General features: G+C 39.6%; 2 protein-coding genes and 1 long non-coding RNA gene across 3 annotated transcripts in view; all 3 read right to left on the bottom strand.

Annotated features, from left to right (window-relative positions):
* Positions 1 to 32,582: 32,582 nt before the first annotated feature.
* LOC139703038 (zinc finger protein 420-like) lies at positions 32,583 to 118,156 on the bottom strand. The gene is made up of 4 exons (XM_071605955.1): positions 118,087 to 118,156; positions 38,885 to 39,011; positions 36,573 to 36,692; positions 32,583 to 35,550 (listed from the first exon to the last, which is right to left on the bottom strand). Exons 1-4 carry the CDS (start codon positions 118,138 to 118,140, stop codon positions 33,599 to 33,601), a joined length of 2,253 nt encoding a protein of 750 aa, XP_071462056.1. The 5' UTR covers positions 118,141 to 118,156; the 3' UTR covers positions 32,583 to 33,598.
* Positions 118,157 to 127,617: 9,461 nt separating this feature from the next.
* Positions 127,618 to 138,019, bottom strand: LOC139703039 (uncharacterized). Its single transcript, XR_011705566.1, has 2 exons — positions 128,878 to 138,019; positions 127,618 to 128,098 (listed from the first exon to the last, which is right to left on the bottom strand). It is a non-coding gene; the product is annotated as an uncharacterized lncRNA (long non-coding RNA).
* A 1,838-nt stretch (positions 138,020 to 139,857) lies between these two features.
* LOC114089939 (zinc finger protein 420-like) overlaps positions 139,858 to 144,179 on the bottom strand; it is a 12,569-nt gene continuing 8,247 nt past the window's right edge. The window contains exons 3-4 of the mRNA XM_027931943.2: positions 143,895 to 144,021; positions 139,858 to 142,422 (exon numbers count right to left, since the gene is read on the bottom strand). Of these exons, the coding sequence (XP_027787744.3) occupies positions 140,918 to 142,422; positions 143,895 to 144,021 (1,632 nt within the window). The 3' untranslated portion in view covers positions 139,858 to 140,917. The remainder of the gene's footprint in view (positions 142,423 to 143,894; positions 144,022 to 144,179) is intronic.

The following is a 144,179-nucleotide window of genomic DNA, read 5'->3' as shown; positions in this document are numbered from 1 at the left end:
GAATGTCCCTGGGCTCTGTGTACTAACTCCACTACAGAGAGATCGGCTGTGAAAACTTTGTGTATTTTATATGGTAACAAATTAAAATTTATTCTACTACTTGTCTATGTCTGTGCACCCTTAGGGTTTCCCTTTTTAATTTTGTGCAGTATTTTAATTGGTAGCAAACTCTTGAATCACACCTCTTTTTACTATTTGGAGTATTGTTTTTTACTGATTCTTATTAGTTATTTATAACCTTAGGGTACAGTTTGACAGAATCACCAAAGTGTGAAATACAGTTTGTTCTAATTCTGTCCCCTGCTCTCCCCTCTCACCTCCCTTCCCTTAACTCTATGGATCCCTCTGCAATTTATTTATAGTTTTTGTAAGTATGTATTTTTTAGTTGTAGGTGGTCACATCCCTTTATTTCTATGTGGTGCTGGGGATGGAACCTGTGCCTCACCCGTGCTAGGCGAGTGCTCTGCCCCTGAGCCCCAGCCCCAGCCCTCTTGTCTTTTTTCTTTGAGGACATTTTCAAAAGGCATCAACATTGTCCAAGTTTAAAATAACAACTATGTGATAGTGAAGAAGAAATAATTAATCATTCACATGTAGTGAAATTGGGTACATTTAAAACAATTAAATTTCATCGATTTTTGGTAAGTTTCCATTCTGACTAATATTAGATAGGATTTTTAGATTGTGTGTGTCTGATCTTATGAGCCAAAATGATAGGTTTTGAAACACTTTAAGTCCTAGAGATTATTGTAGAGCTAGATCTGTTGATCTCCTGAATTATTATTCCTCGTGCACACTTATACTAATTTACTCATGAACAATAATACTGGTAATATTATAAATCTACTAAATAAAGCTGATGCCATAACATTTCAAGGAAATAGCAATTCTACGAGTGCCTGGGTCGCAGTTATAATGTGGCAAGAGTCGGACTCCAAAATGCCTTCCTGCAGCACCTCCCTGCCTCCCCTGCCTCTTGCGCATTCAGACATGAGGCTGAGCCTTCAGGAGGAGGTCATATGGGACCCAGGGCCTGAGCTCACCCCTCAGAGGACTGGTGACCTTGGTGTTCTGGTGAGGCCTGACAGGACCTGTCTTACAGTAGGTAGGGACGGTGTCCCCAAAGGCAAGGCCAATTCCTCTCCCGTCCTCAGACAATGGTGAACAAGAAGCATCTGGAGGGAAACTTCTTGAGTGGATCTGTCATTGTCCAAGGTCAGAGGAGCCTGGGTTGCTTTCTCGGTTCCAATCATAATGAGCCAACCTAGGGCCTCTCACATTGAGGCACAGAGTTAGTGTGGCTTGGGATAAAGTATTAACCTATGTGATGTGACCTGTGGATGGCACACATGGAGGAAGTGTGTCTTGGGACTGTGACTGACAGCAGCTCAGAGCAGTGACGCCCACTCCCAATGCGTATGCTTCCCAACACCTGGATCTCCACGTTGGTCCTGAGAGGAAATTGTGGAGAGTAAACTGGCCCATGCCAAAAAGAGCCCACGGACTGCTGTATGCCCCTGGGCACCAACCCATCAGTCTCTGAGCCCTTGGATCCTTCTTCCTTCCCTTTCTTGCCCTCCTCCCTCCCTCCCTCCCCTCTCTATCTATCTATCTATCTATCTGTCTATCTATCATCTATCTCACGTTTTCTTTCTTTATTCACCTGTTGAAGGCCACCTAGGTTGGTTTCATACTTAGCTATTGTGACTTGAGCTTCTATAAACATGAATGTGGCTGGGTCACTAAAGTATGGTGGTTTGAAGTCCTGTAGGTATATACCAAAGCATGGTGTAAGTGGCTCAACTGGTGCTTCCATTCTCCTTTTTCTAAAGGATCTCCACGCTGCTTTCCATACTGGCTGCACCAACTTGCACTCCCACCAGCAGTGTGTGACTGAATCTCTTTCTGCAGTCCTCCTCAACCTTTATTGTTACTTGCATTCTTGGTAATTGCCACACTGAATGGAGTCAGGTGGAATCTCAGTGTGGTTTTAGTTTTTTTTTTTTTTTTTTTGGTGGGGATGGTTATTGGGGATTGAACTCGGAGGCACTTGACCCCTGAGCCCTGTCCCCAGCCCTATTTTGTATTTTATTTAGAGACAGGGTCTCACTGAGCTGCTTAGATCCTCACTGTTGCTGAGGCTGGCTTTGAACTCACATCCTTCTGCCTTGGCCTCTGGAAGCACTTGTATTACAGGCGTGCACCACTGCACTGGGCCTCAGTGTGGTCTTAATTTGCAGTTCTCTGATTGCTAGATGTTGAACCTTTTCTCATAAATTTGTTGACTATTCCTTTTATTTTTCTGGGAAGTGCATGTTCAGTTCCTTTGCCCATTTATTGACTGGTTTTTTTTTTTTTTTTGGTGTTAATCTTTTGAGTTCTTTGTATATCCTGGTAATTCATGTTCTAAGGATCAGGTGGCAAAGATTTTCTCCCATTCTGTAGGCTCTCTCTTCATGTTCATAATTATTTCTTTTGCTTCGAAGAAGCTTTTTAGTTTTATTTCATCCCATTTATAGATTCTGGACTGTCTTCCCTGAACTTTAGGAGTCTTGTTGAGGAGGATGGTTTCTAAGCTGAGATGATGGAGAGCTGGGCCTACACTTCCTTCTAGAAGGAGCAGGGTCTCTGGTCTGTTGCCCACATTCTTGATCCACGTTGAGTTTGGTTTCTGTGCCAGGTGAGAGTTAGGGTTTCAGTTTCATTTGCTACTTATGACTTTCTATTTTTCCTAAAACCATTTCCTGAAGAGGCTATATTTTCTCCAATGTATGTTTCTGGCGTCTCTGTCTAGTACGACTGTACTTCCATGGGTTTGTTTCTGTGCCTTCTAACCTGTTCCTTGGTCTGCATGTCTGCTTTTGTGCCAATACCATGCTCTCTTGGTTACCTTAGCTCTGTCGTATGATTTAAGGACCAAATCGTGATGCCTCTGGTGTCCTTGATAATGATTGCTTTTTGATGTTCTGTGTTTCCAAAGGAGTTTCATGATAGCTTTTTATTTCTATTAAGAATGGGAATTGTAAGGAAACTGTAAGGAATTGTAAGAAATCTGTAGAGTGCTTTTGTAGGTATGACCTTATTAATTCTGTCTATGGAAGAACTTGGTGTTTCTCTCCAGCTTCTGAGGTCTTCCATTTCTTTCCTTAGTATTCTCTAGTATTTATTGTAGAGATCTTTCACCTCTTTTGTCCGATTGATTCCCAAGTATTTTAGTTTTGAGGAGATTATATATATGGGTGTGTGTATATATATGTACATAAATAAAATTTGGACACAATACCTTTATTTTTTATTTATGTATTTTTATGTGGTCTGAGGATCAAACCCAGCATCTTCTTCTTGCAAGGGAAGTGCTCTACCCTGAGCCCCAGGCCCAGCCTTTTTGCGGCTGTTGTGAATGGGATAGTTTTCTGTCTCCTTCAGCTGATTCCTCATTGGTGTAAAGGAGCACCATCGATTCATGGTGTTGATTTTATATCCTGCTACTTTTCTGAATTTATCAATGATTTCTAGAAGTGTAGTTTTTGGGGTCTTCTAAAGATAGAATATGTCGACAGCAAATAGGGATATGTTCAGTTGTTATTATTTGTATTCTTTAACTTCTTCCTTTTATCTGAATTCTCTGGCCAGGATTTTAAAAGGACTATGTTTTTTTTTTTTTTTCACAAAATAATATTCTTTATTCTATTTCATCTTTTTCGAAAATTCTTGTTGTAACCCACTAAATACTTCAAGCCATAGGGAGCTCACCATGTATAGTTTGGAAAATGATAAGTGACAAATGTGTGACTGACTACTTTACAAATACAGGCAAATAAGTGAACTGCTGTAGGCATGGTTCCAGTTATTAGTTTTGATTTGGTTGCATCACTGTTTTTAAAATTTTACAAAGTTCTTCAGCTATTCTTTTTTTTTTCTTTTTTTTTATTGGTTGTTCAAAACATTACAAAACTCATGACATATCATCTTTCATACATTTGACTCAACTGGGTTATGAACTCCCATTTTTACCCCAAATACAAATTGCAGAATCACATCAGTTACACACTCACATTTTTACATAATGGCATATTAGTGACTGTTGTATTCTGCTACTTTTCCTATCCCCTACTATCCCCCCTCGCCTCCCCTCCCCTCTTCTCTCTCTACCTCATCTGCTGTTGTTCAATTCTCTCCCTTGTTTCCCCCCCTTTCCCCTCACAACCTCTTATATGTAATTTTGTGTAACATTGAGGGTCTCCTACCATTTCCATATGCTTTCCCTTCTCTCTCCCTTTCTCTCCCCCCACTTGTCTTTGTTTAATGTTAGTCTTTTCCTCATGCTCTTCCTTCCTGTTCTGTTCTTAGTTGCTCTCTTTATATCAAAGAAGACATTTGGCATTTGTTTTTTAAGGATTGTCTAGCTTCGCTTAGCATAATCTGCTCTAATGCCATCCATTTCCCTGCAAATTCTATGATTTTGTCATTTTTTTAGTGCTGCGTAATACTCCATTGTGTATAGATGCCACTTTTTTTTTTATCCATTCATCTATTGAAGGGCATCTAGGTTGGGTCCACAGTCTAGCTATTGTGAATTGTGCCACTATGATCATTGATGTGGCAGTATCCCTATAGTACGCTCTTTTAAGATCCTCAGGGAATAGTCCGAGAAGGGCGATAGCTGGGTCAAATGGTGGATCCATTCCCAGCTTTCCCAGGAATCTCCATACTGCTTTCCAAATTGGCCTCACCAATTTGCAGTCCCACCAGCAATGTACAAGTGTACCCTTTTCCCCACATCCTCGCCAGCACTTGTTGTTGTTTGACTTCATAATGGCTGCCAATCTTACTGGAGTGAGATGGTATCTTAGGGTGGTTTTGATTTGCATTTCTCTGACTGCTAGAGATGGTGAGCATTTTTTCATGTACTTGTTGATTGATTGTATGTCCTCCTCTGTGAAGTGTCTGTTCAGGTCCTTGGTCCATTTGTTGATTGGGTTATTTGTTTAATTTTTTGAGTTCTTTGTATATTCTGGATATTAGGGCTCTATCTGAAGTGTGAGGGGTAAAAATTTGTTCCCAGGATGTAGGCTCTCTATTTACCTCTTATTGTTTCTCTTGCTGAGAGAAAACTTTTTAGTTTGAGTAAGTCCCATTTGTTTGTTCTTGTTATTAACTCTTGGGCTATGGGCGTCCTATTAAGGAATTTGGAGCCCGACCCCACAGTATGTAGATCGTAGCCAACTTTTTCTTCTATCAGACGCAGTGTCTCTGATTTGATATCTAGTTAACTTTTGTGCATGGCGAGAGAAAGGGATTCAGTTTCATTTTGTTGCATATGGATTTCCAATTTTCCCAGCACCATTTGTTGAAGATGCTATCCTTCCTCCATTGCATGTTTTTAGCCCTTTATCAAATATAAGAAAGTTGTAATTTTGTGGATTGGTTTCTGTGTCCTCTATTCTGTACCATTGGTCCACCCGCCTGTTTTGGTACCAGTACCATGCTGTTTTTGTTACTATTGCTCTGTAGTACAGTTTGAACTCTGGTATTGCTATACCTCCAGATTCACACTTCTTGTTTAGAATTGCTTTTGCTATTCTGGGTCTTTTGTTTTTCCATATGAATTTAATGATTGCTTTATCTATTTCTACAAGAAATGCCATTGGGATTTTAATTGGCATCGTATTAAACCTGTAGAGAACTTTGGGTAATATCGCCATTTTGATGTTAGTTCTGCCTATCCATGAACAGGGTACATTTTTCCATCTTCTAAGATCTTCTTCTATCTCTCTTTAGGGTTCTGTAGTTTTCATTATATAAATCTTTCACCTCTTTTGTTAGGTTGATTCCCAAGTATTTTATTTTCTTTGAGGATATTGTGAATGGAGTGGTCTTCCTCATTTCCATTTCATAAGTTTTGTTGCTGATATACAGGAATGCCTTTGATTTATGCGTGTTGATTTTATATCCTGCCACTTCGCTGAATTCATTTATTAACTCTAGCATTTTCTTTGTAGACCCTTTTGGGTTTGTTAAATATATTATCATGTCATCCGCAAATAGCGATAATTTAAGTTCTTCTTTTCCTCTTTTTATGCCTTTAATTTCTTTTGTCTGTCTAATTGCTCTGGCTAGTATTTCAAGAACTAAATTGACTAGAAGTGGTGATAGAGGGCATCCCTGTCTTGTTCCAGATTTTAGAGGGAATGCCTTCAGTTTTTCTCCATTTAGGATGATGCTAGCCTGAGGTTTAGCATACATAGCTTTTACAATGTTGAGGTAAGTTCCTGTTATCCCTAGTTTTTCTAGTGTTTTGAACATAAAGGGATGCTGTACTTTGTCGAATGCTTTTTCTGCATCTATCAAGATGATCATATGGTTCTTGTCTTTAAGTCTATTGATGTGGTGAATAGCATTTATTGATTTCCGTATATTGAACCAGCCTTGCATCCCAGGGATGAATCCTACTTGATCATGGTGCACAATTTTTTTGATATGCTTTTGTATGCGATTCGCCAGGATTTTATTGAGAATTTTTGCATCCAAGTTCATTAGAGATATTGGTCTGTAGTTTTCTTTCTTTGAAGTGTCTTTGTCTGGTTTCGGGATCAGGGTGATCTTGGCCTCACAGAATGAATTTGGAAGAGCTCCTTCTTTTTCTATTTCTTGAAATAGCTTGAAAAGTATTGGTATTAATTCTTCTTTGAAGGTTTTGTAGAACTCCACTGTATACCCATCCGGTCCAGGGCTTTTTTTGGTTGGTAGTCTTTTGATGGCTTCTTCTATTTCTTCCTTTGTTATTGGTCTGTTTAAATTGTGTGTGTCTTCCTGACTCAATCTGGGCAGATTGTATGACTTAAGAAATTTATCGATATCTTCACTGTCTTCTATTTTATTGGAATATAGGGTTTCAAAATACTTTCTAATTATCTTCTGTATTTCTGTAGTGTCTGTTGTGATATTGCCTTTTTCATCCCGTATGTTAGTAATTTGAGTTCTCTCTCTTCTTCTCTTCGTTAGCATGGCTAAGGGCCTGTCGATCTTATTTTTTCAAAGAACCAACTTTTAGTTTTATCAATTTTTTCAATGGTTTTTTTTGTTTCAATTTCTTTGATTTCTGCTCTAATTTTAATTATTTCTTGTCTTCTACTACATTTGCTGTTTTGCCCTTCCTTTTCTAGGTTTTTGAGGTGTAGTGTGAGTTCATTTATTTGTTGGTTTTCTTTTTTTGAGGAAAGAACCCCAAGAAATGAATTTCCCTCTTAAAACTGCTTTCATTGTGTCCCATAGATTCCGGTATGTTGTGTCTGTATTGTCATTTGTCTCTAAGAATTTTTTTTATCTCCTCCTTTATGTCTTCTGTAACCCATTGATCATTCAGTAGCATATTGTTCATTTTCCATGTGATGTAGGATTTTTCCTTCCTTCTTTTATCATTGATTTCCAGTTTCATTCCATTATGATCAGATATGGTGCATGGTATTATCTCCACACCTTTATATTTACTAAGAGTTGCCCTATGGCATAATATATGGTCTATCTTTGAGTAGGATCCATGTGCTGCTGAGAAGAACGTGTATCCACTTGATGATGGTTGATATATTCTACATATGTCGGTTAAGTCTAGGTTATTGATTGTGCTGTTGAGTTCTATAGTTTCTTTATTCAGTTTTTCTCTAGAGGATCTGTCTAATGGCGAGAGCGGTGTGTTGAAGTCATCCATAATTATTGTGTTGTGGTCTATTTGACTCTTGAACTTGAGGAGAGTTTGTTTTATGAACTTTGAAGCTCCATTGTTTGGTGCATACAAATTGATAATTGTTATGTCTTGTTGGTTCCTTTTAACAGTATATAGTGTCCTTCTTTATCCCTTTTGATTAACTTTGGTTTGAAGTTGATTTTATTCGATATAAGTATGGCCACTCCTGCTTGCTTCTGAGGGCCATGTGAGTGGTATGATTTTTCCCAACCTTTTACCTTCAGCCTGTGTATGTCTTTTCCTATCATATGAGTCTCCTGAAGGCAGCATATTGTTGGATTTATTTTTTTTGATCCAGGTCACTAGCCTATGTCTCTTGATTGGCGAGTTTAGGCCATTAACATTTAAGGTTACAATTGAAATATGATTTGTACTTCCAGTCATGTTTGTTTATTTATTTATTTTAGTTTGGCTAGTTTTTACTTTTTGGTTATTTTCCTCCCCCTTTACTGAGATACCTCCCGCTGTTAGTTTTGGGCACTATTTTTCACTTCCTCTTCTTGTAGTATTTTGCTCAAAATGCTTTGCAGTGCTGGTTTTCTGGCTGTGAATTCTTTTACTTTGTTTATCGTGAAAGATTTTAATTTCATTGTCAAATATGAAGCTTAATTTTGCTGGATATAGTATTCTTGGTTGGAATCCATTATTTTTCAGCGTTTGAAATACATTGTTCCAGGATCTTCTTGCTTTCAAAGTCTGTGATGAAAAATCAGTCGTTAACCTAATTGGTTTACCCCTGAATGTAATCTGCCTCCATTCTCTCGTAGCTTTTAATATTCTCTCCTTGTTCTGTATGTTGGCTATCTTCATAATTATATGCCTTGGAGTTGGTCTATTATGGTTTTGAATGTTTGGGGTCCTGTAGGCTTCCAGGATTTGGCAATCCAATCCATCTTTCATCTCTGGGAAGTTTTCTAGAATTATTTCATTTAATAGGTTGTCCATTCCTTTGGTTTGCATCTCTATGCCTTCTTCTATCCCGATGACTCTCAAATTTGGTTTTTTTTTTATGACATCCCATATCTCTTGAATAGATTGCTCGTGGGATTTAAGCATCTTTTCTGTGTTGACTATATTCTTTTCAAGTTGATAAACTTTGTCTTCATTATCTGATGTTCTGACTTCTACTTGATCTAGTCTATGTGAAATATTCTCGTTTGAGTTTTTAATTTGGTTTATGGTTTCTTGCATTTCTAGGATTACTGTTTGATTTTTTTTTTTTAAGATCTCTATCTCCTGGTAAAGCTCGTTCTTTGCCATTTGAATTTGTTTAATTCATTTTCAAAATATACTTTTATTGCTTGGACTTGCTGCCCCATGTCTTTAATATTCCTTTCCATCTGAGTTAGGTATGCCTTGAGTTCTTTCCCTATCCCTGTTTCTGATGCTTCTAGGTCCTCCTGTAGATTTAAGTTGTCCTGCATTGTTTGTACTCCTTTTTTCCCTTGTTTTTTCATGATGTTCACGTTACTTTCCAGCTCTATTTGATTGCTATTTTTCTGCTCCCTTCTGATTTATTTTGGTTTTGTATATCTCTGTTGTTTCTCCTTTGAGTTGGTAGACTATGCCTGCTAAAGTGGATTCCACTGGGAAGGAATTCTGACGGCCGAGCTCCAGTGACGTCACCTCTCTGCTATGGCTGGCCCCAGGCTCCTTGCCGGGGTGTCCGAATTGGGGGGTGGGACTGGACTGTCTCTGGTTGGTTTCGGCTCCTGGTCGCTGGTGGGCGGGCGGTCTCCAGCTGCCCAGTCATGCGGGCAGCGGGTGGGCTGTCGCCAGCGGGCGGGCGATCTCAAGCCGCCCAGTCAGCGGGCGGGTGATCAGTTGCCGGTGGGCAGGCGATCTCTAGCCGCCCAGTCGCACGGTCGGTCGCCTGCGGGCGGACTCGGCCTCCCAGTCTCGCGGGCAGCTGGCCGGCGATCAGTTGCTGGCGGGCAGGCGGTCTCCAGCCGCCCAGTCACGTGTGCAGCGGGTGGGCTGTCGCCGGCGGGCGGGTGATCTCTAGCTGCCCAGTCATGCGGTCGGTCGCCAGCAGGCGGGCGGTCTCCAGCCACCCAGTCACGTGTGCAGCGGGTGGGCTGTCGCTGGCGGGCGTGCAGTCTCCAGCCACCCAGTCGTGAGGGCCTGGCCTCTAGTCCCCTGGTTTCTCCTGCTAGACCAGATTTACCCTGAGTGATGCCTCTCGGCAGTTCAAACTGTACTCTGGGCCTGCAGTTTGTTGGGTGTGGAGGGTGTCTATTGGGAACCCCGGCACTCTATTGTTTTGATTTTTTTCCGCTTGCCCCTCCCCCAGCGCTGGCTAGACAGTTTCGTTTTCGCAGCTAATGGGAGGGGGAGTTGAAGGTCAGGTGTCTCTAGTTTTCCCCGCGTCTTTATGCAGGCTCGCTCTGATAATCCCTCCCCCGGAAAGCCTAGGAGAGATTTTATGCGAATTCCCCGCTGTATGGGAGATGAGCTGAGTAACACACACCTGTTTTACTGTTGCAATCTGTCGGAGAGTGGCGGTGGTTACTTCAGCTCTCCAAGATGGTGGCCGCTGGTTTCCTTGGTGGAGTTTCCGTTGTGGGGGATAGAACTGTACCACTTCCTTCCCCGTCTGAAATCCCGAACTCAGCCCAGGGCTCAGTGGGGGCTCAGCCGGCAGGATTCCACAGAATCCGCAGCAACGTTTCTCCCTGCTTGCTGGTCGCTTCCCGGTGGTGCCCCGCCATCTGTAGCCGCGGGGTGGGCCGTGCGGATCAGTCAGCCCGGATCTCCAGAGGGAACTAAAAAGGACTATGTTGACTAGAGGTGGTGAAAGAGGGCTTCCCTGTCTTGTTCCTACTGGGGAGGGACTGATTTCAGTTTTATCCATTGAGAATGATGTTGGCTTGGGGTGTAGCATATATACCTTTTCTCATGTTGAGTTTTATTCCTGCTATCCTGATTTTTCTAGTGATTGGAGCAGGAATGGATGCTGTGTCTTGTCCAATACTTTTTCTGCACATATTGAAATAATGATGGGTTTTGTCTTTAAGTCTGTCCATGGGATGAATCATATTCATTCATTTCCAGATGCTGAACGAACCTGCCACCCCTGGGATGAACCCCACTTGATCTTGGTTCATTATCGTTTTAATGTCTTTGTATGCGACAGGCCAGTCGTTTTAACTTTGTTTTAGTTAATTGTACAGACACTTTGATACATTGTACACAGATGGAGCACAACTTCTTCCTCTGACTGAACATGGTGCAGAGTCACACCAGTGGTGTGGTCATCCACGTATATAAGGTGATAATGTCCCTCTCATTACACCGTCCTTCCCATCCCAAGGCCCCCTCCCTCAGTCCCTTCTGTGTAATCCCCAGGATCTGACTCCCCAGCTGCCTTCAGGCAGGTGTGCATTAATCCCTGATGGCACCTGTCTCAGCTCCTGGCTGGTGGTTGGTAAGCTCAGGGCATGTTCCCTGGGCAGGTTTACTGAGTCCCACAGCCTCCCTATTGGCCAGGCTAGGCAGCCTTCAGTCTTGGGGTCTCCTGCACTAAGCCTGTTTCTAGAAGTTCTCAGCTTTTCCTGGGCTGTGTGGTATTCCTACGCCTCCTGCAAACAACTTTCTCTGTTTTTTTTTCTTTCTCATTTAATGCATCCACACTATCTATTTTTCTTGGGCTCTTTGTCCTCTATTGAGTACTAGTTCAATCCCTTTCTCATCCACCTTGGGGGAAGCAGGATTCCCACTGCTGGAGTCCCAAGCAGGTGGGCTCCGAGAAACCCTGCTTCACTGAACCCGCCACCTCGCATCTCCCTGTGTACATTGTTGGGACTGGGGCTGAACTTCGAGGTGCTTAACTACTGAGGCCGCTCCCCAGTGATCTTTATTTACTTTTTATTTTGAGCCAGGGCCTCTCTAATGTGCTTAGGGTCTCACTAAGTTGCTGAGGATGGCCTCAAACTCGGAATCCTCCTGCCTCAGCCTCTTGAGCTGCTGGCATTAAAGGTGCCACCCTGCAGCCCCTCAGCTGGGCCATTATTTTAGAGCCACCCCACATCATCTTCTCCTCAAGCCTGGAACACATTCTCCTCCATAGTTAAGGAATCACTAGTTACATTACTGGAAAATTAGTAATCACTCTTGGGTGATAGAAGGGTGTTTAAAAATTTGGGACTGGTGTCCTTCCTAGGGACTTTTCTTCATGTTTCTCTTTAATTTTTATATTTTCATTCTTTTTTAATTTGTTGGACGTACTGGGTTAAAACGACCAGCAAAACCTCAAAGGCAAAGTCGGTAAAGGTGAGGCTGGGTGCTGTGCATAATTAACTCAGGTACAAAGGCATCTGTGTGCCCTGGGTGAGGGCTCCTTCTGCAGACGGGATGCTGAGTCCACAGAAGTCCCTGAGCGTATTCTGTACGTTGCACTTAATTGACTTTATTTTTTTTAATGACATACCTGGACAGAAAAATGCAGACACACTCTAGAGTCCCCATACGGCTATCCACCACAGGGTTCTCCTTATTACTTACATCTTGCACTTCTGTGACATTTGTCACAATTACTGGGCCAATATACTAATATTGATGTGGATAGATCATCATTAATCAACCTCTTTGTTTTGTATTTCTATAAATAGTGACAAAAGCACAGCGTTGAGTAGCCACCATGAGTAGCTTAGGGAGTAGGTCCACCACACCAGGCGTCCCCCTCTACAGATGTCCACCTCCCCCTTTTCCCGGAATCCCCAGCAACCTTAATGTTTCCATGGTCTACTGTTTCCCCATTTTATTGGAGTCGTACAGTTGGAGCCAAAGCAATGTGACATTTTGGACCAGCTGTTTCCCTTGTGGTGTGTCTATGTGCCCACGTGTCTATTAGCTCATCTCTTTTGATTGCTGTGCTTAATCCAGCCCTTGTCCCCCCAGAACTGAGGCAGGAGCCCCCCAAGGGGAAATGCCATGGGGACGGGCTGCCCCATCCTCCTCAGGTGCAGCTCACTAGGAGGCTATGGCCACCCAGGTTGGTGGGCAGCTCACGGCTGAGGAGCCCACCCTGACACCTGCCTGTCTCCCATGATGTCTCTGTCCTCACTGAGGAGAGCTCCAGTATCTTCCAAGACATGTCCCCACGATCCAGATCCCCTGAGCCACCTGGCAACGTTTTTTGGCAAGACATTACCGTTTGCTGCCCATTTGACCTGAACAGACACCTGAGCTCTTGTTAACGAGCCCTGCCCACAACGGGACAGGAGGTCAGGGCTGGCCCTGTGGTGATGGCCATTCATTCTCGTGGTCTTGTTCCTTCTTTGTAGATACACATGACAGCAGGACGCAGGCTGATGCTGATTCTTGTGGTCCCACATGTTGTGGCGTTTCACTGGTTGTGTTCAAGATGGAAACAGGGAGGCTGCGTCCCCTCCATTGTCCCCTCTTTCCTGTCCCCTTCCCCTCTGTCCCCGTCCCTTCCCCCTCTCTCACCCAGGGGACCTCTGTCTCCCCACTCAGTAGCTACTTTAAAAGCTGGGGCTCTTGCTGGTGACTTGCAGCCTCAACAAGCCAGGACACGTGTCTCCTCGTAGCATAAAGTGACCCATGCCCCCCCAAGCCAAAGAGATCAGGGAGCTTAAGACCGAGGGGGTCCCCCAGGACTCATGGGGCCTTGCAGGCCAACAAGGACCCCAAGGGGAGGGGTAGCGCCTTCCTGCATTCCTCTGGGGCTTCCAAGGGTTGCTAGAAGCTTCCCTCAGTCTCTTCCTGTGGCAGCCAGAATTCTGGTGGTCCTCTTAGTCATGTCCAGGGCTCGAGGGGGAATTCTACATCATCCGCAGCAAGTGATGTCACCAAGAAAGGAAGCAGACAGGGGCCAGGGGTCAGTGTGGCGTAACTTAAGTTAATGAGATTTTTTTCTATTAAATACAAACCATGTCATGGTGGGAGAGGGCAGGGAGCAAAACCCAGAGAGTGACAGAGAGCAAGGGGCAGGGTCCCCGAATCCCACCAGGGTTTGCTCCCAGTGACCTGCTGGGCCCATCATTCCTTCCCTCTGTGACACTCGGGATGGAGTAGCAGGCCCTTGCACGAGCTCGGCAAGTGCTCGGCCCTGAGCCCCGTCCTCAGCTCCCAGGTCCCCCCCACTGGTCCCCCACCTCCCAGCAGCTCCATCCTCGACCACACAGACATTTTGGGCTGATGGAGTTTAAAATCATTAAGAGCTTTGCTATGGCTTTAGCCAAGGACACCAAAGAGGGAACCGAACACCCCAAACCCAGGCCATCCCCACAGGATGCCCAAGGGGCTCTGCCGCCTGTTGGGGGGTTACAGGAAATGAGCAGAGTGGTCCTTGCGGGCCTGGGGGTGCATTGGGTAGCTCCCAGGGGCACCTCTGTGGACGGGACTGTGGGACAAGGGAGGCGCAGGCTGTTTCCAGATGTGCCATACCATGAAATGTCATTGACAGAGCCACAGGGAAAACTGAAAGAAACTCCACAGGAACTTTCTCCAACAGGAAGACGAGTTGTCACCAACGCTCTCTTCAGCTTCCTGTGAGTTCATGGACCTACTTGGCTGTAGCACAGAGTTGGCTTCCCGGCAGCAGAGCCCCCAGCCCCTGTGGCCACAGGTGGTGTCACCCCGTGGGACCAGGTGTCTGGGGGTTGACGTGTGGCTCATCTTTGCTGCTCCTGTCGGTAATAAAGTGCTGGAATCCACCTGGGCTAGTTGTCTCCTCCATGCCAGTGGGGCAGCTGCAGGTGTGATCACTTCTCAGCTTGGGGACTGCTTGACAGTGGCTCATCCACAATGGCAGATAATTGTGAATATAATGAGGAGGTGATGCAATCGGTAGCAATGGTTTCGTGCCCCTGCAGGCCACTTACTTACGTCTCCAGTACTTTTTCATTCCCACTGGGAACCAGACTAGAAAAGAGTTTGCATTATATGATGGGTGGTGACGACGTTGACCGTCTGGCCTTAGTGCTGTACCCATTCTCCTCCTTTTTAAAAAGTTTATTTCATACATGACAATATGGAATGCATTACATTGATAATCATCCATTCACAGCACGATCTTTCATAATTCTGTATATAAAGTATGTTCACGCCAAATTATGCTGATACATGAGCTCTTTTTTGCATTACAATTCTTAATATACCATTATACCCCAATTAATCATATCTTTGTATATAAGGTATGTTGACACCAAATTCACATCTTCATACGTGTATTTTGTATGATGATGAACATCACCTTCCACCATCCTTGCTATTCATCTTCTCCTTCCCTTTCCCTCCTACCCCTCTTCCCTATCTAGAGGTAATCTTCCTCCCATGCTCTCCCTCCCTACCCCACTTTGAGTCCCCCCCCCCTTATATCAGAGAAAATATTCAGCATTTGATTTTTTGGGGATTGCCTAACTTCACTTAGCATAATCTTTAATGCCATCCATTTCCCTGCAAATGCCCTGATCTTATTCTTTTTTAGTGCTGAGAAATATTCCATTTTGTATAAATGCCAGTTTTTTAATCCATTCGTTCACTGAAGTGCATCTAGGTTGTCTCGACAGTTTAGCTATTGTGAATTGTGCTTCTATAAACATTGATGTGGCTGTGTCCCTGTAGTGTGCTGTTTTGGGGTTCTTTGGGTATAGTCTGAGAAGAGGAATAGCTGGGTCCAATGTTGGTTCCATTCCCAGCTTTCCAAGGAATCTCCATACTGCTTTCCAAATTGGCTGTGCACTAATTTACAGTCCCACCAGCAGTGTATGAGTGTTCCTTTTTCCCCACATCCTCGCCAGCACCTGTTGTTTGTCTTCATAATGGCTGCCACTGGAGTGAGGTGGTGTCTTAGAGTAGTTTTGACTTGCATTTCTGATTGCTAGAGATGATGAGCATTATTCATATATTTGTTGGTTGTATATCCTTTTCTGAGAAGTGTCTGTTCAGATCTTAGACCATTTGTTGATTGGGTTATTTATTTATTTATTTATTTTTTGGTGCTTGGCTTTTTGAGTCTTTATATACCCTAGAGATTAGAGCTCTATCTGAAGTGTGAGGGGTAAAAATTTGCTCTCAGAATGTGGGCTCTGTGTTCACCTCACACATTGATTTCTTTGCTGAGAAAAAACTTTTTAGTTTGAATCCATCCCTTTTGTTGATTCTTGGTTTTAATTCTTGTGCTATAGGCATCTTATTAAGGAAGTTGGGGGCTAGCCTCACGTGATGAACATTAGGGCCTACTTTTCCTTCTATTTGCTGCAAAGTCTCTGGTTTAATCCCTAGGTCCTTGATCATTTTGAGTTGACTTTTTTGCAGGATGAGAGATAGGGATTCAATTTCATTTTGTTGCATATCGATTTACAGTTCTCCCAGCACCATTTGTTGAAGATGCTTTCCTTTCTCCAGTGTATGCTTTTGGCATCTTTGTTTAATATAAGGTAGTTGTAATTTTGTGGGTTAGTCTCTGTGTCCTCTATTCTCTACCTTTGGTCTGCCAGCCTGTTTTGGTGCCAGTACCATGCTATTGCTCTGTGGTATAGATTAAGGTCTGGTATAGCGATGCCATCTGTTTCACTCTTCCTGCTTAGAATTGCTTTAGCTCTTCTGGGTCTCTTATTTTTCCAGATGAATTTTGTGATTAACTTTTCTATTTCTATGAGGAATGCCATTGGGATTTTGATCAGAATTGCATTAAATATGTGTAGTGCTGCTGGTAGTGTGGTCATTTTTAATAATATTAGTTCTGCCTATCCATGAGCAAGGTAGACCTTTCCATCTTCTATGATTTCTCTTTAGGGTTCTGTAGTTTTCATTGTGTAGATCTTTTACCTCTTTTGTTCAGTTGATTCCCAAGTATCTTTTTTTTGAGGATATTGTGAATGGGGTAGTTTACCTCATATCCTTCTCAGAGGCTTTGTCACTGATATACAGAAATTCCTTTGATTTATTGGTGTTGATTTTATATCCTGCTACTTTGCTGAATTCACTTACTAGTTCTAGAAATTTTCTGGTATAGTTTCTTGGGTCTCCTAGGTATAGAAGCATATCATCAGCAAAGAGTGCTAGTTTAAGTTCTTCTTTTCCTATAGTTATTCCTTTAATTTCTTTCATCTGTCTAATTTCTCTGGCCAGTGTTTCAAGAACTATGTTGAATAGAAGTGTGAGAGAGGGCATGCCTGTCTTGTTCAGATTTTAGAGGGAATACCTTCAGTTTTTCTCCATTTAGAATGATGTTGGCCTGGGGCTTAGCATAGATAGCCTTTATGATGTTGATATGTTCCTGTTATCCCTAGTTTTCTAGTCTTTTGAACATGAAGGGGTGCTGTATTTTGTCAAATGCTTTTTCTGCATCTGTTGAGATGATCATGTGATTCTTATCTTTAAGTCTATTGATGTGATGAATTACACTTATTGATTTCTGTATGTTGAACCAACCTTGCATCCCTGGGATGAATCCCACTTGATCGTGGTGCACAATGGTTTTGATACGTTTTTGTATTTGATTTGCCAGAATTTTATTGAGGATTTTTGCATCTATGTTCATTACAGATATTGGTCTGAAGTTTCCTTCTTTGAGGTGTCTTTGTCTGGTTTTGGATTCAGGGTGATATGGACTCATAGAATGAGTTTGGAAGTACTCCCTCTTTTTCTATTTCCTGAATTAAATTGAAGAGTATTGGTATTAGTTCCTCTTTATAGGTCTTGTAAAATTCGGTTGTATATCCCTCTGGTCCTGGGCTTTTCTTGGTTAGTAATCTTCTGATGGCTTCTTCTATTTCCTCACTTGATATTGGTCTGTTGAAGTTGTGTATGTCTTCCTGACTCAATCTGGGCAGGCCATATGACTTTAGGAATTTATCAATGCCGTCACTGTCCTCTATTTTATTAGAGTACAAGGTTTCAAGATGATTTCTAATTATCCTCTGTATTTCTCTAGTGTCTGTGTGATATTGCCTTTTTCATTATGATGCTGGTAATTTGAGTTCTCTCCTTCTCTTCGTTTGCATGGCTAAGGGTCTGTCAATTTTATTTATTTTTTCAAACAACCAACTTCTAGTTTTGTCAATTTTTCAATTGCTTCTTTTGTTTTCATTTTCATTGATTTTTGGCTCTGATTTTAATAATTTCTTGCCTTCTACTGCTTTTTCTGCTGATTTGCTCTTTGTTTTCTAGGGTTTTGAGATGTAGTGGGAGGTAATTTATTTGTTGGGTTTTTCTTAAGGAATGAACTCCATGCAATAAATTTTCCTCTTAGTACTGCTCTCATAGTGTCCCCGGGATTTTGATATGTTGTGTCTGTGTTCTCACTTACGTCTAAGAATTTTTAAATCTTCTCCTTGATGTCTTCTACAATCCATTGTTCATTCAGTAGAATATTATTTAGTCTCCATCTTTTGGAGTAACTTCTGTTCTTATCATTGATTTCTATTTTCATTCCATTATGATCTGATAGAATGCAGGGTAGTATCTCTACTCCTTTTTATTTGCTAAGAGTTGCCCTATGGCAAAGTATATGGTCTATTTTAGAGAAGGATCCATGTGCTGCTGAGAAGAATGTGCATTCGCTTGTTGAAGGATGAAATATTCTATATATGTTAAATCTAAGATATTAATTGTCTTATTGAGTTCTATAGTTTCTCTGTAAGCGTTTGTTTGGAAGATCTATCCAGGGGTAAAAGAGATGTTTAAAGTCACCTAGAATTATTGTATTGTGATGTATTTGACTCTTGAAATTGTGAAGAGTTTGTATGATGAACATAGATGCTCCATTGTTTAGGGGATGATATTTATAATTGTTATCTCTTGTTGGTGTATGGTTCCCTTGAGGAGTATGAAATATGATTGTTTGTCCCTTCTGATTAATTTTCACTTGAAGTCCACATTACTTGATAAGGATGGAAACCTCTGCTTGCTTCCACAGTCTGAGTGGTATGTTGTTTAATATTTATTTTTTAGTGGTAGATGGACACAATACCTTTATTTATTTTTATGTGGTGCTGAGGATCAAACCCAGGGCCTGACACGTGCTAGGTGAGCGCTCTACCCCTGAGCCCCAGCCCGATTAATGTTTTTTTTACTGTTTATTTTTTAGTTGGACACAATACCTTTATTTTATTATTTTTATGTGGTGCTGAGAATCGAACCCAGAGCCTTGCACATGCTCGGCTAGTGTACTCCCACTGAGCCACAACCCCAGCTCCCAAGTGATATGTTTTTTCCCAACCTGTCACCTTCACTCTGTGGATGTCTTTTCCTATGACATGAATCTCTGGAAGGCAGCATATTGTTGGGTCTTTCTTTTTTATCCAGTCTGCCAGTCTGTCTTTTGATTGCTGAGTTTTGGAAATTAACATTCAGGGTTACTATTGAGACATGATTGGTATTCCCAGTTATTTTTGTCTATTTTTTGCATTTATCTTGACTTGGTTTCTCTTTGGTAGGTTTTTTCTTTAGTGTAATACCTACCTCTTCTGACTTTCATTGTTGTTTTTCATTTTCTCCTCATGGAATATTTTGCCAAGGATGTTCTGTAGTGCGGGCTTTCTAGTTGTAATTTTTTTATATATATATTATGGAAGGTTTTTATTTTGTCTTAAAGATAACATATCAAAATCAAAATATAATTATTAATCAAAATTTAGTTTTGCTGGATGATTCTTGGATGCCATCCATTTCTTTCAGAGCTTGGTATATCTTGTTGCAGGATCTTGTAGGTTTCAAGGTCTCCATTGAGAAACCAGAGATCCTAATTGGTTTCCCCCTATATGTAATCTGGTTCCTTTCTCTTGTAGCTTTTAAAATTCTCTTATTCTCTATGTTGGGCATTTTCATTATGATGTGCCTTGGTGTGGATCTGTTGCGATTTTGTACATTCGGCATCCTGTAGGCTTCTCTTATTTGATTTTACAATTCATTCTTCATGTTGGGAAATTTTTCTGATATTATTTCAGTGAATAGATTGTTCATTCCTTTGGTTTGGACCTCTATGCCTTCCTCTATCCCAATAATTTTTAAATTTGGACTTTTCATATTATCCCATAATTCATGCATCCTCTGCTCATGGTTTCTTACCATCTTCACTATGGTCAACTTTTTTTTTTTTTTCAAAGTTATATATTTTGCCTTCAATGTCTGAGGTCCTGTCTTCCAAAGTGATCTAATCAGTTGGAGATGCTTCCTATTGAGTTTTTAAATTGTTTTTATTTTTCATTTTTCGGTTGACACAACATCTTTATTTTTATGTTGTGCTGAGGATCGAACCCAGTGCTTTGCGCATGCCAGGCAAGCGCGTTACTGCTTGAGCCACATCCCCAGCCCTCCTATTGAGTTTTTAAATTGGTTTACTGTTTCCTTCATTTCAAGGATTTGTGTTTGTTCTTTTCAGAATCTCTATCTCCTTATTAAAGGAATCTTTTGCTTTCTGTATTTGCTTATCTCTTTATCAAAATGATCTTTGCTGCCTATATTTGCTCTCTTATATCATCCTTTAATTCACAGAAAATTATGTACCTCCTCCACTCCTTCTGTCATTTCTCCTGCTGTTCTGACCATGGGTTCTAATAATGTAGCATCTTTGGGGCACATTCTTGCTTGGTTTTTCATGTTGTTCATGCATCTTCCCTTCCAGCTCTGTGTTTTCAAGGTGTTACAATTTTTACCCTGTAGGCTTATAGTGTCCCCAAGGAGTTCCAATACCTTTCTTTTTTGTAAATTTATTTATTTTTTAAATACATGGCAACAGTGGAATGCATTACAATCCTTATTATACATATAGAGCACAATTTCTCATATCTCTGTATATAAATTATGTTCACGCTAATTTATGCCATTAAACAAGTACTTTTTTGCATTACAATTCTTAATACACATATATACCACAATTTTTCATATCTCTATGAAAGGTATGTTGTCACCAAATTCAAATCTTCATACATGTATTTTGTATAATGATGTCTAGCATATTCCACCATGCTTGCTAATTGCCTTCCCCCTCCCTTTCCCTCCCCACCCCTCTTCCCTATCTAGAATTAATCTAATCCTCCCATGCTCTCCCTTTCTACCCCAATGTGAGTCACCCCCTTATATCAGAGAAAATATTCGGCATTTGTTTTTTTTGGATTGGCTAATGTCACTTAGCATTATCTTTTCCAATGCCATCCATTTACCTGCAAATGCCATGATTTTATTCTTTTTTAGTGCTGAGTAATATTCTATTATATATAAATGCCAGTTTTTTTATCTATCCACTGAAGGATAGCAAGGTTGGCCCAGTTTAACTATTGTGAATTGTGCTGCTATAAACATTGATGTGGCTGTGTCCCTGTAATACGCTGTTTTTAAGTCCTTTGGGTATAGTCCAAGAAAAGAAATAGGTGGGTCAAGTGGTGGTTCCATTCCCAGCTTTCCAGGGAATCTCCATACTGCTTTCCAAATTAGCTGCACCAATTTGCAGTCCCACCAGCAGTGTATGAGTGTTCTGTTTTCCCCACATTCTTGCCAACACTTGTTGTTGTGTGTCTACATAAGAGCTGCCATTCTGACTGGAGTGAGATGAATCTTAGAGAAATGCAAATCAAAACTACTCTAATTGCTAGAATGATAGGAATTTTTTCATATTTGTTGATTGATTTCATGTTCTCTTCTGAGAAGTGTCTGTTCATGTCCTTGGCCCATTTGTTGACTGGGTTATTTGTTTGGTTTTTTTTTTTTTTTGTGCTTAGCTTGGTGAGTTCTTTATATACCCTCAAGATTAGTGTTTGATCTGATGTGTGAGGGGTAAAGATTCACTCCTAGGATGTAGGCTTTCTGTTCACCTCACAAATTATTATTATTTTGCTGAGAAAAAACTTTTTAGTTTGAATCCATCCCATTTGTTGATTCTTGTGCTATAGGTTTCTTATTAAGGAAGTTGGGGCCTAACCCCACATGAAGATTAGAGCCTACTTTTTATTCTGTTAGCTGCATAGTCTCTGCTTTAATTCCTAGGTCCTTGATCCACTTTGAGTTTTGTGCATCTGAGTTTTATCTTATATTGTCTGATATAAGATAATTGTAGTTTTGTGGGTCAGTCTGTTTCCTCTATTCTGTACCATTGGTCTATCCTCCTGTTTTGGTTCCAGTACCATGCTGTGTTTTTTTTTTTTTTTTACTATTGCTCTGTGGTATAGTTTAGGGTCTGGTATAGTGATGCCACCTGTTCTGCTCTTCCTGCTTAGAATTACTTTAGCTATTCTGGGTCTCTTATTTTTCCAGATGAATTTCATGATTGCTTTTTCTATTTCTATGAGCAATGTCATTGGGGTTTTTATTGGAATTACACTGAACCTGTATAGTTATTTTGTTAGTATGGTAATTTTGATAATTTTAATTCTGCTTCTCCAGGAGCAAGGTACATCTTTTCATCTTCTAAGGTCTTCTTTGATTTCTTGCTTTAGGGTTCTGTAGTTCTCATTGTATAGATCTTTCACCTCTTTTGTTAAGTTGATTCCCAAGTACTTTATCTATTTATTTTTTTGAGGATCTTGTGAATGGGTAGTTTTCCTCATTTCCTTCTCAGAGGACTTGTCAGTGATATACAGAAATGCCTTTGATTTATGTGTTTATTTTATATCCTGCTACTTTGCTGAATTCAGTTACTAGTTCTAGAAGTTTTCTGGTGTAGTTTTTTTGGGTCTTCTAGGGATAGAATCCAATTGTCAACAAACAGTGCTAGTTTAAGTTCTTCTTTTCCTTTAATTTCTTTCATCTAATTGCTTTGGCCAGTGTCTCAAGAACTATATTGAATAGAAGTGGTGAGAGAGGGCATCCCTGTCTTGTTCAATTTTTAGAGGGAATGCCTTCAGTTTTTCTCGATTGAGAATGATGTTGGCCTGAGGCTTAGTGTAGTGTAGACAGCCTTTAGAATGTTGAGATATGTCCTGTTATCCCTATTTTTTCTAGTGTTTGGAACATGAAGGGGTGCTGTATTTTGTCAAATGCTTTTCTGCATCTATTGGGATGATCATATGGTTCTTTAAGTCTATTGGTGTGATGAATTACATTTATTGATTTCTGTATTTTGAACCAACCTTGCATCCTGGGGATGAATCCCACTTGATCATGGTGCACGATATTTTTGATATGTTTTTGTATTCGATTTGCCAGAATTTTATTGAGGATTTTTGCATTTATATTCATTAGAGAGATTGGTCTGAAGTTTTCTTTCTTTGAAGTGTCTTTGCCTGGTTTCGGGATCAGGGTGATATTGGCCTCGTAGAATGAATTTGGAAGTACTCCCTCTTTTTCTATTGCCAGAAATTGGCTGAAGAGTATTGGTATTACTTCTTTAAAGGTCTAGTAAAACTTGGCTGCATATCCATCCGGTACTTGGCTTTTCTTGGTTGGGAATCTTCTGATGGCTTCTTCTATTTCCTCACTTGATATTGGTCTGTTTAAGTTGTGTTATATCTTCCTGACTCAATCTGGGCAGATCACATGACTTAAGGAATTTATTGATGCCTTCACTATCTTCTATTCTATTAGAGTATAAGCTATTAGAGTATACGGTTTCAAAATAATTTCTAATTATCCTTTGTATTTCTGTAGTGTCTGCTGTGATATTGCCTTTTTTATGACTTCTGGTAATTTGACTTCTCTCTGTCTGTTAGCATGGCTAAGCGTCTGTCAATTTTATTTTTTTTCAAAGAACCAACTTTTAGTTTTGTAGATTTTTTCAATTGTTTCTCTTGTTTCAGTTTCATTGGTTTCAGCTGATTTTTTTTCTTGTTTTCTACTGTTTTACTGCTGATTTTTGTTCTTTTTCTAGGGCTTTGAGATATAATGTGAGGTTATTTATTTGTTGGCTCTTTCTATTAAGTTCTTTCTATTAAGGAATGAACTCCATGCTATGGATTTTCCTCTTAGTGCTGCTGTCATAGTGTCCCAGAGATTTCGATATGTTGTGTCTGTATTTTCATTTATAAGATTTTTTTTAATCTCCTCCTTGATGTCTTCTGTAACCCATTGTTCATTCCGTAGCATTTTTCATCCTTATTGATTTCCAATTTCATTCCATTATGATATGATAAAATGCATGGTAGTATCTCTACTTCTTTGTATTTGCTGAGAGTTGCCCTATGGCATAATATATGGTCTATTTTTGAGAAGAATCCATGTGCTGCTGAGAAGAAAGTGTATCCACTTGATGTTGGTTGATAGTCTATAGATGTCAATTAAGTCTAAGTTATTGATTGTGTTATTGAGTTCTATAGTTTCTTTATTCAACTTTTGTTTGGAAGATCTGTCCAGTGGTGAGAGGTGTGTGAAAGTCACCCAAGATCATGTTGTGGTCAATTTGACTCTTGAACTTGAGAAGAGTTTGTTTGAACATAGGTGCACCATTGTTTGGGGCATATATTTTGATTGTTATGTCTTGTTGGTGATGGTTCCCTTGAGCAGTAGGTAATGTTCTTCTTTATCTCTTTTGATTAACTTTGACTTGAGTCTACTTTATTTGATATTAGTATGGAGACCTGCTTGCTTTCAAGATTCATGTAAGTGGAATGTTTTTCCCAACCTTTCACCTTTAGTCTGTCTTTTCCTATCAAATGAGTCTCCTGGAGGCAGCATATTGTTGGATTTTTTTTTTTAATCCAGGCTACTAGCCTATGTCTTTTGATTGGTGTGTTTAAGCCACTAACATTTAGGGTTGCTATTGAGACAGTTTGTATTTACAGCCATCTTTGTTTATTTTTGCTAGTTGAAGTGTTAATTAATGTTTAATTTTTAATTTGTACCTACATATAGGATCCAGCATTTTAATTGAACATGTGTAGTGATCAAATCAGTGCAATTTCTACCTTCTAAAATATCATTTGGATGTTTGAAACCTGTAAAATCTTGTTAGAATGTCCACAGTCTAATAATTACTTATACAATTCAAACTATGGGCTATAAAACCCTCTTAACTGCTTTTCGGCACTCCTTGCCAACTGTCTCTTCTAACAGATACAAAAAGCTTTTCTCTTTTGTGGTTCTTTGTGATCAACTTTTTCAGCCTCAACATATGAGTGCAAACACAGGATTTGTAAAATATGAAAAATCACTAGAAAAAGACAATCTCCCATGGTAAGTCCAGAAAAAAAAGAATATAAATTTAAAAATTGTAAAATATAATCCCAGTGCCTTGGGAGGCTAAGACAGGAGGATGGCGAGTTCAAATCCAGCAACAGCAAGGCCCTGAGCAACTTGGTGAGATGCTGTCTCTAAATAAAATATAAAATAGGAGTGGGGATGTGGCTCACTGGTTGAGTGCCCCTGAGTTTAATCCTTGGTACCCCCCAAATATTTTAGGGTTCACATTTAATCACTAGGCCTTAGGTCTTTTTTGGTGAGATCTATATATAAATGGCATATGCCGATTCTTATTTATTTTACATAAGTCAAATATTATATAAATATTTTTTATAGTATAAGCTTAAATGGATCTATATTAGCATGTAAGAATAACTTAAAATTGTTTTAGGTGAGGCTGAATGCCTGCAATCCCATTGGCTCAGGAGTCAGAGAATTGCAATGCCAAAGCTCAGTAACTTAGCAAGATTTTCCTCCAATATAAAAAGTGGCTGGTGAGATAGTTTAATGACTAAGTGCCCTGGGTTCAATCTGCGGTATACAAAGGAAAGAAACAGGGTTTTAAAATTGCCTTGTCTCAACACCAACAAAATGAAAAACTGTATTTAAAATGAAAAACTGCATTGTATTACTTTTCTGTGACACACAGAATCTGCTTTAATTTGTTTTAAACATTTGAATCTTACACAATCCAAGTTTTCTAACACTCATTAAATGACATGTTTTAATCACATGCATCTCAAGGCCACTGCATGAATTTAAGGTATGACTGAGGAATCTGCAGTCATACCTACAGGTGTGCAGGTGCCATGAATTTGCAGTAATAGTCAAGAACTCATGGATGGATTGTTCATTGCCTTGAAACTGTTGGAAAATTGTTTTCTGATGGTAAATTTCAATAACTGTATCAGGAAAAATTTAGACCCTTTCCTGATAGTATGCTTCAAAGAAAGGGACACAATTTCATGCAATCATAAGGAGAACTAATCTTCATACAGGTAGTGCCAGGAGAAAGCCCAGTCTGGTGATTCTGCTAGCTCCAGTTTTGAACCACAATCATCACTAAATGATGTGCATCAAGTATGATTAAAATTGTGTAAATGTACCATGGTACTGTTGTGAAGAGAGATCTATAGTAATGTGCCTGCTGAGGTTCCATTGTTAAGAAGCATCCTGGAGAATGGGAATGATTCATAGATGACTGAAATCCTGAGCTATGTACCGTCCCAGCTGTGCACATTATGCCTGGCACAACATAGTCCAGGAGATCATGAGACGTAACACAAGCTCTCTGACATCAGGGAGGTAATCTGAGAAACGCCCCTCAAACAAGGGTCTACGGAGTGATGCTTCCAGCTTGGTCCAGGAATGCCCTATCGTACTGGGCACTCATGTCCTTTATGCACTGGAGAAATCAAGCTGCCTCCCAGCTTGATTGGGCATTCTGTGTGGAAGGATGTGTAAATCACAGGGAATCAGATTTCCGACATTGATTACATTTGACGAATTCACATATGGTAAGAGGAAGAAAAGGCCAAGTGAGGAGATGAGAAAAAACAGATCACACATGAAAAAGAAATTTTCAAAAAAAAATCAGAAGTTTTGTTAGAGCTGATAGTAAAGACTCCCTCTAGTATCTGGATCCAGGAAGGAGTCATGTTAGATATGGTGCTGTCACTAAAGTCAGGGGAGGCTGTGTGATACATGCACCATCATCTGTGTTGCAACCATCTAGTGAGGACTGCTCAGGCAGTGGACACGAGCTGGTGGTCAGGACAGATGTAGAGAGAATTACAGGAGAAGGACACCCTGCTGCATGTTAGGGTTATTTGGATCCTCTGGGTGGGCACATTCCAGGGTGAAAGTGAGAGGAAGAAACATCTCTTCTCCCGTATGCAGTGTGAGCACCATCCTGCTCATAGGGGTGACAGATCCTATTTCCTCAAACCTTATCAACTCAAGTGCACACTTACAGCTTGCGGTTGTCCCCATCACAGAGCTCAGCTTCACCGCTACTGCAAACCCTCCCCATGTCCCCTTGGTATTCGGTAACATAAAAACAGACAAAAGGGAGATGGAGAATTGAGACTGGACTTGCTTCAAGCAAGTAGGATTGGGACTGATGTCAGCCTCAGCAGAAACCTCTGACCTGTGGCTCTTTGTGTGCTGGGAATCTATGAAGAGCACTAGGAAGAAATGACTGCCACCTCAGAGAGGGCAACACCATCACCCAGCACCTCTGCTTCAACACACACCCTCCAGTAACATGATGAGCAAACCCTAGGCAAGACATGACTGAATGAATGGCAGCTCTTTGTGAGAAGTAGAGGTGAGACTCATGGGTTGCTTTTGTAAATTGTCAGGGTTTGAAAATACAGCTCGGGGTTCACACTTACATCTAAGGTATTTATATTACTATTATTTTAAATATCTCCTGAGAAAGGCCACTAGAAGAGAAATTGTTCTTTAAAGTCAAGAAAGAAGAAGCCTCAGAGGTGCTTCTCTGTGGGGACGAGTGCATGGAGTACTGCATACAGGGCATAGGTTAAGGGTGTCTGCATGGCAGGCCACTCCCCATGCTAGGCGTGTGAGTGGCAAACTGCTTACCCCATTGGCACAGATCTGGGCACGAGGCCATGTGTTGCAGTCCCACTCCTTGATTGTTCACTGCAAGGACTGTTAGCAGACATTGCATTGGTGGTTGCCTATATTTTGCTTAGGCACTGCCTGAGTACATATACATGGTAACTGCACAATAAAATCAGACCTGCTTCCTGCTTGGTGTCTGGAGGTCTTGATTAGAGACTCCACAGCCACACTCTCCTCTACCCTGTTCTGTGGACCTCCTCAGGGTACGAGGAGCCCATGTACTTCTCTACAGACCCCAAGCTCTCATTACGGGGAAACCCAAATGTTTCTACAGGAGGGTCTGTTTTCCTGACTGATATTGCGATGGAAGATGTTCCAGTTGTAGAAATCAGAAGATAGTTCTTAATCACCACCATTATCAACATGTGAAGGGTTAGTACAGGCATGATAATGAATCAAACATTTGTTCTTTCTAGAGGTAACTGGAAATTTGGACTAAATGGAAATATATAAAATGAAAACTAATATCCACAGACAGAAATTCCACATGGATGGGCTGAAGGAGGTTGTAAAACTGAAGACAAAAGTCACAATAATTGCCAAAGCATGAGAACTCCAAAACCACATGAAAGGGAAACATAAAATAGGAAGAGTGCAAGTCGTTGAACAAGTATTTCAGTATACACACAGTTAGGCAAGACGCATCAAGGGTGGAGGAAAAGTATCCCCTCAGGCAGCCCCTATCCTGGACCAGCCACATGAAAGTTTTGAGCCTCTGACATGGGCTCTGCCTTAATCCATGGCATGGCCCAATGATCATCAAGGTGCCACCTGAAATACTGTCCCTCATATACACTCGCCTCCTGGGAGGCTTCTGGAATGAGCATGGCAGAGGGTTGGCGAATACTCCTAACTTTGTGGAGCCAAGAAGAGCTCTTTGGAGAGGAGGAGAATTGCAGACCACACCTTTATTGTAATGTGGACCCCTAACTAGGCGCTGTTGAATCCAATCTCTTTGTGTAAGTTGCCCTGATTTTTAATAAAGAGGAAAATAATTTCATCTCTAATTGTGAGGATTAGGCCACAATACACTGAACAAGTGGGTTCCAATCAGTTAAGGAAGGCTCTCTTAGGAGCTAGGCATGGTGGCACATGCCTGTAATCTCAGCAGCTTGGAAGGCTGAGGAAGGAGGATCATGAGTTCAGAGCCAGCCTCAGTGAAAGAGATTTACTAAGCAGCTCAGTGAGATCCTATCTCTACATAAAATAGGGCGAGGGATGTGGCTCAGTGGTTGAGTGTCCCTGAGTTCAAACTTCATTGTCCCCCCTTAAAAAAAAAAAATGTCTGGGGAGTGTGTCTCGGGCTTTGGATTTATAACAGCTTTCACGGAGGTTCTAAAATGTAGAACTAATATAGAATAAGTGTTATGGGCCAAGCTCTGGAGTGGATGTGCATGCATTTGAAATCAGGCTTTTATATATTTTTATATATATAATAGATTTGATGTTGATCTACTGATGGAATATTTCCTACACAAGGCATGTATGTGCTTTAATTAAAGAGTCTGAAGTAGTAGATATATATTTCAAATAATCTGAAGCTACATATTGAAAAATAACAGTCATCAGAAAATCATGCATGTGAAGCTAGATCATTTCATGACCCTTTAGAACATGTAGATCTATAAGGCAAGATAGTAAGAGAAACAATAAAAGTGAAACATTCATGAAATTGGGATGCCATTTAAAAATCTGAGGTAAATATTAATCCATAATCTGACATCCATAACAAGACCCCTACAGCACAAGAATTAAAAATCAAGAATCAATAAATGGGATACATTCAACCTAAAAAGCTGCTTCTCGGCAAAAGAAACAATAATGTGAAGAGAGAACCTACAGATTTGTATAAAATCTATACCACATATACCTCAGATAAAGCATTAATCTCTAGGGTATATAAAGAACTCAATTGGTTTTTTGTTGTTTGAATTAACAAATGGGCTAAGTAACTGAACAGACACTTCACAGGAAGAAATATAATCCATTAATAAGTACATGAAAAAACGTTCAACACATCTAGCAATTAGGAAATTGTAAATCAAAATTAATTTTTTATCTCACTTTAGTCAGAATGGCAAAGAATAATAATACAGGCAACAATAAATGTTTGAGGATGTGGGGGAAAAGGAACATTCACACATTGCTCATGGGACTGACTGCAAATTTGTGCAACCACCATGGAAAGCAGTATGGAGACTCCTTGCAAAACCAGAATGGAACCACCATTTGTCCCAGCTAGCCCTGTCCTCAGACTATACCCAAAGGACTTAAAAACAGCATACTACAGGGACACAGCCACACCAAGGTTTACAGCAGCACAATTCACAACAGCTAAACCCTAGAACCAACCTAGGTTTCCTTCAACAGATGAATGGATAACAAAATGTGATTATATATTCCCCCCACCAAGGGAATATTATTTAACCTTAAAGATGAATGAAACTATGGCATTTGGTGGTAAATGGATGGAGTTGGAGAATATCATGCTAAGTGAAATAAGCCAACACACACGCCAAATGTTATCTCTGATAAGTGGATGCTAACTCACAATGAGGGGTGGGGAAGAATAGTTACTATAGAATAAGTAGAGAGGAGTGCAGGGAGGGGAGGGGATATGGGGATAGGAAGGATAGTAGAATGAAACAGACATTACATGTAATATAATATATACATATATATGGATGTTAACCCACTCAACAACGGTGGGGGAGAGAATAGAAATTCACTAGATTAGACAAAGTTGGAATGAAGGGAAGAAAAGGGAAATAGGAATAGAAATGACAGTAGAATGAATCAGACACAACTTTTCTATGTTTACATACAAATACACCAGCAGTGAAGGTTCACACCATGTACACCTCAAGAATGGAATGCTAACTAAAATAAGTCTTACTCCATGTATGTGTAATATGTCAAAATTTGCTCTACTGTCATGTATACCTAAAAATAAGAAATTTTAAAAATGATGAGGGAAAATTTGTATACAGAGAAGTTTTGTGAGTTAAAAACTCTTCAATAAATGCTAATGTCATTAAGGTTAAATAAAAGTACCTTGAGCCCATACAAAATAACAAACATTGGTAAATAGAGTTGCCCAAGTCAGTCTGTGCAACTATCTATTATCACAAAATTTTTGGTTTACAACTCTTTTCTATTTGTTTTACAAAGCAGCACAAGAACAATACTTACAAGTTGATTAGAGAGAAAACATTACATAGCAGTGTTATGAATACTATTAATAGTGCTGTGTGCACTCAAGAAAGCATTCTCAATTTCCTCCCGCATGCAAAAAAAATCCATGCAGTTGAAAGATACACTAGTTACTGATTAGATAACACATACATGTGTCTGTGACATTATGTATGTGGGCAGCTGCTCAACTTGGCAGGTCAGGTCCAATAGATACGGACGACACTCTCTTCACACCAGACAGTGTTTCTTTGAGTAATACTATGAAAGCAAGAGAAAGCAAAAGTAACAGACACAGGCAACTGTATTGCCAGACTAGGAAAACCCCAACACTGAACCTATGTACTGGAAAGTCCCAAACAGCTTTTCAGGGTCCTGACTGGGAAGTCCTGGGCAGAGCATCCTCTCCACAGGTGAGAGTCTGAATTCTCGTTCTAACTTGTATTTAAAGTGGGGCTGAATAAATACAAGTTAGAAACAGCTTGCATGTCCTAGTGATCCCCTGAAGAACACTGTCAAGAACAGGTAAGATCCCAAGGAGGGAGTGATAGCCTTGAGATGACTAAATAAATTGAAATTCCAATGAGTGAGCCACTGAGCCTAATGCATTGAGAAATCAGCAATCTTTAGCTGTTTCATAAAGGATATGCAGACTCATACAGGCACATGCAAAGGGAAGATCTTTAGTATTTTCCTTAGACCTCTAGTACTGAATCTTCCCTCTGGGCCTAATAATAGTTAACTCTCACATGTAAAATGAAGCCAGTTCTGTGTAAAATAACATGGCGTGGAGATAAGCATGAAACCTAGAGATTTACCTCTTGGAATAAAGAATGGTGTGAATATTATTCTCCTAGATTTTATTTGGAAAAATAAATATTGAAATGATAAAGTTAAATGAAATGTTTTTGGATGGTGTTTTCTTGACCCAAAGACATATGCAGAGAATATTGTGTTTTTACTTTTTGAACAGGACTTGTAGATGAGAGTCTGGAGGTTTATTTCAATCAAAATTGTGTTTCTCTCTCTGTGGTGTCATGGGCTCCTGGAGCTGTAAGATCTGAAGAGGGACAGGGTTAGTTTATAGTATCTTATAATTACTGGGTTGTAGAGGGGTCTGGGAGACCATGACACATGCTATCTATCGTATAATCCAATAAGTATAACAAACATTACATTGTAAGTAAGTAGAACGAAAATGGTCTACAAAATCAAAATATATAATGAAATGAAAAATGGGGGGGCATAAATGCTCCTATAGTATGTCTTTTTATTTTTACAGTCATCATTTTACATGTATCTGGTTACACTTTTCTACTGGGTATCGAAGACTAAAGAGGTGGTCCTATATTGTGATGTTTTTCCAACATTTGAGGTCAGTACAGTCTCCTCAGTGATGACTCTCATAGAATTCATGAGCAACTGCAAGGTTTCTTCCATCCAAAAATCAGGATGGGCCTTTGGACCAGGGTTTTCCCCAGGAAACAATGAGACTATTTCCCCCTTCTGTAACCCTCCTTTTTCTACCTGAATATGCACGTTGGCTTCTACTCTCTGGGTCTTTCTCATCTCCCTGATTGGGAGCTTGTATAACTCTCCAGATTTGTAGATCCCTTAGGGAGTACTGCAACTCTACAAGGTGAAATGTTAAAGTTGTAATTCAAACTAGGGATCTCTGGGCATTGTTTTAGTATTCCTAGGTCCTTCCTGTACCTTAATTTTTGCATAATTACAAACAACAGAGTATATAATTTACATAAATATTCCCCAAATAAAACTTGATTAAACATATGAAATAATCCATGGAGATGATATAGCATTATTTACCCAATAGAATGTTTTGCTATATTTGATCCATTAGCAAAGTGAATATTGGGAGGTATGTGACCTAATAATGTCATTAAATGCATGACAAGGTTAACATTAAGAAATTCACTTTATTTAGTAAAAATTGCATCCGTAAGGCAAATATAAGTAAAAATGCTTTGTAAAATGGGCATGGTGGTCCATGCCTGTGACCCTAGGGACGTGAGAAGCTTTGAAAGTTAAAAGCCAGGCTCCATACCTTGGTGAGGCCCAAAACAACTTAGCAAACCCTATCTCTAAATAAAAATGAAAAAAAATTTGTGGATGCAGTTTACTGATTAAGTGTCCCTAAGTTTAAGTACAAAAATAAAAACTAAAAATTTAAAATTTCATATAAACATTAAGAGACTTCTGTAATAATCAACAATGAGAATCATGTTTTCTCCAGCTGTGAAAAATGAGAATATTTAGTAATTGTTGATTTATAGTAAAATTATATCCTTTTAGGGATGCACTATTCTGTATTTGTATTGTAGAAATAAGGAAATATCAGTTAAAGATGTTAAGAAAATTTTCAGCAAATGTCAAAAGGAATTACCCATTTTCTACATTTAAATGATTTTTTTCCCTCCTAGGTCCCAAATACTTCAAGGGATGGGCTATAGATGAGAAATTTACTACAAATTTTTATACTTGTCAAGGTGTTTTTGTAAATACTTTGCTGTTATCTAAGGTACATACTTTGGACAAATGGTATTCCACATTTTCTACAGGTATGAGGTAAGAAACTGAAAAATGTCTGAAATTTGAATAGTCTTGGACACATTCTTTGGGTTTCTATATGGTATAAATCCTCCAGTGTTTCAAAAATGTTTGATCAATGGCCAAAAGCTTTGCAAAAATTTTTCCACATGTCCTCTTACTTGTATGAATTCTGAGGTGTTGAGTAGGGTGTGAACAACTGTTGGAGACTCTGACACCTATTTTACACTTGTATAATTTCTGTGCTATCCTCTCTGGTGTGAAATAGTGTTGAACTACTGTGAAAGACACTGATGCAATGTTTTCCTTGTAAAACTTCTCTCCAGTATAAATTCTATAATGTTACTAAGATGTGATCTTCAATTTTAAAAGCTTTGCCATTCTTCACATTTATAGGACTTCTCTCTAGGATGGGTTTTCTGGTGTTGAGTAAGTGATGATTTTTGATAAAAATCCCTGCCACATTCTTCACATTTGTACGGCTTCTCACCAGTATGAATCCTCTTGTGGCAACTAAGACGTGAGATGTTATCAAAAGCTTTGCCACACTCTTCACACTTGTAGGGCTTCTCTCCAGTGTGGATTCGCTGGTGCCGAGTAAGTGATGATGATTGATTAAAAGTTTTGCCACACTCTTCACATTTGTAGGGCTTCTCTCCAGTATGAATCCTCTTGTGGCAACTAAGATATGAAAATGTATTAAAAGCTTTGCCACATTCTCTACATTTGTAAGGCTTCTCTCCAGTGTGGATTCGCTGGTGCTGAGTAAGTGATGTTTTTTGACTAAAAGTTTTGCCACACTCTTCACAGTTGTAGGGCTTCTCTCCAGTATGAATCCTCTTGTGATAATTATGGTGTGAGACGCTATTAAAAGCTTTGCCACATTCTGTACATTTGTAGGGCTTCTCTCCAGTATGAATCCTTTTGTGATAATTATGGTGTGAGATGCTATTAAAAGCTTTGCCACATTCTTTACAGCTGTAGGGCTTCTCTCCAGTGTGGATTCGCTGGTGCTGAGTAAGTGATGATGATTGATTAAAACGCTTGTCACACACTTTACATTTGTAGGGCTTCTCTCCAGTATGAATCCTCTTGTGGCAACTAAGATGTGAGATGGTATTAAAAGCTTTGCCACACTCTTCACATTTGTAGGGCTTCTCTCCAGTGTGAATCCTTTTGTGATAATTATGCTGTGAGACGCTATTAAAAGCTTTGCCACACTCTTCACATTTGTAGGGCTTCTCTCCAGTGTGGATTTGCTGGTGCTGAGTAAGTGATGTTTTTTGACTAAAAGTTTTGCCACACTCTTCACATTTGTAGGGCTTCTCTCCAGTATGAATCCTCTTGTGGCAACTAAGTTGTGAAAATTTATTAAAAGCTTTGCCACATTCTCTACATTTGTAAGGCTTCTCTCCAGTATGAATCCTTTTGTGATAATTATGCTGTGAGACGCTATTAAAAGCTTTGCCACACTCTTCACATTTGTAGGGCTTCTCTCCAGTGTGGATTCGCTGATGCTGAGTAAGTGATGATATGTGATTAAAACTCTTGTCACACACTTTACATTTGTAGGGCTTCTCTCCAGTATGAATCCTCTTGTGGTTATTAAGATGTGAGTTTGTTTTAAAACTTTTGCCACACTCTTCACATTTGTAGGGCTTCTCTCCAGTATGACTCCTCTTGTGATAATTATGGTGTGAGATGCTACTAAAAGCTTTGCCACATTCTTTACAGCTGTAGGGCTTCTCTCCAGTGTGAATTCGCCAGTGCTGAGTAAGTGATGATATGCAATTAAAACTCTTGCCACACATTTTACATTTGTAGGGCTTCTCTCCAGTATGAATCCTGTTGTGGCAATAGAGATATACGATGCTATTAAAAGCTTTGCCACACTCTTTACACTTGTAGGGCTTCTCTCCAGTGTGGATTCGCTGGTGAGGAGTAAGTGATGATTTTTGACTGAAACTTTTGCCACACACTTTACATTTGTAGGGCTTCTCTCCAGTATGAATCCTGTTGTGGTGATCAAGATGTGAATTTGCGTTAAAACTTTTGCCACACACTTTACATTTGTAGGGCTTCTCTCCAAGATGAATTCTCTGGTGATTTTTAAGGCTTGGTTTTTGACTGAAAGCTTTGCAAAATTGTTTACATATGTGGGGCATCTCTCCAGTGTATGTCCACTGATAACAAATAAGATTGGAGCTTTTATTTGAAGTTTTTTCACATTCTTTACATGGCATATCTCCTGTATGAACACTGTGATGTTGAATGAAGTTCTTCAGTATGTTGCATTCTTCACATTGGTAGGTCTTCGCTGCAGAATAAATTTTTTGGTGTTGAGTAAGAGTTGAACAATCTTTTAAGGCTTTGCTATACTTTTTACATTTACATGTCTTCAGTATAAATCCCCTGAAGTTTAACCAGTTGTAACCTTTCACTAAAGGTTTTTCTGCTTTCTTTTAAATTTGTAGGGTTTATCACTGTCAAAGTATCTGCTGTGTTTAAAGAATATATGAAAGTATCGGCTTGCTCAACATCTTCTAAACTTATAGGGCTCTCCTTCTCTATAAATTCTCTTGTATTGAGCAAGCTCTGCACTGTCATTAAGAGCCCTTTCACATACCTTACACTTGCACGTTTTGTCTTGACTATGAATATTTGGATGAGTAATAGCTTCTGAGCACTGAAGCAAGACTTTCCCACATTTTTCATTTTGGTAAATTTCCTTTAGAAAATGACTAGGAGTTTCTCTATATTTGTAATTTTTATCAGCAATGTAAATATCCTGGTAATTACTCAGGGTGGAGACATGGCTAATGGTGTTACTTCATAGCATTATCTATATAGTGCACTTTCCAGAAATCTGTATCAGAATTGTCATTGAGCAATAGTGGGGAAGTAGGAACCTTTCTACAATTCTTAATATTGTCTACTTGGGCACAAGGAGAAATAACTGTTTTGTTGCAGAAAAATGGACATTTTGTAAAGAAACTCTCCAAAGTATCACTTTAAGAAATTTGTCTTAAATATCTTCTCTGTGCGAATGTTTGACTGGAAGTTTAATTTAGTGCTACATTAATAATTGGCCAAGTTAAAAACTGATGCATAGACCATATTTCTTTTCAAATTTTCCACATTTACTTTCAGAGGAAATAGTCTTTAAAATGGCTGTGGTATATTCTTAAAGACATAAAGCTCCTCAAAAGTAAGTGGAATAAATTGTTTTTCAGATATTAATTGTTCCTGGTGTGTTTTGACAATATAATTTTTATCATAAATAGGGACTACTAATTGGTTGGTGTCTATTATAATATAATTTTTGAACTTTACTCTCACCTATATTTTCCCATTGTTTTCTTAGTTGTAAATAGTCAAGGTCACTCTTTCCATATCTTCCCCCTCTCTCTTTTATTCCCTGCGCTGGTAAAATTTCTTGAGGATGATGAGAAGTCATGGCTGAAATAAATAAAAATAACCATCTTGTTTACTTACTGTATGGAGCTGAGCATATTTTGCAAACATAGGAAAGTACAGCAATAAAGGAACATTAGCAGGGGAGTGGATTATTAAATCCAAGTCCATCGTTACTGCAGAAATATATAAATCAAAGATGTACACAGGAAATTACTTTGAGAACTTTGCAAACCATCTTAATGTTCACAGTATCCAAGATGAGTACATTCCTATGTAGAGTAATATAATATAGTAGTGGAAGATAAATTGTGTTTCACAGCCTTTCCTCCTTCACAATATATTTTAAAAATCTACCAACTTTCTTCTGTTTCATTAAAAAAAAATATGAAACATGCAAATATTTGGACTGTTCAAAAAGGGATTCCTGCTTACCAACGGAAAAAAAGACAGGGCTAAATCAACTTTAAGAAAAGTTATGAATTACTCAAAGGGAATAGTAAATTATCATTTAAAAGAAGTTTACTGAACTAAACCAACACACAAAAATAAAATAAAGTTTAGTCAAGAATTGTTAATGGTAATAAGCAGAAAATGTGTGTTTAAAGTCTTTCTTTAGAAAATGTCTAAAAGAGTCAGGGGTGGTTGTACACAGCAACATAGGAGGTTTTGAAACTATTGTAGACTAATAGAATCCCTGTTCTTAATCACAAATGGGATATTATGCTGGATAGACAAATTTTATGTATTAAAACAAAGGTTAATATTTAAGTGATAGTTATTTTGTAACCAACATGGAATAAAAATTTGAAGTCAATAGGAATGTTCAAAAATCCCTAAATATGTGTCAGTTGATTAACAACAGCATGCCCAAGAGTGTTCAAAGAATTGAAAGATGTTTATACTACTTAAAGTTATCTAGAGGCTCCAGGTAATATTCATCAAACTCCTGTTGTTTAATTTTTCTCTCTGTAAAAGAAAATTTAATTATATGAATATCCCCCAAAATGCAAATAAAATTAGAAGAATATTTTCCTCCAAAAAAAAAAAACTAAAAGTTACAGCATTCAATTGTAAATGCAGACATGGAGTCAGGTAGACAGACTTCTGAGTGAGTGTGGTAATAAGCCCTGACATCAATAGCAAATTAAAAACATTGAACACCAGTGTTGCACAATGTTATTCAACAGAGCCATCATGGGGGATGCAAACCAATTATCCCTTGAAAAGAACAGATGAGCCAATTTACCATATTAAACTATAGAACTTTGAAGTGAAAGAATTTATTCTAACTTTATATCTTACAAAATGTATGTACACTTGGTTAACTGAAATATGTCACAGAAAGAATACTGCAGAATCATATGAATATAACATCTCTAAACTAAAAAAGAAGCTTTCTGAAAAAAAGAATGGTTTTGTGATGGGGAGACAGAAATGAGTCCTTGCTTCCTAGGAATTGATTTTTTTTGAGATGTAAACTTTTTAGAGATACATTGCATATTTAAAATTTTGGAGACAGTAAGTTTTATTGTGTGGTTTTGGTTGTTAAGATAAAGAGAACTGCAACATTTCTCAAAGCTACATTTAAAATAATGTGGTCTTTATGCTATAAATAAGAACAAACTCATCCACATACAAATGATGGGCATGCATGTAATCTCAGCTACTAGGAAGTCTGAGGCTGGAGAATTGCAAATTCAAGACATCCTCAATAACTTAGTGAGAACCTCTCTCCAACAATGAGTGAAAAGGAGCTTGGGGTGTAGTTCAGCATTCGAGTATCACTGCCATTAATCCCCATTACATTTACATATAGAAAACTTCAATTTGCATGTACATGGGCAGAATGAAAAGCCAATCAAGATTAAATATTAAGCCTCTTTTGTATTTTTACAAGCAAAAGCACATATAACATGATTGGCAATACAAACAAGAATCATGCATAACTTAATTTGAAGCAATTAACTGATATGAGGAATCCCAGTCTATAACATGGATCCTACTGTACACAATGAAAAAATAAAGAAAAAACAACCAACCAAACTGTAAATATCCATTGATGTAGTATTTTACACATCCTCTTATTCAAATACAACTTACACCAACTCTCAAAAGAGCAGTCTTTTTCCATCTTGACTTTCATTCCATGGCAGATAATTTCACAGAAAATCCATTACAGATATTCAGAAAGAACTCTGATGAGGAAGTTTTAGTGAAAAAAAACTTATGCTCACCCACAAAGACCAGGTTACTGTAGGTCTCCAACATCACTTCTCTATATAAATTCTGCTGAGCAGGATCCAGGCATTCCCATTCCTCCTCAGAGAAATCAATAGCCACATCCCCGAATGTCAAAGGCTCCTGAAATACAAATTGGTAGATCAATAGCACACGGACTAAACTGTTATTCAGTTTTTAGTTTGAATTAAGAGTTAGTAGAACTGACTGTCATGTAGGAGAGTGACCTTAATTATGTAATAAGATACTTTCCATTATCTAATTCAGAGGAAAATACATAAGTCCAAAAACATTGTATGTATTTCATATCAGAATGAAGTGAAGGATATATACCATAATCCAAGAAATGATTAAAAGCCCAACTCCTAACTCTTCTGCCATCAGTGAATGAAATTTGGGGGACATTCCAGATGCAAATCAGACTTGTCAGATATTCTCATAAGGTGACTGTGCCCAAGGGAGACAAAAAGAGTGGTAAAAAAGCATTTGAAAACAGTCTGGTAGTTATTCTCTCTGCTTTGTATCCATGAGATAGATTGAGCTCCTGAATATAATTAGTATCAAGTATGATCCATGACACATTCCCAATGTGTAAAATATTCATAAAATATTAACATTTGGAGACATGTAAAGTGATTCTTCCACTTCGTGAATAGACAACCTTGAAATATTTCAAGTTCTACAAGCAGTTCAACGAGTGAATAAATTTGGTTCAATAGAGGCCCAGACAGCAGCATGCATGTGTTCAAAAGACTGAGGCAAAGTAATGGTTAATAAAAGAAAAAAGACCTTTTAATATAATTGTAATGGAAAAGTAATGATAACAATAAGTTACTTAAAATTCATACAACTAAGGAAATACATAATAAAATTATTACTCATAAAACAGGCCCAGGACTGTCATCATTTCTGTGTGCAAAAGGAAGATGAGATCAGTAAGACACCAGAAGTGTCCACACAGGTTCTCCATGTGGGAACTCCATGTGTGGATGGATCCTAGTTATTTAAACATAGCTACTTTATTGGAAGAATTACCTTGACATCAGAGCATAATCACCCCATCTACACAAATAACCAATTAAAAATCTTCAATAGCAAATTATTTAAATACTTGAGCCAATTGGAATTGTATGGTATCAAGATCTCATGAAAGGAATGAGACAAATCAGGTTAGTAGATGATTATAGTCACTGTTCACAAAATGCAAAAAAATAAAAATAAAAATCCTGACATGTTAGAATAAATATATTTTCCAAACTGTGGAGCACCCTCCCTGTAACACTGTGGCCTTCTGTGACTCATTCCTAAGCAGTGAGTGAGGCAATTCTGGGCAGCTAAAAGTAAGGTCCACATATCTCAGATTCCCTTTGCAAAGAAAGGAAATACTTAGTCTTCCAGAGTCACAATTCTCACCAGTTAAAAGACACATAGCTGCAGTCAGTTTAAGGTCCTCACCTACAATGTCCTTTAAAATTTATGTTTCTCGAAGAAAATGTGTGAATTTGCAGAAAATCAAATTGGAGTTGTGGCTCAGTGGCAGAGCACTTGCCTAGCATGTGTGAGGCAGCAGGTCTGATCCTCAGCACCACATATAAATAAAGAATAAAAGTACATCAACAACTAAAAAATATTTTTTAAAAAGAACATTGTTTGCACTGGTTGGCACAAATGTCACTAGTTCATGTCTCACACTTGCAGTCTTTCACCTCATTCTGATGCCACTTATAAGTCCCAGAATGTCATTTATACTGCTGATCAACTTCCTGTAAATTGGGGGACCCTACAACTACCAAACATAGAAAGGAGCATTCAATATTAATATTAGTTATCTATAATTCTAATAAATGAATTAAACACAACCATGATAAAATCCTAACAACCTGTTGCACAAATATTAAAAAATTGCTTCTAAAGGCTATATGGAGAAGGCAGGCATACAGAGTGATCAACAACTCTGTAGAATAAGGTTACAGGACTGAAATATCTGATGCTGAGACTTACTATGAACTTATAGTAACTCAAAAGGTGAGATGTGGCAAGGTGAGATTAGTGGAATGAAAACCTAGAAATAAACTCAAACACACAAGAGAAGTCAGGACTTCACTGGAGATGATGATTTTTTTAATGAACTATGAACACCTTGGCATCTGTATGCAAAGAAATGAATTAGACACAGAACTTACAACTAAGATATCATCTCACTCCAGTCAGAATGGCAGCTATTATGAAGACAAACAACAATACTGTTGGCGAGGATGTGGGGGAAAAGGTACACTCATACATTGCTGGTGGGACTGCAGATTGGTGCAGCCAATATGGAAAGCCGTAAGATTCCTTGGAAAGTTAGGAATGGAACAAGCCTTTGACCCAGCTGCCCCTCTTCTAGGATTATACCCAAAAGACCTAAAAATAGCATACTACAGAGACACAGCCACATCAATGTTTATAGCAGTACAATTCACAATAAACTGCAAAGCCAACCTAGATGCCCTTCAGTGGATGCATCTATAAAGAAAATGTGTTACATATACACAATGGAATATTACACAGCAATAAAAGAATAAAATCATGACACTTGCAGGTAAATGGATGGAGTTAGAGAAGATAATGCTAAGTGAAGTTAGCCAATCCCAATAAGACAAATACTGAAACTTTTCTCTGATATAAAAAGGCTAATTCCTAGTGGGGATGGAAGGGAGCATGGGAGAAATAGATGAACTTTAGATAGGGCAGAGGGTGGGAAGGGAACAGAGGAGATAAGGAAGTAGGAAAGACTGTGGAATGAGACGGATATCATTATCCTTAGTACACTTATTAAAACAAATGATATGACTACTTTGTGTACAACCAGAGACATGAAAAAATGTGCTCTATTAGTATAATATTAGCTGAATCGCATTCTGCGTGATATCAAATAGAATAAATAAAGTTTAAAAAACGTATTTCTTCTAATCCCTATTAAAAAATTGAAGAGGATTAAAACCGGGTACTTGCACAAGCAAGGCAACTTCTGTACCACTGAGCCACATCCCTAGCACAAATGTACCTCACTAATATTGGTTGTTTCTTTTAAAAAGACTCTTATTTCCCTCCTTCATGTCCATTGTTTTATACCATTTATTATTATTAAAATGATCTTTTCTCCTATCTTAAGTAACACTATACTATTATTATGAGTTTCTTGACACAAGCTAAGAACACCAAGTGGTCGACCACAACCTTATCCTGTTTTACACCTACTTTTTGTAGATTTGCCTGTGTGTCAAACCCAAACCTCAGTTCCCTGCTGATCAGGGTCCTCAATCTCAGAAGGCATTCAGTCCCAGGGGCTTTCCAGTCTCCTTGCTCTTGCATTAGCCCAAAGTGAATCTCCCTCATCCCCACTAGGACATCAGCCCTGCATTTGTACCTACCACACCTAGATACAAGATCGGGCCGGGAAGACAAAACAAAGAAACAACCCAAGGACGGTAAGCTGTGTGAGACAAGAGTAAGGTTGCCCATCTATAGGAGCAAACCAAACCCTGTCACATAAGTGGCACATAGAGAAACCTGACGTGCTATTTTCAGATTGCCCTTAATATCACACATATGTGCTCATGAAAAAATCCAACTTACACAATCATTGTAATTTTTTGTACCAGGAATTGAACCCAGCACTTCTCCACTTAGGCACAACCCCAGCTCTTTAAAACATATTTTACTTGGACACAGGATCTTGTCAAGTTGTTTAGGACACCACTTGACTGCTGAGGCTGGCTTTGAACTCACAATCCTCCTGCCTCCCTGGAATCACAGGTGTGAGTCATCAAACCCAGTTATCATCTTTCAGTTTGATCATTGTATTACCAACTCCACTCTCTCCAAATCCAGTGCCAATAGATTTGCCACCATTTGTTAATCCAAGTTCCTGAAATCATGTGAAACTGATTATACGTGCCCCCATTTACCTTTCTGTTACAAAATCAGCCCTCATTTTAGAGGAAAAAAACTGACCTGTAGTTAAAGCACAGTATACAAAAAATGGACATAACAAATATCTGTGAGATACTTTAACAATAGCTAATTACACTTTATTGTCACCTGTTGATGAAACTGTCTCCAAAATAGATCATATCTAAGGTCACAAATGACTTCCTAACAAATATGAACATGGAGACTTCATGCTTTGTATGTTATCAGGTGATTGTAGCCTGAAAGAAGAAATCAACAGCAAGAAAAATGCAAAATACTACAAAAAAGTCAGTCTTATTAAAAACACAAAGGCAAACTATTCCCCAAAACAGCACAAGGGAAGAATAAAGATCAGAAATAAAATTAAGAAAATGGAGAATGAGGGCTGGGGATGTGGCTCAAGTGGTAGCGCGCTCGTCTGGCATGCGTGCGGCCCGGGTTCGATCCTCAGCACCACATAACAACAAAGATGTTGTGTCTGCCGATAACTAAAAAAATAAATAAATATTAAAAAAAAAAGAAAATGGAGAATGAAAGAATAATACAAATGATGGAAGAAACAGTTTGTTCTTTGAAATGAATAAAATGAAAAAAAAAAAAAAAAAAAAAGCCCTTAGACCAGCAAATCAAAAAGAAGGTTGAATTCTTAAAATCAGAGGGAAAAGAGGAGCTCTTACCAAAGAAACCAATGTAGTTCAGAGGATTATCAGGGACTACTGTAAAATATTCCAGGGACTACTGGAATATTGAAGTACATTGGAAAATCTAGAAGAAACAATTAAATGCATAAGTGTATATAATCTACCAAAATTGAAGCAGGTAGATTGACAAGCCCAAAATAAAAATAAAAAGCAGGACTGGGGTTATGGCTCAGTGGTTGAGCACTTGCCTAGCATATATGAGGCCTTGGGTTTAATCCTCAGCACCACATTAAAAAATGAATTTAAAAAATAATAAAGGTCTTTCACCTATAGCACAAGAATTAAAAACCAAGAATCAACAAATGGGATAGATTCATACTAAAGTTTTTTTCTCAGCAAAAGAAATAATCTGAGGTGAACAGGGAACCTACATCCTGGGAACAGTTTTTTTTTTTTTTTTTTACCTCTCACACATCAGATAGAGCTCTAATCTCTAGTATATATAAAGAGCTCAACAAGATAAGTACCAAAAAACCAAATAATCCAATCAATAAATGGGCCAAGGGCCTGAACAGACATTTCTAAGAGGATATACAATCAATCAATATATGAAAAATGCTCAGCATCTCTAGCAATCAGAGAAATGCAAATCAACACTACTCTAAGGTATCAACTCACTCCTGTCAGAATGGCAGCTATTATGAAGACAAACAGTAAGTGTTGGTGAGGAAAAGGTACACTCATACATTACTGGTGGGACTGCAAACTAGTGTGGCCAATTTGGAAAGCAGTATGGATATTTTTTTTGGAAAATTGGGAATGGAACCACCATTTGACCCAGCTATCCCTCTTCTTGGACTATACCTAAAGGACCTAAAAATAGCATACTACAGGACCACAGCCACATCAATGTCTATAACAGCACAATTCACAATAGCTAAACTGTAGAACCCACCTACATGTCCTTCAGGGGATGAATGCATAAAAAAGTGGCATTTATAGATAATGAAATGTTACTCAGCACTAAAAAATAACAAAATCATGGCATTTGCAGGTAAATGGATGGCATTGAAGATAATGGTAAGTGAAGTTAGCCAACCCCCCCCCAAAAAAAAAATGCCAAATGTTTTCTCTGATATAAGGGGGTGACTCAAACTTGGGTGGGGAGGAAGATTATCTCTAGGTAGGGAATAGTGATGGGAGGGAAAGGGAGGGAGAAGGGGAATAGCAAGGATGGTGGAAGGTGATGTTCATCATCATACAAAATACATGTATGAAGATGTGAATTTGATGTCAGCATACCTTATATGCAAACAGAGATGATAAACTGTTATAAATGTGTATTAAGAATTGTAATGCAAAAAAAAATCAAGAGCTCATGTATAATGGCATAATTTGCTATGAACATACTTTACTTACAGAATTATGAAAAATTGTGGTGTGAATGGATAATTATGTAATGCATTCCACTATTGTCAAGAAGAAAAGAAATAAAGGCCCTCAAAAAATTTTTTTAAAATAAAACAGTTCTATACAACAGGAATTTTATACTAAATACTGAATCATTAAGAAGGAATTAACATAATGCTTCTCAATTTATTCTATAAATAGAGAAGAAGAAAAATCTCTCAAATTTATTCTATGAAGCCAGCATCACAATGTTGTCAAAACTAGAGAAGAGCCCAGCTATTTTGTACACCTCTACTCACAATTTGGGAGGCCAAGGCAGGAGGATCACAAGTTTAAGGCCAGCCTCAGTAACTTAGCAAGACCTTACCTCAAAATAAAATTAAGGTGGAATTGTAGTTCAGAGTTATTATATTTCTGGGTTCAATCCATAGTACCATAAAAATAATTCCAAGATCAAAACCACATAATAGGAAAGAAAACTACAAATATAATTAATGAACTTAGATGAAAGCCTGCTCAATAAAATACCAAATCAAATCAAATTCAAAGCACCTTAAAAATCATTAAACATGATCCAGTTGTTTGCTTTTCAGGCATGCAACAAACACAAGTCAATAATTATAATACACATACAAATAGAACAAAATATAAAACCCATGTGATCATCTTAATAGGTGCTGGAGAAAGCTTTTGTCGAAATTCAACATCACTTCTTGATAAAAATCGTAAAGAAACTAGGAGTAGAAGCAACTTGCCTCCCATCATAAGCACTATATATAACAAACTTAAGCCAACATCCTACTGAATAGGAAAGAGCTGTGTGCATTTCTTCTAAAAATAATGGGCAGTCAAAGAATGTGCACCATCACCACTCCTGTACACTAAAGTAATTAATTGTTAGTTGGAGTGTTTGGCAAGAGGCAGATATAAAATGTTACAAACAGGAAAGAAAGGGGTTGGGGCTGTAGCTCAGTGGTAAAGGGCTTGCCTCGCATGAGTGAGGCACTGGGTTCAACCCTCAGCACCACATAAAAATAACGCGACTGTGTGTTCATCTACAACTAAATATTTTAAAAAGACAAATCATCTGTTTGCAATTTATATGATCTAAACTTTAGAAAATTGTACAGTTTTCACCAGAAGATTTTTAGAGCTGATGAACAAGTTCAGAAAAGTTGCAGAATAAATAAATAATCAAAACCTTTGGCCAAAATAATAAATCTATTGAGAAATACATCAGAAAATTCATTCTATTTCAAATAACTTAAAATGCTTCATTACAAGTCTTAGCAAAGATAAGAAATACCACTACAAGCAAATCTTGCAAAATGCCAAGAAAATTAACATCACTGACAGATTAATTAAAGCCATCAGATTAACTGAACCCACCTATAGATTCAATACAATCTCCTTCAAATGACCCATGATATTATTCTCAGAACTAGAAAATCCTAAAAATCATATGGAATAATAAAACCCCAGAAAAGGGAGCAGTTCTGCAACCCTGTAAATTCTGTAGACCATCAACCCAGAGCCCTCACTATTCCTGACTTCAAATTCTATGACCGCACCATAGGGACAGAAGCAGAGTCCTTCTGGGAAGAGAGACAGAGACCAGGGAGACGATACCAGCTACAGAGACCTACAGAATTTCCTTCAGTTGATTATTGACAAAGGTTCCAAAGTATGGAGAGAAGAAATCCTCTTTAACAACTTATGCTGGGAAAATGGAATATTCACAGGTCAATGTCAACTGGACTGAAGACCAGAGAATACACCCCAGAACTTTAAAATTGATGAAATAAAACCTAAGGGAAGCACTGGAGTAGGCAGGTGTGGGGAGCCACCCTGAGCTTCTGTAGCCTCTTCACTTGGCCCTGAGCCCAGGGGATTCTGGTTTGGGTTTGCAAGCAATTTCGTGGCTCCTCCCACTTAATGGATTATGCAGAGCAGGGACCTCAGTCTTTGCTGGGCCAGGGAGGCTGCTCTGGTGGCCCTGGAGTTGAGCATCACCCATTGGGCCTGGACAGCCCACCTCCTACCTTAAGTGGCCAAAGAACATTCTATGGCAAAACCTTTGCTGTTCCCCCATGTAAATAAACCAAACCTGGGCTCTCATGCTCCCCTTCCAGTGTGGAAACTCGACCCCTAAGAGCCATCCCATCCCCACTTTCTACCATTACTTCCTGTGTACTTTATTTTACAGCCACCTCACTCCACGCAGGGGAACCCAGCTGCCATTGCCTGAGAGGGCCTTGGTGAGAGGCAGTGACACTCTAAAAAATATTCAGAGCACAGCAAATAATATCAAGGACCAATAGTGGTTATGGCTATGCACAGCAAAGGGGAAAATAACAGCATAAAGAGACAACATACTGAAAGAGAAGATTTTGCCGTTTACTACTCTGACAAATGACTAATATCTGAAATATCTATCTATGTATATCTGAAATCTTGCTCACATCTCTCTGAAGTCTCTCTATATCTCTGTCTCTGAAATATAACTCTCTCGCTCTCTGAAATCTCCCTTTGAAATCACTGTGTCTGTCTCTGTCACTGTGTTTGACTGTCTCTGTGTCTATCTGTCTCTGAAGTCTGTGTCTGTCTCTCTCTCAAATCTCGGTCTCTCTCTCTTGGTCTCTCACTCTGTCTCTTACATGAGATCAACATGAATGAGTTAATTTATATTTTATTTTCAAAACTTGGGCAAACACCATGATGAGCCAAAGTAAAACATTCCTTCCTCCAAGTGTTCTTCTCAGGTTCTTTGGTCACAGTGATTCAAAGCCACCTGAAAGCAGGGGTTCTGAGTAAGTAACTGTTTATTTAATTAGTGAAATAAATTTAAAGGGTGAATGTGGCTTCCTGTGAGATGTAGTAAATTACATTAATAAAGAAACGAATCATGTTTCAAAATGGAGAGAAAATAGGATACAAACATGGAAAATATTTATAGAAACTAGTTTAGGAAGAATGGCACTAATGAGGACCTAAAATAACTTCAAAAGTATAGTGGTCAGTGTTGAGAGCCACAGCCGAAGGGGCCCCAGCAAACTTCCAGCTGCCGGCTGATGATTGGCTCACAGCGGCCCCAGCAATATCTAGCTGATTGGCTCCTCTGCGGTGATGCTCATTGGGCTGTTTCCCTGCCCTTTCAGACCACGGAGCTGCTCATTGGGGGACTTTTTTGGCTCCGCCCACGTGACCCAGCCAATCGGCTTCAAGAGCAGGAGGATTGTGGGAGGTGGAGAGAAGCTTGTGGGGGAGAGAGAGGCTTGTGGAAAGCTGGTGGTGGCAGTTGAGGCTCTGAGGGTTTTTCCTGAGAGGCTGTTTTGTTTGGCGTGTGTGGTTCTAAAAATAAAGTTAGTTTGACAAGTGGCTCCTGATTGTGCCCAGCCAGACTGCGGCATTTGGTGGGCCGCACGGGGAGCGACTGAGGGTAAGTGAAACTGCTCGCCCCTGAGGGCAGGGCAAGAGGATGGGTAGCCATTTTAAGATTCCTCTTTTGTTATTTTGTTTCACTTTTGTTTTAAGTTGCCTGTCCCTGGAGATGTGTAAGATGGAAGAAAAACCGCTCACATCTGAGGAACAGATAGGGAGAAAGGACGGATGGACATTTCAGGAGGCTATTATAATGATTTTGTGTTGTTCCAATTTTGTTTCACTCTGTTTCAGTTTTGTTAGGCGTCATCTTCTTGGGTTGTATTATAGTAGAAATACGGGATCAGAAATTAGTAAAAAAAACAAACTGAAAGAGTGTTAATTGTTAGAGGAAGGAGGCATCTCAGTAAAATCAAGAACAATCAGGGCATACGTTGATACAATACAAAAATGTAGCCCATGGCTTTTTAAGGAGGAGTTGTTAAATATATCACAATGGAACCATCATGGTGAAGATTTAAAAAGAATAGAAAAGAAAAGCCCAGGGACTCTGCCAGTTGGCACATTGCCATTGTGGACGTTCATATCTTGTTTGCTTAGTCCAAAGCCTTCAGTTCAGACAATGGTAGAGGAAGGAGAAGACATAATGATTCAAGTAAAAGAGAAGGCCTCTCAAGCTAGTCAGACAGAGGAAAAGATTCAAGTAAAAGAGAAGGCCTCTCAAGCTAGTCAGACAGAGGAAAAGATTCAAGTAAAAGAGAAGGCCTCTCAAGTTAGTCAGACAGAGAAAGAAAGTGTAAAACAGAAAAAGCCATCAGGGGGAAAGTTACAACAGGAGACTGCTACTAACACCTTTCTATCACCAGAGGGTGTAAGTGTCCAACCAACAGCACCACCTCTACAGGAGACTGCTACTAACACCTTTCTATCACCAGAGGACGTAAGTGTCCAACTAACAAGGCCACCTCCATATGCTGGGAGGTCCCCAACCCCCGCAGTTGATAGTTGGGATCCTGAGACAAGATCTCAAATATTAACATGCCCTGTATTTGAGGCAGGATGGCAGCGATTTTACCAAGTTTTAAATTTCAAAACAGTGAAGCAGCTAAAAGAGGCTGTAACAACCTATGGTCCTCAAGCACCCTTCACTGTAAGCATGGTCGAATCCATTAACAACTTGAACATGACGCCAGCAGATTGGGCTAATATGTGTAAAGCTGTGCTAAATGGAGGACAATACCTGTTATGGAAGGTTGCCAATGAGGAATTTTGCAAGGAGACGGCTAGGCGAAATGCAGCAGCTGGTTATCCTCAGAGAAATCTAGATATGTTGTTAGGAAAGGGACCTTATGAGGATCAGCAGCAACAAATTGCATATGATCCTGGCGTATACGCACAAATTGCTGCAGATGCAATTAAGGCATGGAAGACTTTACAAGGACATGGAGGTTTACAAGGTCAATTATCTAAGGTAATACAAGGAGCTAATGAACCTTATGCTGAATTTGTAGATAGGCTTATTCAAACAGCTACCAGAGTTTTTGGGAATACAGAACAAGCAATGCCATTACTAAAACACCTGGCTTATGAGCAAGCGAATCGTTGGTGCAGAGATATCATTAGACCATGGAAACATGAAGATTTAAACACATATATTAAATTATGTAGAGACATTAATGAACAAGGGCAAGTCGTGGCAGCTGCAGTAAAACAGGCTTTAGATGCCAGAGACATTAATGAACAAGGGCAGATTGTGGCAGCTGCAGTAAAACAGGCTTTAGATGCCAGGCCAAGAACATGCTACAATTGTGAACAAACAGGACATTTTAAAAGGAATTGCCCCATTGGAGGAGGGTTTAACAAAACTAGGTATCAAAGGAGTAGAATACCAGGTATTTGCCCACGATGCCGTAGAGGGAGACATTGGGCTAATGAATGCCGTTCTCAAACCACCATAGAGGGTACTCCATTATCAAAAAACGAACAAGGACCAGGTGTTTATCCACGATATCGTGGAGAAAGGCATTGGGCTCCATTGCCAAAAAATGGACAGGGGGGCCCAATGCTCCGGGGCCCAAAACCACAAGTATACGGAGCACTGGAGGAACCCAGCAACCCCATCAGGGTAGTGCCCAGGACACATTGTCCATCAGATCCCTCATCAGACAAACCAGAGGGAGCGCAGGGTTGGACATCTGCGCCTCCGCCAGAGCAGTACTAACTCCAGAGATGGGAGTTCAAATCATTCCCACAGGGGTGAAAGGACCTCTTCCCAAAGGAACAGTAGGCTTATTATTGGGACGCAGCTCTTCTACTCTAAAAGGACTTATGATAAGTCCTGGGGTAATTGATCCCGATTATGAAGGTGAAATAAAAATTATAGCCAGTTCTCCAAAGGGTATATCAGTAATTTCACCAGGAGATAGAAGAGCACAGTTACTAATAATACCCAGCCTACATGATAAATTTTCCAGTCGTACTGTAGAAAGAGGTTCCAAGGGATTAGGCTCCACAGGTGTAGATTGGGCTATGCTTTCTTTAAATTTAGATTCTCGCCCCATGCTAAAACTAAATATTCAAGGACATGAATTTAATGGGCTACTGGATACAGGTGCAGACCTTAGCATCATCTCTCGTCAAGAATGGCCAAAACATTGGCCATTACAACAAGCCACTCAAACGCTTCGAGGCCTAGGAGTGGCAACTAATCCCCATAGAAGTGCAATGGTATTAGATTGGAAGGATCCTGAAGGATGTGAAGGAACTATACAGCCATATGTATTGGATCATCTTCCCGTAAATTTATGGGGACGAGATGTCCTAGATCAATTAGGTTTGACATTAACAAATAACATCAACCAAAATGCACCCAGTATTATGACTAGACAAGGTTTTAGGAAAGGAAAAAGATTAGAAAAACAAGAACAAGGTATAGCAGCACCAATACAAATAGATCAAGGAACAGAAAGACATGGGTTGGATTTTCAGAAAGGGCCACTGAGACAATAAAAATTACTTGGAAATCAGAAAGACCAGTATGGGTTCCTCAGTGGCCCCTGACTAAAGAAAAGATACAAGCAGCCCATGACCTGGTCAAACAACAATTAGCGGAAGGACATATACAACCTTCTGTATCTCCCCATAATACCCCCATTTTTGTCATCAAAAAGAAATCTGGTAAATGGAGATTATTGCAAGATTTAAGAGCCATTAATAATGAGATGGTTATTATGGGACCTGCTCAATCAGGGATTCCTCAGTTGTCTGCTTTGCCAAAAACCTGGTATGTTTTAGTTATAGATATTAAAGATTGTTTTTTTTTTCAATTCCAATTCATCCTGAGGATAGTCCACGTTTTGCATTTACTATCCCTGCACTGAATCATGAAGGTCCTGATCAGAGATATGAATGGAAAGTACTCCCTCAAGGGATGGCTAACAGCCCAACTATGTGTCAAATTTATGTTAACAAAGCAATCCAGCCACTTAGAAATCAAAATCCTGAACTACAAATATTTCACTATATGGATGATGTATTATTAGCACACAAAGATAAAAACACATTGCTAGAATGTTATGCCACACTTACAAACTTATTAAAAAATTATAATCTAGAGATAGCAATAGATAAAGTACAATTAAAATTTCCAATTAATTATTTAGGAGTTCTATTATCCTCAACCATGGTCCGTCCACCAAAAATTCAAATACGAGTAGATCAACTCAAATCACTTAATGACTTTCAAAAGTTATTAGGAGACATAAATTGGATAAGGCCTTATTTAGGTATACCAACAGGAGAGTTGGGACCTTTATTTGATATCCTAAAAGGTCCATCAGATCCAAATTCACCCCGAATGTTAACGCCTGAAGCAAGAAAGGCATTAAAAATCATTGAAACATATATGGAAAATATGCATTTGGATAGAATTGATATAAGTTTGCCTTTATTATTTATTGTACTACCAACAAAAAATATTCCTACAGGAGTATTTTGGCAAGAAGGTCCATTATTATGGATACATTTATCTTATGCTCCTAACACTATTCTTACTAGGTATCCTGAGGCTGTAGGACAATTAATACTCAAAGGAATAAAAGCAGCAAAGGGAGTGTTTGGAATTTCTCCCAATAAAATTATTACTCCATATACTATGAATCAAATTGATGAGTTAGCTAATGAGTTAAATACTTGGGCAATAATCATGTGCAAATCTAATGTTTCATTTGATAACCACTTACCATCTAATCCTTTATTGTCTTTTTGGTCATTGCATCCTGTAATTTTTCCAAAAATGACAAGAAAAACACCTATCATGAATGCTCCAAATATATTCACTGATGGGTCAAATAATGGTACAGCAGCAGTAGTTACCCCTGATCAAACTTTTACATTTTTAGTACCCAAACAATCAGCTCAAAAGGTAGAGCTTAATGCAGTTTTACAAGCTTTTGTGATGTTTAAAGATTCTGTATTTAATTTATTTTCTGATAGTCAGTATGTAGTTAATGCTATAGTATCTCTTGAAGATGCTGGTAGGATTTCCCCTTCTTCTACTGTTTTCTCTTTGCTTTCCACTATACAAAGTCTAATCTGGGACAGAAAAGATCCATTCTTTATAGGACATATCAGGGCACATACAGGATTGCCTGGAGCCCTTAGTTTGGGCAATGATTTAGCAGATAAAACTACACATGACATACATATTTTCTCTACACTAGAAGAAGCTATAAATTTTCATAAAAAGTTCCATGTCAATGCTAATACTTTACAAAAGCGTTTTAAAATAACTAAGGAACAAGCTAGACAAATAATAAAACAATGTCAAAATTGTGTGACCTTTTTACCACAAGTTAATCTTGGAGTCAATCCTAGAGGATTGATACCTAACCATATTTGGCAGATGGACGTCACACACTTGCCAGAATTTGGAAAATTAAAATATTTGCATGTTACAGTTGATACTTCTTCTGGATTTTTGATGGGCTCCCTTCATGCCGGAGAAAAAACTAAAGATGTTATAGCTCATTGCTTACAAAATTTTGCCACTGTGGGTGTTCCAAAACAGTTAAAAACAGATAATGCCCCTGGTTATACTTCTACCTCTTTTAAACAATTTTGCTCAACATTTGGCATTACTCATAACAGGAATCCCATACAATCCACAGGGACAAGGCATAGTTGAAAGAGCTCATCAAACTATTAAAATGTACTTATTAAAGCAAAAAGAAGGAATTGGGAAGGGGTATATATTCCCCAAAGATAAACTTAAAATAACCCTTTTTACTCTAAACTTTTTAAATTTGGATTCATCAGGACTTAGTGCTGCGGAAAGGCATATGTGTCCAAAAAATGTACATAAGCCCAAGGTACTTTGGAAGGATATTCTAACAGGACAATGGAAAGGTCCTGACCCAGTAATTGTCTGGAGTCGGGGGTCTGTTTGTGTGTTTCCACAGGGAGAACAGCAGCCGATTTGGATTCCAGAGAGATTAACAAAGGTCCTGACCCAGTGATTGTCTGGAGTCGGGGGTCTGTTTATGTGTTTCCACAGGGAGAACAGCAGCCGATTTGGATTCCAGAAAGATTAACTAAAGCGATTTCTACAGACCAAAAAGAAGATGATTTGGCTCAAATCCATAACAACTGATATCCAAAACTCCAGTTTGGCTATTCTTACATCTGCAACAGAACCAGGATGCTTTTTTCAATATCTATTTTATTATTGCCCTTTGCCATATCATGAAGTTCTATTTTGTTTTTTGAGCTCATACAGACCTAGGTTAATGTTTTGCTGATCAGTTCTATGTTTTGACTATAGAGTTTTTAAACATTGCAATGGAGATTTCACCTGTAAAAAGTTATAAGGCCTTTACTATAATGTTATGTGTTGTATGTATTATATTATGTGTGCACACTTGTGTTTTGTGTTATATGTTTGAATGTATGTATGTCCATATATCATATATGATGAGTGCTCATGATAAAATGGATCCAAATATTTTTTTCACGTGATTTATATGGTTTAATTTAAATTGGGTAAACAACTGTTGAGGATTGTTTTAATATGTAAACAAAAAAGAAGGTTAACAGATCTGTTTGTTTACTTTCACCTTTCCTTTTCATTATATTTAATAATTCTCTTAAAGATAATGTAAATTGTTAAGAAAATTGTTTTCTTTTAGTGCCTTCTGTAATGTTACATAATTTTTTCTTTAGCCATTATTGCCAGAATTCCTATCTTCATCCCAGTGCTGGTGAAGTCAAAGATAAAACCAATCTACAGCTTCTGCAATAGCCATCACTGAACTGCTTGCAGAACTTGCCTGGACACATTGTGAACTCACCTGTATGCATTGTGAACTATCTGTTGGTGCAGCGACTTGTGGTAGTGTTGGGGTATTTTTGCTGATGATGTCATCGGTGGTACAATTTTTCCAAAAGGAGCCGTCAATTGGCTTGGTGTATCTTCCTCCCTTCTGCTTGTCATGATTGTCCAGCTAAAATTTGGGGGCCAACAGAGGTGAGGCAAAGAACCTCACCCCCCCGCTGGTACAAAGACCTCTCCACAGGTGTGGCTGTATATTGGACTGGTAGTCAATGACGGGTAAGATCCAATTGCAATGGTACCAACCTAATGGGTAAGGACCATATATACTATTGGACAACCTAAGGCAGGCACGGTCCCTAAGCCACATGCTTTTTGTTTAAACAGAGAGGGGGAGATGTTGAGAGCCACAGCAGAAGGGGCCCCAGCAAACTTCCAGCTGCCGGCTGATGATTGGCTCACAGCGGCCCCAGCAACATCTAGCTGATTGGCTCCTCTGCGGTGATGCTCATTGGGCTGTTTCCCTGCCCTTTCAGACCACGGAGCTGCTCATTGGGGGACTTTTTTGGCTCCGCCCACGAGACCCAGCCAATCGGCTTCAAGAGCAGGAGGATTGTGGGAGGTGGAGAGAAGCTTGTGGGGGAGAGAGAGGCTTGTGGAAAGCCGGTGGTGGCAGTTGAGGCTCTGAGGGTTTTTCCTGAGAGGCTGTTTTGTTTGGCGTGTGTGGTTCTAAAAATAAAGTTAGTTTCTTTTGACAAGTGGCTCCTGATTGTGCCCAGCCAGACTGCGGCAGGTCAGTTTCTGAGTTAATTTTGTAGGGGTAGAGAATTTTAAAAAAATTCACCTACACATGAACCTTAAAAATGATAAAAAGAAGTGTAAATAAATGAAAAATGTTTTTTCTTAGCCCATCAGAGGAATGATATCACAAGACAATCTCGCATTTTGAAGATAATGGATTTATGAAAACAGGCTACATATCTTTGATTTCTCCCTGAAAACTAAATAAACTAGTAAAGTTACATCAATATTTTTGAGCCAGTCCAGAAATATATACATGTCTGTGTGAGAAAAACTGAAGTCCTTGAGCCCAGCATGTGTATGTTCCCCACGACCATCCATGCTATTCCTCAGGAATCACAGAACATGTGTCAAGAAAAATGGGGTGACACTTTCAGAACTTTTCCCACCTGGTGCTGATGTGAAGACCACTACTGACTGCTAGATCTCTGGAGTAATCTCTCACATATTTCCGACAGCATTAAAAAAAACCCTTACCTGCAAAGAAGTAGCACCAAACCTAGGCCAAATGACACATGGAGAAAACTCACTATAGGCGAGGATGTGAAAATAAGGCCATTGCCTGGATCCCTGCAAACTTCCAATTCCCAACAAGAACCCTAAAACTTTAATGTACAAAACACTGTTGAAAATACACTTCCGCTCGTGGGGCTGGGGGCGTGTTACTCTATAGGTTTGTAGTGCTCTTGTAGGGTTCCAAGATCCCCCCTTGGTGGGGAAGGACAATATTAACTGATCCCAATATCAACAATATAGCATCTATGAAAAAATCATTGTTATTAAGACATTTACAGTTCAGTCTCAATGTACAAAAATGTTGGATTCAATTATTATCTAATTATAATAGTAGTTAAAATACAGGATGTTAAATGGTCAAATTTGAGGGGGGAAGAAAAATGAAAGAAGAAAAAAACAAAAGGGCTATACAATACCTCTATATTATACAGATGACTCAGTCCTCCTATTTCATGCAAAGTTCCTGGTTTCACACATGTTGGGGATGTGAGGTGGGTGGATAGAGGGGCAGAACAGAAAACAAAAAGAAGAAACCAGGGTTGTTGCTAGCTTTAGAGATCCATTTCTTTTCTGTTTGTCTTCTCATCCAATAGATGAGGCTCTCTGTTTTAAGCTGCTGTCTTCTGGATGGTGTAGGTAACCAGGGTGGGAAGTCTGTTCCTGGTGTAGGGTGTCTGGAAGTGAGTAGTGCTACCTGCCAGTCCCTGCAGAGAGATTGCACCTCATGGGTCTCTTTTTGGGACCACTCGTCTGACTTGAGCATCCAGTATTGTCTCCCTCTTTTGCCTGGAGAATTCCCAGCTCCTGGTCTCTCTGAAGGGCTCCAAAGTTTATTCCCATGCCCTCTCACTTAGCAGTTCCCCACTGTGGGACCTCTCACAACCAGGCTCACACCAGGTGGGTGTGCCCTGGTCACACTGAACAGCTGCCCAACTGGTAGGAAAGGAAGACACACGTGCAACATGAAAAGAGAGTACCCCAAACAAATCAAGACAACATATCATTAAAATCATTGGCAGCCAGAGCAGAAAAAATGACAGAGGAAAGACTTCAGGATATACATGATTAAAATGTTCTGTGACCTCAGGGAAGATGTAAGAGAGCAGATACAAGCAGTGAAAGGTCACTTTGACAAGGAGCTACATAAACAACTCCAAGAAGCAAAAGATCACCTCAACAGGGAGATAGAGGTTCTAGAATCAAACCAAACAGAGATCCTGGAAATTAAAGAAACAATAAACCAAATTAAAAGCTCAAATTAAAGCATTACCAACAGAGTAGATCACTTGGAAGACACAACATCAGACAATGAAGATAAAATAAATAACCTTGAAAAGAACATGGACCACACAGTGATAATGGTAAGAAACCACAAGCAGAACACTCAACAAATATGAGAACTCTTAAATTTGTTCTTTTCATGCTATCAGGATAGAGGAAGGCACAGAGTCCAAACCAAAGGAATGAACAATCTATTCAATGAAAAGATACCAGAAATCTTTCCAAGCAAGAAGAATTGGAAATCCAAATTCAAGGAGCTTACAGGACACCAAAGGAACAAAATCACAACAGACCTACACCAAGGCACATTAAAATAAAAATGCCCAACATGCAGAATAAGGAGAGAATTTTAAAAGCTCCAAGACAAAGGAATCATATTACCTATAGGGGAAAACCAATTAGGATAACAGATTTTTCAACACAGACCCTGAAAGATAAAAAATCCTGAAACAACATATATCAAGCTCTGAAAGATAATGGGTGCCAACCAAGAATCTTGTATCCAGCAAAATTAACCTTCAGATTTGAAGATGAAATAAAAACCTTCCACAATAAACAAAAGTTTAAAGAACTTATAGCTAGAAAATTGGCACTAAAAAAAATCCTTCACAAAATATTCCATGAAGAGGAAATGAAAAACAACAATGAAAATCAGCTGAGGGAAGTAGTACCCTAAAGAAAAAACTAATCAAAGTAGAAAAATCAAGTCAAGTTAAACAAAAATACAGAAATATGTCTGGAAATACAAACCATGTCTCAATAATAACCCTGAATGCTAATGGCTTAAATCCACCAAACAAAAGACATAGGCTAGCAGACTGGATTAAAAAAAAGAGACCCAACAATATGCTGCCAACAGGAAAAGATATACACTGACTGAAGGTGAAAGGTTGGGAAAAATCATGCCACTCACATGGACTGTGGAAGCAAGCAGGGGTGTCCATACTCAGACTTCAAGCCAAAAATCAATCAAAAGGGATAAAGGACACTACATACTGCTCAAGGGAACCATACACTAACAATACATATCATAAATATAACTGCCCCAAACAATGGTGCAGCTATGTTCAAACAAACTCTTCAAGTTCAAGAGTCAAAGTCACCCAAGATTATTGTGTTGTGGTCAATTTAACACACCTCTCTCACCACTGGACAGGTCTTTCAAAAGTTGAATAAAGAAACTATAGAGCTCAATAACATAATCAATAACTTAGACTTAACTGATATATATAGAGTATTTCAACTTGTATCAAGCAGATACACATTCTTCTCAGCAGCCCATGGATCCTTCTCAAAAATAGACCATATACTATGCCACAGGGCAGCTCTTAGCAAATACAAAAAAAAAAAAAAAAAAAGAGAGAGAGAGAGAGATTCTGCCATGCATTTTATCAGACCATAATGGGATGAAATTGGAAATGACAAAATTAAAAAAAAAATTTTGCCAACACCTAGAGACTAAAAAGAACAATATGCTACTGAATGAACAATGGGTTACAGAAGACACAAGTAGGAGATTACAAAATTCTTAGACGTAAACAAGAACACAGAGACAACATAGCAAAATCTTTCGGACACTATGAAAGCTGTACTAAGAGGAAAATTCATTGCATGGAGTTCATTCCTTAAAAGAAGAAAAAGTCAACAAATAAATGATCTCATACCTCATCTCAAAGTGCTAGAAAAAGAACAAACCAACAGCAAAAGCAGTAAAAGGCAAGAAATAATTAAAATCAGTGCTGAAATCAATGAAATCAAAACAAAACAATTGAAAAATTGACAATAATAAGTTGATTCTTTGAAAAAATAAATAAAATTGACAGACTCTTAGCCTTGCTAATAAGGAGAAGGAGAGAGAGAGCCCAAATTACTAGCATGCATGATGAAAAAGGCAATATCACAACAGACACTACAGAAACACAGAGGATAATTACAAATTATTTTGAAAACGTATACTCCAATAAAATAGAAGATATTGAAGGCATTGACAAATTTCTTAATTCATATGATTTCCCAGACTGAATCAGGAAGATATACACAATTTAAACAGACCAATATCAAGTGAGGAAATAGAAGCAGCCATCAGAAACTTACCAACCAAGAAAAGCCCAGGGCCAGATGGATACACAGCCGAGTTCTACAAGTTCTTTAAAGAAGAACTAATACCAATACGCTTCAATTTATTTCAGAAAATAGAAAATGAGGGAGCCTTCTAAACTCATTCTATGAAGCCAATATCATCCTGATCCCAAAACCACGCAAGGACACAAAGAAAACTTTAGACCAATATCTCTAATGAATGTATATGCAAAAATTCTCAACAAAATTCTGGCAAATAGAATAAAAAAAACTTATCAAAAAGATTGTGCATGATGATCAAGTGGGATTCATCCCAGGGATGCAAGGTTGGTTCAAAATACAGAAATCAATAAATGTAATTCATCACATCAATAGACATAAAAAATAAGAATCATATGATTATCTCAATAAATGCAGGAAAAGCATTTGACAAAATACAGCACCCTTTTATGTTCAAAACACTAGAAAACCTAGGGATAACAGGAACCTATCTCAACATCATAAAGGCTATCTATGCTAAGCTCAGGCCAACATAATTCTAAATGGAGAAAATTTAAAGGCATTCCCTCTAAAAACTGGACAAGACAGGGCTGCCCTCTTTCACCACTTCTTTCAAAAATAGTTATTGAAACACTGGCCAGAGCAATTAGACAGATGAAAGAAATTAAAGGGATACAATATAGAAAAGAAGAACTTAAACTAGCATTATTTTCCAAACATATGATTCTATACCTAGAAGACCCAAAAAGCTCCATCAGAAAACTTCTAGAACTAATAAATGAATTCAGCAAAGTAGCAGGTTACAAAATCAACACCCATAAATCAAAGTCATTTCTGTGTATCAGTGACAAATCCTCTGACAAGGAAGTGAGGAAAACTACCCCATTTACAATAATCTCAAAAAAAAAATAGTTGGGAATCAACTTAAGAGGTGAAAGATCTATTCAATGGAAACTACAGAAACCTAAAGAGAGAAATCAAAGAAGAACTTAGAAGATGGAAAGATCTACCTTGTTCTTGGATAGGCAGAATTACTATTAGTAAAATGACCATACTACCAAAAGCACTATACAGGTTCAATGCAATTCTGATCAAAATACCAATGGCATTCCTCATAGAAATAGAAAAAGCAATCATGAAGTTCATCTGAAAAAAAAAAAAAAATAAGAGGCCTAGAATAGCTAAAGCAATTCGAAGCAGGTAGCATCAGTATACCAGAATTTAAACGATACTACAGAGCAATAGTAACAAAAACAGCATGGTATTAGTACCAAAACAGACTGGTAGACCAATGGTATAGAACAGAGTACACAGAGACAAACCCACAAAATTACAATTATCTTATATTAGACAAAGGTGCCAAAAACATGCACTGGAGAAAGAATAGCATCTTCAACAATTGGTGCTGGGAAAACTGGAAATCCATATGCAAAAAAAAAAAAAAAATTAAACTCCTATCTCTCACCACGCACAAAACTCAAAGTGGATCAAGGTCCTAGGAATTAAACCACAGACTCTGCATCTAATACAAGAAAAAGTAGGCCCAAATCTCCATCATGTGAGATTAGGCCCCAGCTTTCTTAATAAGACTCCTATAGCACAAGAATTAAAGCCAAGAATTGACAAATGGGATGGAATCCTACTAAAAAGTTTCTCCTCAGCAAAAGAAACAATCTGAGAGGTGAACAAAGAGCCTACATCCTGGGAGCCAATTTTTATCCCTCACACATCAGAGCACTAACCTATAAAGAACTAAAAAAGCCAAGCACCAAAAAACAAAACCAAAAAACAAACAAACAAAATAACCCAATTAAAAAAATGAGCCAAGGATCTGAACAGACACGTCTCAGAAGGGGATATACAATCAATCAACAAATATATGGAAAAATGTTTATCATCTCTAGCAACTAGAGAAATGCAAATCAAAACTACTCTTAAGATATCATCTCACTCCAGTAAGAATGGCAGCTATTATTAAGACAAACAACAGTAAGTGTTGGCGAGGATGTGGGGAAAAGGTACACTCATACATTGCTGATGGGACGGCAAATTAGTGCAGTCAATATGGAAAGCAGTATGGAGATTCCTTGGAAAACCAGGAATGGAACCACCACTTGACCCAGCTATCCCACTCCTCAGTTTATACCCCAAAGTCTTAAAAACAGCATACTACAGGGACACAGCCACATCAATGTTTACAGCAGCACAATTCACAATAGCTAAACTGTGGAGCCAACCTACATGCCATTCAGTGGATGAATGGATTAAAATTAATATATTTTATATATATCTCAGAATTTTACTCACTAATAAAAGAGAATAAAATCATGGCATTTGCAGTTAAATGGATGGCATTGGAGAAGATAATGCTAAGTGAAGTTAGCCACCCCCCCCCCAAAAAAAAATGCCAAATATTTTCTGACATGAGGAGGCTGATTCAAAGTGGGGTAGGGAGGGGGAACACGGGAGGAATAGATGAATTCTAGATAGGGAACAGGGGTGGGAGGGAAAAAGAGGGGGCAGGGGTTTAGCAAGGATGGTGGAATATGATGGACATCATCATCATCCAAACTACATGTATGAAGACATGAATTGGTGACAACATACTTTTTATACAACCATAGATAAGAAAAATTGTGCTGTATACAGTAATAAGAATTGTAATGCATTCTGCTGTGATTTCTTTTTAAAAAATCAATAAAAATAAAATACATACACTTCAGCCTGCATGAGGATCAAGGAAGAATCTTTTCAACCACTCACCAAGACATTAAATTGCATTTTTATTCTAGAGGTCAGCTGCAGGAAGAGCAGGAATATATGTGGATTTCAATAATGATACCTACTGGGATATACTTGGGTGAAATACGAGACAGAACACCGATGGTAGGAAAGGTGCAGAAAATCTGGGAGGAAGAAAGTTATCATGAAAGCAATCGAAATTCCCTCAAGCTCAGCAGGTAGTAGCTGTGATGAAATGTCAATCCCAGCCCAATTCTTCCTAGGTTAACACAGACCCTCACTTCATGCATGGGGGATACTGCTCATCAGCAGTTTAAGAAATGAAAGAACGATCAAAATCATCATTGGAGAAAATGCCCATTTATTGAGGAACAGCTCTGCATATTTATAGAGCCAGGGTGGTTTCACAGTCATGACAGTTTAATGGTTGAACGGTTTGACAGTTGGCATGGGGTGCTTTCTGATTGGTGGGTAAGGATCATGTGAGCCAGCAAGGCTAGTCTGATTGGTGGGTAAGGATCATGTGAGCCAGCAGGGCTCACCATTGGACGGCTCTTCTTGGGGGATGGGGAAGTTAGTCTTTGGAGCCAGGGAGACTCCCAACAAGAAATATTTACCCAAATTTAATATCCTACACAATGTATTTTGCTTACAATGTACATTTTTTTTTAAAAGACCACATTTTTTTACTTTAATATTGAGTTATTTTTTTGCATTTTTATGATTTTTTTTTTTAGAGTCAGCTGGGTAATTTTTACAAAATGAATTTTGGATTTTGGCTTAATTATATTGAATCTGCAGACCCACTGTGAAATATTGTGGTTTTAACAAAATCAAACTTTTGATCATTGGATATTAGCTGTTTTCCAATTTTGTTTCCGTATTTTTTTTTTTTTTTTTGTATTTTACTTTCACCTTTACATTGCAGTGAACAGTTCTTAATACTTTCGTTTTAAATTATTTTTCCTACATTTGTGAATGGACTTATGCCTCGATTTTCACACTGCCCATTGCTAGTGTATATAATTTACATGACAATGTTGACTATTTAACCCATGAAATTATTGATCCATTTAAGTCTTCTGTTTCATTAGTGCATGGAAATTGCTTAGAAACATAGAAATAATAGAATCATCTGCATAAGCTGACTGTTGATGTATAAAATCCTATTCAATGTTCTCAGAACAATATTTAGAAGTCAGGAAACAATACTTTTTTTCTAAAACTAAATTGCGAAACACTTAGGTTCTCACTATTAAATATGAAAACAGTTCATAGCTGCCCTTTAGTGGATGGAAAAAGAATTTTTCTCTGGTCTGAATTGGCCATAGGTTTTACAGTAATTTGGTAAGTGATCTAGCAAAAACTTTTCTCCATGAAAATGATTTTTTGGAAACTGACCATATTGTCCCTCTTGGTCATGAAGTCCAATCTTTCTTTTTGTTGTTATTCTCAGTTTGCTAGGGGTTTGAATATCTGGGTCAACATCTATAGGAAGATGGTCTGCCATTTCTATTCTTATGCTGTGTTATCTGGTAATTCTGGCCTCACAGAAAGAATTAGTCAACTTTCTTTTATTTTTAGATGTAATCATGAATTACTGTTACTGATTCCTTATTATATGTTTGGTAGAAATGAACTGTGAAGGCGTCTTTTTAAAATATGATTGCTGTTTGGTTTTTTGGTGGGTGGATTTTTGGAGCTGGGTTTTTGCCAGGTTGGCCTCACATTCCTTAGCCCAAATCCTCCTCCTGCTGTAGCCTCACAGGTAGCTGGGACTAGTGGAATGACTACCATATCAGCTTTTCAACTTCTCAAAAATATTCGCAATTAAGTTAAATGTTGATTTGTAGGTTTATTTTATATTTCTTCACATCTGGGTCTACTAATGTATTCTCTTGATTCCTGAGGTAATTTTCAAAGTTCGTGATTATCTAGCAATTTATCTATATTTGGTTGTTGTCCAGGCTTGAGACTTTCTTGGCAATTAAGATGGAGTGATGAGCAAGCATAATGTGGGGAAATGAGAACCTGGCATTTTGTGAATTGAGCAATGTCTCAGGATGCCCTGTGCATGTTGGAGAGTGTGCACCCATAATACTGTGAGACAAATGAAGCAGAAAAGCTAAATTGTCATTTTATTTAGCCTAGTAAGTGACCTTGAGTTGCTTTCATATGTCTTTACACACTTGTTTAATTTTTAGGGCAGAATCTAAGTATTTTACCATATTTAAATTAGGTTATTAAAGGTTTTTTATTTTTTGGTGAGGTGTGTAAGTTAACAACAAACAAAAACAACCCATCAAAAACAATCCTTGTATCTTCCTTTGATATTCTTTTTCTCTTCTCTCTCCCCCTATTCTTCCAACCTCACATCCCCAACATTTTTAAAACCAAGAAATTCTCATGGATTAGGCTACTGAGGTCTGGGAGGTGTCAATAGATTACCACAGTTGTGTTGTATTCTTTTATCTCCTATTTCTACATTTTTAAAATTTTTATGCTTGCTTTTTGTTCTCTCTACTGTCTTTCCACCTACATGTCTCCTCAAATCACTTTCTCTCTTTTCTTCTACTACTATCCAACTTCTTTTGATTTCTGTTTCACCCTTCCTCAGATCTAATAACTCTATATCCTTAACTCTTACTCCCTCAACATCTCATCCTACACCCTACTCGTGGTTCTCCCTTTGTCCACACTAGAAACTGCAGACCCTTTTGCAAACCTACTATTTATATTGTGGATAATGATTGAACTCGCCTTTTCTGTATATTGTGAAAAAGCCATAAACACCTTAATAGGAGCAATTTGTTTTAAGTCTTCATATTGTTTGTATTGGATTCTGTGTATATTGATCTCCCCCTTAAAGGAGAGGTATTGGAATCCTGCAGGGAAACTATAAGCCTACAGGGTAAAAACTGCAACCCCTTCTAGCTCTGTTTTCAAGGTAAGATGCATGAACAACATGAAAAACCAAGGGAAGAATGTGCCTCAAACAAAGATACTACATTATTAGAATCCACGGTCAGAACAGAAGAAGTTACAGAGAAGGAGTGGAGGAGGTACATCACAACAGATCTACACCAAGGCACATTATACTGAAAATGCCTAGCGTACAGAATAATAGAGAATTTTTAAAGCCACAAGAGAAAGGAATCCGATTCCTTATGGGGAAAACCAATTAGGATGTGTGCTGACTTCTCAACTGAGACCCTGAAAGCTACAAGATTCTGCAACAAGATATACGAAGCTCTATAAGAAAATGGATGCCGACCAAGAATCATATCCAGCTAAATTAAACTTAAGAATAACATCTAAATTGAAATCTAATGACAAAATTAAAAAAAAAACTTCCATGATACACAAAAGCTAAAAGAATTTACAGCTAGAAAACCTGCACTACAGAACATCCTTGGCAAACTATTCCATGAAGAGGAAAAGAAAAACAATGAAAGTCAGAAAAGGGAGGTATCACTCTAAAGGAAAAACCTATCAAGGAGAAACCAAAAATGACTGGGAATGTTAATTTCTAAAACTCAGCAATCAAAAGACAGACTGGCAGATTGAATGAAAAAAAGAAGATCCAACAATATGCTGCCTTCCAGAGACTCATCTCACAGGAAAAGACATCCACAGACTGAAGGTGAAAGGTTGGGAAAAATCATACCACTCACATGGACTGTGGAAGCAGGAAGGGGTTTCCATCCTTATATCAAATAATGTGGACTTCAAGTGAAAGTTAATCAGAAGGGATAAACAACAACATTTCATACTGCTTAAGGGAACCACACACCAACAAGGCATAACAATTAGAAATATATTCCCCAAACAATGGAGCATCTATGTTCAAACAAACTCTTCACAAGTTCAAGACTCAAATTGACCACAACGCAATAATTCTGGGTGACTTTAACAAATCTCTTTCACCCTTAAATAGATCTTCCAAACAAAAGCCAAACTATAGAACTCAATAATACCATCAATAACTTATATTTCACTAACATATATAGAATATTTCATCCTTCAACAAGCAAAGACTCTTTTTTCTCAGCAGCAAATGGATTCTCTAATAGACCATATATTATGCCACAAAAGAACTCTTACCAGATACAAAAAGTAAAGATACTACCCTGCATTCTCTCAGATCATAATGGAAAGAAATTAGAAATCAATGATAAAAATAGAAGCTACTCCAACACCTGGAGACTAAATAATATGCTAGTGAATGAACAATGGGTTGCAGAAGACAAAGAGGAGATTAAAAATTCTTAGAGGTGAATGAGAACACAGATACAACATATCAAAATCTCGGGGACACTATGAAAACAGTACTAAGAGGAAAGTTCATTGCATGGAGTTCATTCCTTAAAAAAAGAAAAAGTCAACAAATAAATGACTTAGAATTACATCTCAAAGTCCTACATGGAAAAAAAATCACCACCCAAATCAGTAAAGGACAGAAAACAATTAACATCAGAGCTGAAATCAATGAAATTGAAACAAAAGAAGCAATTTAAAAATTGACAAAATGACTGGGAATGGAACCACCATTTGACCCAGCTATCCCACTCCCCAGTCTATACCCAAAGGATCTAAAAACAGCATACTACAGGGACACAGCCACGTCAATGTTTATAGCAGAACAATTCACAATAGCTAGACTGTGGAGCCAATCCAGATGCCTTTCAGTGGGTGAATGGATAAAAAAATGTGGCATATATACACAATGTAATATTACTCAGCAATAAAAGAGAATAAAATCATGATATTTGCAGGTAAATGGATGGCATTGGAGAAGATAATGCTAAGTGTAGTTAGCCAATCCCCAAAACAAATGCAAAATGTTTTCTCTGATATAAGGAGGCTGACTATAGTGGAGTATGGAGGGGGAGCATGGGTGGAATAGATGAATTCTAGATAGGGCAGAGGGGTGGGAGGGAAAGGGAAGGGGGGTTTAGCAAGGATGGTGGAATGTGATGGACATCATTATCCAAAGTACATGTATGAAGACACAAATTGGTGTCAACATACTGTATATACAAACAGATACAAAAATTATGATGTATATATATGTATTAAGATTTATAATGCAAAAAAATAGCATTATGTTAGATTAGGTAGAGGGAAGTGAAAGGAGGGGAAGGCAGGGGATGTGGGGATAAGAAAGATAGTAGAGTGAAACTGACACTGTTACTTCATGTATGTATGTGGCTGTATGACCAATGTGATTCTACAATATGCGTACTCATATAAATGAGAAATTATATCCCATCTATGTATGATATATCAAAGTCTATAAGTGCATTCTACTGTCATGGATAACTAACTAAAAGAAATTGCTTTGAAAAAAAGACCCCGGTAGAGCCAATGGTGCAAGTCCACAAAAGCTGGAGAATCAACCATTCAAGAAGCTTGGAGCATAAGCCCATGACGGCTTCTCTTGCTTTTTTTCCCCAAACCAAACCAAATCAAAATATATATGTTCATTACAGGTATTCCCCATGCTTTCTGACTCAGCCTTCTGGAAGCACACTCACAGACATCTGCAGAGATCTTCCACACCAATTCTCTGGGTATCTCAATCCACTCAAATGGACAGCTGCCATTAACCACTTCAACAACTGAAGGAAATGGAATCCATCTTTAGGAATGTCTACCCTCCTAAGTTAACCGCAACACTACCCACAACCTAAATTTCCATCAAAGAGTAACTCAGAAAAACCTATAGTATATTATAGATAATAAAGAGAGAGTCATCATTGTGTTTCCACACAGACATATCACTATACATATATAACCCTTTCAGTTTTTTACAATTATCTTGAGAGAAGATCTTTTAAGGTGCAGAGGGTCTCACCAACATGCAGAGCTGGCTCCAAGATAGTGATTCTCCTTCCTCAGCCTCCCAAGTCCCTAGCATGACAAAAGAAATGTGCCTCCACACCTCACTTATTGCTCAGCTTTCAAAAGAAGGATGAAGTATGTGGCAGTGGTGGCAAAATGTGAAGGTCAGCCTCAGGAGTTCGGTAACATTCTGTCTTAAAACTGAAAAACAAAATGACTGGGGATATCTCTCACTGGTAAGGCAACCCTGGGTCCAAACCCCAGAAATGAAGGAATATTCTCCAGTAACACAGATGAAGCTGGAGGAGGTGATCAAGCTAATCGAGGTGATCCAGGAACAGAAATACACTGCACACTCTATGTGCAGAGTCTGGAAGAAAAAAAAAAATGGATGTGTAGGGAGAGCCTGGTGGTTATCAGGGAGCATCATATCACATCATATACTGGAAATTCCAAAAGACAGGATTCTGTTCTTAGTGCAGAATTAGGTAAATATGAGATATGATAGGTTTCATCATCACATAGCAATTGCACATATTAATGGGATTCAGTGTGATGTTTATATATGCACATACATCTATTCGTAATATCCAAATACCCTCTTCCAACCGTGATGGCCCCACACACTCCTCAGCCATACTAATCACTATTCCACTTTCACATGATTTTATTTCGGTTAACATATGAGATGTGACACTTTTTGTGTGTATATTTCTTCACTTAGCATGACCTCATCCAATTCCATCTGTTTTGCTGACCATTAGAGGAGTGAGTTTGTATTGATGGCTGAGTAATATGCCATGGTGAATATATAACATACTTTCTAGTGGATATGTTAAATTGCTTACCTACATCACTGACTTTTCTCTGAATGTATATTGTTAAACATACTGTTATTGAACTTGAATTTATATAACAAGAGAAATAACTACAAAAAAATGAAGAAACTGGGAGTGGGGGCACATACCTACAGTCCCAATGGCTTGGGAGGCTAAGGCAGGAAATTCACAAGTTCAAAGCCAGCCTCAGCAAATTAGTAGGGACCTATATAATTCAGTGAGACCCTGCTTCTAAATAAAACTTTTTTTTAAAAAGGACCAAGGAAGTAGCTTTGTGGTTGAGTGACACTGGGACCAATCACTAGTACAAAAAAAAGAAAAGAAACTAGGAAACTGTCCTGACCTGATTTTATCAATTCAAAAGAAGTCAAGGCATTAAAAAATTATGTCTCTACTTTAATACAAAGAAAAAATTCAAAGAGAATAGAATATTAAACAAAGTGCAACAATTTGAGAGCACACAGTAGATTATATTACATGGAAAAACTGCACTTGTGCAAACAATGAAATAAAACCTTAGCCAGGTATGCCAGTACATGACTGTAATTCCAGTGTCTCTGGTGGTGAGTTCAAAGCCAGCCTCAACAACTTAGCAAAGCACTAAGCAACTCAGTGAGACCCTGTCTCAAAAATACAGAAAACATCTGGGATGTTGCTGAGAGGTTGAGTGCCCCTGGGCTCAGTCCCCAGCACCAAAAACAAAAACAAAGCAGAAGAAATAACATAAATGTTCAGCAGCCTTATGTTTTTTCACTGTTCCAGATATTTGGGCAAATACTCCCAAGTTCACTTCATTCATCAATTTATAATTGAAATCTCGAGTTATTTGTTTGTGAGAGAAAAGAGACAGAGATGTTCCTGAACCCTGCCATTCCTTTGCTAGTTTCTGCCATAAGCTAGGCAAAGATCTGCCCTTTGTGATCCTCAGAGTACTGTGGCTCAGTCCTTTCTTTTCATGCAAGGATGCACCTTGAGGAGTGGATGTTGGCTTGACTGCTAAAGTGGGGAAGAGGTAAAAGGGATGTAATGGCGTGGGTGTGCGGGTGGAGTGTGATAATGATGGCTTCTGACCAAGACCTATCCATGATCATTATTAAAAATATACCCACTAAAAGCTTTATTTTCTTGTGTCTTCTGTGATCCTATAATTAAATGTGAGGGACACTGTTCTCCATACCCTGGTAGCTTAGCATTGATTTTCTCAGTCTGCTGCCTCACAATTTGAAATACCTAGTCCCCCTTCCTCAGAGCCTTGACCTCATGTCTCTTGCTTATTTTTTTAATATCTGGGCAATCCTCAAATACTAAGTTGCAGGTGAATCCACATTTGATGTTCCACTTCCAAGGATAAGGATAGACATTTTCTCTCATTGTGGCCTCTACCTTCTATCCACAAGATAATGGGGACATTATACACATTTGGAAACCTAGATATTATCCTGAGCCAACCTGTAATGTGAAAGTCAAGAATGTAATCCCTGGGGCTGGGGCTCACTTGGAGAACACCTGCCTAGCTCATGTGAGGCACTGGGTTCAATCCTCAGCACCATCTAAAAATAAATATATAAAATAAAGGTACTCTGTCCACTACAACTAAAGAAAACAAAAAAGTCTGCAATACCCAGCAGGGCTTGTGGTGGCACATGCATGTAACCCCAGCTGCTCTGGAACCAAGCCTCGAGGGTCACAACTTTGAGTCTAGCCTCACTAACTTGGGAAGACCACATCTCAAAGAAAAATAAGAATGGGATGATGATAGAGCTCACTGGTAAAACACACCTGGGTCCTATCCTCAGGCCACAGGGGGGGGGGGGAATTTTTAATTCCTGTCGTCTTTCTATGAAGTTAAGGTCCTCACAAACAAGGAAGTTGCCAAGGGATGATCTTATATTTTCTAAAAACAAGCCATGTGAAATGTTCAAGTGTTCACATCTTTTGAAAAATTCCCAAGCATTTTGTTTTTGATATTATGGTCATTAGAACTGTGTCTTTAATTTTATGTTTGCTATTTGTTTTCTTATGCACATAAACAACTGATTGATCTTGAATTTTGTTACTGTTCTGAGCTCATCTGTCGCTTCTAACAGTACTTAGTGAACTCCCACCTTAAAAATATCCACGTTAAAACCACTTCTATCTCATACCTCATTTTCAAAGACTTGTGTTTCTTGCTGTCTCAAAGACTACAAGTAACTTGCAATACCCCTTTGACAAAGGCAAAGATACTGGTGAGAATCTCAGCAAAACTCTATTCCCTACAAGTCAGAAACCAAGAGAGCAAGACCATAGTCTGCCACAAACACATTAACAGGCACAGGAGATGAGACACACCCCAGCCAGCAAACTTCTTGTTTTCAATTTAGATGAAGACAGAATCAGGAAAAAATCCACCCATGTTTAAAACTAAAAACAGGTGTTATCAGGAAACCTATATGAGTATCAGACTTCCCCTTGTTTAGATCAGGGTTTTTCACTGCAAATTTTTTAAAAATGTCACATTTAGCTTCATAAGTTATGAGACATAGTCTTAAGGTGGGAGGGGAGTTATGTCCACAGGGTAGAATATCATTCACATTTCAAATGAGTTGCAATTAAGGAAAGAAGCATGGAATATTAATACTTCAGCTTGGAGTTGTCTGCCCAAGGATTTGCTCTTAAAAAAAAAAAAAAAACACACTCAACAATATTATAGTAACCTTCAACCATATTTTGGAAAAGATTTGCACAACTTTGACAACCACGACCCAGCTTTAGCAACTGCCACATTAGCATGAGCATTTGGTCACATGGTTAATTTAAATTGCAGAAAACAGGGAGAAATCCAAGTTGTGGGCTAGAGGGACACTGCATGCTGTGTTGCTCTGTGACCTAAGATTGAAGCAGTGGAAATACTGTTTCTCTGAGAGTTCTTAGAGGACCCCTGACCACTGCTCCCATGCAGGAATGCCAGCCACAAAGCCCACACAGGTCCTCCAGCCACTGTGCCCAAGCAGGACCACCAGCATCAGCACCCACATAGGACTCCTAGCCGCTCACCCATGCAGGAATCCTAGTGGCCATTGGCCCACAGGATCCCCACCCATCACTCCTGTGTGGACTGTCATCACCAGCGTCGGGATCCCCCAGTTGCCTCCATCTTGAAACACTGCAGCCACTGCCATAGTCCCCTACATGTGGTACCCTGCACCTGGGGACACTGGACAGGGTCTGGATACAGCCACCAGCCACAACACTGCATGCCACAGAGCTGGATCTTTACATGTTACCCACATGCCACCACCTAGCCCAACACAACTGACACCCCCATCTTTGAAAGCACACACCTCCAACTTGGGACACCTTTGTCACCATCATTAGTTAGGGCAAATCCCAGCTTGGGACACAGACTGGTGCCTACAAGCAATATCAAGGTACCTATAGTCCCCAAATACCTCCTCTCCCCAGGAGCCCCTAACCTGGCACAGTGCCTGTGGCCACATGGCTGGTCCATAGCTTGCAAAGCCTGGTCCTGATCTGCTCCACAGCTCTCCAGGACAGGTGCACAGCCCACAAGACCTCTGGGGAGAGAGGTTTCTAACTGGGAAGCTGAAAGGGAGGGGCACGTGAGACAGAGTTCAGAGACTAAATTAGACACCAGGAATTCTGAGGTCTCCAGGTGGGCCCCAGACCAGAACCTTGGGGTGCAGTCTCCCATGGGGACTGGCAAGTGCTACACTCCACTTCCAAGAACGCCACCCCCAAGACCAACCCTCCCACCCTAATAAACTTCACCATTCTGAGGGTGGAGACACCAGCAAACACCAGACAACCCCAACTCTGTGTCTGGCATTGGCTTTTTTTTTAATATACCTGAGACTGGACACTTTATTTTTATTTATTTTTTTTTTTAGAATTTTAATATTTATTTTTTAGTTCTCGGCAGACACAACATCTTTGTATGTGGTGCTGAGGATCGAACCCGGGCTGCACACATGCCAGGCGAGTGCACTTCCGCTAGAGCCACATCCCCAGCCCTCTGGCATTGGCTTTTAAACAGCATGTTCCTGACATCATGCAGCTAGTAGACTGCTTTATATCATGGTACATAAGAAGCAGGAAAGATACTGAATTCCAACAAAAACAATCCTTTTATCTTTAAGATTCTTTTTCTCTTTTCTATCTCCCTCTTCTTTCCCCTTCACATTCCCAACATTTGTAAAAACCAAGAACTTCTCATGGATTAGGCCCTTGAAGTCTGAACCATATATTACAGTTGTGTTGTATATTCTTTTATCTCCCGTTTGCACATTTTGTATTTCTTTATTTTTATGGGTTTTTTTGTCTGCTCTACTGTCTTCCCACTAACATGTCTCCCCCAAATCACTTTCTCTCTGCTCTTGCTAGTATGCAACTTCATTCCTCTTTCACTCTTCCTAAGACCTAATAACTCTATATCCTCACCTCCTATACCCTAAACATCTCATCCTACACCCCACCCCTGGCTCTCTTTGTCCACACCAGAAACTGCAGACCCTTTTGCAAATCTACTGTTTATATTGTAGGTAATGATTTCTGTATATTGTGACAAAACCATAAACACCTTAATAACAGCTATTTGGTTTAAGGCTGCCTATTGTTTGTATTGGGATCAGTGAATATTGATCTCCCACTTAAAGGAGATGTATTGGAACCCATTGGGGACACTATACGCCTACAGGATAAAAACTGTAACACCTTGAAAACCCAGAGGTAGAAGGTAAGATGCATGAACAACATGAGAAACCAAGGAAAGAATGTGCCCCAAACAAAGATGCTCCATTATTAGGATCCATGGTCAAAACAGCAAAAGAAATGATAGAGAAGTAGTGGAGGGGTATATTTTTCTTTGAATTAAAGGATGATGTAAGAGCAAATACAGACAGCAAAGCATTATTTTGATAAAGATATACATAAGCAAATACAGGAAGCAAAAGATTCCCTCAATAAGGAGATAGAGATTCTGGACACACACACACACACACACACACACACACACACACACACACACACACACAAAAGAGAACAGAAATACTTGAAATGAAGGAAACAAAAAATCAAATTAAAAACTCAGTAGAAAGCATCTCCAACATAATAGATCACTTGGAAAACAGAACCTCAGACAATGAAGACAAAATATATAATCTTGAAAAACAAAGTTGACCACAGTGAGGATGGTAAGAAACCACAAGCAGAGGTTTCAAGAATTATGGGTAACAAGACCAAATTTAACAATTATTGGCTAGAGGAAGGCATAGAGGTACAAACCAAAGGAATAAACAATCTACTCAATGAAATGATATCAGAAAAATTTCCAAACATGAAGAGTGATTTGGAAAATCAAATACAAGAGGCTTACAGGATGCCGAATGTACAAAATCGCAACAGATCCACACCAAGAACATTATAATGAAAACGCCCAACATACAGAATAGAGAATTTTAAAAGCCACAAGAGAAAGGAATCAGATTACATATAGGGGAAACCAATTAGGATCTCTGCCGATTTCTCAACCCAGACCCTGAAAGCTACAAGATCCGGCAACAACATAAACCAAGCTCTATAAGAAAATGGATGCCAATTAAGAATCATATCCGGGCTGGGTATGTGGCTCAAGTGGTAGCGTGCCATGCCTGGCATGCGTGCGGCCCGGGTTCAATCCTCAGCACCACATACAAAGATGTTGTGTCCGCCAAAAACTAAAAAGGAAATATTAAAATTCTCTCTCTCTCTCTCTTAAAAAAAAAAAAAGAGTCATATCCAGCTAAATTAAATTTTAGATTTCGATTTAGATGTTATTTTTAAGACAAAATAAAAACCTTCAATGATACACAAAAGTTAAAAGAATTTACAGCTAGAAAGCCTGCACTACAGAACATCCTTGGCAAAATACTCCATGAAGAGGAAATGAAAAACAATGAAAATCAGAAAAGGGAGGTATCATTCTAAAGGAAAAACCTATCAAACAGAAAACAAGTTAAATACTAAAAATAAACAAAAACAACTGGGAATACAAATGATGTCTCAATAATAACCCTGAATGTTAATTTCTAAAACTCAGCAATCAAAAGACTGGAAGATTGGATGAAAAAAAAGACCCAACAATATGCTGCCTCCAAGAGACTCATCTCATAGGAAAAGACATCCACAGACTGAAGGTGAAATGTTGGGAAAAATCATACCATACACATCGACTGCAGAAACAAGCAGGGGTTTCCATCCTTATATCAAATGCTGCGAATTTCAAGGGAAAGTTAATCAAAAGGGATAAAGAAGGATATTACATACTGCTCAAGGGAACCATACACCAATAAAACATAACAATTATAAATATATATGCCCCAAACAATGGAGCATCTATGTTGAGCAAACAAACTCTTCACAATTTCAAGAGTCAAATAGACCACAACACAATAATTCTGGTGACTTTAACACACCGCCTTTACCACTCATACGTCTTCTAAACAAAAGCTAAATAGAGAAACTATAGAGCTCAGTAATACAATCAATAACTTAGACTTAAATGACACATACAGAATATTTTATCCTTCAACAAGTGAATACACTTTCTTCTCAGCAACACATGGATCCTTCTCTAAAACAGGCTATATACTATACCGGAGGGCAAGTCTTAGCAAATATAAAACAGAGATACTACCACACATTTTATCAGATCATAAAGGAAAGAAATCGGAAATCAATGATAAAAATCGAAGCTACTCCAACACCTGGAGACTAAACAATATGCTATTGAATGAACAATGAGTTGCAGACATCAAGACATCAAAGAGGAGATTGAAAAATTCTTGGAGGTGAATGAGAATAGTGATACAACATGTCAAAATCTCAAGGACACTATGAAAGCAGTACTAAGAGGAAAGTTCACTGCATGGAGTGCATTCCTTAAAAGAAGACAAGGTCAACAAATAAATGACCTAACATTACATCTCAAAGCCCTAGAAAAAGAACAAATCAACACAAAAGCAGAAGACAGGAAAAAATTAAAAATCAGAGCTGAAATCAATGAAATTGAAACAAAAGAATCAATTAAAAATTTGACAAAATGAAAAGTCAGCTCTTTGAAAAAATAAATACATTTGATAAGTCCTTATCCATGCTATTGTAGAGAAGGAGAGAAAAAACTCCAATTACTAAAATCCCTGATGAAAAAGTAAATATCACCATGAACACTACAGAAATACAGAAGATAATTAGAAATTATTTTGGAAATTTGTACTCCTATAAAACAGAAAATGCTGAAGACATCAACAAATGTCTAGAAACATATGATTTAGCCAAACTTGAGTCAGGATGATATATATAAGTTAAACAGATCATTTTCAAGCAATGAAATAGAAGACACCATCAAAACCCTACCAACCAAAAAAAAAAGCCCAGGACTAAATAAACACAAGACCTCCAAAGAGAACTAACACCAATACTTGTGAAATTAATCCATGAAATATAAAGAGAGAGAACACTTACAAACTCATTCTATGAGGTCAAAGTCACCCTGATTCTAAAACCACGCAAAGACAGAAAGAAAGGAAACTTCAGACCAATCTCTCTAATGAACATAGATGCAAAAATTCTGAATAAAATTCTGGCAAATCAAATACAGAAACATATCAAAAAGATAGTGCACCACAATCAAGTGGGGCTCATCCCAGGGATGCAAGGTTGGTTCAACATACAGAAATCAATAAAGTTAATTCATCACATCAATAGACTTAATGATAAGAATCTTAATCACCTCAATGGATGCAGAAAAAGCATTTGACAAAATACAGCACCTTTACATGTTCAAAACACTAGAAAAACTTGGGATAACAGAAACATCTCTCAACATCATAAAGGCTATCTACACTAAGCCCCAGGCCAACATCATTCTAGATGGAGAAAAATTGAAGGCATTCCCTCTAAATTCTGGAACAAAACAGGGATGCCATCTTTCACCACTTCTAGTCAACATAGTTCTTGAAACACTGGCCAGAGCAATTAGATAGATGAAAGAAATTAAAAGAATAACTATAGAAAAAGAAGAACTCAAACTATCGCTATTTGCTGATAACATGAATCTATACCTAGAAAATCCAAAAAATTCCACCAGAAAACTACTAAAACTAATAAATGAATTCATCAAAGTAGCAGGTTACAAAATCAACACCCATAAATCAAAGGCAATCTGTACATCAGTGGCAAATCCTCTGAAAGGGAAACTAGGAAAAACTACCTCATTCACAATAAACTAAAACAAAACAAAACAAACTTGGGAATCAACTTAATGAAAGAGGTGAAAGCCCTCTACAATTAAAACTATAGAACACTAAAGAAATTAAAGACGACTTTAGAAGATGGAAAGATCGATTTTGCACTTGGATTGGCAGAACTAATATTATCAAAATGACCATACTTCTAAAATCACTATTCAGATTTAATGCAATTCCGATCAAAATCTCAATAGCATTCCTCATAGAAATATAAAAGGCAATGATGTAATTATTCCCAGAAAAATAAAGAGATCCAGAATAGCTAAAACAGTCCTTAGCAGAAGAGTAAAGTAGGGGGCATCATTATACCAGATCTTAAACCATACTACAGAGCCATAGTAACAAAAACAGCATGGTATTGGCACCGAAACAGAGACTAACCACATAAATACAGTTATCTCATAGTAGACAAAGGTACCAAAAACATGCATTGGAAAAAAAATAGCCTCTTCAACAAATGGTGCTGGGAAAACTGGAAAGTCATATGCAGCAAAATAAAATTAAGTCCCCGTCTCTCACCAAGCACAAAACTCAACATCAAGTGGATCAAGGACCTAGGAATTAAGCCAGAGACCCTGAACCTAAGAGAAGAAAAATAAGTCCAAATCTTCATCATGTTGGATTAGGCCCCTTATTAAGACTCCTATAGCATAAGAATTAAAACCAAGAATCAATACGTGGATGGATTCAAACTGAACAGTTTCTCTGCAAAAGAAACAATCAGTGGGGTGAAGAGACAGCCTACATCCTGGGAGTAAATTATTACCACACACACGTCAGATACAGCACTCATCTCTAGGGTATATGAAGAACTCAATCTTAACACCAAAAACAAAACAAAACAAAACAAAACAAAAAAAAAACAACCACCAAATAACCCAATTGATAAATGGACCAAGGAGCTGAACAAGCACTTCTCAGAATATAATATACAATTGAGCAACAAATATTTTTTTAAAGTTCAACATAGCAGTTAGAGAAATGCAAATCAAAACTAAGATTTCATCTCAGTTCAGTCATAATGGCAGCTATGAAGATAAAAAAACAAGTGTTGGCGAGGATGTGGGGGAAAAGGCACACTCATACATTGCTGGTGGGACTGCAAATTGGTGCAGCCAATATGGAAAGCAGTATAGAGATTCCTTGGAAAACTGGGAATGGAACCACCATTTGACCCAGCTATCCCTCTCCTCGGACTATACCCAAAGGATCTAAACATAGTACAGGGACACAGCCACATAAGTGTTTAGGGCAGCACAATTCACAATAGCTAAACTATGGAGCCAACCTAGATGCCCTTCATCAGATGAATTGATTAAAGAACTGTGGTGTATATACACAATGAAATATTAGCATTGAAAGAGAATAAAATCATGGCATTTGCTAGTAAATGGATGGAGTTGGAGAATATTATGCTAAGTGAAGTTAGCCAATCCCCCCAAATCAAAGGCTGAATATTTTCTGATATGTGGAGACTGATCCATAATTGGGAAGGGGGATCATGGGAGGAACACAGGGACTTTAGATAGGGCAAAGGGGAGGGAGGAAAAACAGAGGGGGCATGGGGGGAAAAGAAGCTGGTGGAATGAGATGGACAGCATTACCCCAATACATGTATGAAGACACAAATTTTGTGACTATTTTATGTTTAACCAGAGACATGAAAACTTGTGCTCTATATGTGTACTATAAATTGAAAGGCATTGTTCTGTCATGTATCACAAATAAGAAATCTATCAAAAAAATAAATTCCAGAAAACACACTTTTGTATTACTTTTGAAAGAAAACATCACAAATGTTATCACTTAAAATAATAGTAATGCATTATTTTGTAACTTGAATGTTTTAGGTGTCCTAACAATGAAATAATTTCACAGTGTTAACATTCACCCTCCTTCAAGAATTTGTTAAAAAAAAAAAAAAAAAAAAAAAAAAAATCCCAGTTTCTAGTAACTTCTGGAATCTCCTCTCCTTATTTTGATGTAGTTTTCAAAAGTGAGATGATGGACAAGTCCATCTCATATAAAACACAAAGGGCACTGATGGCCACCCTCAACCTTCACACAGCTTAGTCCCTCAGGAACAGGAGCTGGAAGGTCTCCAGTGAGCTTGTCCTTGCTCACAATATTTACCAGAAAGTCAGAAAATGCAGCTGTAAGCCCAGGGAAAAGAAAGCCCTGGTCTGCAAACTCAGAATGGCAGAGACAGATCCCCAACACAGTGAGATGGGAGTCACCTGCCTCGGACAGTGACACCAAATACTTAGTAGAGAATTTAGAGCTCTCAAAACCTGAAAATTCTCCTAGGAGGGAGGAACACCCAGAAGTTGAGCTGAGAAGGGAGTCATGGTTAGATAACTGGTGGGACCGTGACCTCAACAAGACCTGATCACTTTCCCAGTTGCTGTAACCTTGGGTCAAACCACTTACTTAGTGTTGTCCTCACCCACAGGGAAGGTCCCTGGTCAACTCATCACAGAGGACATGGGCCACAGTATTCACCTAAACATTCTGGGGTTTAGATTCACTTCATTCTTCTCTGATTTTTTTACTTTCTCTTTTCCAAGATTCCCTTCTGAATATTTCTAGGACTTCACCTCTGTGAATTCTACTTTGGTCATTTTAAGTCACTGGATCTCAATGTTTAAAGGAAGATCTAGAAAGGGAGATGTTGTCCATGAACACTTTTAGTAAAGTGCTTAGAGTGCAGAATATTCAAAGTACTTCACATTTTTTTTGAGGGGGGGGGGTGGAAGACATCCTAACAGAGCCCAGCACAGATGAGAAATTTCAAAAGAGTTTTCACAAAGGAGAAAATATTTACAAGGCAAATAAATATATGAACATGAGTATCGAGCAGGACTCTTCAAGGAAGCTACTAGTCAAGGTAGCAGAGACTACTGTAGATTCACCAGGAAGGGGAATAGTCACCCCCCCACACACAACTATAAGACTGATGGCCACAGGGACGTTGAGTGATTGGAACAGCCAAGTCTGCAGTGGCAAAGGTAAATGGTAAAGCACTTTGGAAGATAGTGTGGTGCTCTGTACTCAGGCATGTGCTATGAAAGTGCAACTCTACTCTAACAGGAGAGAGGTAGGAAAAGAGTTCTATGAGGGTGCTCCAACCGGCCCCCACCACTGCCACTTTTACCACTGTGGAAGGTCCCCCAGCTGCCACCACACTCTGCACTACAGGACCCTTTCATCCAGACACAGGGACCCAGTTTGCACACCAGCCCAAGCATGGCCCCAGCCCCAGCTCAGACCAAGACCATGAGGCCACGGTCCATTTAGTGTCAAGGACCTGAAGAATAAGAGGTGAAGGGTAAGGCTGGGAAGAGCAAAATAGAGATGTGGAACAGAAGGGCCAAGGCTCAGGGGCAGGGAACTTGCCTGGCACGTGTGAGGCACTGGGTTCAATTCTCAGCACACATATAAGTAAATAAAGGTCCATCAACAACTAATAAAAATACAGACTTATGTTAGCCCTTAAATGACTAAGAATTTATTAGCAAATTATCTAAATACTTTGGAAAAAGTAAATTTTATAAAAATACATGTAGAGAAAAAAAAATCCTAAGGAAAGGAGCAAACTTAGAAGATATTGAAAATGAACATACCATAGAAAGATTTTATGATGTCAACATTGGCACTTTTAAAGAACAAGTGAAATTGACAGATTCTGATAGATCTGACAACTAAGCCTTATGTCAGTTATGTACTAGACAGCTGTATGGCAATATGTTACCATATGTTAATAAATTGTGTCCCCATTTTACAACTTTTAAGTTTGCTCTTTTCCTTAGGATTTTCTCTACATGTATTTTTTATAAAATTTACTTTCTACAAACTATTGAGAAAGGTAATTTGCTAATGATGGAAATAAACTCTGGAAAATTTATCCTAAGATGATTCTGCATTTTCCAAACCTCTGAGTGTGATGACAGGTACCCAAATGATACAGACAACTACAGGCTGGGGCTGTTTGCTGTAGCCATTGTGGTACATAAAGTCTATCACCAACTAGACACCATGATGCTACTGGTGATTGGTGTCACGGAGATGCAGCAATCAATTTAGACCACCTAACGAAATTAACTAATGAAATGAATGATTTGCAGACCTCAAGGGAAAGCTTTATCCCTGTCTACATAGGAAGGACTTATTAATCAGAGATTTCAGAGAAGGAAAAAGAAAAATGGCATCTCTCCAAAGAAAGACGCTGGGATAATAGGAAACCTGTGTGATGAGTATTGTTCCCTTTACTCACACCACACGCCAACTCATGCTCACCTACTAAATACTGCAAATAAAAATCATGAGTAAATAATATTGAAATAAAAAGAAAAATAGAAAGCATTCAAAAATTAACATAAGAAATGGAGAGAGAGGAGGATCCCAGATGGTGGACTAGAGGAGATCCTGTTTCTGCTGCTCTGTGCATGACTCTGAGAAAGCTATCAGGCACCTTCTCCTCTGGTCTCACCTTGATGAAACACAACATCTCAGAGCATTTGACAGGGCCCTATACAGCAGATTTTCACAGAATCCACCAGAGCTGTGAACACCGAGCAGATCTCAGAGCCTCTGTGTTCCAGTGAGACTCCAGACCCGGGTCCCAAAGCCTGCAGTCGGAGCACAGGCGCGACTCTCAAGTTGTGGAGCAGAGACACAGACCAGCACCTCTGCAGAGCAACAGAACTGCAGACCATGCTCCACTCCCATGCAGGTCACCAGACCAGGTTCTAACCACAGCATGAGGACATCGCAGCTCCCCCCGCGTCCATTTCCCTGCACGGGAAGCATACCGACTGTATCTTGGAAAACGTGTCTCACCATCTTTTGGTGGGCATGGTGACCAGTGCACATCTGCGACCGAACAGGTACCTGGTTCTAACTCCCCTCCCCCAGCTGTGATAACTCAGTGCAGTGACTATCCACACAAAATCAGCTCTAGTTGAACAGGAATGCAGGGCCACTAGGGTGCTGCCCACCTGGTGCTAACTGAGGGTGGAGGGCAAGAGGTCTTCCAGCTGAGACCTGATAAGCAAGAGAAGGGAGTGGGCTAAAAACTGGGAGCAACTCAGAGAGACCAAGATTAGGGAAGCTCCAGGCAGGAGATGGAGAGCTCTAGTCTTCTCACACTGGTTACCTCCACCATCTGAGGGCAGAGACTCAAGCTTGGAACAGACAACTCCACCTACTGCAAGGGAAGAGAAGAAAATGGGACTCTACGAGTATTTTTTTGTGTATGGTTGGGGTTGTTTTTTTCTTCTTCTTCTTTTTCTTCTCTTCCACTTTATCCTCTTTCTCCTCTACCCTTCCTCTTCTGGTCCTCACAATCCCAACATATGTGAAACCAAGAACTTTGTATGAAATAGAACATTAAAAAATGAATAATATAGAGGAATTGCATAAGCCCCCTTTTTTTCATTCTCTCTATTTTTTCGTTCTTTCCTTTTTAATTTTCTTCCTCCCTTTCTTCCTCTTTCAACCTAATTTTTACTATTTTTCCTTCTTGTAATTCTCTAAATACATGTATGTGTTTGTTTTTATGCATTCTACTGTCCTCCCACATACTTATCTACCTAAATTACCTCCTGTCTATTCCCCCCGCTACTAACCCTCTTCATTAGAGTTCTCCTCCAAATTTCCTAAGTTATATTAACTCCATACCCTCACATCTTTCCCCCTTAAGAAAACATATGACCTACACCCAGTTATCTGTCCACCACCAGAAATTTTTTATGAAACTACTGATTATATTTTAAATGATAATTGAATCCAACATTTCTAGACATTGAGACTAACTATAAATGTCGTGATAACAATGATTTACTCATAGGTGATGTATTGTTGATATTGGCAACTGTCAACATTGTTCTTCCCCACAAAGGAGGGATATTGGTACTATATAAGAGCACTACAGATCTATAGGGTAAAAACAAGAAAACACCAGTCCCACAGAGTGGGAAAGAAGTGGTAGCATCATGAAAAGACAAAGGAAAAAAGTACCACAAACAATTCAAGACAACACATTAGAAGAATTAACAGAAACAGAAAAAAAATGAAAGATTTCAGGATTTACATGATTCAGATATTTTGGAATCTCAAACAAGACATCAGACAACAAATACAGAGAGTGAAAGAGCACTTTGACAATTTGCTACATAAACAAATCCAAAGAACAAAAGATCACCTCTACAGGGAGATAGAGGTTATTAAAAAAACCAGAAATACTTGAAATGAAAGAAATAATAAACCAAAATAAAAACACAAATGAGAGCATCACCAGAAGAGTAAACAACTTAGAAGTTATGACATCAGACAACGAAGACAAAGTATATCATCTTGAAAAGAACATAGATGGCACAGCAAAAATGATGAGAAACCATAAGCAGAACACCCAAGAAATATGGGATATCATAAAAAGACAAAATTTAAGAGTTATTGGGATACAGAAAGGCATAGAGGTCTAAACCAAAGGAATGAGCTATCTGTTCAATAAAACAATATCAAAAAGCTTTCCAGACATGAAGAATGAATTTGAAATCCAAATCCAAGAAGCATACAGGAGGCTGAATGAGCAAAGTCACAACAGACCCACACCAAGACATATTATCATGAAAATGAGCAACATACAGAATAAGGAAAGAATCTTAAAAGTCATGAAGAAAGGAATCAGATTCCATATAGGGGAAAACCAGTAAGGATAACGGCAGATTTTTCAACACAGACCCTGAAAGCTAGAAGATCCTGGAAGAACATATTTCAAGCTCTGAAAGAAAATGGGTTCCAATCAAGAATCTTGTATCCAGCAAAACTAAGCTTCAGGTCTGAAGATGAAATAAAAACATTCCACTATAGTCAAGAGTTAAAGAATTTACAAATAGAAAACCGGCACTGCAAAACATCCTTGGCAAAATATTTCATGAAAAGGAAATGAAGAACAATGAAAACCAACAGTGGGAGGTAGCACACTAAAAGAAAAACAAATCAAAGAGGAAAACCAAGTCAAGTTAAATAACAAAAATAAACAGATATGGCTGGAAATACAAACCATATCTCAATAGTAACACTAAATGTTAACGGCTTAAACTCACCAAAAGATATAGGCTAGCAGATTAGATTTTCAAAAAAGATCAAACAATGTGCTGCCTACAGGAGACTCATCTGATAGGAAAAGACATACACAGACTGAAGTTGAAAGGTTGAAAAAAATCATACCACTCACATGGACCTCGGAAGCAAGCAGGGTGTCCATACTCAAATCAAATAAAATAGACTTCAAGCAAAGTTAATCAAAAGGGATAAAGAAGGACACCACATACTTCTCAAGGGAGCCATTCATTAACAAGACATAACAATATTTACTATATATGCCCCAAACCATAATGCAGCTATGTTCAAACAAACTTTTCTGAAGTTTAAGAGTCAAATTGACCACAACACAATGATCTTGGGTGACTTTAACACACCTCTCTCACCACTGGACATATTTTCCAAACAAAAGTTGAATAAAGAAACTATAGAACTCAATAACATAATTAATAACCTAGACTTAACTAACATATAGAATATATCAGCCAGCATACCCTTTATTCTCAGCAGCACAGGGATCGTTCTCAAAAATAGACCACATACTATGCCACAGGGCAGCTCTTAGCAAGTACAAAGGAGTAGAGATACTACTATATATTTTATCAGATCATAATGGAATGAAATTGGAAATCAACGACAAAATGAAGAATAAAAAATTCTGCATCCCATGGAGACTGAACAATATGCTACTGAATGAACAATGGGTTACAGAAGACATCAAGGAGGAGATTAAAAATTCTTAGAGGTAAATGAGAACACAGACACAACATATCAAAATGTTTGGGAAACTATGAAAGCAGTACTAAGAGGAAAATTCATTGCAAGGAGTTCATTCCTTAAAAGAAGAAAAAGTCAACAAATAAATGACCTCACACTACATCTCAAAGCTGTAAAAAAGAACAATTTAGAAGCAAAAGTATTAGAAGGCAAGAAATAGTTAAAATCAGAGCTGAAATCAATGAAATCTAAACAAAAAAAAACAATTGAAAAAATGACAAAACTAAAAGTTGGTTCTTTGAGAAAATGAATTGACAGAATCTTAGCCATGCTAATAAAGAGAAGGAGAGAACTCAAATTACCAGAATACATGATGAAAAAGGCAATATCACGACAATATAGAAATACAGAAGATAATTAGAAATTATTTTGAAACCTTATACTCTAATAAAATAGAAGACAGTGAAGGCATCGATAAATTCCTTAAGTCATATTATCTGCCCAGATTGAGTCAGGAAGATATACACAACTTCAACAGACCAATATCAAGTGAGGAAATAGAAGAAGCTATCAAAATATTACCAACCATCAAAAGCCCAAGACCAGCGAGTTCTACAAGACCTTTAAAGAAGAACTAATGATTCAAGAAGATGGCGGCGAGGGGAGTGCATTGCCCCCGTGTGCCGTGTCACTGTGTGGGAGTATGACAAGTCAGGACTGCTGTAGGCTATCTTGTTAGGAATTTACAGCAATAGTGGGGTGCTCCGGAACCTGGAGGAAGGATTTCCATCGCACGAGGATCAGCTACGGGGACTCAAACGCGAGAGATTTGTTGCACTGAGGGTAACACTTCTTATTCAGCAAATCGCCCCGCGGCTAGAGTCTGCAGCGCGCGCTGGGAAACGAGGAGACAGCGGCGCAGGGATACAGCGCTGCAGTTTCTGCCAGCCGTGCAAGCGCCGTACTCAGTGCTGAATTCTGGGTTCGAGACGGGGGAAGGAAGCGGTCCATCTCGGTTCTCCACACCGGTCAGACCACAGAGGAGGCCAGCGGCCACCATATTGGAGAGCTGACATCACCATCCCTGTTTTCGACTGACCGCAGCTCATTCAGCCATAGAACAGGTAATATCAGGCGGCCATTCGCCTGCGGCTTGCAGACAGATTACTCAGGCTCAGTGCCTGAGTGTTTCTTGGAGCCTGCTCTTATAAGAGCATACACCGAGCACGGAGCAGCCGAGTTCCGGCTCCCGGAGCTGCCCTGGCCCAGGGCTAAGGAGCCTGCAGAAACTGCTTCTTGGAGCCTGCTCTTATCAGAGCATACACCGAGCACGGAGCGGCCGAGTTCTGGCTCCTGGAGCTGCCTGGCCCAGGGCTAAGGAGCCTGCGGAAACTGCTTCTTGGAGCCTGCTCTTATCAGAGCATACACCGAGCACGGAGCGGCCGAGTTCTGGCTCCTGGAGCGGCCCTGGCCCAGGGCTAAGGAGCCCGCGGAAACTGCTTCTCGGTCCGGGTCCTGCTGAGGACCAGTCAGGAATCACCCGTTGCTTTGGTTACCCAAAGGGAACGAAATGCTGCCATTCGCATAGGATACCAACATGGCAGAGATCTGATGTCATCAGAAAGCGGCAGAGGAGAGAACTTCATCAATACCAGCGGCGATAGAAACAGTTGGTCTCCTGGTAGGGAGGGTGAGGCACAGACACCCGAGTCTCTCTCGATTTGTCGTGGAGCCAGAGGGGAGGAGCCGGGCCGCCGCCCGCGCCCGGAGCAGGCCCAGCGGCTCGCCGGCGTGGTGGTCGCGGGACCCCAATTGGAGAGGGGGCAGAGCGGAGCCGCCACCCACGCCCGCAAGGTGGGCAGACCCACGACCCAGTGGTACACGGGCGTGGTAGGAGGGGCAGGGCAGAGCCGCCACCCGTGCCTGCAAGGTAAGCAGACCTGCGACAGATTGGCGGGTCAGGCCCAGCGGCCTGCCAGCGTGGTGCACACGTCACCCCAACTGGAGTAGGGGCAGAGCAGAGCCTTCGCCCGTGCCCGGATCAGGCCCCGCCGGTGTGGTGGTCACGTGACCCCAATTGGAGTGGGGGCAAAGCGGAACCGCCACCCGTGCCCGCAGGGTGAGCAGACCTGCGACCAACCTGCAGATCAGGCCCAGCGGTCCACAGGCGTGGTAGGAGGGGCAGGGCAGAGCCGCCGCCCACGCCTGCAAGGTAGGCAGACCTGTGACAGACTGGCGGATCAGGCCCAGAAGCCTGCCGGCGTGGTACACATGTCACCCCAATTGGAGTAGGGGCAGAGCAGAGTCGCCGCCTGTGCCAGGATCAGGCCCAGCGACCTGCTGGCGTGGTAGTCACGACACCCCAATTGGAGTAGGGGCAGAGCAGAGCCGCCACCCGTGCCCGAAAGGTGGGCAGACCTGCGACTGACCAGCGGGACAGGCCCAGTGGCCTGCCGGTGCGACAGACACGTCACCCCATTTGGAGTAGGGGCAGAGCAGAGCCACCGCCCGTGCTCGCAAGGTAGGCAGACCTGCGACCGACCGGTGGAACAGACCCAGCGGCTGGCAGGGGTGGTAGGCACGTCACCCCAATTGGAGTAGGAACAGAACAGAGCCTTCGCCCGCGCCCGGAACAGGCTCAGCGGACTGCGGGTGTGGTAGACAAGTCACACCAATTGGAGGCGGGGCAGAGCAGAGCCGCCGTCCGCGCCTGCAGGGTAGGCAGACCTGCAACTGACCGGCGGATCAGGCCCGGTGGCCTGCCGGCGTGGTACACTCGTCACCCCAATTGGAGTAGGGGCAGAACAGAGCCGCCGCCCGCGCCCGGAACAGGCCCAGTGACCTGCCGGCTTGGTAGTCACGACACTCCAATTGGAGTAAGGAGAGAGCAGAGCCGCCGCCCGACCCTGCAAGGGAGACTTTTCAACTATACAAGAGCAATATAAATATATAGGGGAAAAAAACATTTCAAAAACACAACAGTTTCACCAAGAGGTAACAGCTGCAGCAGATGGAATGTCAGATAAAGAATTCAGGATATACATGCTTCAGATGATCTGGAGTATCAAGGAAGACATTAGACAGCAAAATCAGACAATGAAAGATCACTTCGACAATGAATTACACAAACAAATCCAGGAAGCAAAGGATCAACTATACAGGGAGATCGAGGTTATAAAAAACAAAGAGAAATCCTACAAATGCAGGAAGCAATAAACCAACTTAAAAACTCAATGGAGAATACTACCAGCAGAGTAGAACTCTTAGAAGATAGAACATCAGACAATGCAGACAAAGTATTTCAACTTGAAAAGAACATAGACAGCTCAGCAAGACTGTTAAGAAACCATGAGCAGAACATCCAAGAAATATGGGATAACATTAAGAGACCAAACTTATAGTAGAGGGAACTGGGACCAAAGACAGAGCAGGCCCAGCGGCCTGCTGAGGGGCAGAGCCGCCCCCCACCCCCCTCGCCTGCCAGGTAGGGGAAGGGTGACCACCGACAGAAAAGGCCCAGTGGCCCAGGGCGGGACAGAGCTTCCAATCACTCCTGCAAGGTAGGCGGGCCTGCGACCCACCGGCAGAAGAGGAGCAGCCGCCTGCTGAGAGGCTGAGCCGCCCCCTCCCCCTGTGGCGGCATAGTAGAGGGAACTGGGACCAAAGACAGAGCAGGCCCAGCGGCCTGCGGAGGGGCAGAGCCGCCCCCCACCCCCCTCGCCTGCCAGGTAGGGGAAGGGTGACCACCGACAGAAAAGGCCCAGTGGCCCGCAGCGGGACAGAGCTTCCAATCACTCCTGCAAGGTAGGCGGGCCTGCGACCCACCGGCAGAAGAGGAGCAGCCGCCTGCTGAGAGGCTGAGCCACCCCCTCCCCCTGCGCCAGCATAGTAGAGGGAACTGGGACCAAAGACAGAGCAGGCCCAGCGGCCTGCTGAGGGGCAGAGCCGCCCCCCACCCCCCTCGCCTGCCAGGTAGGGGAAGGGTGACCACCGACAGAAAAGGCCCAGTGGCCCAGGGCGGGACAGAGCTTCCAATCACTCCTGCAAGGTAGGCGGGCCTGCGACCCACCGGCAGAAGAGGAGCAGTCGCCTGCTGAGAGGCTGAGCCGCCCCCTCCCCCTGCGCCGGCATAGTAGAGGGAACTGGGACCAAACACAGAGCAGGCCCAGCGGCCTGCTGAGGGGCAGAGCCGCCCCCCACCCCCCTCGCCTGCCAGGTAGGGGAAGGGTGACCACCGACAGAAAAGGCCCAGTGGCCCAGGGCGGGACAGAGCTTCCAATCACTCCTGCAAGGTAGGCGGGCCTGCGACCCACCGGCAGAAGAGGAGCAGCCGCCTGCTGAGAGGCTGAGCCGCCCCCTCCCCCTGCGCCGGCATAGTAGAGGGAACTGGGACCAAAGACAGAGCAGGCCCAGCGGCCTGCGGAGGGGCAGAGCCGCCCCCCACCCCCCTCGCCTGCCAGGTAGGGGAAGGGTGACCACCGACAGAAAAGGCCCAGTGGCCCAGGGCGGGACAGAGCTTCCAATCACTCCTGCAAGGTAGGCGGGCCTGCGACCCACCGGCAGAAGAGGAGCAGTCGCCTGCTGAGAGGCTGAGCCGCCCCCTCCCCCTGCGCCGGCATAGTAGAGAGAACTGGGACCAAACACAGAGCAGGCCCAGCGGCCTGCTGAGGGGCAGAGCCGCCCCCCACCCCCCTCGCCTGCCAGGTAGGGGAAGGGTGACCACCGACAGAAAAGGCCCAGTGGCCCGCAGCGGGACAGAGCTTCCAATCACTCCTGCAAGGTAGGCGGGCCTGCGACCCACTGGCAGAAGAGGAGCAGCCGCCTGCTGAGAGGCTGAGCCGCCCCCTCCCCCTGCGCCGGCATAGTAGAGGGAACTGGGACCAAACACAGAGCGGGCCCAGCGGCCTGCTGAGGGGCAGAGCCGCCCCCCACCCCCCTCGCCTGCCAGGTAGGGGAAGGGTGACCACAGACAGAAAAGGCCCAGTGGCCCGCGGCGGGACAGAGCTTCCAATCACTCCTGCAAGGTAGGCGGGCCTGCGACCCACCGGCAGAAGAGGAGCAGCCGCCTGCTGAGAGGCTGAGCTGCCCCCTCCCCCTGCGCTGGCATAGTAGAGGGAACTGGGACCAACAGAGCAGAGCAAGCCCAGCGGCCTGCTGAGGGGCAGAGCCGCCCCCCACCCCCCTCGCCTGCCAGGTAGGGGAAGGGTGACCACCGACAGAAAAGGCCCAGTGGCCCGCGGCGGGACAGAGCTTCCAATCACTCCTGCAAGGTAGGCGGGCCTGCGACCCACCGGCAGAAGAGGAGCAGCGGCCTGCTGAGAGGCAGAGCCGCCCCCTCCCCCCCGCGCCTGCAAGGTAGTCGGAACTGAGACCACCATCAGAACAGGTCAGACCTGCAACTGAGAGACAGAACAGGCCCAGTGGCCTGAGGAAGGGTAGAGCCGCCCCCCCCCCACGCCTGCAAAGTAGGCGGACCTGCGACCCACTGGCAGTACAGCCCCAGAGGCCTGCAGAGGGGCAGTGCCGCTGCCTGCGCCTGCAAAGTAGGCAGAACGGCGACCACCGACAGAACAAGCCTAGCGGCCCGCAGAGGGACAGAGCCGCCACCCGCGCCGGCAAGGACGGCGGACCTGCTACCGACTGGCACAGCAGGCCCAGCGGCCTGCCGGCGTGGTAGGCACATTGCCCCAATTGGCGGAGGGGCAGAGCCGCCGCCCGTGCCTGCGAGGGAGACTTTGCAACTATACAAGACCAATATAAATATATAGGGGGAAAATTCAATAGCACAACAGTTTCACCAAGAAGAAAGGAACGCGAACAGTATGAAGAGACAAGGAAAGAAAGGACCACAAGCATTGCAGGTCAACTCAACTTTAGAAGAGGTAATAGCTGCAGCTGATGGAATGTCAGATAAAGAATTCAGGATATACATGCTTCAGATGATCTGGAGTGTCAAGGAAGACATCAGACAGCAAAATCAGACAATGAAAGATCACTTCAACAATGAATTACATAAACAAATCCAAGAAGCAAAAGATCAACTATACAGGGAAATAGAGGTTATAAAAAACAAACAGAAATCCTAGAAATGCAGGAAGCAATAAGCCAACTTAAAAACTCAATTGAGAATACTACCAGCAGAGTAGAACACTTAGAAGACAGAACATCAGACAATGAAGATAAAGTATTTCAACTTGAAAAGAACATAGACAGCTCAGCAAGACTGTTAAGAAACCATGAGCAGAACATCCAAGAAATATGGGATAACATCAAGAGACCAAATTTAAGAGTCATTGGGATACAGGAAGGAACAGAGTTTCAAACCAAAGGAATGAGCAATCTATTCAATGAAATAATTCGAGAAAACTTCCCAGACTTGAAGAATGAGACAGAACCCCAAATCCTAGAAGCCTACAGGACGCCGAATGTGCAAAATCATAAGAGACCCACACCTAGACACATTATAATGAAGATGCCCAACATACAGAACAAGGAGAGAATTTTAAAAGCTACAAGAGAAAGGAAGCAGATCACATTTAGGGGTAAGCCAATCAGGATAACAGCTGATCTTTCAACACAGACTCTGAAAGCTAGAAGATCCTGGAATAACATATTTCAAACACTGAAAGAAAATGGGTTCCAACCAAGAATTGTGTTTCCAGCGAAATTAAGCTTCAGGATGGAAGATGAAATTAAAACCTTCCACGATAAACAAAAGTTAAAAGAATTTGCAGCTAGAAAACCATCTCTTCAAAACATCCTTGGCAAAACATTACAGGAAGAGGAAATGGAAAATAACAATGAAAACCAACAGTGGGAGGTAGGACACTAAAGGGGGGAAAATAATCAAAGTGGAAAACAAACCATGTTTAGTAACATAAATAAACAAATATGGCTGGAAGAACAACCCATATCTCAATAATAACCCTAAATGTTAATGGCTTAAACTCACCAATCAAGAGACACAGGCTAGTAGAATGGATCACAAAACAAGACCCAACAATATGCTGCCTACAGGAGACGCATTTGATAGGAAAAGACATACATAGGCTGAAGGTGAAAGGTTGGGAAAAATCATATCACTCATATGGACTTCGGAAACAAGCAGGAGTATCCATACTCATATCAAATAAAATAGATTTTAAGCCAAAGTTAATCAAAAGGGATAAAGAGGGACACTACATACTGCTCAAGGGAACCATACACCAACAAGACATAACAATCATAAATATATATGCCCCAAACAATGGTGCAGCTATGTTCATCAAACAAACTCTTCTCAAGTTCAAGAGTCTAATAGACCACCATACAATAATCATGGGAGACTTCAACACACCTCTCTCACCACTGGACAGATCTTCCAAACAAAAGTTGAATAAGGAAACCATAGAACTCAATAACACAATTAATAACCTAGACTTAATTGACATATATAGAATATACCACCCAACATCAAACAGTTACACTTTTTTCTCAGCAGCACATGGATCCTTCTCAAAAATAGATCATATATTATGTCACAGGGAAACTCTTAGACAATACAAAGGAGTAGAGATAATACCATGCATCCTATCTGATCATAATGGAATGGAACTGAAAATCAACGATAAAAGAAGGAAGGAAAAAGAATATATCACTTGGAGAATGAACAATAGGTTACTGAATGATCAATGGGTTATAGAAGACATCAAGGAGGAAATTAAAAAATTCTTAGAGATTAATGAAAACACAGACACAACATATCGGAATCTATGGGACACATTGAAAGCAGTTCTAAGAGGAAAATTCATTGCTTGGAGTTCATTCCTTAAAAAAAGAAAAAACCAACAAATAAATGATCTCATACTTCATCTCAAAATCCTAGAAAAAGAAGAGCAAAACAACAGCAAAAGAAGTAGAAGGCAAGAAATAATTAAAATCAGAGCTGAAATCAATGAAATCGAAACAAAAGAAACAATTGAAAAAATTGACAAAACTAAAAGTTGGTTCTTTGAAAAAATAAACAAAATCGACAGACCCTTAGCCATGCTAGCGAAGAGAAGAAGAGAGAGAACTCAAATCACTAACATACGGGATGAAAGAGGCAATATCACAACAGACAATTCAGAAATACAGAAGATAATCAAAAATTATTTTGAATCCTTATACTCCAATAAATTAGAAGATAGTGAAGGCATAGATAAATTTCTTAAGTCATATGATCTGCCCAGATTGAGTCAGGAGGATATAGACAACCTAAACAGACCAATATCAATTGAGGAAATAGAAGTAACCATCAAAGGACTACCAACTAAGAAAAGCCCAGGACCGGATGGGTATACAGCAGAGTTTTACAAAACCTTTAAAGAGGAACTAATACCAATACTTTTCAAGCTACTTCGGGAAATAGAAAAAGAGGGAGAACTTCCAAATTCATTCTACGAGGCCAACATCACCCTGATACCTAAACCAGACAAAGACACTTCAAAGAAAGAAAACTACAGACCAATATCTCTAATGAACCTAGATGCAAAAATCCTCAATAAAATTCTGGCCACTCGGATACAAAGGCACATCAAAAAAATTGTGCACCATGATCAAGTAGGATTCATCCCTGGGATGCAAGGCTGGTTCAATATAAGGAAATCAATAAATGTTATTCACCACATCAATAGACTTAAAAATAAGAACCATATGATCATCTCGATAGATGCGGAAAAAGCATTCGACAAAGTACAGCATCCCTTTATGTTCAAAACTCTAGAAAAACTAGGGATAACAGGAACATACCTCAATATTGTAAAAGCAATCTATGCTAAGCCTCAGGCTAGCATCATTCTGAATGGAGAAAAATTGAAGGCATTCCCTCTAAAATCTGGAACAAGACAGGGATGCCCTCTCTCACCACTTCTGTTCAACATAGTTCTCGAAACACTGGCCAGAGCAAATAGACAGACGAAAGAAATTAAAGGCATCAAAATAGGAAAAGAAGAACTTAAATTATCACTATTTGCAGATGACATGATTCTATACCTAGCAGACCCAAAAGGGTCTACAAAGAAACTATTAGAGCTAATAAATGAATTCAGCAAAGTGGCAGGATATAAAATCAACACGCATAAATCAAAGGCATTCCTGTATATCAGCGACAAATCCTCTGAAATGGAAATGAGGACAACCACTCCATTCACAATATCTTCAAAAAAAATAAAATACTTGGGAATCAACCTAACAAAAGAGGTGAAAGACTTATACAATGAAAACTACAGAACCCTAAAGAGAGAAATAGAAGAAGATCTTAGAAGATGGAAAAATATACCCTGTTCATGGATAGGCAGAACTAACATCATCAAAATGGCGATATTACCAAAAGTTCTCTATAGGTTTAATGCAATGCCAATCAAAATCCCAACGGCATTTCTTGTAGAAATAGAGAAAGCAATCATGAAATTCATATGGAAAAATAAAAGACCCAGAATAGCAAAAACAATGCTAAGCAGGAAGTGTGAATCAGGCGGTATAGCGATACCAGACTTCAAACTATATTACAGAGCAATAGTAACAAAAACAGCATGGTACTGGTACCAAAACAGGCGGGTGGACCAATGGTACAGAATAGAGGACACAGAAACCAATCCACAAAACTACAACTATCTTATATTTGATAAAGGGTCTAAAAGCATGCAATGGAGGAAGGATAGCATCTTCAACAAATGGTGCTGGGAAAACTGGAAATCCATATGCAACAAAATGAAACTGAATCCCTTTCTCTCGCCATGCACAAAAGTTAATTCAAAATGGATCAAGGAGCTTGATATCAAATCAGAGACGCGCCGTCTGATAGAAGAAAAAGTTGGCTACGATCTACAGTCGGTGGGGTCGGGCTCCAAATTCCTCAATAGGACACCCATAGCACAAAAGTTAATAACTAGAATCAACAAATGGGACTTACTCAAACTAAAAAGTTTTTTCTCAGCAAAAGATACAATAAGAGAGGTAAATAGAGAGCCTACATCCTGGGAACAAATCTTTACTCCTCACACTTCAGATAGAGCCCTAATATCCAGAGTATACAAAGAGCTCAAAAAATTAGACAATAAGAGAACAAACAACCCAATCAACAAATGGGCCAAGGACCTGAACAGACACTTCTCAGAGGAGGACATACAGTCAATCAACAAGTACATGAAAAAATGCTCACCATCTCTAGCAGTCAGAGAAATGCAAATCAAAACCACCCTAAGATACCATCTCACTCCAGTTAGATTGGCAGCCATTATGAAGTCAAACAACAACAAGTGCTGGCGAGGATGTGGGGAAAAGGGTACACTTGTACATTGCTGGTGGGACTGCAAATTGGTGCAGCCAATTTGGAAAGCAGTATGGAGATTTCTTGGAAAGCTGGGAATGGAGCCACCATTTGACCCAGCTATTCCCCTTCTCGGTCTATTCCCTAAAGACCTAAAAAGAGCATGCTACAGGGACACTGCTACATCGATGTTCATAGCAGCACAATTCACAATTGCTAGACTGTGGAACCAACCTAGATGCCCTTCAATGGATGAATGGATAAAAAAAATGTGGCATTTATACACAATGGAGTATTACTCTGCATTAAAAAATGACAAAATCATAGAATTTACAGGGAAATGGATGGCATTAGAGCAGATTATGCTAAGTGAAGCTAGCCAATCCCTAAAAAACAAATGTCAAATGTCTTCTTTGATATAAGGATAGTAGCTAAGAACAGAGTAGGGTCGAAGAGCATGAGAAGAAGATTAACATTAAACAGGGATGAGAGGTGGGAGGGAAAGGGAGAGAGAAGGGAAAATGCATGGAAATGGAAGGAGACCCTCAGAGGTATACAAAAGTACATACAAGAGGAAGTGAGGGGAAGGGGAAAAATAATACAAGGGGGACAAACGAATGTCAGTAAAGGGGGCAGAGAGAGAAGAGGGGAGGGGAGGGGAGGGGAGGGGAGGGGAGGGGGGATAGTAGAGGATAGGAAAGACAGCAGAATACAACAGACACTAGTATGGCAATATGTAAATCAATGGATGTGTAACTGATGTGATTCTGCAATCTGTATATGGGGTAAAAATGGGAGCTCATAACCCACTTGAATCAAATTGTGAAATATGATATATCAAGAACTATGTAATGTTTTGAACAGCCAACAATAAAAAAAAAAAAAAGATTTATTTGGATAGAGAAGGGTTCAGAGATTCAAACCAACAGAATGCACAATCCCTTCAATGAAATAATAGCAGAAAAATTCCCAAGCCTGAAGAATGAACTGAAAAATCAAATCCAAGAGGCCAAAGGACACCAAATTTACAAAATTACAACAAGACACGTTATAATGAAAATGCCTAGCATACAGAATAAGGATAGAATTTTAAAGGTCACAAGAGAGAAAAATCAGAGTACCTATAAGGGAAGACCAATTCAGATCTCAGCAGATTTTTCAACCCAGACTCTCGAAGCCAGGAGATCCTGGAACAACATATATCAAGCTCTAAAATATAATGGATGCCAACCAAGAATCTTATGTCCAGCAAAATTAAGCTTAAAATTTGATGATGAAATAAAAACCTTCCATGACAAACAAAAGCTAAAAGAATTTACAGCAAGAAAGTCTGCACTATGGAACATTCTTTTTTTTTATTTTATTTTTTTGGCGGACACAACATCTTTGTTTGTATGTGGTGCTGAGGATCGAACCCGGGCCGCACGCGTGCCAGGCGAGCATGCTACCGCTTCAGCCACATCCCCAGCCCTATGGAACATTCTTGGCAACATATTTCATGAAGAGGAAATGAAAAACAACAATGAAAATCTCCAAAAAGAAGAAATACAATAAAGGAAAAGACAATCAAAGGAGAAACCAAATCAAGATAAATACCAAAAATAAACAAAAATGACCTGTAATACAATTCATGTCTCTTTCAACCCTTTTGGATAAACTTTTACACATAAAAATTTTAACGAAAATAAAAAAAAAAAAAAAAAAAAAAAAAAAAAGAGACCAAACTTAAGAGTCATTGGGATACAGGAAGGTACAGAACTCCAAACCAAAGGAATGAGCAATCTATTCAATGAAATAATACGAGAAAACTTCCCAGACTTGAAGAATGAGACAGAATCCCAAATCCTAGAAGCCTACAGGACGCCGAATGTGCAAAATCATAAGAGATCCACACCTAGACACATTATAATGAAGATGCCCAACATACAGAATAAGGAGAGAATTTTAAAAGCTACAAGAGAAAGGAAGCAGATTACATTTAGGGGTAAGCCAATCAGGATAACAGCTGATCTTTCAACACAGATTCTGAAAGCTAGAAGATCCTGGAATAACATATTTCAAACACTGAAAGAAAATGGGTTCCAACCAAGAATTGTGTATCCAGCGAAATTAAGCTTCAGGATGGAAGATGAAATTAAAACCTTCCACGATAAACAAAAGCTAAAAGAATTTGCAGCTAGAAAACCATCTCTTCAAAACATCCTCGGCAAAACATTACAGGAAGAGGAAATGGAAAATAACAATGAAAACCAACAGTGGGAGGTAGGACAGTAAAGGGGGTGAAAATAATCAAAGAGGAAGACAAACCATGTTTAGTAACAGAAATAAACAAATATGGCTGGAAGAACAACCCATATCTCAATAATACCCTAAATGTTAATGGCTTAAACTCACCAATTAAGAGACACAGGCTATCCAAGACCCAACAATATGCTGCCTACAGGAGACGCATTTGATAGGAAAAGACATACATAGGCTGAAGGTGAAAGGTTGGGAAAAATCATATCACTCATATGGACTTCGGAAACAAGCAGGAGTGTCCATACTCATATCAAATAAAATAGATTTCAAGCCAAAGTTAATCAAAAGGGATAAAGAGGGACACTACATACTGCTTAAGGGAACCATACACCAACAAGACATAACAATCATAAATATATATGCCCCAAACAATGGTGCAGCTATGTTCATCAAACAAACTCTTCTCAAGTTCAAGAGTCTAATAGACCACCATACAATAATCATGGGAGACTTCAACACACCTCTCTCGCCACTGGACAGATCTTCCAAACAAAAGTTGAATAAGGAAACTATAGACTTAATTGACATATATAGAATATACCACCCAACATCAAGCAGTTACACTTTTTTCTCAGCAGCACATGGATCCTTCTCAAAAATAGATCATATATTATGTCACAGGGAAACTCTTAGACAATATAAAGGAGTAGAGATAATACCATGCATCTTATCTGATCATAATGGAATGAAACTGAAAATCAACGATAAAAGAAGGAAGGAAAAAGCATACATCACTTGGAGAATGAACAATAGGTTACTGAATGATCAATGGGTTATAGAAGACATCAAGGAGGAAATTAAAAAATTCTTAGAGATAAATGAAAACACAGACACAACATATCGGAATCTATGGGACACATTGAAAGCAGTTCTAAGAGGAAAATTCATTGCTTGGAGTTCATTCCTTAAAAAAAGAAAAAACCAACAAATAAATGATCTCATACTTCATCTCAAAATCCTTGAAAAAGAAGAGCAAAACAACAGCAAAAGAAGTAGAAGGCAAGAAATAATTAAAATCAGAGCTGAAATTAATGAAATCGAAACAAAAGAAACAATTGAAAAAATTGACAAAACTAAAAGTTGGTTCTTTGAAAAAATAAACAAAATCGACAGACCCTTAGCCATGCTAGTGAAGAGAAGAAGAGAGAGAACTCAAATTACTAGCATACAGGATGAAAAAGGCAATATCACAACAGACACTTCAGAAATACAGAAGATAATCAAAAATTATTTTGAATCCTTATACTCCAATAAATTAGAAGATAGTGAAGGCATAGATAAATTTCGTAAGTCATATGATCTGCCCAGATTGAGTCAGGAGGATATAGACAACCTAAACAGACTAATATCAATTGAGGAAATAAAAGAAACCATCAAAAGACTACTAACTAAGAAAAGCCCAGGACCGGATGGGTATACAGCAGAGTTTTACAAAATCTTTAAAGAGGAACTAATACCAATACTTTTCAAGCTACTTCAGGAAATAGAAAAAGAGGGAGAACTTCCAAATTCATTCTACGAGGCCAACATCACCCTGATACCTAAACCAGACAAAGACACTTCAAAGAAAGAAAACTACAGACCAATATCTCTAATGAACCTAGATGCAAAAATCCTCAATAAAATTCTGGCAAATTGCATACAAAAACATATCAAAAAAATTGTGCACCATGATCAAGTAGGATTCATCCCTGGGATGCAAGGCTGGTTCAATATACGGAAATCAATAAATGTTATTCACCACATCAATAGACTTAAAAATAAGAACCATATGATCATCTCGATAGATGCGGAAAAAGCATTTGACAAAGTACAGCATCCCTTTATGTTCAAAACTCTAGAAAAACTAGGGATAACAGGAACATACCTCAATATTGTAAAAGCAATTTATGCTAAGCCTCAGGCTAGCATCATTCTGAATGGAGAAAAATTGAAGGCATTCCCTCTAAAATCTGGAACAAGAGAGGGATGCCCTCTCTCTCCACTTCTGTTCAACATAGTTCTCGAAACACTGGCCAGAGCAATTAGATAGACGAAAGAAATTAAAGGCATAAAAATAGGGAAAGAAGAACTTAAATTATCACTATTTGCAGTTGACATGATTCTATACCTAGCAGACCCAAAAGGGTCTACAAAGAAACTATTAGAGCTAATAAATGAATTCAGCAAAGTGGCAGGATATAAAATCAACACGCATAAATCAAAGGCATTCCTGTATATCAGCGACAAATCCTCTGAAATGGAAATGAGGACAACCACTCCATTCACAATATCTTCAAAAAAAAAATAAAATACTTGGGAATCAACCTAACAAAAGAGGTGAAAGACTTATACAATGAAAACTACAGAACCCTAAAGAGAGAAATAGAAGAAGATCTTAGAAGATGGAAAAATATACCCTGTTCATGGATAGGCAGAACTAACATCATCAAAATGGTGATATTACCAAAAGTTCTCTATAGGTTTAACGCAATGCCAATCAAAATCCCAACGGCATTTCTTGTAGAAATAGAGAAAGCAATCATGAAATTCATATGGAAAAATAAAAGACCCAGAATAGCAAAAACAATGCTAAGCAGGAAGTGTTAATCAGGCAGTATAGCGATACCAGACTTCAAACTATACTACAGAGCAATAGTAACAAAAACAGCATGGTACTGGTACCAAAACAGGCGGGTGGACCAATGGTACAGAATAGAGGACACAGAAACCAATCCACAAAACTACAACTATCTTATATTTGATAAAGGGGCTAAAAGCATGCAATGGAGGAGGGATAGCATCTTCAACAAATGGTGCTGGGAAAACTGGAAATCCATATGCAACAAAATGAAACTGAATCCCTTTCTCTCACCATGCACAAAAGTTAATTCAAAATGGATCAAGGAGCTTGATATCAAATCAGAGACACACCATCTGATAGAAGAAAAAGTTGGCTATGATCTACATACGGTGGGGTTGGGCTCCAAATTCCTCAATAGGACACCCATAGCACAAAAGTTAATAACTAGAATCAACAAATGGGACTTACTCAAACTAAAAAGTTTTTTCTCAGCAAAAGAAACAATAAGAGAGGTAAATAGGGAGCCTACACCCTGGGAACAAATCTTTACTCCTCACACTTCAGATAGAGCCCTAATATCCAGAGTATACAAAGAACTCAAAAAATTAGACAATAAGAAAACAAACAACCCAATCAACAAATGGGCCAAGGACCTGAACAGACACTTCTCAGAGGAGGACATACAGTCAATCAACAAGTACATGAAAAAATGCTCACCATCTCTAGCAGTCAGAGAAATGCAAATCAAAACCACCCTAAGATACCATCTCACTCCAGTAAGATTGGCAGCCATTATGAAGTCAAACAACAACAAGTGCTGGCGAGGATGTGGGGAAAAGGGTACACTTGTACATTGCTGGTGGGACTGCAAATTGGTGCAGCCAATTTGGAAAGCATTATGGAGATTTCTTGGAAAGCTGGGAATGGAGCCACCATTTGACCCAGCTATTCCCCTTCTTGGTCTATTCCCTAAAGACCTAAAAAGAGCATGCTACAGGGACACTGCTACATCGATGTTCATAGCAGCTCAATTCACAATAGCAAGACTGTGGAACCAACCCAGATGCCCTTCAATAGACGAATGGATTAAAAAAAATGTGGCATTTATACACAATGGAGTATTACTCTGCATTAAAAAATGACAAAATCATAGAATTTACAGGGAAATGGATGGCACTAGAGCAGATTATGCTAAGTGAAGCTAGCCAATCCCTAAAAAACAAATGCCTAATGTCTTCTTTGATATAAGGAGAGTAACTAAGAACAGAGTAGGGACGAAGAGCAGGAGGAAAAGATTAACATTAAACAGAGACATGAGGTGGGAGGGAAAGGTAGAGAGAAGGGAAATTGCATGGAAATGGAAGGAGACCCTCAGTTATACAAAAGTACATACAAGAGGAAGTGAGGGGAAAGGGAAAAATAATACAAGGGGGAGAAATGAATGACAGTAGAGGGGGTAGAGAGAGAAGAGGGGAGGGGAGGGGAGGGGAGGGGGGATAGTAGAGGATAGGAAAGGCAGCAGAACACAACAGACACTAGTATGGCAATATGTAAATCGATGGATGTGTAACTGATGTGATTCTGCAATCTGTATATGGGGTAAAAATGGGAGTTCATAACCCACTTGAATCAAAGTGTGAAATATGATATATCAAGAAACATGTAATGTTTTGAACAACCAACAATAAAAAATTAAAAAAAAATAAAGAAGAACTAATACGAATACTTTTCAATCTATTTCAGGAAATAGAAAAAGAGGGAAAATTTCCAAACTCATTCTATGAGGCCAATATCACCCTGATCCCCAAACCAGGCAAAGACCTTCAAAGAAAGAAAACTTCAGACCAATCTCTCTAATGAACATAAATGCAAAAATCCTCAAAAAATTCTGGCAAATCAAATACAAAAACATATCAAAAAGATTGTGCACCATGATCAAGTGGGATTCATCCTTGGGATGCAAGCTTGGATCAACATACAGAAGTCAATAAATGTAATTCATCACATCAATAGACTTAATGATAAGAATCAATATGATCATCTCGATAGATGCAGAAAAAGCATTTGACAAAATACAGCACTACTTTATGTTCAAAACACTAGAAAAACTAGGGATAACAGGAACTTATCTCAATATCATAAAGGCTATCTACGCTAAGCCTCAGGCCATCATCATTCTAAACGGAGAAAAACTAAAGGCATTCCCTCTAAAATCTGGAACAAGACAGGGATGCCCTCTTTCACTCTTCTATTCAACATAGTTCTTGAAACACTGGCCAGAGAAATTAGACAAAATAAATTAAAGGAACAACTATAGAAAAAGAACTAGCACTCTTTGCTGACAATATGATTCTATGCCTAGAAGACCCCCCCCCCAAAAAAAAAAACTCCACCAGAAAACTTCTAGAACTAGTAAATGAATTCAGCAAAGCATCAGGATATAAAAGCAACACCCACAAGTCAAAGGCATTCCTATATATGAGTGACAAATCCTCTGAGAAGGAGATGAGGAAAACTACCCCATTCACAATATACTCAAAAATAAAATAAAATACTTGGGAATCAACTTAACAAAAGAGGTGAAAGATCTATACAATGAAAGCTACAGAACCCTAAAGAGAGAAATCAAAGAAAACCTTAGAAGATGGAAAGATCTACCTTGCTCATGGATAGGCAGAATTAATATTATCAAAATGACCATACTACCAAAAGCACTACCCAGGTTTAATGCAATTCCAATAAAAATCCCAATGGCATTCCTCATAGAAATAGAAAAAGCAATCCTGAAATTCATCTGGAAAAATGAGAGACCCAGAATAGCCAAAGCAATCCTTAGCAGGAAGAGTGAAACAGATGGCATCGCTACACTAAAACTTACACTATACTACAGAGCAATAGTAACAAAAAAGCATAGGCTGGTAGACCAATGGTACAGAATAGAGGACACAGAGACCAACCCACAAAATTACAACTACCATATATTAAACAAAGGTGCCAAGAACATGTACTGGAGAAAGGATAGCATTTTCAACAAATGGGGCCGGGAGAACTGGAAATCCATATGCAACAAAATGAAATTAAACCCCTCTCACCATGCACAAAAGTTAACTTAAAATGGATCAAGGACCTGAGAATAAAACCAGAGACTCTAAGTAGGTCCTAATTTCCATCATGTGGGATTAGGCCCCAACTTCCTTAATAAGACTCCCTATAGCACAAGAATTAAAACCAAGAATCAATAAATGGGATGGAATCCAACTAAAAAGTTCCTTCTCAACAAAAGAAAATCTGTGAGGTGAAGAGAAGGCCTACATCCTAGTAGCAAATTTTTACCCCTCACTCATCAGAGCACTAATTGAAGGTATATAAAGAACTCAAAAAGCTACATCATCATCATCATCATCATCATCATCATAATAATAATAACCCAATCAAAAGATGGGCCAAGGACCTGAACAGACACTTCTCAGGAGAGGATATACAATCAATCAACAAATATATGAAAAAAGTTTCATCATCTCTATCAATTAGAGAAATGCAAATTAAAACTACATAAGATATCATCTCACTCCAATCAGAATGGCAGCTGTTTTTAAAGACAAATCTATAAGTGTTGGCCAGAATGTGGGGAAAGGCACACTCATACATTGCTGGTGTAACTGCAAATTGGTGCAGCCAATATGGAAAGCAGTGTGGAGATTCCTTGGAAAACTGGGAATGGAACTGCCATTTGACCCAGCTATCCCACTCCTTGGATTATACCCAAAGGACTTAAAAACAGCACACTACAGGGACACAGCTACATCAATGTATATAGCAGCACAATTCACAACAGCTAAACTGTGGAGCCAACTAGATGTCCTTCAGTGGATGAGTGGATAAAAAAATGTGGCATATATACACAATGGAATGTTACTCAGCAATAAAAGAGAATGAAATCATGGCATTTGCAGGGAAATGGATGGCACTGGAGAAGATGATGCTAAGTGAAGTTAGCCAATCCCCCCCCCAAAAAAAAAAACAAATGCTGAAAGTCTTCTCTGATATAAGGAGGCTGACTGTAGTCGGGTACAGAGGGGGAGCACGGGAGGAATAGATGGATTATAGATAGAGCAGCAGGGTGGGCAGGGAAAGGGTCAGGGGATTAGGAAGGATGGAGGAATGTGATAGACATCGTTATCCAAAGATGAAGACATGAATTGATGTCAACCTACTTTATATACAGAGATATGAAATATTGTGCTGAACATGTGTAGTAAGAATTCTAATGCATTCTGCTGCCATTCATTTATTTTTATTTTTTTAAAGTTTTTTTAATTTTACAAAATGAAAAGTTGGCTCTTTGAAAAAATAAATACATTTAATAAACCCTTATCCATGGTAATGTAGAGAAAGAAAAAAAAAAACTCAAATTACTAGAATCCATGAAGAAAAAGGAAATATTACCATGAACACTACAAAAATACAGAAGATAATTATTTTGAAAATTTGTACTCCAATAAAACAGAAAATATTGAAGACATCAACAAATGTCTAGAATTGTATAAAATCACCCAAACTGAGTCAGGATTATATACACAAGTTACACAGATCATTTTCAAGCAATGAAATAGAAGACACCATCAAAAGCCTACCAACCAAAGAAAGCCCAGGACTGGATGGATACCAGACCTTCAAAGAAGGACTAACAACAATACTTCTCAAAATTATTCCATGAAACAGAAAAAGAGGGAACACGTCCAAATTCATTCTATGAGGCCAAAACCACCCTGATTCTAAAATCAGACAAAGACACAAAGAAAGAAAACTCCAGAGCAATACCTCTAATGCAAAAATTCTGAAGAAAATTCTGGAAAATTGAATACTAAAACATATTAAAAAGATTGTGCATCATACTCAAGTGGGATTCATCCCAGGGATGCAAGGTTAGTTCAACATACAGAAATCAATAAAGTTAATTCATCACATCAATAGACTTAAAGATAAAAATAATATGATCATCTCAAAAGATACACAGAAAGCATTCAAGAAAATACAGCACCCCTTCATGTTCAAAACACTAGAAAACCTAGGGATAACAGGAACACATCTCAACATTATAAAGACTATCTATGCTAAGCCCCAGGCCAACATCATTCTAAATGGATAAAAATTAAAGGCATTCCCTCTAGAAACTGGAACAAGACAGGGATGCCCTCTCTCACCACTTCTATTCAACACAGATCTTGAAACACTGGCCAGAGCAATTACACAGATGAAAGAAATTAAAATGATATGGATAGGAAAAGAAGAACTCAAGCTACCACTATTCGCTGATGACATGATTCTATACCTAGAAGATCCAAAAAATTCCACCAGAAAATTACTAGAACTAGTAAATTAATTCAGCTAAGTAGCAGGATATAAAAATCAACACCCATAAATCAAAGGGAATCTGGACATCAGTGACAAATCCTCTGAATGGGAAACTAGGAAACCTACCCCATTTACAATAGCCTCAAAAAACCCCGCACAATTTAGGAATCAACGTAATGAAAGAGGTGAAAGACCTCTACAATGAAAATTACAGAACGCTAAAGGAAAAAATTAAAAGAGACTTAGAAGATGAAAAGAGCTCCCTTGTTCTTGGATAGGCAGAATTAATATTGTCAAAATGACCATACTAACAAAAGCACTATGCAATTTCAATGCAATTCCAATCAAAATCCCAATGACATTCCTCATGGAAACAGAAAAAGGGATCATGAAATTAATCCTGGAAAAATAAAGAGACCCAGAATAGCCAAAGCAATCCTTAGGAAGAAGAGGGAGGCAGGTGGAATCGCTATACCAGACCTTAAACTATACTTCAGAGCAATAGTAACAAAACAGCATGGTACTGGCACCAAAATAGACATGTAGACCAATGGTACAGAATAGAGAACACAGAGAATAACCCACATAAATACAGTTATCTCATACTAGACAAAGGTACTAAAAACATATTGAAGAAAAAATAGCCTCTTCAACAAATGGTGCTAGGAAAACTGGAAATCCATATGCAGCAAAATGAGATTAAGTCCCTATATCACCATGCACAAAACTCAACACAAAGTGGATCAAGGACCTAGGAATTAAACCAGAGACCCTGCATCTAAGAGGAGAAAAAGTCGGTCCAAATCTTCATGTAGGATTAGTCCCTAACATCTTTAATAAGACTCCTATAGCATAAGAATTAAAACCAAGAATCAATAAGTGGATGGATTCAAACTGAACAGCCTCTCAGCAAAAGAAATAATCAGTGAGGTGAAGAGACAGCCTACATCCTGGTAGCAAATTCTTATCACACACACATAAGACACAGCACCAATCTCTAGGATATATGAAGAACTCAATCTACACACACACACACACACACACACACACACACACACAAATAACAAATAACCCCTATCAATATATGGGTCAAGGAACTGAACAAGCACTTCTCAGAATATGATATACAATTGAGCAACAAATATGTATAAAAAAGTTCAACATAGCAGTTTTAATTTGCATTTCTCTAATTATTAAAGATTTCATCTCACTCCAGCCAGAATGGCAGTTATTATGCATATAAACAATAAGTGTTGGTGAGGATGTGGGGGAAAAGGCACACTCATACACTGCTGGTGGGGATGCAAATTGGTGCAGCCAATATGGAAAGCAGTATGGAGATTCCTTGGAAATCTGGGAATGGAAGCACCATCTAACCCACCTATTATCTTGTTGGACTATACCCAAAGGACTTTAAAACAGCATACATAGGGACACAGCCAGATCAATGTTTATAGCAGCACAATTCACAATAGCTAAACTGTGGAGCCAACCCAGATGCCCTTCAGTGGATGAATGGATAAAAAAATATGTGGTATATATACACAATGGAATATTACTCAGCACTAAAAGAGAATAAAATCATGGCATTTGCCAGTAAGTGGATGGAGTTGGAGAATATAATGTTAACTGAAGTTAGCCAATCCCTAAAAATCAAATACCAAATATTTTATCTGATACATGGGGGGTGACTCGCAGTGGGATAGGGAGGGAGAGCATGGAAGGATTACATTAATTCTAGATAGGGAAGAGGGGTGGGAGGAAAATGGAGGGGGAAGGGGATTAGGAAGAATGGTGGAATATGCTGGACATCATTATACAAAAATACATGTAAGAAGATTTGAATTTGGTGCCATTATACCTTATATACAAATAGATATGAAAAAAATGTGTTATATATGTGTATTAGGAGTTGTAATGAAGAAAGAAATGAGTACATGTGTAATGGCATAAATTAGCATGAATATACTTTCTATATAGAGATAAGAAAAATTGTGCTCTGTGTGTGTAATAAGGATTGTAATGCATTCCACTGTTGTTGTGATTTTTTTAAAAAATAAGTAAATTTTAGAAAAAAAAAGGTATAGGAACCTGTTGGGGACACTATAACCCTACAGGGTAAAAATTGTAACACCTTGAAAACACAGAGCTGGAGAGGAAGATGCATGAACATGAAAAAACAAGCAAGAATGTGGCCAAACAATGATGCTACATTATTAGAACCCATGGTCAGAATAGCAGGAGAAATGACAGAGAAGGCGTGGAGGAGGTACATAATTTTCAGTGAATTAAAGGATGATATAAGAGAGCAAATACAGGCAGCAAAGATCATTTTGATAAAGAGCTAATAAGGAAATACAGAAAACAAAAGATTCCATCAATAAGGAGATAGAGATTCTGAAAAAAAAAAAAAAGAAAGAAATCATTGAAATGAAGTAAACAGTAAACCAAATTAAGAACTCAATAGGAAGCATCTCCAACAGAATACATCACTTGAAAGACAGGACCTCTGACAGTGAAGGCAAAGAATATAATCTTGAAAAGAAAAGTTGACCACAGACAAGATGGTAAGAAACCAAGAACAGAAGATTCAAGAATTATGAGATAACATTAAGAGACCAAATTTAACAACTATTGGGATAGAGGAAAGCATAGAGGTCCAAACTACAGAAATGGACACTCTATTCAATGAAATAATACCAGAAAAATTTCCAAACATGAAGACTGAATTGAAATATTAAATACAAGAAGCTTACAGGACACCAAATGATCAAAATCACAACAGATCTACACCAAGGCACATCATAATGAAAACACCTAGCGTACAGGAGAAGCAGAGCACTTTAAAAGACACAAGAGAAAGCAATCAGATTATATATGGGGGAAACCAATCAGGATCCCCAATTTCTCAACTGAGACCCTGAAAGCTACAAGATCCTGCAACAACACATACCAAGCTCTGAAAGAAACAGATGCCAACCAAGAATCATACCCAGCAAAATTAAACTTTGATTAGCAATTAGATTTTGATTTAGATGTTATTTTCATGAGAAAATAAAAACCTTCGTGATACACAAAATTTAAAAGAATTTACAACTAGGAACCTGCACTACAGCACATCCTTGGCAAAATATTCCATGAGGAGGAAATGAAAATTAGAAAAGGGAAGTATCACTCTAAAGGAAAAACCTATCAAAGAGAAACCAAATCAAGTTAAATACCAAAAATAAACAAAAATAACTGGGAATAAAAATCATGTCTCAATAATAACCCTGAATGTTAATTTCCAAAACTCAGCAATCAAAAGACTGGCAGATTGGATTTAAAAAGAAGACCCAAGGATATGCTGCCTCCAAGAGACTCATCGCATAGGAAAAGACACCCTCAGACTGAAGGTGACATGTTTGAAAAAATATATCACTTGGGCTGGGGCTGGGGCTCAGGGGTAGAGCGCTCACCTAGCACGTGTGAGACCCTGGGTTCGATCCTCAGCACCACATAAAAATAAATAAATAAATAAATGTATTGTGTTCATCTATAAAAAATAAATATTAAAAAACATACCACTCACATGGACTGTGGAAGCATGCAGGGGTTTCCATCCTTATATCAAATAATGAGGACTTCAAGTGAAAGTTAATGAGAAGGGATAAAAGAGGACCTTTCATACTGCTTAAGGGAACCATACACCATCAAAACAATTATAAATATTTATGCCCTAAACAATGGACCATCTATGTTCAAACAGACTCTTCTCAAGTTCAAGGGCTAAATAGACCACAAGACAATAATTCTGGGTGACTTTAACACACCTCTTTTACCACTGGAAAAATCTTCCAAACAAAAGCCAAATAGAAATTATAGAACACAATAATACAATCAATAACTTAGATTTAACTGACATACATAGACTATTTCATCCTTCAACAGGCGAAGACACTTTCTTCTCAGCAGCAAATGGATCCTTTTCAAAAATAGACCATATATTATGCCAAAAAGCAACTCTAAGCAAATACAGAAAACTAAAGATACTACCCTGCATTCTACCAGATCCTAATGGAATGAAATTAGAAATCAATGATAAAAATAGAAGCTACTCCAACACCTGGAGACTAAATAATATGCTAGTGAATGAACAATGGGTTGCAGAAAACATCAAAGAGGAGATTTAAAAATTCTTAGAGGTGAATGAGGACACAGAAACAACATATGAAAATCTCTGGGACACTATGAAGACAGTACTAAGAGGAAAGTTCATTGCATGGAGTTCATTCCTTAAAAAAAGAAAAAGTCAAATAAATGACCTAAAATTACATCTCAAAGCCCTAGGAAAAAAATGAATCAACACCAAAAGCAGTAAAGGCAGAAAATGATTAAAATCAGAGCGGAAATCAATGAAATTGAAACAAAAGAAGCAATTTAAAAATTGACAAAATGACTGGGAATAGTACCACCATTTGAACCAGCTATCCCACTCCTCAGTCGATACCCAAAGGACTTAAAAACAGCATACTACAGGGACACAGCCACAATGTTTTTAGCAGCACAATGCACAATAGTAAACTGTGGAGCCAACCTAGATGCCCTTCAATAGATGAATGGATAAAGAAAATGTGGCATTTGTACACAATAGAATATTACTCAGCAATAAAAGAAAAGAAAATCAAGGCTTTTGCAGGTAAATGGATGGTGATGGAGGAGATAATGCTAAGTGAAGTTAGCCAATCCGAAAAAAACAAATGCTGAAAGTTTTCTCTGATATAAGGAGGCTGACTATACTGGGGTAGGGAGGGGGAGCATGGGAGGAATAGATGAACCCTATTCAGGGCAGAGGGGTGGGAATGGAAAGGAGGGGATGGGGGTTAGCAAGGATGGTGGAATATGATGGACATCATTATCCAAAGTACATGTATGAAGACATGAATTGGAGTCAACACACTTTATATATGGAGATATGAAAAATTGTGCTGTATATGTGTAGTTAAGAATTGTGAGGCATTCCGCTGCCATTTATTTTTTTAAAAATTTTAATTTTCAAAATGAAAAGTTGGCTCTTTGAAAAAATAAATACATTTGTAAACCCTTATCCATGCTAATGTAGAGAAGTAGAGAAAAACTCCAATTACTAAAATCTGTGATTAAAAAAAAAGAAATATCACCATGAACACTAGAGAAATATAGAAGATAATTAGAAATTATTTTGTAAATTTGTACTCCAATAAAACAAAATATTGAAGACATCAACAAATGTCTAGAGTCATATAATTTACCCAAACTGAGGATGATACATAAGTTAAAAAAAGAATATTATCTGTTTAAGAGAATTTTTTAATTTTTTTTTTAGTTTTTGGTGGACACAACATCTTTATTTTACTTTTATGTGTTGCTGAGGATCGAACCCAGCACCCCGCACATGCTAGGTGAGCATGCTACCACTTGAGCCACAACCTCAGCCAAAACACAGATCACTTTCAAGCAATGAAATAGCAGACACCATCAAAAGCCTACCAACCAAAAAAAAGCCCAGGACTCAATGAATACAACCTTCAAAGAACAACTAACACCAATATTCCTCAAATTATTCCGTGAAATAAAAAAAGAGGAAACACTTTCAAACTCATTCTATGAGGTCAATATCACCTTGAATCTAAAATTGGACAAAGACACATCAAAGAAAGAAAACTTCAGACAAATATCTCTAAAAGACAGATGCAAAAATTCTGAATAAAATTCTGGCAAATCAAATACAAAAACATATCAAAAAGATCAAGCACCATGATCAAGTGGGATTCATCCCAGGGATATAAGGTTGGTTCAACATACGAAAATCAATAAATGTAATTCATCACATCAGTAGATTTAAAGATAAAAATCATATGATCATCTAAATAGATGCAGAAAAGCATTTGACAAAATTAAGCATCCCTTGATGTTCAAAACACTAAAAAAACTAGGGATAACAGAAACATATCTCAACATTGTAAAGGCTATCTATCCTAAACCCCAGGTCAACATTATTCTAAATGGAGAAAAACTGAAGGCATTCCCTCAAAAATCTGGAACAAGACAGGGATGCCCTCTCTCACCACTTACATTCAACATACTTTTTGAAACACTGGCCAGAGAAATCAGATAAAAGAAATTAAAGGAATAAGTATAGGAAAAGAAGAACTTAAACTAGCACTATTTGCTGATGATATGATTCTGTACCTAGAAGACTCAAAAAACTCCACTAGAAAACTTCTAGAACTAAAATTCAGCAAAGTAGCAGGATATAAAATCAACACCCATAGATCAAAGGCATTTCTTTATATCAGTGACAAATCCTCTGAGAGGGATATGAGGAAAACTACCCCACTCACAATATCCCCCAAAAAAAAAAAAAAAAGATACTTGGGTATCAACAAGAGATGTGAAGGATCTATACAATGAAAACTATGGAACACTAAAGAGAAATCAAAGACCTTAGAAGATGGAAAGATATAACTTGATCTTGGATAGGCAAAACTAATATTATCAAAATGACCATACTACCAAAAGCACTCTACAGATTTAATGCAATTCTGATCAAAATCCCTATGGCATTCTTCATAGATAGAAAAAGCAATCATGAAATTCATCTGGAAAAATAAGAGACCCAGAATAGCTAAAGCAATCCTTAGCCAGAAGAGGGAGGCAGGTGGCATCGCTATACCAGACATTAAACTATACTACAGAGCCATAGTAACAAAAACAGCATGTACTGACATCAAAACAGGCTGGTAGACTAACAGTACAAAATAGAGGACACAGAGACAAACCCAAAAACTACAATTATCTTATATTAGACAAAAGTGCTAAAAATATGAACTGGAGAAAAGAGAGCATCTTCAACAGATGTTGCTGGGAAAACTGGAAATCCATATGCAGCAAAATAAAACTGAATCCCTCTCTCTCACCATGCACAAAAGTTAACTCAAAATGGATCAAGGGTCTAGGAATTAAACCAGAGACTCTCCAAATAGAAGAAAAAGTAGGCCCTAATCTCCATCATGTGGGATTATGCCACAACTTCCTTAATAAGACTCCTATAGCACAAGAATTAAAACCAAGAATCAACACATGGGATGGAATCAAACTAAAAAGCTTTTTATCAAAAATAAAAAAATAATAGAGAGCCTACATCCTGGAAGCAAATTTTTACCCCTCACACATCAGATAGAGCACTAATCTCTAGGGTATATAAAGAACTAAAAAATGTTAACACCAAAAAAACAATTAACCCAATCAATAAATTGGCCAAGGACCTGAAAAGATACTTCTCAGAAGAAGATACAGAATCAATCAAAAAATATATGAAAAAATGCTCATCATCTCTAGCAATTAGAGAAATGCAAATCAAAACTAAGATACCATCTCACTCCAGTAGGAATGGCAGCTATGATGCATACAAACAAATATAAGTTTTGGCGGGGATATGGGGGAAAAGGTACACTCATGCATTGCTGATGGGACTACAAATTAGTGCAGCCAATAAGGAAAGCAGTATGGAGATTCCTTGGAAATCTGGGAAAGGAACCACCATTTGACCCAGCAATTTCTTTCCTCAGACTATAGTCAAAGGACTTAAAAACAGCACACTACAGGGACACAGCCACATCAATGTTTATAGCAGCAGAATTCACAATAGTTAAACTGTGGAGCCAACCTAGATGCCTGGCAGTGGATGAATGGATAAAAAATATGTGGTATATACACACAATGGAATATTACTCAGCACTAAAAGAGAATAAAATCATGGCATTTGCCAGTAAATGGATGGAGTTGGAGAGTATTATGTTAAGTGAAGTTAGCCAATCTCCCCCGCAAAATGTCAAATATTTTCTCTGATATATGGGAATGACTCACAGTGGAGTAGAGAGGGAGAGCATGGGAGGATTAGATTAACTCTAGATAGGTAAGAGGGGTGGGACGGAGAGGAAGGGGACAGGGGATTAGCAAGGATGGTGGAATGTGATGGTTATCATTATATAATGACATGATCGACATCATTATTCAAAAGACATATATGAAGACTTGCATTGGGTGTCAACATACCTTATATACAAAGAGAGGTGAAAAATTGTGATAAAAATGTGTATTAAGAATTGTAATGCAGAAAGAAATGAGTACATGTATAATGGCATAAACTGATGTGAACATACTTTATATACAGAGATATGAAAAATTGTGCTCTATATGTGTGAAAAGGATTGAAATGCATTCCACTGTCATTCTGTGTTTAAAAAAAAATAAAAACTATATATATATTTAAATCATGACCTAAAAAAATCCTATTAAAAAAAAAAGAAAAAGAAATAGTGAGATAGGGTGCATGTGGTGCTACAAACTGATATATCCAGTGGTCTGGAGGCTGAGGCAGGGGGATCACAATTGTGAAGCTGACCCCAGCAACTGAGTGAAACCCTGCCTAAATTAAAAAAAAAAATAGGCAGTAGTAATTTTAAAAAATTAAATTAAGAAATAAATTAAAAATTTAAATTTTAAGTAAAAGTTTAAAAAGGGCTGAGGATATATTTCAGTAGTAGGACACCCTGGAAATTCCATCCAGAAGTAACCATTTCTGGCAATCAGCCACATTTTGTTTGCCATATTGCATACAGGTTGACAAATACTATGAAACACCTTGTCAGTTTTATATCGATGTCACATAAATGTCACAATTCACATATAATCATACTTAAAAAGGACACCTGCAGAGTTTGAAAAAATGCAAATACAGATCAGCATATAGGAGACTGAATTACACACCCTGGGAATAGATGATAGGACTCCTCCTTATAAAGAGGACAGCTCCCCTCAGGTTCATCTATGACAACACCCCATCAAAATTTCACCATGATTTCCTTTTCATTGTAGACGGGACCAAAGCAAACAGTTTGAAAATTCTCCTATTTATATTGATATGAAATTAGCCAAGAATTCTGAACTCTAAGAACAAAAGCAGGAGCTATCATTACCAGACACTAATGCATGTTATAAAATTATCATATTGCAGAAATTTGAGGACCAAAAAATTTGCACAATGCAGAAATTTCATAGATGACTCCGCATGTATGTAAATGGCATTTTTATTATGAAGTGCACTGAAAAGGCCTAGATAAATGCAACCATCTCCAGCAGAGGATTTGATGTGAATGAACAAGACAACCCAACGTGAAGGGAGGTGTGGGAACTGGAGGCGCAGAGCACTGGTAGGGCTTGGGTGCAGGACGTGCGTGGTACTGGATTACACTCCAGCACCCCAAAGAAGCACATGTTGAGGAGGATTATGTTTCAAAATTATACCAGAATAGGAGGCTCCTGGATTCTCTCCACACATGAATAAACCAAATAAATACCTACTTCTGTTTTGAGTCCCCCGTAAATAAAGTTATACATGGACTGAGAGACATATGCATTGGACCACTCAGAAAATCTCTACCATCCAAAGGGCAGGCAAAGGTGGGGAACACTTGGGCATTAGTACTGCCTTGAGCAATGTGCCACATAATTGGGACAGAATACCCCCATCCAGTGTCACCCAGAGTAAAGGAAGACTGATTGGGGCCACAAATGGAGCACATTGGACACTAAATGACTTGTAGCTGGAAACGCAATTTGTGTTCTGCTCATAGAATAGCGAACTGGATATACACAAGTATCAGGACGAGAGGAAAAGGGGTGGTTTTCTATAGCTGTGGAGGGTCATGAGCTTTATCCATGGGACCAGGGCAGAAGAGGAGCGAGATCAAGGGTCCCAGTTTATCCCTAGAAGGGATTTGCAGCATGATCTGCAAACTATGGCTGCTAACAGTTGAGCTCCTCTCTAGCCAGTCCCTGAGGGTAGACAGGACAAATGCAGTCCACCCAGCAGCCCTGCCTGAGCCCTCTCCCCCCTACCTCAGTAATAACTCCAGGTCTCACCAGTTCTTTCTGGAAGGAATATGTCCAGGCACTCAGGGTCCCAACATTTATTCCCATTCCATGGACTCCATCCTAACCCACCAAGCTTTGGGAGCAATGGCAACTGTGCATGTGCAAATCTCCCTGGATCACAAAGGAGGGGCTTCACATTGGTGTGTAAGTATTTCCCTGGGCTACAATCCCCCTCCCAGGTGTGAAGCAAAAGGGGTCAAAATCCCAGTTCCCTGTTTCTTTCTAGAATAGGCTCACACCACCTTCCTGCAGTGAGCACAGGCAGCCTGGGTTCTAACCAACTGCATCAGGAATTCAGCCCCCAGCCAAGTAGGAGACCTTCTGCAGCCTGAGCCCAGCTGTGGGGAAGGCTCCTACCAAACAGGTGAAGGAACCAGTCCTCCAATGACATGAATATGGAGCAAGACCCACTCACACGGGACTAGAATATAAGCTTAGTGCATCCATTTTTAAAAATAGCATGGAGTTCTTTAAAAGCTAACAGAGTAACGACCACTCTGGACGCATTTCCAGAGGAACTTGAACCAGTGTGTTCATAAATGGCCGAATGCCCATTGCTGTTCAAGTATCCACAGGAGCCAGGACGAGGGAACATCTGAAGTGGCTTCTGGATAAGGAGACTCCTCCCAGCCGCAGGGCCATCACCTGCTCCCCCTGAGAAACTACTTCCCCTAAATGCACCTGCTCAGAGGTCCACAGGTGGCTGAGATTTACCAGACGCTCAGGAGACCTCAGATGTGCCAGGAGTGGGATCCTCCTGTCAGGCAGAGCCAAAGCAGGACCAGGAAAATATCACAGACCCCTAGGACATGCAGTCCACAAGGGGGACACTCAGCCCAAAGACATTCTGACAAGGTGTCTGGCCTGGGAGAGAAAGGGAGAATACACATGCACGTGCGCGCGCGCACACACACACACACATATTTTTACTGGAAATGGGGACAGGGGACTTGAATTTGAGGAATTCATTGATACAGGTGTAAGGTTTCATCGGGGAGATGGGGTTCTGGATCTGACACTTTGCTTTTCTTACATTTAGAACATTCAGGGGGACCCAGGCAGGAGGGCCTCATCTGTAATCCCAGCCACTCGGGAGGCTGGGGCCCAAGTTCAAGGCCAGACTCAGCCTCTCAGCTCTGTCCCAGATAAATGATAAGAAGTACGAGGGATGTAGCTCAGTGGGAAAGGATCTCTGCATTCAATCCTCTATGCCCCCCATGCGCCCCCAAAATAAAGTAAAGCTCAGGGGGAAGAAAAACCTGAGACCCCTGCAGATCCCAGCCCCCTCGGGTCGGAAAAGGGCCCACGGAGTGGTGATACTCACGGTCACGACACTCTGAAATCCACCACCAAAGAAATTCAGGGAGGAGACTTGAGCTGCCAATTTGTCCAGGAGATACCCATGTGTTCAATAATAATGAGAATAAAAAGAATCCAACAACTTTAGAAACCTGAGAAATGTAAACTAAAACCCTATCAGAGAGAAAAGGAAATACATCAATGAAGATAGGAAACAAGAGAATTCTAAGAAACTCAAGGAGTTTAAGTGCTTCTTAACTATTTGTGGAAACTGTTTTGCCATGAAAGACACATGATAGTCCCCCACTGCAGGGACTTGCTGCAATCAGTTCATATGACAGGGATAATACATTAATAGTCATGGTACATTCAGCTTAAAAATAGTATAAAATACCATGGGTACGTTTTACACGGGTGCCATATGCAGGTGGTATTATGTGTAACTATGATGCACTAATAAACAATCCAGCATGCTTTACTCCTAATGGAAGCACCGGGTCCTAAAATTCATCCACAGTTAAATATATGTAAACTGAACCAAGAAACTTTTGAATTATAACAGCAAAAAATTATAAGAGAAAAAAAAAAAAGAAGTTATTACCTAACACGTGCATTGGGAAGCTGTTCTGTTACAATTGTTATTAAGGAATCACGAGTCAACAAAGTCCACCCACGAACCCACGTGGTTGTGAAAATCATACACTTAATTGCAATGGAAAAGTCATTATCAATCCAACCCTAACCAGGCCAATCTCAGCAATTTAGCTAGACCAGTGGGCAGAATAAAAAGTAAAATCTACCAGGGACATGGCTGAGTGGAAAAGCACCTTCTGTTAACTACTAAACAAAACAAAACCCCACAAAACAAAACAAAAAACAATAAACTCCACAAAACTAGCTCAGGAATAAGCGAGGTCCCCGTTTTCCTCAGCTCCCCTCCTGCAGGAAAACGGGGTTTGGAGATTGGATTTTTTTTTTTTTGGGGGGGGGGGGGGTACCGGGCATTGAACTCAGGGGCACTGGACCCCTGAGCCCCATCCCCAGCCCTATTTTGCATTTCATTTAGAGGCAGGTCTCCCTGAGTCTCTAAGTGGCTGGCCAACTTGCCGAGGCCATCAGCGCCCCCGCCCCAGCCTCTGGGCGGACAGGTGTGCGCCATCGCGCGGCTTGGAGATTGGCTATTTCCAGTGGTTCCACCTGTCAATCACCTCAGCCCGGAAGACGCCGGGCACCGCGCTCACCTGCCACGTAGGACCTGAGCAGGGGCTGAGGCTGCCCCAGGGGAAGGGGAGGCTGCAGGAGTCTCCGCTACTGTCACGCTCCCCACCCGGGTGGCCAGGGGGACTGAGGGGCTGTCCCCGAGGGGCTCAGGCCTGCAGACGCAGAGAGCACCCGGAGTCCGGGTCGGCCAGCTCGGGTGGTTCCCGCCACAGCAGGTCCCGCCGGATGGCCTCCCTGCACCGTCTCCCTAGGAGCCTCCCTGTCCAGGCTCCAGGGGCCACCGCACACTCACCATTTCCTGGTGCCCAGCAGCCAAGTCTGCCCTGGGGAGCTTCGGCCCCTGCATGGCAGAGCCACCCGGGATCCCAGGAATGGAAGGAAGCCTGGAGTCCAACTGCAGGAATCTGAGTGGAACCGCGGAGAAATAAATTCCAACTTGTGCGCGGAAGCCCGCCCCCTGCTCGCTGGATGCACTCAGGATTGGTCAGCGCTCAGCACGGGGGCTTCTGATTGGACAGCGCGTCCGTCAGTCTCCGCTCTCCCCTACCTGAGCCCAGTGAGCCTTCTTTCTGAGTGACAGGGGGGTGATATCCGCTCCAGGCCAGGAGGAAACCAGAATGGCAGGGTTGGGCTGCAGGTTTCTTCTTTTCCTTTTGAGGTCTGGGCATTGGGTTAGGGTCAGGGTGACCAGAATTCTGAATTCTGTTGGGTTTTGATGTTAGGAAATTGAAGTCATTTCTTGAAAGTGTCACCACCTGGGCCTCCTCCTATAATAAGACCACCCAGAGCGTCTTCGGGTGCTGACTTGTCCTCTGTTCATCTGTGCAAAATTCTCCGAGCAGAACTGGCCTTTCGCCCCTTGGGAACTGCCCAGTGCATCAAGGCCAGCGCTGGTGAAGGCTCACGGGGACCTGGCAGGCGCTTTGGAGGAGGCTCCCATCCGGTTGGCAGCCTGAGAGCTGATGTTCCTCCAGCTGAGTTGATTCTGTGTCTGGAGCCCACGTTGAGCCTGAGGCAGAGTAAGGAGATCAGCACAGAAGAGACCCCCCGAGAGCACAGACCTGGGTAAACCCCAGCTGCACCCGGGCTCCCCCGCTCTCTGGCCACTGGGGGTTGAATTCAGAAGACCTCCGAGCCCCTTCCCCAGCCCTAGCTTGAAGTTTAGAGACAAGGTCTCACTGAGTTGCTTAGCACCTTGCTTTTGCTGAAGCTGCCTTTGAATTTGCCATCCTCCTGCCTCAGCCTCCCCAGCCACTGGAATGACAGGCGTGTGCCACTTCTTTCTTCCTTCCTTCCCTTCTTTCTTTCTTTCTTTTTGAGAGAAATACCTGCGGTGGCCACCGGATGACAGCCTTGCACAGATCAAGGCTACCCTGGGTGCTCTCCCTGGTTCCCGCCAGTCCCCCTGGATCTCAGGCAATGGGATCCTGCCTCCTCCAAAAACCAGAGACCCCCTGCCCAGGTGTGCATCCTTAGTATCAGCTGAATACTCGGCACTTGACAAGAAAAAAGAAAAAAGACCCTACCTGCTTGTCTTGACGCAAACAAAGCCAATGTGTCTCCAAAGAGAGCTCTGGTCTTGTTCCCCCAATTCAGTGGTGCAAAAAGTCACATAATACAGAGAAGACTTCCCATTAAGAGGGGCTCAAGGGTCTCTCTCTTTAAGGAAAAACAATTTGGGTTTGACTGGGAGTCCAGGAAAGCCAATTCCAGGTTTTCCTAATTTGGTAAATAACTCCATAGACTCCAATGCACCCTGCTCCTCTCTGCCTTGGTTAACCGTGGAGGCCTCGAGATTACCTGTCCCCTGGGACCCCTGCTCCTGCAGATTAATGCGGGAGGGGGGGGTCCTTTCTTCTCCATGCAGCGCCCTGAACCTCCACCTTCCCTTCAGGCTCCAACACCTTTGGCAGCACCCAATGGGGGAGCGGTTTAGAACATTCTGGAATGTACCTAAAGACATTTCCTCATCCAGCTATGATGCTATCAATTTGGTCCCATGGTCCTTTCAGTACTTTTTATTTTTTTCTGTTTTATTGGTTCGTCTTAGTTATACATGACCATAGAGTCCATTGTGGTAAACTTATCCAAACATAAAATATACCTTATTCTCCTTAGGACCCCATTCGTGTGGGTGGCATGATGAGTGGATTCACTTAGGTATTTTCATATATTTAAATAGAAACATTATGGTGGATTCATGCTACTGTGTTTCCTGTTCTTATCTCCTCCCCATTCCTGTTGCTCCCCTTTGTCTCATCTACTGAACTTCTCTTTGTGCCACCCCCCTTCCTTGTGATGTAGATAACACGTCAGAGAAAACATGTGACCTTTGTTTTGGGGGGATTGCCTTATTTTACTTTAGCATGATAATCTCCAGATCCATTCATTTACTGGCCAATGTTATGAAGTCATCCTTTTTTAAAGCTGAGTAATATTCCACCAGGTATATATACCACAATTCCTTTATCTATTCATCTGTTGATGGGCATTTAAGCTGGTTCTGTAGCTTAGCTATTGTGAGTTGTGCTATCACGAACATTGATGTGGCTGCGTCCCTGTAGTATGCTGATTTAAAATCCTCTGGATATATTCTGAGAAGTGGGATAACTGAGTCAGAGGGTGGTTCCAGTCCTAGTTTCTTGAGGAATCTCCATCCTGCTTTCCAGAGGGGTTGCACCCATGTGCAGTGCCTCCAACAAGGTGTGAGCATTCCCTGTCCCCCACATCCTCACCAATTTATTGTTACTGTATTCTTGATAATTGCCAATCTGACTGGAGTGAAAGAGAAGCTCAGTGCAGTTTTAATATGCATTTCCCTAATTGCTAGATACGTTGCCTTTTCGTATTTATTTTTTAAAATATTTTTTTCTATCGGAGTCAGACCCAATACCTTTATTCTATCCATTGATTTTTCTGTGGTGCTGAGGATGGAACCCAAAGCCTTGCACGTGCTAGGCGAGAGCTCTATGGCTCAGCCCCAGCCCCATCCCCCATCTTCAGTATTTTTTTCTTTTGCTTCTCAGTGACAGCAGCCCAGGTATTTGGGGGACCTGCATTTGTGAAATGGGAACATTTCTCTTGAAGGAAAACTGAGAAGGTCAAGCCACATGCCCAGGATTCCAGGGATGAGCAGTACACAGTTGTCTTGCCCAGGATGAGGAGAAGATTATGTGGCTGAGAAGAGGGAAAGAGCCAGGGACACTCTGAGGCCAGAACCCCCTTCCCCCATGAGGGAAATGATTAATTATTCTTGCTGTTAGTTTTCTTCACCACAATGAGAGATTTTCCTAAGCTACCAGTGCCACTAGACATAGGTCCCTGGATGGAGCTCAGATTTGTCTTGAGAGGCAAGGAAAAGTGAATAACCCACCCAGTGGTTCAATAACCAACAAGCTAGACCTTGGGCTCCTTGGACAAAACACTGGGTTTTACCCAATAATTAACAATCCAACAGCACCTGACACCCAATTAACAGGGGATGGAGAATTGGATGGGTGGGTGTGGGGGTCTGTGGGTGGCCAGCTGCAGGAGCTGTCCTCTGGGGTGAATTACTTGCATCTGAGAGGTTTTTCCACACCAATGAGATAAACAAAGTGGCGAGAAAACTGGCAAAACCCTCTGCAATATTCTAGCCAGGAAAATTCACAAGCACTTTAAAAGCATCTTACTGTTTACCCTTGGTCGAATGTGCCTCAATCAGAATGCAACCATTTGACAATAGCTGTCAACATGAAAAGTTTCTGAAATCTGCTGGTTTGTGGACCACGTTTGTGGATCCCTGCAAAAACCATATGAGTCCATGGCCAAATACATAAGTAAAAATAGAAATCTAATAATGAGTATTCTCTGAAGACTTCCGTCCTGAAAACACTGCCCTATAAGCAAAGGAAAAGGTTTGGTAGCACATGTCTGCAAGGCCAGGCATTTGGGAGGCTGCTGCAGGAGGATCTCAAGTCGGAGGCCACAGTTGGCCTCTTAGCAAGACCCTGCCCCTCAAAATCAAATATTCAAAGCTCTGATATTGGGTGAGTCTTCATGAACAACCGAGGGTCAGAGTTCCTGTCTCCACAGTCTCCCTGATCATGTCACCTTGACACATATCAGTAGGTTTTCGTGGTTAGTTCAGAACACGGTTCACAAAGCACCTGGGCAAGGAGCAGAGAAGCGTGATCTCGGCCATTTTCTCGGGCCTGGCTCTTGCTTTGGTCAACAGCATCATCTCCACCTGCGTCTTTATTGCAGCGAGCTCCAGGAGCCACGTGCCCCCCTGGGAAGCATTAGCTTATTGAAACACCTTAGCACCATCTTCAGACTCACTCTCTCAGTCCCGTGGACACAAATTCATCATTCCTTTCTGATGTTCTGTGTTGGTGGCTTGCCTTCTTCTTACCTTAGGATGCTGTGTGTGGGTGTGTGACTGCTGCCTTCCAACAGGACCCAGAGCGGTGGCTGGTGCCCACCTGTATTAATAAATAGATCAAATGAAGTGAGTAAATAACTAAAGCAGTAAAAGATCTGACACTGTGGCTGGTCGTGATCCCAGGGATATGGAGGTTAGGTGGTGTTTCTTGGCTCTTGTGTTCTTGCAAGAGAGGATTTTAGATAATACATAAAATGTGATCAAAGTAGAGCAAAGTTTAGAATCACTATCAAGAGGGAGGGAGGAAAACAGTGAGGCTTCTCTGACATCTCTAGGCTTCACTCCCTCTTTGCTCCTCAAGTTTATGGGAGATGCTGTGGGTGATTGCAGAGGCCTGCCATGGACCAAGTCCTAGTTCTTAACTGGCAGTAGGATGACATCGCATTTGTAGGTTCCTAAGCCACATGGTCCTGTCCAGAGACACCAAAGAAAAACCCAAGTGTGTGTGTGTGTGTGTGTGTGTGTGTGTGTGTGTGTGACAGAGAGAGAGAGAGAGAGAGAGAGAGAGAGAGAGAGAGAGAGAGAGAGAATTTCACTGTAGTAAAACTTTTATTATGGCAGCTATTATGAAGACAAACAATAAGTGTTGGCGAGGATGTGGGGAAAATGGTACACTCATACACTGCTGGTGGGACTGCAAATTGGTGCAGCCAATATGGAAAGCAGTAAGATTCCTTGGAAATCTGGGAATGGAACCACCATTTGACCCAGGTATCCCTCTCCTCAGTCTATACCCAAAGGAGTTAAAAACAGCAACCTACAGGGACACAGCCACATCAATTTTTATAGCAGCACAATTCACAAGAGCTAAACTGTGGAACCAACCTAGATGCCCTTCAGTGGATGCATGGATAAAAAAATGCGTTATATATATATACAATGGAATGTTACTCAGCAACAAGAGAATAAAATCATGGCATTAGCAGGTAAATGGATGGTGTTGGAGAAGATAATGCTGAGTGAAGTTAGCCAATCCCCCAAAAAACAAATGCTGAATGTTTTCTCTGATATAAGGAGGCTGATTCATAGTGGGGTAGGGAGGGGGAGCATTGGAGGAATAGATGAATTCTAGATAGGGCAGAGGGGTGGGAGGGGAAGGGAGGGGGCAGGGGGTTAGCAAGGGTGGTAGAATGAGGTAGTTATTATCCAAAGTACAAGTATGAAGACACAAATTGGTGTCAACCTACTTTATTTTTTTTAAAGAGAGAGAGGAGAGAGAATTTTAATATTTATTTTTCAGTTTTCGGCGGACACAACATCTTTGTTTGTATGTGGTGCTGAGGATCGAACCCGGGCTGCACACATGCCAGGCGAGTGCGCTACCGCTTGAGCCACATCCCCAGCCCTCAACCTACTTTATAAACAAACAGAGGTATGAAAAATTGTGCTGTCTATGTGTAATAAGAATTGTAATGCATTCTGCTGTCATTTAGTTTTTTTAAAAATCAATAGAAAAAACTTATTATAAAAGTTTAAGATGACATTCTAAATATACAAATGCAACTCTCAAGTCACCTTGCTCTGCACTGACCAGTCCTAATTGGAGATTTTCTGGGACCAGTAGGAAAATAGGGGCACATCATACTACCTGAGAGGACACTCCCTCTTGAGAGTGTCCCTCTGTCCCTTCCCTATGTCTTTAAATAAACTAATACCAGATAGAAATACTAGTCAGCAGATGCACACTAGTGACAGGAACAGGAGTTGACATGCCAAGATCCAGGACAATTCTAGGTCACTTTGCCCACGCTAGTCTGGAACGGTTCTTACATAATTGATGGTCAGGAGCAATCATCCTATCTCCTTGAGTTCTGGAATCTGGTCTGTGAAAGTGTCCCAGAACTTGTCCCCTCCAGGTTAACTTGTGTTCTCACTGGTAGAGAAGAAATCACTTCTCACAGAAACCACAGGTTGTTGGCTGAGGAGTGGAATATAGCACATTGACTTAGCCAAGGCAGGGCTCTAGGTAAATTACTTTTCTAAAAGAAAAGTGGGGGTCTGCACAGTAGGCCAAGTTCACAGAATGACTCCTTGACCTGCATGATCCCATCAATCACGTCTGCATGCTACCCATCCATCACTATCAGTGTGTAGCTGAGTGGTAGAGCCACCACCAGCACTGAAAATAGATAGATAGATGATAGATAGACAGATAGATGATAGATAGATAGATAGATAGATAGATAAACTAAGGCAGGGATGAGCTGCACCTGTGAGAACCAATTATGTATCACCCCATAGAGTTCCCTAATAATTTTGCATTTTAAAAATACAATCACTGGCTTATAAAATGTAGTATCCACTGGTAGGCCAGGTGTTAGACATTCATTGAGAATGGAAAAAAGTAGAGACCAATACTGTGTGACCAGAAACTCGAGAAAACCTTATTCAAGGGCCATAAATCATTTTCAAAACCAGTGAACATTTTATCAGTTTTCTAAAAAACACAAAAAACAAAAACAAAAAAAAAACCCACTGTGGGTTCTGCTCAGAAAGGGGAATGCAATCTTCTGGAATGGAGGAGGAGTTTGAAGGTCAAGACTTCCTGAGCTTCTAAATCTATTCTGTCCCCATTTTTTATTTTATTAACGGTGAGGTCTTTTTTCTCCATCTGCTTCCCCAAGCATTAAGTGTTTCCCCGTCTCAACATCTGCCCACGCCCCTGTGTCCCCAAAGGTTCTGCCTGTCCTCTTTGCCACCCCAACACTCAAGGCTCCACCTGTCACCCCCTGCTTTCCCAGGTGCCATCTCTGACCCTCTACTTGCCTCTCTCTCTGGGCCAGATGTTATTGGAATTTCTACAACATATTTCAAAACCTTTTCCAGACAACCTGCCCTGGGTGTTCTCCAGGGATTGGAAAAACCTGTGGCCATATGCATGGATTCTGCACCCAAGGTCTCAAACCCTGGTGGCTGGGAAGGATTTGAAAATGAATTGCTCGTGTACCAAGTAAATGTTCAGACTTTCTCCCAAGTAATGACAATGGCCTAACGGCTACTTACATAGCGGTTACTTTGTACCAGTTTTTAAAAAAATATTTTTAGTTGTAGATGGACCCAATACCTTTTTCTATTTATTTATTTCCAGGTGTTGCTGAGGATCAAACCCAGTGCCTCACAAGTGCTAGGAGAGTGCTCTGCCACTGAGCCCCAGCCCCAGGCCTTTAGCAAATTGTACTAGTGACCCAGAGATCATTTAACTTACAGGAGGAGGTGAGCAGGCTGTCTGCAAACTGTATACATAAATTGATGCACTTGGCAATGCTTTGGGGATTGCTGGCCTGGAACAAGTCTCCCACCTATGCTCAATGGAAACTGCAAGACATCTCCACTGCTGGACTCAGTCTTCACTTTTATCCTCCCACAAACTTGTGTTTTTCTTTTTAAATCTGGATTCTCACATTTTTTCACCAAGAACATTGAAGTGGCCTTTGACTCCTTGTCCTTGACCAGCTGTCTATTCTATTACTTGCAATCATTCACATGGAAGTTTTTCTGCAACTCTCTTCTCATCCAGCACTGGTACGGACCCTTACTGGCTCTTGCTTAAACTGGTGGGGACCAAAAAACAAATCAAAAACAACTTCTGACTTTTTGACTTCAACCATTATCATCAAAACAATCATTATTTTTATCATTAAGGAAAATTAACTGAGCCAGGCAGAGCGGTGCGTGCCCATGATCCCAGCAACTTGGGAGGCTGAGGCAGGAGGATCGTGAGTTCAAAGTCAGCCTCAGAAACTTAGTCAGGACTAAGCAACCCAGTGAGACCCTGTCTCTAAATAAAGTATATATTCTTTAAAGGGGGGGGGGCTGTGGATGGGGCTCAGTGGTTAAGGAGCCCTGGGTTCAATCACTGGTGCCACAAATAGTTAAATAAATAATGAGCAGAATTGACCACTAAAATTCCTTTTAAGAAGCTTTCAAACTCTCACAGCCAAGTAATCAGTGGAGGTTGAGAAATGTCAGCCCAGGATCATGAGAAATATGTGCTTCTGCCTGCATTACATGGTATGAGAATGAGGCTTAAATTCTCCCATGGATGACGACTATAGCATTTTCCTTTTGGAGAGAACAAGGGCCTCCACTGGCTTCTCGTTATGCCCAGGGACTGATACCTCATCCCTCAGATCATGGTGGCATTGAGGGAGTGGTTACCTTGTGTTGTCAGATGAAATCAGGTTCAATCCTGGGAGTTAGGCATGCACTGGACTGCCTTGGTTACACAGGAGCCATTCTTAAGGACACTTTGGCATACAACCATACACTATGGAAACGAGGTTCAACTTCCTTCCTGGTGGACATTTTGGCATTACAATGAAGTAGGATAGACTTCCCAGTCACTTGTACTTTCTCTTGAGGTTATTTATGAAAGAGGTTCATCCTAAACGTATTAAACATATCTCACCTTCTTGGGTCAGAGTCTCATGGGAAATCATGTTTTCCCTTAGGAGAGGGTCAAGGTGTGTCTTCTATTCTTAGGCTCCAAGTGCTAACACTGCAACATGGGCACAAACAGAATGTGGTGCATGAGTAATTGGAGAGATGTTCTCTTCTACACAGTGGAGCACTATCACGACAGTCAATCTCTCAACAAAGATGGCAATTTGCCACTAACAGGAAGGTATTACTAAAACAATATATCAACTGGGAAACTGCTGGAGAAGGCAGAGGCCCGTGCCCTGGAGGGCTGGGTTGGGGTGGGGTGAGATTGCATCATGCTCCTCAGAACACTTTGCAATTTAAAACTCATGAGTTGCTCATTCTGGAATTTTCTAAAGCTTACAGAAAGGGAAACCATGGATAAGAGGAACTATGAAGAAGAATTTCTGTAAAACAAATACCAAGAGGCAATCTTGTGAGTGGTCAGAGAGAAACAGTTGTTCAGGTACAAGACAGCATTAGTGGGTTTCCCTAGAGAATCCAAGAAGCTGGAAGGTAGTGGGAGGACATGATGTAACTTGTTGTTTAACCATCAATAATTTTATACCTTGCTAAACTGTGCTTCAAAAGATAAGGGGAGATTTGTGCAAGGAAATGTTTGTGGTGAGTAGACGATTCTTCCAGAAATGCCAATAGAGTCATCAAGGTTAAAGGAAATGATAAAAGACAGAAAATTAAGTCCACATAAAATAATGAGAAATAATGGTAGATGTAGCTCAGTAGCTCTATATGGTAGCTAAGTATAGCCAGTGCCATGGAGTATTTAGTTTCTAACTCTTTTCTATTGGTTTTAAAAATATAAGTGTAAAAAATTGTACTCTATATGTGTAATAAGAATTGCAATGTATTCCACTGTTGTGTATTTAAAAAAATAAAATTTAAAAAAATAAATGAGTGCTAAAATAACACTTACAACACAAAAATAACATTTAGAACCAAACAAACATTGATGCTGAATGACTATAAGACTCCATTCTTTTATTGCTATCAGGAAATACCTAAGGCGGAGTAGTTTGTGATTAAAAAGTCCTTTAGGTCAGAATTTTAGGGTCTGAGATTCCAAGATAAAGGGATGCCATCCATTTGGCTTCTGGGGAGTACGCACTTTGCGCTATTCCAGCATGGTGGCTGTCATCAGAGTGGGGACAAGTGGAAGAGGAAAAATCATATGGACCAATATGAGCCACAGAGCAGAGAGGGGCAGTCTTGATTTTTCATAACAACTCGTTTTCTCATAAACTCATTCCAAGAGACTAGCGTCCATTCTTCCTGAGGGTGGTTTCCCCAATGACTTAATTGACGCCCAGTAGACAGCACATTTGAAAGGTTCCCCTGCCTCAGTGCTACCACAATGAGAACAAAGTGTCCAGAACATAAGCCTGTTTGGGGAAAAATGCTATCCAAGCCATAGAAGATACACGATGCATGAAGTTATAGTCTATGACAAAGATAAAAACCAGGAATGAGGGACAAATCTGTAAGATTAGCAAAATTTTTCTATACAATTGAAACTAATTTGGCATGAATTAAAACTGATTGTCATAAGTTTAAGATGTTAGAGCTCCCAGCACAATCGCTAAGGTAAAACTAAAACATGTGCCAAAAGAAGAAAATAAAATAAAAATGGTACACAAGAAAAATGAATAATGGGAAATATGAATGAATAAGCAATAATGGGAAAATTGATAAACCAAAAACATACAGGTAGAAAACAAGTGGCAACATAGAAGCACTTTGTTCATTACTATTACTTTTTTCATTACTATTACTGCATATAGATCCAATTAGTTCCAATTTTAGAAAATATATTGATCAAGTTGGGCATGCAACACACATTTGTGACTCTAGAAATTCAGGAGGCTGAGGTAAGGACTGCACGTTGGAGGGCAAACTCGGTGACTTATGTAGAGCCTGTCTAAGTCATCATCATCTGGGCAAAGTGGCGCAATGCTGTCACTAAGGTACTTGTGAGACTGATCTAGGGTATCACAAGTTTGATGCTGGCATCAGCAACTTAGCATAACACTGTCTGAAAATAAAATATAATAATATTAAAAAGTGGCTGGGGATGTAGCCCAGTGTTAAGGCACCCTTGGGTATAAGACCTAGAATCCAACCAAATTATTCTGCTGTCTACATCAGATTCACTCTAGTTTCCAAAACAAAGATGGGATGAGAATAAAAAGTGCTAAACAAAAAGAGCAATCAAGAGCCCACCTCAGTGATTCAGGCCTGTAATCCCAGTGAGTCAGGAGGCTGAGGCAAGAGGATCATGAATTCAAAACTGCAGGTGGTAAAAATAGAGTTCCTCTTGGTGGAATGGTCTGGCTGCAAAATAAAAGCTAAGAAAAGTAAAGCAGAAAAAAACCCCACAGCATACAGAAAGTGATTTTTAAAAGCGGGGGCTGGATGGGCTAGCTGATCTTAGGGATGAAGCTTCCACACTCAAAAGAGCAAAATGGAGCCCATATTTGCTTTATTTATATCAGGGAATATCAAAGGTTTTCCATGGAATGTTCTTTGCCAAGTAAGGTAGAAGAAGGTGGGCTTTGCAGTTCCCAATGGGTTATGCCCAACTCCAGAGCTACAAGAGGGTCATGTGCCTTGGGGCAATCTAGTGCACTCTGGGGGGATGTGGATAGTTCCTAGGTAAGACCTAAGTCTCCATGGCTCCATACCCAGAGAAGACCCTCAAGTAATTCATGGGTGGCACCCTGCATATCCCCCCTTTTTACTTTGCAAAAGAAAATGATGAGCTGCTATTTCAAGTTCCTGGATTCTTGTTCTCAGAGGGTGACAACCTATTATCACAATACAAAAAAGAACTAGGAGCAAACATCTCATTCCAATAATATTCCATGCAGAGTGTTTCAGTGTGTTTCCAGGGTTAAGGCCATTCCATTCTTGAAGTATTTCCAGTTGGAGAAGTAGGAAACAAAAGATTTTGCTTTTTGTGAATATCCTGGATGTTGTGATGTAACCCCATAAGATTCAGGCTAAAATTATTGCTATGTGAAATACCCGTTAAATGATATAACCTTCTCCAAATCCCACAGGGAAGCCTTATATTTGGCTGCAGTAACACAGGCCTTCATAGTCAGTTGGCATTTAAGCCTTTCCTTAAAACTTGAGAGTGGAAAGCTCATTACCAATATTTATGACAGAAGTTTCTAAGGCATTCAATTTAGTTTCAATACTTTCATCAATATTTATGATTATTGAAGGCCTTGGAAGTATTTTGAGCCAGATTATTAAGAAAATTTGCATGTTAAATATGATAAGATATAGCCACTGAGGCTGTAACTGTAGAAGCGATGAATTAAATTAACATTTAAAAATTATAACCAAGAATTATGAGTCCAAGAGCACGCTTAAGTCTGGTCACCTGAGCATGCGTCTGTTGTAAAACCTCAACATCAGCATCAGCATGCCATGGCTCTGAAATGTTCACTGGTAGTAAGACAAAGGAAGGCTGGTGAAGGATTAATATTCCTTTCCCTCTGTTATATCTAGTGATGCAATTAGGTAAATTGCACTTTTTACAGGCTACGAGATTTTTACAATCCTTTCTCTTAACTCTCACATTTCCAGTAATTAAAGCATAAGGAGATTGAACCACGCCTACAGGCCATACCAGGAACCCTCTTCACATCCCGTGCCTACAAAGTCAGGCATAGGGTTGACAGTGTAATATAGGAAATCTGAGGCTGCAATTAAGCACCAAACACCTTTTTGGATACCGCCTTCACTGAAGGTTAGGATATTACCAACAAAACCTCAGGGATCATGGCGTCCTTATGTGATTGTCTATAGTCAATTCTTGGAGACCAGTCTAAAATACATCCACTAATTTCTAGAAGATTTTTGTTGTACTGGGAAGATATCTGCACAGTCTATCCATTTAGGAAAGGTGCCAAATTCTATTGCAGAATGATTAGGACAGTAAGGTATTGGCAGACGTTCTGTGGCAATGACTGGCTTGTTAGAGAAAGTCCCATTTTAATAACTGTTTGGGCATATTGCTTAGAGTCACAGGGTCCAGTACGATTGGCTGGTCTAGACCCCCATATGCTGTATTTTCTTCAAAAGGTACCCCTAGATAGCCAGCTGCTTATCATGGGACCAATATATACGTAGTGTCCACTGTAACCAATATAATTAGATCCAGTCACAGGGATGGGTGTAATCGGAGTATCTGTAAAACCGCACATTACATGAGTATCATTGGTAAATACTGGGATGGATTCTCCAGTCCACACCACGGGGTGTACCAAAGGTGGGTCTGGAAAATATGTCCACTTGGTTTCTCCCTGGACCGCATTTACTGGACAGCTCAACAGAGCTAACATGGCCACAAACATTGTGGCTGCAGACTTAGTTCCTCCTTGTGTCAAACTATCTGTTCAGGTTGTAGCATTAGATTCTCCAGTTGTTTCCATGATGGTAGATTCAACATTCGGTCTCTCTGGGCCTTCTTCATCCTCTTCCTCCTTTGTAGCTCTCACTTCCTGCTGGGGGTCAGGGCTGACATCTCTGGATCAATCTTCAGTATCTGAACCTCGGTTCCAGGTCCTTCATGTCTGATAGCATCTTCAGGTACCCCAATAGGATGAGAGGCACCTTCTGGGAAAAAGCAAGCATGACCTCTACCCCACATTATCACTGGGTCTGATCCTTCCTGTTGTTATGTTTGTAAATCTTTCCACCAAACTTGGACCAAGGAACCTGTTGCCATGGAAGATGTGTCTTTCAGCTGCAGTGTGACTTTCAGGGTCACAATTTGAAAAAAAAAATTAAAACAAAGCATGATTAAGGTTATTTTGTGGGGCCTTATTTTTCCCCTTTTTTGGTAACTGTAAATGAGCTCATTGTACAATGGCTGGACCTTGAGGCTTATGGGGAATACCTGATTTATGATCAATACAAAATTGATGGCCAAACTGCTGGAAAGAAAAATTAGTATAAGCTGGAGTATTATCAATTTCAATCTGTAAAGGACATCCTAATGCTGCAAAAGTAGCTAGACAGTGAGAAATAACATGCTGAGTATTTTCTCTTACACAGGCAGTGGCAAAAATAAATCTAGAGTAAGTATCAACAATAACATGAACTTAACACTGTTTGCCAAGTTGAGCGATGTGACTTACATCCATTTGCCATAATTGATTTGGTCATAAACCATGGGATTAACCCCAGTTGGTGAAGATAAAATATGGATAAAACATTGTGAGATTTGATGAACAATTTGACAAGTTTTTCCCCAGGAATATTAAATTTTTTATGTAAAGAAGAAGCATTCTGATGATGTAAAGAATGTGAGGCTTGTGCACAATCATATAAAGATATTTATTCACAAACAGCAACAAGTTTATTAATCTTATCATTACCTGATGCTAAAGGACCTGGAAGATTAGAATGTGCCCTTATATGGCTAATGAAATGTGGATGGTGACACATTTGAATTGTCTTTTGTAAGTTCTAAAACAAATTAAATAACTCTTGCAATAGTGCGTTCCCAGTAGTTGATGTTTCAACATTTTTTGTAACACGAACTGCATGTAAACTATCTGAATAAATAATGTTGTCTCATTTAAAAAATGAATTAAAGCACAATGAGAGCTTGAAGTTCTGCTCATTGTGCAGAAATATAAGATGTCTGTATTATCTCTGTATGAACATGGCTATAGAAACCTACTTTTCCTGAACTCGATCCATCAGTAAATACTGTTAGTGCTCCAACTATTGGTTAAGCACGTACAATTTGGGGAAAAATAAATGTAGTCACAAGAGCAAACTGAATAATTTTATCATGAAGGTAATGGCTTTCCATTTGACCAGGGAAATTAGCTAAAGCTATCTGCCAAGTATTAGGAGATTGCCAAAGCCAATCATGCTCTTGAATAGAAAAAGGGGCAACAATAATATTAGGCTATGACCCAACTATTTGCAAAACTCGTGTTCTTCCTTTAAAAACTGCACAATAAAGCCATGGAATGGAGTCAATGACTTTTGAGGAGAATGAGGTAGGCGAGGCCACTCAATAATTCCCAATTATTGCCACATTGCTCCTGTAGGGGTATGAACAGTGGGAAATGTTAATCAATATATAGGCTCTTGTGGATTAATCTAGTAAGTTGTGCAGTAATCATGGCAGATTCAACTTTTGTTATGGCTATTCTTTCTTCTGCCAATAGTTGATGAGAAGGTAGAGAAGGATCCCCCTGTACAATCTGAAACAAAGGACTCAAATCTACACTGGGTAGTTTTAAACTTGGTCACAGCTAACTAATATCACCTAGTGACTTTTAGAGGTCATGTGCCTTGGGCAATCTAATGTGCTTGAGGGTGCCTCCATAGTTTCCAAAAAAATCTAAATCCCCATGGCTCTATACCAAGAGAAGACCCCCAAGTAATTCATGGGAGGCTCCATGCAACTTACTGAGGCCCTACCTCAACCTAAAACAGAAAAATGGCTGGGGACAGGTCTCAGTAGTAAAGTGCTCCTGGGTAAAACCCCCAGTATAAGAAAAAACAAAAAAACAACAAAGATAACAGATGGAGGGCCATGCACATGTCAGACAAAATCAGCTGTGACAGAAATTGTTATATAGAGGCAAGACCATTATACATACTTGTAATTGCATATATTAAATTAAATATTAAATACATATGCATATTTATGATAAAACTAAAATATATATTACATATCAATAGAGTGGGCAGTCTCACAAGCTAAGTTATAAATGTATACATGTCTAAAAACAGAGTTCCAAAATGCATGAAATGAAAACTATCAGGATTAAAGGAAGAAAAATTTCTACAAAACAGGGAGGATAATTTGTGATATCCCACTTTCAAGAAAGAATGAAATGACTAGCAAAAAGTCCATGTAAAACAAAATGACTTGAACAATAATATAACTACACTAGGTCTAGAGGACTATACAGAATATTCTGCCCAAAAGGTGAAATACACATTTTCCTCCAGTGTGTAGGAAACATTGTGCAGAACTTGCCATTTTAAAGCCATAAAAATGTCAATAAATTTAAAAGCACTGAAATCAGGACAAGTATCTTTTGTAACTACAATGAAATTAAGTTAAAAAAAAACAGAAAATTTAAAAATTTGCAAACATGTAGCAATTAGACAGTATACTCTGTAGGAAGAAGAAAAAGAAAAAAATAGAAAATAGTTTAGGTAAATAAAAATGAAAGCAAACATGTCAAAACTATGAGATGCAGCTAAAGTAGCCCCCAGAAGAAAATTCATAACTACAGAAGCCTACATTATAAAAGAAAAACTTCCCAAACAAAAACATGATTTTACACAGTAACTAGACAAAGAGAAGCAAGCTGTAGTCAAATTGCACAAATGATGGACTACAAGATTCTTAGCAGAAAACATGTAAAATCTCATGACCCTGCATTGGACAATAGATTCCTAGAAAACACTATTTTTCTTTTTTCTTTTTGGTATCAGGGATTGAATCCAGGGGAGCTTAACCACTGAGCAACATTCCCAGCCCTTCTAGCAATTTTATATAGAGGCCAATTACTAAACCTGGCTTTGAACATGTGATCCTCCTGCCTCAGCCTCCCAAACTGCTGGGATTATAGGCATGTGCCAAAAGATACTGCTTATAATGCCACATATTTGGAAAATATCTACAGGATTTTAGAAAAGAAGTTCATGATGTGGCATAATAAAGTTTTTGAAGGGTAAAGATAAATATATTTACAATTTAGTCACTATGATTTTTTAAGCTATAGACTTCATCTAGGCTTCTGTATATGCTATTTGAAATTTCACTGTCCCCCAACAGGGACTTCTATCTGAAAAACTCCAACCACATTTATCTTGTATAAGTCAAACCTGGACATCCATTTTTCTTAATCTATAGACTTAAATAAAATTGAAATTTCTCAAGAGTAAAGATTATTCCTCTGGAGCCAAATGATCCCTAGCATTATGTGGAATCCTATTAGCTGAAGGGCTGTCTAACAAATAATATTAATAATTACCTTCTGACTCCAAACTAACATCTGTATACTTGTGGCTTCTTCATATAGTCATGAATGTATTGTTGAGTCACAAAAAAGAGAAATCTTAATTCATAATTTGTTAAAAAAAATATGCCAACAAAATTATAATGGTTCTCATTTTCACCAAACTCACAGAAGTGTCAACAGAGACAAGATTAAGCCTATTACATTCAGAAATGTCTTTGTTCCTTTAATAATTATTTGTTGGTACTGAAAATTGAACTCAGGGGTGCTTTACTCCTGAGCTACATCTCCAGTGCCTTTGTTCATATTTAAATTTTATTTTTTATTAGTGAATTTCAGTTACACATAACATTAAGGTTTATTTTGACATGAAATCATACCACTTTTAAACGGGGATTATTCTAACTGATTAAAATAAATACAAATATTAAATAGCCATCAGCACATCCAAAGTAACCCAAATCTGCTCAACTGTTTTTTATGAGTTTTATGCTTCTAGCTATTACACAAAGGACTTTGATCCTTTTTTAAAAAATTTTACTTTTGTACATGATGTGAGGTACGTATCCAAATACTTTTTTTTCTTCTTGTGGATATCTAGTCATCCCAGGGCCATTTTTGCTTTTGCTTTTACTCTTGAAAAATATAAGGTGTGTGTGTGTAATCCCTCTGAACACCAGTTACAAACTGCTGCCCACACAGTTACAAATTGCCACCCCTGACCTGCACAGTCAGCTGAACTTAAGGTCACTCGTGTGAAATTCCAGGGACACCAAATAAAACACAGACACACTTTACCTTTACCCAAGCTTCAGGACGGCTTCTCCACTCTTGACCTCAGGATCCCCAAAAGGGAGGGCAAGAGAAAGGCACGAGAGGCTGGTGAGAAAGTGACCACATTCAGAAGAGAGCTTTTATTGGAGGACTCTTGTTCTTAGAAAGTTCTATTCAAAAACGGCCAGAGGGGGCAGGGTTACAAGAGACACATGAGTATAACTCAACCCTCGTGGGTAAGGCCTACATCTGAAGACCCCCCTCTTTATCTGAGCTGGGACAACGCCCAATTCACCAGAAATGTAGTGACTGGTCAGAGCCTCCTGCTTCAGGACTGGAAGGCGTGGGTCATTCAGAGGGGCGTCCCACATAGCCGTCCTTCTTTCTTTGAAAAACCAGGTGATGGGTCATTATTTTGAGCCCCTAAATTCTTGTTCTGGGGGCATGACATCCTATAATTACAACACAAGAGAGAATTAGTAGCAACGAGAACAATACAAGGATATATCATGCAGAGGGATTAAGAATGTTTCCAGGGTTAAAGCTGGAAAGTATTTGATCAGCTAAAGACGTAGGATCTGAAAAATCAATCTTACTTTTTTGTATATCTTGAGTCTGATGATGCAGCTCCAAAAGATCCAAGCTGTTATCATTCTTCTGCCAAATACCCAACAAATGGTTTTGAACCTTCTCCCAATACCAATAAGAAGCATTGCATTTGGCAGCAGTAACACACACATACTTACACCTAGCAGGACATTTAAGTCTTTCCTTGAATTTCAAAGTGGAAAGTTCATTATCTATATTCATGACAGCAGCCTCTAAGGCATTTAGCTTGGTCTCAATCCTTTCATCAACATTTATTTGATTGTGAAGAGCCTTGGAAGTATTCTGAGCCAAATTATTAAGAAAATTTGCATGTTGAATATTTGAGATATGGCCACCAAAGCTGTGACCACGGAAGCAATAAAAGAAACCAAGGCAACAACTCCCACTATTATGAGCCCAAGAGCACATTTAGGTCTCGCTAGCTGGGCGTGTATTTGTTGTAAGACTTGAAGCATCAGCATCAGCCTACCATGGCTCTGAAATATTTACTGGTACTAAGACAAAAGAGGGCTGATGGAGTATCATTGTTCCTTTTTCTCTAGTATTTCTGTTGTTACAATTAGTTAAATTACATTTACTACATGTAACAAGATATCTATCGTCTTCCCTTTTAACTTTTACATTTCTAGTAATTAAAGCATAAGGAGATTGAACACAGGCCCATAAGCCATAGCTAGAACCTTCCTTCTAGTTCTTGCTTACAAAGTCTGGTAAAGGTTTCTCAGTAAGATGTAAGAATTCTGAGGCAGCAATTAAGTGCCAAACATGTTTCTGAATGCCACCTTTGCTGAAGGTCAGGATGTCAATTAGTATGGAGACTCCTTGCAAAATCAGTATGGAACCACCATTTGACCCAGCTAGCCCTCTCCTCGGACTATACCCAAAGGACTTAAAAACAGCATACTACAGGGACACAGCCACACCAAGGTTTATAGCAGCACACTTCACAACAGCTAAACCATAGAACCAACCTAGGTGTCCTTCAACAGATGAATGGATAAATAAAATGTGATTATATATATATATTCCGCCACCAATTGAATATTACTTAGATTTAAAGATGAATGAAACTACGGCATTCGGTGGTAAATGGATGGAGTTGGAGAATATCATGCTAAGTGAATTAAGCCCCCCCCAACACACACATACACACAACACAGAGGCCAAATGTTCTCTCTGGTAAGTGGATGTTAATTCACAATGGGGGGTGGGGAAGAATAGTGACTTTAGATTAAGTAGAGAGGAGTGCAGGGAGGGGAGGGGATATGGGGATAGGAAGGATAGTAGAATGAAACAGACATTATATATAATATATAATATATGTGGATGCTAAACCACTCAACAAGGGTGGGGGAGAGAATAGAAATTCAGTGGATTAGACAAAGTTGGAACGAAGGGAAGAAAAGGGAAATAGGAATACAGATGACAGTAGAATGAATGAGACACAACTTTTCTGTGTTCATATATAAATACACCACCAGGGAAGGTCCACACCATGTATACCTCAAGAATGGAATGCTAACTAAAATAAGTTTTACTCCATGTATAATATGTCAAAATTTGCTCTACTGTCGTGTATACCTAAAAAGAGTAAGAAATTTTAAAAACGACAAGGGAAAATTTGTATACAGAGAAGGATTGTGAGTGAAAATCTCTTCAATAAATGCTAAAGTCATTAAGGGTAAATACAATTATAAAAGAGTACCTTGAGCCCATACAAAATAATAAACAATGGTAAATAGACTTGCCCAAGTCAGTCTGCGCAACTAGCTATAGTCACAAAATTTTTGGTTTACAACTCTTTTCTATTTGTTTTACAAAGCAGCACAAGAACAATACTTACAATTTGAGCAGAGAGGAAATATTACATAGCAGTGTTATGAATACTATTAATAGTGCTGTGTGTACTCAAAGAAAGCATTCTCAATTTCCTCCCCCATGCAATAAAAAATCATGTAGTTGAAAGATACACTACTTACTGATTAGATAACACATACATGTGTTTGTGACATTAAGTATGTGGGCAGCTGCTCAACTTCACAGGTCAGGTCCAATAGATAAGGAAGACACTCTCTTCACACCAGACAGTGTTTCTTTGAGTAATACTATGAAAGCAAGAGAGAAAGCAAAAGTAACAGACACAGGCTACTGTATTGCCAGACTAGGAAAACCCCAACACTGAACCTATGTACTGAGGAGTCCCAAATAGCTTTTCAGGGTCCTGACTGGGAAGTCATGGGCAGAGTATCCTCTCCACAGGTGAGAGTCTGAAGTCTTGTTCTAACTTGTATTTAAAATGGGGCTGAATCAATACAAGTTAGAATGAAGCTTTCCTTGTTGTAACAGCTTGCATGACCTAGTGATCCCATGAAGAACACTAGGTCCTCCTTCAACAGGTCAGATCCCAGAGGAGGGAGTGATAGCCTTGAGATGAGTAATTATATTGGGGTTTCAATGAGTGAGCCACCGAGCCAGATGCTTTGAGAAATCGGCATTCTTGAGCTGTATCATCAAGGATAAGCAGACTCATGCAGGCACATGGAAAGGGAGGATCTTTAATATTTTCCTGAGACCTCTAGTACTGAATCTTCCCTCCTGGCCTTATAAATAGTTAAAACTCATATGGAAAATGAATCCAGTTTTCTGTGTAAAATAACATGGAGTGGAGATAAGCATGAAACCTAAAGAGTTACCCTTTGGAATAAAAAATAGTGTGAATATTATTCTCCTAGAACTTATCATTATATTTCAATATTTATTTTCCCAAATAAAGTTAAATGAAATGTTTGTGGGTGGTGTTTTGTTGACCCTAAGGGCTCACATATGAAGAGAATATTGTGTTTTTACTTTTTGAACAGGACTTGTAGATGAGAGTCTAGAGGTTTATTTCAATCAAAATTGTGTTTCTCTCTCTCTGTGGTGTCATGGGCTCCTGGAGCTGTAAGATCTGAGGAGGGACAGGGTTAGTTTATAGTATCTTATAATTACTGGTTGCAGAGGGGTCTGGGAGACCATGACGCATGCTATCTATCATATAATCCAATAAGTATAACAAACCTTATATTGTAAGTTATTAAGTAGAATGAAAAAGGTCTACAAAATCAAACTATATAATGAAATTAAAAATGTGGGGGCATAAATGCTCCTATAGTGTGTCTTTTTCTTTTTACAGTCATCATTTTACATGTTTCTGGTTACACTTTTCTACTGGGTATCCAAGACTAAAGAGGTGGTCCTATATTGGGATGTTCTTCCTACAATTGAGGTCAGTCTAGTCTCCTCAGTGATGAACGTCATGGAATTCATGAGGAACTGCATGGTTTCTTCAGTTCAAGAGTCAGGATGGGCCTGTGGACCATGTGGTTTCCCTGGGAAACATTGAGACTACTTCCCCTTCAGCAACCCTCCTTTTACCTGAATATGCACATTGGCTCCTAGTCTCTTGGGTCTTTCTCCTCTCCCTGATTGGGAGCTTGTGCAACTCTCCAGAGTTGTAGATCCCTTAGGGAGTACTGCAACTCTATAAGGTGAAATGTTAAAGTTGTAATTCAAACTAGGGATATCTGGGCATCATTTTAGTATTCCTAGGTCCTTCCTGTAACTTATTTTTGGCATAATTACAAACAAAAGAATATATAATTCACATAAATAATATTCCCCAAATAAAACTTGATTAAATATATGAAATAATTAATGGAGACGTTATAGCATTATTTACCCAATAGAATGTTTTGCTATATTTGATGCATTACCAAAGTGAATAGTGGGAGATGTGTGACCTAATAACATCATTAAATGCATGTCAAGGTTAACATTAAGAAATTCATACTTTATTTAGTAACAAATTGCATCCATAATGCAAATATAATTAAAAATGCTCTGTAAAATGGGCATGGTGGTCCATGCCTGTGACCCTAGGGACGTGAGAAGCTTTGCAAGTTAAAAGCCAGGCTCCATAACTTGGTGAAGCCCTAAACAAGTTAGCAGACTGTATCTCTAAGTAAAAATGAAAAAAACATCTGAGGATGCAGTTTACTGATTAAGTGTCCCTAAGTTTAAGTACAAACATAAAAACCAAAAATTTAAAATTTCATATAAACCTTAAGAGACTTCTGTAATAATCAAACTATGAGAATTATGTTTTCTCCAGTTGAGAAAAATGAGAATATGTAGTAACTGTTGATTTATAGTACAATTATATCCTTTTAGGGATGCACTATTCTATATTTGTATTTCTTTATTTCTACAATATCAGCTAAAGATGTTAAGAAAATTTTCAGCAAATGTCAAAAGCAATAACCCATTTTCTACATTTAAATGATTTTTTCCCTCCTAGGTCCCAAATACTTCAAGGGATGGGCTATAGATAAGAAACTTACAAATTTTTATACTTGTCAAATTGTTTTTTTAATATTTTGTTGTTATCTAATGTACATACTTTGAACAAATGCTACTCCACATTTGCTACAGGTATGAGGTCAGAAATTTAAAAATGTGTGAAATTTGAATACACATTCTTTGGGTTTCTATATGCTGTAAATCCTCCAGTGTTTCAAAAATGTTTGATCAATGGCCAAAAGCTTTGCAAAAATTTTTCCACATGTCCTCTCACTCGTATGAATTCTGAGGTGCTGAGTAGGGTGTGAACAACTGTTGGAGACTCTGACACCTATTTTACACTTGTATAATTTCTGTGCTATCATATCTCTGGTGTGAAATAGTGTTGAACTACTGTGAAATAAGGGTTGATTCATCCTTAAAACACCGATGCAATGTTTTCACTTGTAAAGCTTCTCTCCAGTATAAAATCTATAATGTTTAGTAAGATATGATCTTCAATTTGAAAAGGTTTGCCACTCTTCACATTTTTAGGACTTCTCTCTAGTATGGGTTCTCTGGTGTTGAGTAAGTATTGATTTTTGATTAAAAGCTTTGCCACATTCTCTACATTGGTAGGGCTTCTCTCCAGTATGAATCCTCTTGTGGCGACTATGCTGAGAGACAGTATTAAAAGCTTTGCCACATTCTTTGCATTTGTAGGGCTTTTCTCCAGTGTGGATTCTCTGGTGTTGAGTAAGTGACGATCTTTGCCTAAAAGCTTTGCCACATTCTTTGCAGGTGTAGGGCTTCTCTCCAGTGTGGATTCTCTGGTGGTCAGTAAGTGATGCTTTGTGACGAAAACTCTTGCCACATTCTTTACAGTTGTAGGGCTTCTCTCCAGTGTGGACTCCCTGGTGCTGAGTAAGTGATGATTTTTTAATGAAACTCTTGCCACATACTTTACATTTGTAGGGCTTCTCTCCAGTATGAATCTTCTTGTGGCAACTAAGATGTGAGATGCGATTAAAAGCTTTGCCACATTCTCTACATTTGTAGGGCTTCTCTCCAGTATGAATCCTTTTATGACAGTTAAGTTGTGAGATGCTATTAAAAGCTTTGCCACATTCTTTACAGTTGTAGGGCTTCTCTCCAGTGTGGATTCGCTGGTGCTGAGTAAGTGAATATTTTTTATTAAAACTCTTGCCACACACTTTACAGTTGTAGGGCTTCTCTCCAGTGTGGATTCGCTGGTGCTGAGTAAGTGATGGTTTTTGATGAAAACTCTTGTCACACACTTTACATTTGTACGGCTTCTCTCCAGTATGAATCCTGTGGTGGCAATTGAGCTGTGAGTTTGTGTTAGATCTTTTGCCACACACTTTACATTTGTAGGGCTTCTCTCCAGTATGAATCCTTTTGTGATAATTACGCTGTGAGATGCTATTAAAAGCTTTGCTACATTCTCTACATTTGTAGGGCTTCTCTCCAGTATGAATCCTTTTGTGATAATTACGCTGTGAGATGCGATTAAAGGCTTTGCCACACTCTTTACATTTGTAGGGCTTCTCTCCAGTGTGGATTCGCTGGTGATGAGTAAGTGATGATTTTTGACTAAAACTCTTGCAACACACATTACATTTGTAGGGCTTCTCTCCAGTATGAATCCTGTTGTGGCGATCAAGATTTGAGTCTATATTAAAACTCTTGCCACACACATTACATTTGTAGGGCTTCTCTCCAGTATGAATCCTGTTGTGGCGATCAAGATGTGACTTTGTATTAAAATTTTTGCCACACACTTTACATTTGTAGGGCTTCTCTCCAGTATAAATTCTCTGGTGATTTTTTAGGCTTGGTTTTTGATTAAAAGCTTCGCAAACTTGTTTACATATGTGGGGCATCTCTTCAATGTGTGTCCACTGGTGACAAATAAGACTGGAGCTTTTATTAGAAGTTTTTTCACATTCTTTGCATGGCATATCTCCTGTATGAACACTGTGATGTTGAGTAAAATTCTTGAGTGTGTTGCATTCTTCATATTGGTAGGTCTTCTCTGCAGAAAAAATTTTTGGGTGTTGAGTAAGAGTTGAATAATCTTTTAAGGCTTTGCTAGACTTTTTACATTTACAGGCCTTTTCTTCAGTATAAATCCCCTGATTCTTAACAAGTTGTACCTTTCACTAAATGTTTTTCTCCTTTCTTTTAAATTTGTAGGGTTTATCATTGTCATAGTATCTGCATGTTTAAAGATTATATTGGTTTGCTCAACATCTTCTAAACTTATAGTGCTCTCTTTCTCCATACATTCTCTTGTATCCACATTTTTCATTTTGGTAAACCCCATTACATTTACATATAGAAAATTTCAATTTCTACATACATGGGCAGAATAAAAGGCCAATCAAGATAAAATACAAAAGTCATAGACAAAATAGGCTTAATATTTATCCAAGCAAAAGCACATATAACATTATTGGCAATACAAACAAGAGTCATGCATATCTTAATTTGTGAAGGAATTAACTGATATGAGGAAACCCAGTAATAACATGGAACCGACTGTACACAAAGAAAAAATCAACCAACCAAATTGTAAATATCCACAGATGTATTGTTTTACAAATCCTCTTATTCAACTACAACTTACACCATCTCTCAAAAGAGCAGTCTTTGTCCATCTGACATTCATTCCATGGCAAATAATTTCACAGAAAATCCATTACACATATCAGAAAGAACACTGATAAGGAAATTTTAGTGAAAAAAAATGTACAAATAAGATTAGAGAAACTGACTTATGATAGCAATATATTACAATGGGTGGACCTAGAGGTCTCCAGAAATGTGCAGAAATTTCCTGTAAATAATGAAGAGGGGCTGGAATTGTAGACTAGTGGTGGAGGGCTTGCCTAGCATGTGTGAGGCCCTGGGTTCGATCCTCAGCACCACATATGGATAAATGGGAAATTCATTAACAACTAAAAATATTTTTTAAAATGATGGAAGAGCTGTCAGATAATATTGACACTCACAAGGCAAAGGGAGAGTTTTGTTGTTAATTTCAGTGTACGGAGACATTACTGGAGGAAAAGCAGGAGACTAGATAATTTTAAAGCACAAAACACAGGACAGGTTCTTCTATGATGACAAGAGAAAGAAATCAAAGCTTCTCAAAAATCCTTTCTGCTGGATAATGTCTCAATCAACCTTTTTGAATTTAGGCTTCCTCCTCTACCTCAACTATGTCCTCTGCTATATGTGGGCCACAGGATTTGACATCACTGCATTCCTCTAAGTCAACCATATGTCAAGTAAAGGATGTATATTATGCCAACGAAGGAAAACATTAAGGACGAAAAGAAACATCATTAACATTTTCTTGTCAGCACCAAGAACTACCCCATCTTTTTTATTGAATGCAAAAATCTGAAACTCATTCTTATGGTGAAGTTCCCAAAAGATCTACTTCAAGGGAAGAAAATTAAATAATGATAAATAGGAATTTTGAGGGAAAGTTATGCTCACCCACAAAGACCAGGTTGCTGTAGGTCTCCAACATCACTTCTCTATATAAATTCTGCTGAGCAGGATCCAGGCATTCCCATTCCTCCTCAGAGAAATCAATAGCCACATCCCTGAATGTCAATGGCTCCTGAAATAAAAATTGTTAGATCAATAGCACACACACCAAACCATTATTCAGTTTTTGTTTTGAATTAAGAGTTAGTAGAACGGACTGTCATGTAGGAGAGTGACTTTAATTATGTCATAAGATACTTTCCATTATCTAATTCAGAGGAAAATACATAA

Source organism: Marmota flaviventris, chromosome 20, assembly GCF_047511675.1.
Source record: "Marmota flaviventris isolate mMarFla1 chromosome 20, mMarFla1.hap1, whole genome shotgun sequence".
NCBI lineage: Eukaryota > Metazoa > Chordata > Mammalia > Rodentia > Sciuridae > Marmota > Marmota flaviventris.
Note: the sequence above shows the minus strand (reverse complement) of the source record. Positions and strands in the feature narration are given on the sequence as shown.

Excerpts from the sequence above, each read along its gene's own strand:
- LOC139703038 (XM_071605955.1), bottom strand. The coding sequence starts at position 118,140 with ATGCAGGGGCCGAAGCTCCCCAGGGCAGACTTGGCTGCTGGGCACCAG. Across the intron at positions 39,012-118,086 it reads CTGCTGGGCACCAGGAAATG|GAGCCTTTGACATTCGGGGA; the intron begins GTGAGTGTGCGG and ends TTTGTATTTCAG. Across the intron at positions 35,551-36,572 it reads AAAACAATGGGAAAATATAG|CGAAGACCTACCAATGTGAA; the intron begins GTGAGAGTAAAG and ends TTTATTCTGCAG.